This window comes from Hyperoodon ampullatus (genome assembly GCF_949752795.1).
Source record: "Hyperoodon ampullatus genome assembly, chromosome: 5".
Classification (NCBI taxonomy): domain Eukaryota; kingdom Metazoa; phylum Chordata; class Mammalia; order Artiodactyla; family Ziphiidae; genus Hyperoodon; species Hyperoodon ampullatus.
The window spans coordinates 144,470,430-144,573,202 of record NC_136918.1 but is presented as its reverse complement, the minus strand read 5'-3'; the positions used below and the strand labels follow the sequence as shown (position 1 = coordinate 144,573,202).

The 102,773-nt window shown below is 46.4% G+C and overlaps 1 protein-coding gene across 3 annotated transcripts; it reads right to left on the bottom strand.

Annotated features, from left to right (window-relative positions):
* Positions 1-4,409: 4,409 nt before the first annotated feature.
* On the bottom strand, positions 4,410-93,684 carry TRAPPC10 (trafficking protein particle complex subunit 10; the record flags this gene model as incomplete). 3 transcript variants are annotated; one of them, XM_079704839.1, is made up of 25 exons in its annotated part: positions 4,410-4,648; positions 4,943-5,137; positions 7,814-7,991; positions 11,745-11,915; positions 12,967-13,093; positions 14,219-14,319; positions 21,618-21,847; positions 22,665-22,823; positions 24,260-24,401; positions 25,223-25,737; positions 28,291-28,403; positions 28,705-28,845; positions 31,157-31,248; positions 32,028-32,104; positions 33,088-33,202; positions 33,807-33,953; positions 34,041-34,055; positions 41,840-42,087; positions 44,552-44,663; positions 46,865-47,060; positions 48,720-48,911; positions 51,226-51,422; positions 60,164-60,299; positions 63,917-63,998; positions 93,618-93,684. In XM_079704839.1, 25 exons carry the CDS (start codon positions 93,682-93,684, stop codon positions 4,410-4,412), a joined length of 3,987 nt encoding a protein of 1,328 aa, XP_079560965.1. The 3 variants fall into 3 exon arrangements, with proteins under 3 accessions (XP_079560965.1, XP_079560966.1, XP_079560967.1); XM_079704840.1 differs by lacking the exons at positions 34,041-34,055; positions 48,720-48,911 and having other exon boundaries at positions 41,795-42,087; XM_079704841.1 differs by lacking the exons at positions 34,041-34,055; positions 48,720-48,911.
* Between the last annotated feature and the right edge of the window lie 9,089 nt (positions 93,685-102,773).

Here is a 102,773-nt window from a genome sequence, read left to right as displayed (position 1 = left end):
GGGTGTGGGGTGCAGCTGCTGGAGGCCCGCGCTGTGGCCAGGGCCAGACCAAGGCTGTAAGGAGCTGGGACCCGACGGAGGGGGGAAAGGCCGGAGGCGGCGGCCCTGCGGAGGAACAGCCTTCAGGGGAGTGGCAGCAGCGAGCGGGGCCGCGCAAACGCCCAGAGCTCCAAACCAGCGGGTGGCCCGCTGTGCCAAGGGTCCCGAGACGTGGGGAGGATGCAGAAGCGCTCCAGGGGGCTCGGCGCCTGTCCCCCCTCCCTCTGTCCCCGCGTCCTCCCCACGTCGCGCGCTGCGGGCTCCGGGAACCAGGACTTCCGTCCGGGCTGGTTTTCGCTGCCCTCTCGGAGCTCAGCCGGACCCTCCCGCAGCGCTCCTGCTCCTCCCGCCCACGCCCGCCGCTCGGTCCCAGTCCAGGGCGCTGCGGCCCCTCGCCCGGCCTGTCTCAGGCTGCACGGTGAGGGACCGACCGGTGCTGCCGGACCCAGCCCGCCCAGGCCCGGCTCCCTGGCCCCGAAGGAGCAGTCTCGAGCAGCGGCCCCACCGGGACCCCGGGCTAAGGACCCCACACCATCCCCGGCCCGCGCTCACCCGGTACGCGAACTTCATCGCGGCCGCCACACGTGTGTTGCTTGCAGCCTCTGCGCCCCGCCTCCCGGCCCGCAGTAAGCACTTCCGGGGCAGGAGAGCGGTCCCGCACCAACGCACCACAGCGCCCCCACGGGGCCCGGAAGAGCTGCGCCGCCGGAGGCTGGGCCCCAGCCCGCCGGCCCCGCCCCCGAGGCGCGGCCCCGTCCCCGAGGCGGAGCCCCAGCCCGCCGCCCCCCAACCCCCGAGGCGTGGGTTTCTGCCCGCCCGCACCGCCCACCGCAGTCCAGGCTTGGATCTTCACGGGCTTGGGCCGGGCCTTGACGAGCCATTCGGGCACCAAGGAGGGTGAGAAGGTCCAACCCCACGCTTATCCGTTTGAAAGCTCTCGATTATGAAGTGGGGACCAAAACAACGAGACTGAATAAACTGAAAACCTTTTCCAAAGAAAATAAATTGTATTAGCGATGCTACCAAACATGACAGAGGCAGTTTTACCTTGTCAAACTTCAGGCTGGCAAATAGGTCTACAAAAAACTCGAGAACTCTGAACACTGAAATGTCTTACTTCTAGTGAGCTATTGGGTAATAAGTTGTAAAAAAAATCCCTAATGCTCCCCCAAAAGTAAATAATCTATGCTTAAGAGTCAAGAACAAGGATTAGGGAAAGAAAACAAGAAAGTTCTTTAACTTTAAACACTCAATTTTCACACTCCACAGCAAAAGAATGAAGTTCACAGCAAGTTTCTTCTTAAAATGTGTATTTTCAGAATTATAATGCCTACATTTTAAACAGTCTTAATACAATGGCTTTAGTCTAAATATATTACAGAATAATGTGAAAAATGACTTTCATAGTAAACCATGAAAATGGAGTTAATACCTGCAGTATCAAAGTCACCAACTTGTCACCTTTTCCAGCCACAGAATCCCAGCAAACCATATCAACAATGCTTTTGGGTCTTACAGCCTGACGCACAGGATGAATAATTTAGAGAAAGGGGCATTTTCATGAAAAATCAAATTTTAAAATCACATAGGAGATTTCTTTTAAGATCACAGTTGACAATAAAACACTTTGATCAGCCTAGTTTGTTCTTTTATAAAAAGTTGTATAAGTTTTCATTTTATGTACACACCTGGAGTGTTTAATTTCATTTTATAACTCAATTTTATTTTAAACACTAAAGAAAAATTGACTAGAAGCCTGTGTGTCTTTTCTCCACTAACCCTTTATGGGATACCCAGCCCCATCAACTAAGACGAATATGGGAACCCGACCCACTACAGGCTGGGCTGACAATGGAACTGTAGGTAGAAGTCATTTTCAGATTAAATACAATTTCCACATTACAATCAGAAGAGTTATAATTTTTCCAATCATAGGAGACCCTATGAAATTCACCAAAATTATAACTTATTTTCTTTTTCATTTGCTAGTATTTACATCTTCCACAGATATTTGTAAAATGGCTGCATATTCTGCTTCTTAGATGCACATTCAGTACCTGGCTTCACAATTGTTTAACAGCTGCTACACCTTTACCAACAAAACCAGCGTAGCGTGTCTCAAACACATAAGCCTTAAACAAAACAAAAATCCAATTACAGGCTTTTAGTTAAAAAAAAAAAAAACAGACGAAGTTTTAGGTGACATTCTTCATTTCTGTTAAAAACAACAACAACAACAGAGGCACCCATGTAACTTAGTTTGCAAAAGATCTTTTGGGTAATTAGGGGGTAAAAAACAAACCTGCGATAAATTTGACTTCATTCAATTTCCAGACATAAGAAACTACCATAAACATTTTGGATTTCCCCTCCATTTTTTTCTCCTCTAAATATGTAAGTAGTTAGAGAATTTCATCCTGGGATCAGAACCCAGCACAAGTCAACCAAAAATCAGGGAAGCACTGACTCGCATTCCCCCTCCAGAAGGTGAGAGGGAACGCTACATTACACACGAAGCAAGGGCGCCTTCCCTGGGCTCCGAGGCTCACCACGTGGATGAGAGGCTTTTCTGACAGAATCAAATATCAAAGATCTCTTCATTCACAAGGCTTGGTGGATCTGTAGGGCAATCATCAATTTTTACAATAAAACAAACTTAACATTAGAAACCCTAAACTATCATTAGATTCTGAACTAATTTGCCTAGTTTATTAGTTTTAAACTGCACGTAAGGAAGGTAAATTTCTGAGAAGTTTAATTAAACATACAAGCATTTATCTTTGTACACTTCTCCAATTTCTACCAATGAAAACCATGGAGGGGGGCGGGGATCACCACCTTCATTTGTTAAGCGAGCTGAAGACCGCACACAGAGAGCAACTGCTCCGCTCTATGCTCACTTTGCCCTGTGCCCGCTTGCCCCACACCTCCAGCAAGCGGCATGCCAGGACAGTGGCAGCTGCTGCAGAAGGCCCTTTCTTCCCTGCCGCTCACACGTTTGAGGTTATTCATGAGGCCCCACCCTCTGCTGGACCGGCTACACTCGCATTAATCTGGTCAAGTTCAATTCCAACCACACTTTCCCAGTGAATTAAGAGTTCTCTATTTCTTATGTACAAAAATACATCGCTTTGGAGAGCTGGAAAAGGTTTAATACATACAACACTTATTTACAAGCTGTGACTTTCACACCAATAAAAACTAACACACGTTTATTTTGTCCTTGATTTTTGGTGCAACTTAAACATTACATCAGTTAGTTTGTACTTTTAAAAATAATAAATCGACCATATGTACAATTAAATTTACAACTTAGAGCAAATTAACCCACTTGCATGGTATGACCACAATGTAGTGGACAGCAGAGAGTAACAGTCCAAGGCTTCCGTCCTTCCTGCAACCAGACTAGAAGTACACTGAGAAGACCCCCCAATCGTCATTGAAATGGAACCTCTTAATTTCTGAGACTTAAGGTGCAGAAGAAAACATTCATTACAGTTACAGTTACACGTAAAGACTAAGTTTAAAGGTGAGAGAAAAACGTACTAACCCCCACAGACACAATGACAATTAAAATAAATATATATTTAATTCCATGTGCATATAATACCTAATCCATATCGGGGGAGAAGGGAGAAAGGGTTCCAGAAACATTTACTTCCAAGTCATTTCAATACCGAGTTCTTTCTCATGCCCTGGTCTAGTCTTAAAGTACCTTTAAAATGGCTCCAGCTGATGAACGCTCCAGGTCACCCAGTTTGACAGCCCAAGGCACAGAAGGGGTTTTGTTCTTTCCCCACCCCCACCCCCAGCGCCATCCCCCTGCCCAGAAAGGGTGTTATTCTAGAAAAGCACAACTAGAGGATCTGGGGGTAAAGGACTGTGTTTTACTCCTTAGGAGACATACAAATCCACCTGGTCCAGAAATCGGGCAGCCGTGTGACCAGAAAGGCACACACGTGTCACTAATAAGCCTGCAAGGCCTGCTGTGAGTCTACCTCAGAGACCCCTGGGCTTCCACAGAGAATCAGCAGATGACAGGCTGCTCAGGTGAGAGCACTAGAAGCTCTTTCCTGAGCAGAGGGTGAGGGAAAAGGCGGGGCTCTGGGCAAACACGGGAGGACAGCAGCACAGGGACGGGGAGATGAGAAAATAACAAGGCATCTTACACCCCAGACAGCACACAAGTAACGATGCAATTCAGCTGACCAGCTGTACACTGAAATTCTCTGATGCGTCCACGGCCACGCAGAATCACCAGAAGTCTGGTTAGAGTGAGAAAGTTACAATTGAGTCAGGATCCCTTCAAGCGTGTGCATGCACGCACGCGTGCACGGCCGGTCTGGGGACTGTGTGAGCCCTGGGCGTGGTCACGTGACGCTGACTTCGAGAACATGGTCGTCTTGGCTGGGGATGACCAGGACCTGTGTGCCCGCGCTGGCGTTGAAGGCCTGGCCGGGGGGCAGCGCCCGGAGCCGGGGCATGGGCAAGCCCTTGTGCTCGCTGCTGGCCACCGAGCGTGTGCTGCCCCTGCTCTGGACGCTGCCACTGTCCAACTGGTCGTCCACGTGCTTGTCCACCGAGAGGCTGTCGTTTTCTATCCAGCTATCTGCAAAGCACATAGGAAGTGAGATGGAGGCCGCCCCGCGCCGACCTCTCCCCACCCCGGGGAGCCGCGAGCCTCCCGAGTCGCCCTTCGGGGCACAAGGATGTCAAAGGCGGCCTCGCCTTTGAAGAGAATCTAGCGCCTGGGTCCTGGGCGGATTGCTCTCCAGACCAGGGCCCAACACGTGTAACCCCGACTAGTGTTGGCCCTGGACACGGGCTGTTAAGCAGCAAGCCTGTTCCCATGCTAGTCTGTGGCCACTCTGCACGGACGGCGCCTTCACCGCAGAGTCCTTACCAGCATCCAGTTGTGACGAGTGCGCAGAGTGATGGGGCAGGTATTTAAACAGCCTGACGTCGGGGAGGGGCAGGTAACCCGCGAAGAGGGGCATCACCTCCATGTGGACTCTGTGAGTGGCCCGAGCAGCCACAGGCATGGAGATGACCCCGGAACTCTTCCCGCACACTGCCCAATTGCTGCTGTTGTCGACAACTGAAACAAAGAGGGAAAGCACCATTTTCACCCCAAAAAAGGACCTTCAGTGTTCACACCAAAATAAGAAACATCAACAGTCTCACACTCCACAATGTGAAGTCCAGAACCGGAGCGTATACTCTGTATCTCGATGCCTTGTAACTGCACCTCAAAGTAAAACACCTCTGATTTAATAAGGAAGATACAGGTTGGGGGCACAGGGAAAAACCACTTTTTCCTCCTCAAGTTAATAAATGAGCAGTGAATCAATCCTGCATTCAAATCTCCTTGAAAGCGCCGTGTGATGCTTCAAGAGCGCGGTCACTCCGGCTGCAGACTGGGGGCGGGGCAGGGAAGCTGGCTCCTCTGGGGGCGGGTCTGACCCCAACTCTGCCACTCAAAGAAGCCTCTGCTGGAATGGGAAGAAAAGATGCAGGTCAAGCCCTTAGCTCCTCTACGCGCACCTCGGAGAGGCTTTACTCTATGGCAGGTGCTGTTACGAACACTAGCTTAAACCACAACTGGGATGTAAGTCAGTGCGGTTCAAACACCTAACTGAGCAGTCGTTCAGAAGTTAGGTAGGACAGGTGCTGCTTGTCCTCGAGCAGCAGGTGACCTTGCACAGAGATCAGAGCGTCCCTGCCATGGGACACAAAGCAAGAGCCCAGGAGCACGTGACTAGACGCTCCACGAGCACAGAAGGGGTGGCAGAGGGCGAACTCCCCACGGGTGGGGCCGGGGGGCCTTCGAGGACGGGCAGAGGCCACAGCAGCACCGCGGAGGGGCGCACCGGAGCAGGGGTTCTCAGAGCTGGTCCTCAGGGCACCCATGAGGGCACAGTCCTGCCTTCCTCAGTGTTCACACGCCCTCTGGTGGGAAACGCGAGGGCCTGAGTGTGAGCCGAGGCCCCATGTGCACTCAGAGTCAAGGCATTGTGTTCTTCGCCACCACAAACTTGCAGGAAAAGACCACCAGTTTTAGTTAAGCATGCCCTCATGAAGCAGTCAAAATCAATTGAATTTTATTAATTCAACCCTTTCGTACACATCTCTTTTTTTTTTTTTTGCGGTACGTGGGCCTCTCACTGTTGTGGCCTCTCCCGTTGCGGAGCACAGGCTCCGGACGCACAGGCTCAGCGGCCATGGCTCATGGGCCCAGCCGCTCCGCAGCATGTGGGATCTTCCCGGACCGGGGCACGAACCCGTGTCCCCTGCATCGGCAGGCGGACTCTCAACCACTGCGCCACCAGGGAAGCCCTCTTTTTTTAACTTTAATTTTGAGATGATTAGAGACTCATAAGAACTTGCAGAATAGTAGAGAGAGGTCCGTGCACCCGTCACCCTGCTTCCCATAACATGGGAAGCGGGCCTGGGCACAGCACAGGTCGTCAGGCCACTGAGCTTGCTGGGGTTTCACCAGCGAGCTCGTCAGCCTCAGGCATCCGGCAGACGCCTGCTTATAAATGAATGGCATAAGCCTGGCACTTCAGAGAAGTTGCCCATGATACAGTTCAAAACTCTGATCAAAAGTTAGCATTTTGGAAAACCTGCCTTTGCCACTGTGAGCTTGGCAGGGTCCTGGCACTCCGAGACTCTTGTGATGGGCCCAGCATGAGCCTGAGACCAGCATGAGTTTGTGGCCCTGAACAACGGAAAGGGGCTGCACAATTCAGGAACCGTGTTTCGCAAATGACGGAGGCGCGGGGCTACAAAATGTGCCCGGGTAAAAGATCCTACCAAAATGCAAGGCAGATGAAAGGACTGAATGCAACGGCACGAAACGCTCACTCATGTGATTTCAGATTCCACGTTGTAACCAGCCTGTCAAAAACCACCGCTTGTTGAGTTTTGGTGGCGTATCAGAGAACATCCACAGTTATCTGAAGGCTGTTGAGAGAATGCTCCCTTTACCAATTACAAATCTGTGCGAGACTGGAGTTTCTTCATCTACCTTAACCAGTACTGGACATGACCAGATTGAATGCAGCAGACGGGAAAGTTCAGTACCTGCCATGAGCCAGACATTAAGGAGATTTGAAAGGCTGCAAAACGTCATTCTTCTTGCTCTATTTAGTGTTCTGGAAAATAGTTCTTTTTCAAGAGTATTATCAGGTAATGGCTTCCCTATTATTTTAAAATAAGTAAATAAATATTTGCCTCCTTAATTACTTTTAGAGCATTAATGGCCTGACGCCAAAACCTGAGAACCACTACTGAAGAGGCCCAGGCCCAGAGGAGGGGGGCTGCACAGGGGTGTCTGGCAGATACTGGGGAGGGTGGAGGGCCCGGGCATGTCAGGGTCGGGGTCCAGGCCGGGGGTGAGGGGAAAGGGAGTGAAAGGAGGCTGGAGGGAAAGGGCAGGAGCATGACTACAGGACGCCTGGCCTGCTCAGCGATGGGGTCTGGGCTCTGCTTCGGGGGGATGGGCCTGACTCACGGGTAGAGAGGACAGGGCAGCTCTAGGCACCGCTGTGTGCTCAGCCCTGAGCCCCAAGGCTGTTCGAATGCCTGTTAGGAGAACGACTCCACAGTAACCAGGCTCAGCATCCTGTGGGCCCAGGACCATATCATACACTGGAACATTCAAACGTGCTCTTTCAATTCTAGAATGTTCTCTCTTCAGACGAGGAACACTACACTTTGTGAATGGCAGGGATGAGCACAACCGCCAGTGGAGAGAAGCCTCTAGACCCACCTTCATACATAAGCTTCGTTGAAAAATAGTCATCACATTCCGTCAGTGCCTCGTCCTTGTCCACCTCCGAGAGGTCCGAGAGCCGCGTGATGGACACCTCCAAGGAGCAGAGTGAGCCTGTCTTACAGAGCTCTGTCCCTGGAGGGGGCGAGATCTCCGCTCTCACATTGTACAAGGTCTGGGCAAGAAAGGAGAGACAAGGGCAAAGGAGACACATAAACCATCTGAAGAAATGTTGTTTGGGGCCGCCACGGTGCCCCCCGCAGACTCGAGAGAACGGACCAGAGGAGGCTGTGCGTTCGCTCCCCCGACCGCTGGCTCCCTGTAGAGATGATGCCCTCGGGAAGCCCCACCTCAAGAGCCTTAAACTCTCTTCCTAACGAGAACACGTCCAAGCATCTCAGGAGGAGGAAGGACGGCCCGTGACTCTGCATGAGCCTGTCACCCACAGTCAGGGTCAGATCCTGCTTCATGAGCCTCCGCTATCCATCGATCCACATTGATTTATCTGCCCAGGCTACTTTAAATTTTTTTTTTTTTTTTTTTTTTTTTTTTTGCAGTACGCGGGCCTCTCACTGTTGTGGCCTCTTCTGTTGCGGAGCACAGGCTCCGGACGCGCAGGCTCAGCGGCCATGGCTCACGGGCCCAGCCGCTCCGCGGCATGTGGGATCTTCCCGGACCGGGGCACGAACCCATGTCCCCTGCATCGGCAGACGGACTCTCAACCACTGCGCCACCAGGGAAACCCCTGCCCAGGCTACTTTAAAGCAGATTCCAGACCTGTCACTTCACCCATCTATACTTCAGGATGCGTTACTAAACAGTACGGACGTTGTCTTACAAAACACAATGCCATTATCACAACTAGCAAAATTAACAGGAGTTCCTTGGAAAGGTCCATAATGAACCTTCTCCATAATGCTTCTTTCTCCGTGACCTGTCTGGTAGTCACACGTGTTCACACTTGCCCACCATCTGGGACAAAGGCCCCAAGCCCGTACAAGGGAGCACAGCCCGGGCCCCCCATACGTGGCTGCCCCCCTTCTGAAGGAGAGAACAGCAACACCAAAGGGGCCGATGGAAGAGGCCCTGGCCCGAGGAGCTCACGGCTGGAGCCCGCACGGTCCGCGAGGGCAGCCAGACGAGTGCGACTGTGTTGAGAGCTGGAGAGGCAGCTCCAAGCGACAGAGTGACGAGGCGGCTGCGCTCCTAAGTGTGTGTCCTTGCACACGGCTTCCTGGCTGCTCTCGGGAAGGAGGGGCGGCTGAGCCTAAGTCAGCAGCAAGGGGCCTGCTGACAGCAGCCACGGAGGCTGCGGGTACAGTGCCTAGAAGTAAGCTCCCCAGAAATCAACTCGGCAGATTTTCAACAAGGGTGCCAGGACCATCCAACGGGGAAAGAAGGGTCTTTTCAACGAACGGTACAGGGGCACCACATGGAAAGAATGAATCTGGACTGCCACCTGTCACCATACATAAAGTTACCTCAAAGTAGATCGTAGACTGAAATGTAAAAGCTAAAACTATAAAACTCTTAGAAGAAAACATGGGAGGAAATCTTTTTGAACTTGGGATAAACAATGATTTCTTAGATCCGACACCAAAAGTACAAGAAATAAGAGACTAAGGTTGGACTTCACCAAAATTAAAAACTTTTGTGCTTCAGAGGAAACCATCAAGAAAGTGAAAATACAACCAGAGAATGGGAGAAAATATCTGCAAATCATATGTATGATAAAGGACTGAACGTACAAAGAAACACTTACAACTCAATAAAAAGACAACCCTACTAAAAAATGGGAAAAGGATATGAATAGACATCTCTCCAAGAAGACACACAAATGGCCAAAAAGCACAGGAAAGATACTGACCATCATGGGCCATCGTGAGAGACCAGCTCACGCCCACTGGGATGCCTATGATCAAGGGGCAGTGCTGGTGTGAATGTGGCAACTGGAACCCTCACAGGCCGCCCGAGAGGATATAAAATGATGTTTCTTTAAAAAACAGTTTAACCGCTTCTCAAAAAGTTAAACACAGAGCTACCATATGACCCAGCAACTCCACCGAAGAATTTACCCAAGAGGATGGAACGCATACATACACATAAAAACTTCCACAAGGATTTTCACAGCACTATTATTATAGTCCCAAGGTGGAAACAACCCAGATGTCCAGCCACAGGTAAATGGAAAACAAAATGTGGCCTATCCACACAATGGAATATTATTCACCCACAACAAAGAATGGAGTCCTGAACATGCTGTGAAATGAATGAGCTCTGGAAACATCCTGTCACGTGAAAGCAGCCAGTCTTGAGAGGATCGCACATAACACGACTGCACCTGAACAGGCAAAGCACAGGCACACTTGCCTCTGGATCAGGGGTGGCCCAGGGTGAGAAGAGGAAGGAGAGGGGGTGAGTGTGAATGGGGCACAGGCTTCTTCTTGGGAGGATGAAAAGTGTGCTAAAACACGATCACGGTGCTGGTAGCACAGCTCTGTCAACACGCTAACTTCACTGACGTGCACACTCCAAACGGGTGAACTTCATGGTATAGAAATCAAATCTCAATGAAGCTTTTTAAAAAACGTGGTATCTGGGGACTTCCCTGGTGGCACAGTGGTTCAGAATCCGCCTGCCAATGCAAGGGACACGGGTTTGAGCCCTGGTCTGGGAAGATCCCACATGCCGCGGAGCAACTAAGCTCATGTGCCCCTACTGAGCCTGCGCTCTAGAGCCCGCGAGCCACAAATGCTGAGCCCACGTGCCTAGAGCCCTTGCTGCGCAGCAAGAGAAGCCACCGCAATGAGAAGCCCGTGAGCAGCAAGGAAGAGTAGCCCCCACTCGCCGCAACTAGAGAAAGCGCCTGTGCAGCAACGAAGACCCAACGCAGCCAAAAAAGAAAAGTGGTATCTGTATTTCTCATCCTCAGAATAGTGGTTTTGAAGAGAGCAATCCACCAGGTATTTTTCTCTGGCCTTTAACTAAGCTTGTTCAGTTCGAAAGGAAAATTTTTCCTATGCTCATTTTGAAAAGGAAGCAAGAAAGACAGAAAATAGTGGAAACTGCTAACTAGTGTTAATCGTCATCTGCAGTAAGGAAACCAGATTAAATTTATGCAGACTCTTTACCATGTGAAGAATTTAATGTTCAGCTGCTACCGACACATCAAAAAGGCACCTGTTTGTCCAACAAAAAGAGGAGCTACGCTAGTGATTACATTTAACTCTAAGGCTAATAAGGAGAGCAGGGGGGTCGAAACAAATAGTCTTTTGGTTGGAAGGAGGTGTTGAAAAAATTGCTAACATCAAGAGCTATACAAACACCTTCTCAAATAAAGTGTCTGACCATCTCAGTCGTAAAGAGAAGCAAAGGGAACACCCCAAAGCTGTGTACCCATATTTTGATTTACCTAACACCAAACCCAACCATCTCACTACAGAAACAAAACACAACTACTGCCTTTACTCACCTCGGTCTAGGCTGCTTTTAGCTCCACACCTAATGTGCAGGTTAAAGAAAATGTGCTTTAAGTAAGTTTCCATAATACTGTTAGTTTTTCTTCTAAAAAACTAGAGACATAGCAGCTAATGCTCAAGATAAAAGGACTCTAAGAAACGGGTGCAGGACACGACTGAGTCAGCGTAAGGCAGAGAAGAGGGAGGCGAGGCGGGGGTCCTGTCTCTGGAGACGATGGCGCCCAGCGGGAGCCGCGCAGGAGGGCACGAGTGTCAGACCCACCCCCTGACCGGACCTCGGGCTCTAACTAGCCAGTCAGGGCCTCCACGCCCCAAGTGCTGGCTCTTTTCTGCGACTGGTTGCTTCATTATATTGAAAGCTTTTGTCTGGTTCACAGAAGGTGAAGAATGTGATGCCTTCTTCCAGCTTGCCACCACACAGTGCCACCAGAAAATAAGGCAATACATACCAAAAAATTGTCCACTTGAAATTCATAAGTATAGGGCTTTAAGGAGACAGACAGCCGCTCCTCAGAAGCCGGGGAGAATCCTACGGAGAACCGGCAGTGCAGGGAGGGGGGAGGCTCCCGCGTCCACTTCAGCTCCCAGACAAAGAACACCGCCTGCTTGCTGTGGATGCGCTGAAAGAGAGTCGGCCGTCACTGAGCGCGCACGCAACACAGGCGCTCAGTCCCAGGGGGCGCCTCCCACCAGGGGGGTGAGAGGGTCGGGGGGAGGCGGTCCCCCAGGGCCCGCTTCCCCACACGCCGCCTGCACTGCCGCACCCACCTCCCCAGCACGGCTCCTAGCTGCCCTCGAGGAAGACTGCCCCGAGCTGGTCAAAAGCGTCTCAGCCTTTGTGATTCCATAAGCTCTACAGCACAGGGGATTATTTTTAAAAGCATAAAGAGCAGTTACTAGTATTCAGTATCCCATACATTCCCAAAGTGGGAAATGTCATCAAACAGTTAAAGGGACATCCTTACACCCATGCCAGCTGCTCTGTATTTGCCACTAAGTGAAGTGAGGAAGGGAACTGGCACCACCTCAGGCAACAAGTCCATACCTATAAGCACAGTAACAGACCCGGGAAGCATTTGGAATGGGTCAAATGTTGGGAAAAATCCTTTGAAAATGCTAAAGATCAGATATCCATTAAGAAAACCTTTGATCTTCTAAACACTCAGCACTGTCTAAAAACACACGCAACCAATGAATAGAAAAAACAAGGCCAGGTTTCAGCCAGGCAGTGTGAACACGAACGTGGCTCCTTTACAAAGCTACCCCTGCACCTGAGAGCCTGTCGCTGGGCAACGCAGGCACGTACGAGCAGCCACTGTTTCTGGGGGTGATGGCGTCCACGCAATCAGCATGAGACTGATCAGGACAAGCTTGGAATAAATCTGTGTGTGGAGTCTGACAAATTAAGATTTAATTTTTCTAAAAATACAAATATCAACCTATTTCTTACTCCATGTGCTGTGCCACTCAGCCCACAGCGAACCGCAAACATGCACATCGCAGCAACACAGCTGCATGTCAGGACGTGCTTCCCGCTGACCACCAGCAAGGCCGTTCCCTACACGGAAGGGCTCAGCTGAAGCACACGGTCACTTCCATCAACATCACTACACTCTTGCTCTCCTCTGTGTTCTGCTGAGAGGTTTGTGCTCGGTTCTAGGAAATGGTTACCTGTTCGGATTCCATGTTCAGCGGTATTAGTCGCAGGTCGGTACTATCACCAGTATCCACAAGATGACTATCCGACAGCTGAAAGTCGAGTTCTGACAAATTCTGGACACACACTTGAACATATTTCCTAAAGGAGAAAAACAAATAATAAGATTTTGCCATTTAAGAACTTTATTAAATATATTTTGGCTGTATTAAGAAGACGTTCTGCAAGGAATCAAAAAAGTGACAAAGGAAAATAAGAACCATTTGTTAACATGTATTTCTACTTTTAATTTCACATGTAAAAGTGTCAGAAAAAAACAAATCTTTCTAAGCAAGCTATCTCTTAGGAAAAATGGGTCAAAGAATATTCTATTTTGGATATATTATTACACGACTGTAACTGATTTTCCTAAACATACAATAGCTTGCAATGAGTCTTGGAAGAAAGAGTAACAATTACTCTTCATCTATAGAAGTAACAATTACTCACTGAGAAACAAGGTCAGTACAGAATTCACTTGAGTTTCTGTTACACGTAAAGAGGAGTTTTGAAAAGCCAGGCTCAAATAAAGCAACCCAGATTCTCTGTAGAGCTGTTGGTGTTTTTATCCACCACACACTGAGTCTCCTGATGTGGGGACAGGTGAAGCACAGGATGACACCTGCAGACTTCCTTGTCCAAAAACTGAATCTGAACCTAGTCAAGCCTCTAAAGCAGCAGATCTCACCTGGGGACAATGTCTGGAGACATCTGTGGCTCACACTAAGGGCACGGAGGGCGAGGATTGCCCCTGGCAGAAAGCGGGGGGGGGGGCGGGCGGGCAGGGGTGCTGCCAAACAGCCACAACGCAGGGATCTGACCGAGCGTCGGGAGTGCTGAGACTGCAAGCCCCCCTCTAGAGGTGACACACAGCAGCTGACAGGGAGCTACTTACACAAACCCACGAGGGCGTGACCAGGGGAACCCAGAATGACTGGGTTCATGCCAGACCCAAGTCTGGCAATGGGCCAATGGCTTGAAAACAGGGGGAGGAGGGATAAGAAGGGATCTCAGAAACAGAGGGGACTGTGTTTGAATCCCACATCCTACAAACCAAGTCTGAGTATGGGCTGGGCGCTATAGGACCCAGGGAATTACTGCAAATTTTAACAGGTGGACAGTGGCATCATGGCTATGAGAAAACATGCTCAGTGTCACCAAAGCCAAGCTCTGGACAGTAGGGCCTGCAGGTAGGGGAGCCTGGGAAAGGGGCCTGGGGTCCTTCACCGTGTTCCGGATGACAGCAGGGAGTGCGTGGTCCTGAAGGGCATGCTGAACGTCAGCGAGATGACAGTGGAGTAGATGGACCACGGGCAATCGATGGACACCTGAGGAGAGACGGGGGACAGGTGTTCAGACCCCTCATCACACGGGACAGGCACCGCCACCACCATCCATCCAGATCTGTGGTGGCTGCCCATTTCCTAGACATTTGATGTCTTTACCATTTCTTATCCAGAGAGATAAACCTCATTAAACATACACACAAACAAAGGAGAGAAAAATGAGCCATCAGCACGGTATCAACAGCTCCGAGCAGACGCCGCAGCCTGCAGCACAGACCCTACCCTGCTATTCTCATGGGCGTGTGGCCACAACGCCAAATGCGTTTTTAATGTGCAGGAGGTTATGACAAAGTGCTTTTAGTCACTCATGTGCAGATGATACTAATCAATCATTAACTATTACAAATCAAGTGAATTACCGAAACTTTTTTTTTTTTTTTTGCGGTACGCAGGCCTCTCACTGTTGTGGCCTCTCCCATTGCGGAGCACATACCCAAACTCTTAATCCACAAGACACTGAATACATAACTGAAAACCAATTTGGGGCTGTTGTGTGGACCAATAAGCTATTAACTTCCTTAAGGGCAGAAACCAGTTCCCAAACTTGTATTTTATTTCCCCCCACGGAACAAAGGAATATACTGAGTAGAGAACGTGCGCTTATTGTTATTAGTATCATCTTTGCCTCCTGAACTCTGTATCAGATAAAGAGGGAAGAAATTTCAAGGACTGAAAATTAAGACATTATTTTTGAGATCCTGCCTTGCCTGGTATTCTATGCCATAATCCCTTTGAAATGACTGCTTCTATTAGCCTTTTATCCTACTGCTTTTGTGCATTCACTTTTTTTTTAATTATTCAATTTATTTAAACTAAAAAACAAAAACAAAATAACAAAAAAACAATTCATCCATTTCTCTCAATCCCTACTCCACGCCTCAGGCAGCCACCAATATGTCCTCCTTATCTATGAGCTTGGTCTTTTTTACTTTTTAGATTCCACATATAAGTTAGATCACATGGTATCTGTCTTCGTCTTCTTTCACTTAGCATAATGCCCTCTAAATCCATCCATGTTGTCGCAAATGACAAGACTTATTCTTCTTTATGGCTGAATAATATTCGTGTGTGTGTCTGTGTGTGTGTGTGTGTGCGCACACTCATCTTTATTCATTCTTCCATAGTGGATGCTTAGGTTGCTTCTATATCTTGGCTATTATACATAATGCTGCAATGAACACAGGGGTGCAGATATCTTTTTGAGTTAGTGTTTTTGTTTTCTTCAGAAAAATACCCAGAAGTGGAATTGCTAAATTGTACGACAGTTCTATTTTTAATTTTTTGAGGAACCTCCACACTGTTTTCTACAGTGGCTGCACCACTTTACATCCCCACCAATAATACATGAGGGTTCCCTTTCTGCCGACACTTATTGTCTTTTTGATAATAGCCATTCTGACAGGTGTGAGATGATTATCTCATTGTGGTTTTGATTACATTTCCCTGACGATTAAGTGATGTTGAGCATCTTTTCATGTACCTGTTGGCCTTCTGTATATCTTCTTTGGAAAAATGTCTGTTCAGATCTTCTGCCCATTTTTAAATTGGATTGCTTGTTTTTTTTTTACTATTGAGTTGTATGAGTTCTTTATACATTTTGTTTATTAGCCACTTACCAGACATATGATTTGGAAATATTTCTTCCATTCAGTAGGTTGCCTTTTCATTTTGTCAATAGTTTCTTTGCTGTGTAGAAGCTTTTTAGTTTGACGGAGTCCCATCTGTTTATTTTTGCTTTTATTGCTTTGCTTTTGGTGTCAGATTGAAAAAATCAACATCAAGGCCCATGTCAAGAACTTACTACCTGTATTTTCTTCTAGGAGTTTTATGGTTTCAGGTCTTACTTTCAAGTCTTTAATCCATTTTTAGTTCATTTATGTGTACAGTGTAAAGTCCAGTTTCATTCCTTTGTATGTGACTCTCCAGTTTTCCCAACACCTTTTACTGAATGTCTTTCCTCATTATACATTCTTGGATCCTTCATCATAAATTGATTGACCATATATGGGTAGATTTATTTCTGGGCTCTCTATTCTGTTCCATCGATCTATGTGTCTGTTTTTATGCCATTACCACACTGGTTTAATTACTATAGGTTTGTAATATATTAATAGTTTGAAATCAGGGAGCATAATACCTCCGGCTTTGTACTTGTCAAGATTGCTTTGGGGACTTCCCTGGTGGCTCAGTGGTTAAGAATCTACCTGCCAACGCAGGGGACACAGGTTCAATCCCTGGTCTGGGAAGATCCCACATACCGCAGAGCAACTAAGCCTGTGTGCCACAACTACTGAGCCTGAGCTCTAGAGCCCGCACACCACAACTACTGAAGCCCACACGCCCTAGAGCCTGCGCGCCACCACTACTGAAGCCCACGTGCTCTAGGGCCCGCGTGCCACAACAACTGAGCCTGTGCTCGCCGCTGCAATGAGAAGCCCATTCACTGCAACAAAGAGTAGCCCCCGCTCACTGCAACTAGAGAAAGCCCGCAAGCAGCAACAAAGACCCAACGCAGTCAAAAAAAAAAAAAAAAAAAAAAAAAGATTGCTCTGGCTATTTGGGGTCTTCTGTGGTTCCACACAAACTTTAGGATTGTTTCTTCTATTTCTGTGAAAATTCCCTTTGGAATTTTGATAGGGATTGCACTGAATCTGCAGACTGCCTTGGGTAGTATGGACATTTTACAATATTAATTCTTCCAACCCATGAGCATAGACTATCTTTCCATTTATTTTTGTCTTCTTCTATTTCTTTCGTTAATGTCTTCTGGGTTTCAATAAACAAGTCTTTTACCTTCAGGGTTAAATTTATTCCTAGGTATTTTATTTTTTGATGCAATTGAAAATGGAACTGTTTTCCTAATTTCTCTGACAGTTCATTGTTAGTGTAAAGAAATGCCAACAGATTTTTGTGTACTGGTTTTGTATCCTGTAACTTTACTGAATTTGCTTACTAGTCCTAACAGTTTTTTGTGTTGGAGTCTTCAGATTTTTATCTATATAACATCATATAATCTTCAAATAGTGACAGTTTTACTTCTTCCTTTCCAGTTTGGATGACTTTTATTTATTTTTATTGCCTAATTGCTCTAAGACTTCCAATACTATATTAAATAAAAGTGGTGGGCATCCTTGTCTTATTCCTGATCTCAGAAGAAAAGCTTTCAGCTTTTCACCATTGATCACAATGTTGGCTGTGGGCTTGCCATATATGCACTTTATTATGTTGAGGAACGTTCCCTCTATTCTGGTTTTGTTGAGAATTTTTATCATAAATGGATGTTGAATTTTGTCAAATGCTTTGTCTGCACCTATTGACAAGATCACATGATTTTTAATCCTTCATTCTGTTAATGTAGTGTATCACAGTAATTTGTGGATGTTGAACCATCCTTGCAATCCTGGAGTAAATCCCACTTGATCATGGTGTATAATCCTTTTCATGTTTTGTTGAATTTGGTTTGCTAATATTTTGTTGAGGATTTTTGTACCTACGTTTATCAGAGACACTGGCCTGTAGTTTTCTTTTCTTGTGGCATCCTTGTCTGGTTTTGGTACCTGGGTAACGCAGGCCTGTAAAACAAGTTTGGGAGAGTTCCTTCCTCTTCTATTTTTTGGAAGAGGTTGAGAAGGACTGGTATTAATTCTCTGAATGTTTAGTAGAACCACCAGTGAATCCATCTGGTCCTGGACTTTTGTTAGCTGGGAGGTTTTTTGAAAACTGATTCAATGTCCTTACTAGTAATCAGTCTGTTCAGATTTTCTATTTCATCATGACTCAGTCTTGGTAGGTTGTATGCTTCTAGGAATTTATCCATTTCTTCTAGGTCATCCAATTTATTGGCATATAATTGTTCATAGTACCAGTCTCTTATGACACTTTGTATTTCTGTGGTGTCACTTGTAACATCTCTTTCATTTCTGATTTTGAGTCCTCTTTTTTTCTTGGTGAGTCTAGCTAAAGGTTTGTCAATTTTATCTTTTCAAAGAACCAGCTCTTAGTTTCACTGATCTTTTCTATTATCTTTTAGTCTCTATTTCATTTGTTTTTCCTCTGATCATGTTATTTCCTTCCTTCCACTAACTTTGAGCTTTGTTCTTTTTCTAGTTCCTTGAGGTATAAAATTAGGTTGTTTATTTGAGACATTTCTTGTTTCTTGAGGAAGGCATTTATTGCTATGAACTTCCCTCTGAGAACTGCTTTCACTGCATCCCATAAATTTTGATCTGTTACATTTCCATGTTCATTTGTTTCAAGGTAGATTTTTATTTCTTTTGGTTTCTTCTTTGACCCACTGGTTCTTCAACAACATGTTGTTTAATCTCCACATATTTGTGCAGTTTGCAGTTTTCTTCATGTAATTAGTTTCTAGTTTCATACCTTTGTGGTTGGAAAAGATGCTTGCTATGATTTCAATCCTCTTAAGTTTATTAAGACTTGTTTTGCAGCCTAACATATGATCTATCTTGAAAAATATTCCATGTGTACTTGAGAAGAATCTGTATTGTTGTTTTTGGACGGTATATTCTGTAAATGTCTGTTAAAGCCATCTAGTTTAACATATTTGAGGCCGATGTGTCCTTATTCATTTTCTGTCTGGAGGTTCTATCCATTTATGTAAGTGGAGTATTAAAGCCCGTACTATTATTACACTGCTATTCTCCCTTTAGATATGTTAATATTTGCTTTGTATTTTAGGTGCTCCTATGTTGGGTGCATAAATACTTATGAACATTATATTTTCTTATTGGATTGACCCCTTTATCATTACATAACACCCATCTTTGTCTCTTACTACAGTCTCTGATTTAAAGTCTATTTTGTCTGATATAAGTGTAGCTACTCCAGCTTTTTTCCGTTTCCATTCGCATGGAATATCTTTTTCCATCCCTTTACTTTCGGTTTGTGTGTCCTTACATCTAAAGTGAGTCTCTTGTAGGCAGCTTATAGATGGGTCTTGATTTTTTTATCCATTCGGTCACTTTGTCTTTTGAGTGGAGAATTTAGCCATTTACATTTAAAGTAATTATTGATAGGTGTGTGCTTATTGTCATTTTCTTAATTGTTTTCTGGCTGTTTTTAAAGTTCCTCTCTGTTCCTATCTCCTTCTCTTGCTCTCTTCCTTGTGGTTTGATGACTGTCTTTAGTGGTATGTTTATATTCCTTTATCTTTTGTGTATTTACTATAGGTTTTGCTTTGTGGTTACCATGAGGCTTATATGTAGTAACTTACATCTATAACAGCCTATTTTAAGTTGATAACAACTTAAGTTTGATCCCATTCTAAAACTCAGCATTGTAACTCCCCCCTCCAACATTTTGTTTTTGAGATGTCACATTTTACATCTTTTTATCTTGTGCATCCCTTAACTAATAACTGTAATCATAGCTATTTTTACTGTTTTTTTTCACCTTCGTACCAGCTTTATAAGTGATTAATCCACTACATTTATCAAATAGTTACCTTTCCAATGAGATTTATTCTTTCGTGTGTTTGTTACTAATTAGCACAGTTTCTTTTCGTCTTAAAGAAGTCGCTAACGTTTCTTGTAGGGCTGGCTTAATGGTGATAAACTTTAGTTTTTACTTGTCTGGAAAACTCCTTATCTTCCCTTCAATTCTTAAGGATAACTCTGCCGCACAGAGTATTCTTGGTTGGAAGTTGTTTGTCCCCCACCCCCTCCCCCAGCAAGTTTAATATATTGTGCCACTCCCTTCTGGCCTGCAAAGTTTCTGCTGAAAATCTGCTGATAGTTTTATGGGGTTCTCTTGTCTTTAACTTTTGACATTTTACCTATACTGTGTCTTTGTGTGAGTCTCTTTGGGTTCCTCTTGTTTGAAACTCTCTGGCTTCCTGGATCTGAATGTCTCTTTCCTTCCCCAGCGTAGGGACGTTTTTAGCCATTATTTCCTCAAATAAAATTTCTGCCCCTTTTGCTCTCTCTCTTCTCCTTCTGGGACCCCTATGATGTGAATGTTTGTCTGTTTGATGTTGTCCCGTAAGTCCCTTAAGCCATCTTCCACTGTTTCCAATCTTTTCTCCGCTCTGACTGGACAAACCCCCCTGCTTTGTCTTCGAGTGGACTGGTCCTTTCTTTGCTTCATCTAGTCTGCTGTTGAACCCCTCTAGTGTATCTTTCAGTTCGGTTATTGTGCTCTTCAGCTCTGACACTTCTATTTGGTACTTTCTTGTAAGTTTCTATCTCTGTGTTGAAGTCCTCACTGTTTTCCTCCATTTTCCTCCCCAGTTCGATGAGCATCTTTGTGAACATTACTCTGAATTCTTTACCAGGTAGATTACGCATCTGTCTCATTAAGGTTATTTCCTGAGGTTTTATCTTGTTCTTTCATTTGGGAACATACTCCTCTGTTTCTTCACTTTGCTTGTCTGTGTCACTTTCTGTACAGTAGATGAAACCACCACCTCTCCCAGTCTTGAAGGAGTGGCCTCGTGTAGGAGATAAACCTTGTTGTTCAACTCTGCCCCAGCTCTTGGCTGTCTCTCAAACCTTTGTGCTTGTCCAAGCAGCCTATTGTATTTCTAGTGGCTCCCAGGAGTTGAGGGTGTGCCAAGACCTGTGTCCCAAAGGGGAGGGTCTCAGCAACTACCTTCAGGCTGTTTGGAAGCCAGACCCTCAGGCAGCAGCTTTTAACAGTATGCAAAAAATACAGTCCCATGGGACCACAAGCACACACTTCTACCCTTGGGTTGTTCAAAAGCCCTCGGAACTGAAATCTGTATTATAAGACATGGACAAACTCAGAAAAAGCACGATGCTAGTGACTGGTTCTGTGAGCTGACGGACTGTGGATTTAGGATCAAAGTCATGGATCTCTCAAATAACTGTCAATAAATACCAGCACCAAAGCATAAAATCTTAGCACTTCTTCCTTGCTAAGTATGATGTGATATTTCAGGGAACAAAAAGTAAAGCACACCAAGACACAGAACTCCCTCTAGCCTAATCACCAGGACAAATGGACCACAGAGGCAAAGTCACTGCCCTCTAAGCAAAAACTGTATCTCTTACAATGAACTGTCCTTCCTCGAGTTGGGACAGAAAAGTTAAGAGCCCGTCTGTCTTTGTCTTTGCAAGATGCACCCCTCATCTAAGAAGGGGTGATTCATAGCCATAAATGCTAAACCCAACCCGAGCTTGTGGTACAGGGACTGAAAACCTGCCACCCCAGAAGAAGTCATCTTGTATGTACTGTCTTTCAAAGCAAGGGGGACACGCAGAGGCTGCCCCAAGGGCTGCACCGTCCCAGCCCCTCCTTACTTTGTGGTCCATGGTAGCCATGCAGTGGCCAGCTTTTTGTGTGTCCTTATGCTTCCCATGGGGCTCTGTCATCCCCAGCATGGTGCTCTCCCCTCCAGTTGCTGGAGCTGAAGGTAAAGAGAGAACTTCCAGTTCAAATTCGATCATGTGGTATGCAGGCGCAGCCGGCAGGCCGATGCTCGTGACCTTGTCGGACGACTGAACCCGGAGCGCAGCGTCAGAAGCCTTTTCTAGGGAAGACAGGAAAAGCCGCCTGTGACACGGTCCCCTGTGTCCTTGCTCCCTCCCCTCCAGCGGGCGATGGGCCCAGCAGTGAAGTTCCAGCCCAGCTCCTGCTGCTCCTACACACACGCAAGAGTGTAACTGGGAAGGATCGAAGAGGGAGGGAGACAGGAAAATCAGGAGCAAAACCCCCGAAGACAGAGCAGCACTGCACGAAAGCTGTGCAGCTGAGCTCGGCTCAGAGAACTGTCACTGTGCTCAGTCTGAAGACAGAAAAGAGACGCTCTTCGCACAGCCCGCCCAAGACCGCATGTATCCCCACAGGACATGCTCCCTCTCCAGCCCACCGCCAGACCAACTCCCACTGAGAAAGGGAGCTGCATCCTCCCCTCTCCAGACCTCGTGGCTGGGGACTGTGGGAGATGGGACTTTTTTAGGGCTTCCAACCAGTGTCTTAAAAGGCTGATTTGCGTTTTCTTTCTGCTGAGGAAAGTCAAGGAGGGTGGAAGGAGGCTGGAGGCCAGCAGGGCATCACCGCGGAGGGTGAGCCCAGGCGGTAACGCTGCCTCACGAGACCCCAGCAATGTCAGCACCACCTGGCCACCGAGCACGTGCACAGCTCTAAGTCTATTCCCCTCCAATGTAACGCCCCACCTAGGGGAAGGGCTACAGTCCACCTATGGGTGGAACGTGGCCATGAAAGAGCTGCGAGGAGAAGCGGTCCTCAGACGCCGCCTGCGGACAGCAGGGATGACAGGCGCCTTACATCCTCGTGGTGCGTGACAACGCTAAGAGTCCACCTTCCCCAGGTGACCGCTGCCTTACCTCTCATGTTGGAATAGATCACTGCTCTGTTCTCTTCATGACACAGGATAAGCATGGCTTCTACATTGCTGAGCTGAAGGCTGTCCCCGTTTTTTACTGTATAATGGCCAGTGGTGACAGTGAACTTGACCTTCTGAGGAATGCCAGCCAAAAGGCTATCTAAAGGGAAAAAGACAGCAGTGAGCACCATTACCAACCAAGGGCGCCGACGGAAGGCCTAGCGTGAGTGAGAAGAGCCTGTTTCTTCTACTGGAGAAGACCTGTTCACTGGACACACTCCGTAAAGTGGCTCAGTGTCCACCCTCGCCGCTCACCTCAGTTTCGTGGTCTGCAGCGCTGAGGGGTCCTCGCCAGGCACAAGAGAATCTGGGAGCCTCAGGGACCTTATCACCACTTCAGTTGAGAGAGTTAGGGATTGTGGTGGCAACCGTGTCTACGAGGGTCTCAAAACTGACCCGCTAGCCAGTTATTGACAGAAACTCAGATAACGACACTAAAGAAAAAACTAATGAAACCGCATGTGCTGCTGCTATTCAGATTTTCCTCTGGCCTTTCCAGGTTAGGCCTCTTCCAGATCTCTGGTTCAGAGCAGCTCGATAGAAGATGCGGTACACTTTCTCCTGGATGGAAATGGAGAGCGGGAATGGGCTGAGGTTTTCTAAGAATCGGTTCCAGGGAAGGCAGAAGGAAGAAGGCAAAAGACAAGACACAAGGAGGAGGAATAACAGAGAAGAGAGAGAGAGGGGAGGAGAGGCGGGAGGTGAGAAAGGGAGTGCGGGGTCGGGGCGGGCCAGGGCAGGGCAGAGGCGCACCTCCCAGGCTCTCCCAGCCGCGGGGCTCAGCCTTTCTCACAAAAGGTTCTCTGAGGGAAGAACCACTGAGAGACTGCTGTGCTCCGCACCTGAGGGCCTTTCCAGGTAGCCAGGGGAGAAGTTTAAAAGCATAAAAATAGGTAGTTAGAGAGATTAAATAGAAAAAAACGTTTTCCTTGATTTTTTTTTCCCAAATGGAAGAAGCAAGCAAATAAATACATTGTTTCTAGCCTAAACCACAGAGACACTCACTCATTCATGTTTTGCTGAAGTGCCATGTGGTCTTCAATAATTTGTTTACACCAACTCCTCCTAATTGTAGGACTTAACAAAAAGGAAGGCAGCACTGAATTTCTCAAATGCCATGCCCGGGGGTCAAGGTTAATCCACACTTTCAAAGGAAAAGACTTTTGGTCAGAGCACAGACCATAACTAATCTAGCATTCAGCCTCTGAAATGGAACTCTAAGCAGGAAATTGTATTTACTTATTAAATTCTCTGCAGTAGACATCAGCTGAGATTTAGCTCTTTTTTCTCAGCTAATGTTTAGAAAACATGAAAGTAGCAATTAGAGAAAAGCAAATATTGAGATGAACAAAAGAGCCAGAGTCAGTTCGCAGGCAAAATCGCCACGATGCTCCCCAAAGTGTGTCTTACCGAGGGACACAGCTACAGAGGGCCGCAAGCGTGACGCTGCAGAGAGCCCTCCTGCCACGTGCTCCCTTAGAGTAAAGGAGCCAAGTGCAGCGCAGAACCCCTGCACAGCCCCCGCGGCCCACTCACCGGCCAGCGGCTCCACGTGCAGCTGCGGCTCCTGCGAATACACGTCATACTGCACCAGCGGGTAGATGTGAGGAAGGACGAACCACACAGGGCCCACCGAGGCGCACAGCTGCCGCAGCGTGTAGGTTCCCGGCTCCTTGGCCTGGGGGCAAAACCGAGCATTCGAACAGCCGTCCCCGTTCCTGCAGTGACGAGCTTCTCAAGGGGAGGCTGAGCCACAATCTCTGAAGTGACCGTTTTCCACACCCTCTTCATCCTGCCGCTCTGTGCTAACACGTCTACACGCGCGCGGGCTGTTCAGAAGATCCCTCGGCATCTCTCAATCGAGGATTTTCTGAGTAATGGATGCTTAAGTTTGACTTTACGCCTAATAATGCATTCTCAGTTTAATAAGCTTTATCTGTGGCTTTCTCTTCTGGAAAAGGTATTTAATGGAGACAGGGAGCATGGAATTTAAGACCTGCTCTGAGACCAGACTGAAAACACACGTGGCAAAGAGCTGTACTTTCCACTGGCCTCTTGGGTCAGTGGAACTAGCAGCAGCCGCTGCACTGGAGGAAGATCTGTATCGGAGCGGGGCAGAAACAACTGTTTGGACATCCATCCATGCAGCCACAAAAGGAGAAGAGAGTTTCACATGAAAGTGCCATCTTCTCTGAAACTCCCTCATTTTAGCAAATGAGGGTGTATTCTAATACAAAGGGAAAAAGTCTAACCAAATCCAGTGAGAACACAAATAATTACCCATGTCAAGAACTTCATTCAAAATTTATCAACTGCCTTATAATTATTTAAGTACAAAAGGTTTTTTCAAAACATCAGTCTGTTTTTCTTTAAGGATAAAAATCAAAGTCAGGTTAACAGGACAGAGATGTCTACTGGATTCCCAGCTCCTTCAGAGGGTTCCTGCACGTGCCACCCGCTCCTGCCCTCCCCTGAAGAAACCCCCCGCCCGACACACACCTGAGTCCTGAACGTGATTGCGTTGGGCCCCGGCTCCAGGGTCACAGCGGTGCGCTTCAGCATGTGGGCCCCAGCCTCCAGAGCGGCACCCGAGGGCGCTTCCAGGGACGCGCCACTCTCCTGCTTCCTTAGCAGCATGTGGACATTTTTGCAGATAATCCCCGTTGTGTGCAAGGAACTGTCGGAAGGACTTCTCTCAAACACCTCGCACAGCTCCAGCGCGGGCAGGCTGTTCTGAGACGTGGGGAAAGGCGAGGTCTCTGCCGGGAAGCTGACAACCCCGTTGGCCGTCTTGTGCTTGGTGAGCCACTCGGCAGTCTTCCGGTAGCTGTCTTTCTCGACGCTGAAGTGGACGCTGACGGCGATCTGCTCCGCGAGGACAGGCACGGGCATCTGACTGCACACGGTCACCTCCACGGACAAGACGCCACCCACGTGGACCACAGCATTGGGAGGCGTGAAACGGAGATCTCGCAGTTGTGCAAAAGAATGCATAGGGAGTACTATTTTGTGACCTGTAAATACACAGTGCCATGTTCTACTTCCTAAGTCACACTGCCAGATGCTGCAGAGACTGCAGGGCTGGGCCACCATCGGGCCTGCAGGAAGCAATAACGTGCAAAAGAGATGGTTCAGACCCTCCCAACCTTGCGCCATCTTCACACACCAAAAAGAGTTATTTTGTCAAAAAGAGAACAGAAACACACGCCTAGATAACTCCTGGAAATCATAAAACCTGAAGAATTAAGGTTTCTAACTCCTGTTTTGGCAAACCCAAGAGAAACACAGGTCAACTAACTCCTCAATTTCAAAACAAGGTTTGTAAAGTCCAATTCCTAGAGCTGTTTCAGGGGATTCCACCACCTCCCCACGCACAGAAAGATTCTCCAGTAGAGATGCCCAAATCCCCCTGTGCATCTGGAAATGAACCCAGGTGTGTGCCACCCTGTGAGGCCAGCCAGTGAAGGGAGGAGCCAGGAGGGCAGCAGGTCCCCAGCCCCAGAGGCACCATCAGGGGAGAACCCACTGCATCCTCCAACTTCCTTTCCACAAGCACTGGTGTGTCTAGAACACCCACAAGGCCACTGGACTGACCGGTAGGTGAGGCGGTGCCGAGACTGATGCCAGAAAATCACAAGAAAACCGGGACAATCACGGAATATTTTCTTCACAGAGACGCCACGGAAAGCTGGCAGGAGAAGCGTAACTGCCCAGTCTCACGCACGTGCCACACACAGCAGATTCGGCACACAGCTCTACAGTGACCAGTCTGGGCACATTAAAGGCTCTAAAACACAAGTCAGTGCCACGCTGCCCCTGAGAAACCCATGCAGATGGCTCGATGTGCGTGACACGCACCCCAGCAGGCAACGACCACAGCAACCCAAAGCCAAAACCTCTGGAAACACTGCAGTTAGCAAGCGCTATGGACTGAATGCGGTCCCGCCAAAATTCTTAAGTGGAAGCCCTACCCCGCAGTGGGCCCTCTGGGAGAGAGTCAGGGTTTGATGAGGTCACGAGGGATGCACGCCCTTGTAGGAGGACGCACCACACAGCCCTGCCATCTCTCCCCCCACCTCCCTTCCCCCTCCCTTCCCCCCTCCCTCTCTCTGAGTCTCTCCATTTCTCCCCCATCTCTCCCCGCACCTCCCTTCCCCCTCCCTTCCCCCCTCCCTCTCTCTCTGAGTCTCTCTCTCCACCTCCCTTCCCCCCTCCCTCTCTCTCTGAGTCTCTCTCTCCACCTCCCTTCCACCCCACCCCTTGCCTTGAAGGGACAAGCCAGGAAGAGGGGCCTCATCAGAAACCCACCCTGCTGGCATCCTGACCTCAGATGTCAGCCTCCAGAACTGTGAGAAAATAAACACCTGCTGTTGAAGCGTCCAGTCTGCGGCATTTTGTTATGGCAGCTCAAGCTGACTAAGACAGTGGCTATTTTAAATAAATACTCTTCCTGATAAACTGAACATGAGAAGCTAAATATTACAATAAAGTTAATCTTACTACACGGCAATTCTTAAAGTATACCTGCCAAAACATTTAGCCTGAACCTAAGGCTTTGAGATCTACCTTGCTGTCGGACATTCCCATAAGGAAATACTCAAGAAACTTCAGACGGTGAGACAGCCTATGAGACAAGTGGCTCGATGTCTTTAAAAAGCCAGTGCCTTACAACCCTGTTGTCAAACAACCGCTGAAGGGATGAACACAGTGTGGTCCCATCCGTACCACGTGATATTATTCAGTCACAAAAAGGAATGAAATGCTGACACACGCTACAACATAGTTGAATCCTGAAAACACTGTGCTGAGTGAAATAAGCCGGTCACAACAAAACACATATTGTATGATTCCATTTACATGAAATATCCAGAACACGTATCTTCAGAGACAGAAAGTGGATTAGTGGTTCCCGGGGACTTGGGGGGATGGGGCGTGGTAGGAGGAGGTTGGGAGGAAATTAAGCGTGGGGTTTCTTTCAGGTGATGAAAATGCTCTGACACTGACTGTGGGGCGGGCGCACATGTCTGTGATGACACCAAAAGCCACAGAGTCCTATACCACACGCTGTGAATCCTATCTCAATAAAGCTGCTGTATTTTAAAAGGTCAGTGTCTGGAAAAGAGGAAGAAAATGAGATGCAAAGACTGTTCTAAGTTAAAGGAGAACTGATACAACCATCAAATGCAGCATGTGACCCCTGACTGGACTAGTAGAGTCCAATTATTCTGAATATAAAATAATGTGTAAAAACACTTTTCAAGACAATGGGGGAGATCTGAAGAGGGGCTAACTGGGTAGCCCGACTTAGAACCTTGTCCGTCTGTGGGCAGGGTGGTTAGGGGATCACCTTTGTTTTCAGAAGACGCTACACTGTTCCAGGGTCTGGAGCTGCTCTGAAGTTCGGCAAAAAGAAAAAAGAAAGATATAGACACACGTCTGCTACCCGGCAAAATGTTAACAACTGCTGAATCTAGGTGGTCAGTATAGAGTACACACGCTGTATCATCGTTTTTGCTTTCCTATGACATTTGAAATTTTTCATAGTAATGTTTGAAAACAAGCCTCACCTGGGCTGTCTGCCTGCCGGTTGGCGAAGCTGAGAATCTCTCTGCAGAAGTACTCCCGCTCGTTCTCAGTCAGGTGCTGGTCGCTGGCCAGGAGGCTGCTGGTCTGAAGGTAGCTGAGTGCAGAGTCAAGGGGCCTGAGAGGACCACACGCTGGGGCACTGCGCACACAGCCCCTCCAGTCCCCAGAGGGTGCATCCTGACAGGTGTTCCCCTTTCTCTAGGGTGTTAGGAACTCAAGCAGAGGTCAGATACGCTGACGAGGCAGCAGCTTCTATCCAACACAGTACGCGTGTCAAGGCAGGCTTTTCTCTCCTAGTTATCAGGTACTCATTAAACCCTCAATGGTGGGCGCTGCTGCCGTACAAAGAGAAAGCAAGCCTCCTACTTCATGAACGTATTCAACTTAAAGGATACTTTTCAATCTGTCCAAGGTGTTTCTGACATTCAGCTAGTTGCTTCCTTGTGTGTGTGATAGGCAGTGCCCAGCCCTCAGCCAGGTAATTCTTCAAGGCTCCCTGAAGATAGATTTCTGCCTTCTGGGGAGACTTCTTCCTCCTTGCAAATGAACAAACAGAAGCTTTCATTATGGGTCGTGATAATCAACAAACTCAGACATAACCTTTCACAGCCTGCTCTCCACCCCTGACAACCCCACACCAGGAAACTGGTGCCATCTGCAGACAGTCCTTCTCTGACCATCCCCCCATATGAGAAAGAACAAGAAATCAGGAACGCCTAACTGGGCCTGAGAAATGCGCTCCGGCTGAGAATCCCACACACGCTGTTTGCCCAGCATCCTACACTAGCCAAAGGGCCTTCAGAGTTGAATCTCCGGATAAGAACGTGAGGGCATCACTCACGATTGCAAGCTGACATAAGAACACCAAGCGTGAAGAAAGCGGAAGGCTTTGTCCACAGGTACACAACTAGTTATGGAGGAAGCTTTGAAACCTGGGCTCGGGGCCACACTAACTGCTGAAGACAGGCCAACACAGAGTGGTCTACACAGGCCAGCCGACAGGGGAGTTGACTCAAGTTGGAAACTCAGGCAGAAGTGCTGAGCAGGTTTCAAAGATTTACAGAGAACTATGAGGAATTTAAATATCAACACTTATCACCCAAATTTAAACCCTCAAGACGATCAGAATATAACAAAGTTTAAAACCCAATTAATGAGAGCTTGCCAAAGCTTCGGTGACAACATGGATGCCCTGGCCTTTCCCAGAGGGCTGGGGCTACTGACTTCACGGGACGAAGGCCAATACCAAACAAGCACTCGCTCTCTAAGCATCCTGGGACAACATCCCAGGCTGACTTCTGAAGCAGTGAGAGTTCCCAAATTCTCAAATAAATTTTAAACCTATCAATTACATGTGTCAGTTTCTCTAGACTTTTATGGTCCTCTCCCCCATTTTTTATTTTATATTTTATTTATTTAATTTAAAAAATAAATTTATTTTTGGCCGCGTTGGGTCTTCGTTGCTGTGCGCGAGCTTTCTCTAGCTGCGGCGAGCGGGGGCTGTTCTTCGTTGCGGTGCACGGGCTTCTCATTGCAGTGGCTTCTCTTGTTGTGGAGCACGGGCTCTAGGTGCATGGGCTTCAGTAGTTGTGGCTCACGGGCTCTAGAGTGCAGGCTCAGTAGTTGTGGCACACGGGCTTAGTTGCTCTGCGGCATGTGGGATCTTCCCAGACCAGGGCTCAAACCCGTGTCCCCTGCATTGGCAGACGGATTCTTAACCACTGTGCCCCAGGGAAGTCCTCCCCCGTTTTTCAAAGGGGTCAGAACCTTCTATATACTTCTTCAGTTACTATCTCCAGCCAAAGATTCTTACACTGTAGAGCTGGAAGGGAGGCCATTTGTCATCCAGTCCCCGTAGACCCAGGCCAAGGGTCACCCGGCTAGTCCATGGTCAAGCCAGAACCAGGACCCAAGTCTCCAGTTAGCAGGGCAGCATCACCCCACTGCAGCTCCAAGCCTCAGCTCTCAGCACCTGAGGACATGGCTACTGATTTAGTCATCAGATACACTAGCTGGAGGCTCAGGAGAGCCGACCTCCAGCCCCAGCATTACTCAGCGGTGCAGCTGACTGCCTGCTCCAACCACACCTGAGACACTAGGAAGTTCACTTAGATGATCTACAAATCCCCTCGGAGCCCTGCAATCAGTTAAAGTAAATTATTCTTTCTTGTTTCATCTAATGAAATGACTAACTATAGATTTCAAGATACCATTTCAAACACACATTTCTTTTGAGGAAATGTGAACGTCTTTTCCCTCATAATCTGTATCTCTTCCCAGTGCTCTGAACTAGCAGTTACACTGCCAGCAGGGGTTCTTTACCAAACACGTGAGAAATATGCCACGCTTTTAGTCTTTTCTCTGGAATCCATTCCAAAGCTGGAGCCAGACTAGAAATGCGCACAGTGCTTGCACACCCCAGCTCACAAGCACGCACGGCTCAGCCCTCTCTCACGGACCTGACACATCACGCGCTTCACGTCACTGACCTCGAGGCTTTCAATCCTCTGAGGAGGCGTTTAACAGCAACTAGAGAAAATGCTACAGAACACATACTATGTATCGCATATAACAGCATATATTATCTACATGTATATAATATTTACATATAAGTTCATTAAATTAATTAAATGAAAGAAACACAAAGATCAGTAACAATTATTAAGGGTAATAAGCTGAACTCACTCTGGTTTTCAAAGAAATTTGCTTAAGAAATGATGATTGGTTAACAGTTCACATTTTTTGTTCTACAAAGTTATGTACACTTCATATTAACTCCTACATAACAAACCTCTTACTACACATGTGATATGTCTGAAATTCAAAGAAAAGTTCAAAATCAATTACATGTAAAACTCTGCCAGATCCTTTCCAACGAACTTAGCGGATCGAATTCTCCCAATACTTGTATACATTTCAATGGTAGCATGGGACAAGTCCTGCGGAAAAGCAAAGAACCAAATAATTCTGTACTTTAAATTTAATGCTAGACAAATCCTACATTTATTTACCCAAGGCTGAAGCAAAAGACTTCCTTATTAATATAACATCATTTTTTACTTTGTATCTCTTTTTGTGTTATTTGAGTTTTTATGTAAGAGTGATTTATACAAAGTCATTAACTTGTACATAAACTATAAATCATAATAATAAAAGAAACGTGAACTCAGCAGGCACAGAATAATTTTTTTCAAAGTATTTTCCATCTGTGGGTAACATTTTAAATATTTTTCTCACATTTTGGATGACAGAGACAGTATTACAAACTACTGTCAAATGCTGTTGAATTAACTGTGACTCGGGAAGGCAGACAGTCCACCGAGCTTCTACTGCACTGCTTTCTAAGATTGTCCAAATTTAAGTCCTTTAAAATCAAGTACAATAGCTCTGTTCAGGTTCAAATTGTTCCTCTGTACACAGAAAACCATTCACTATCCTTTCTCACAATTTCTGTTCTACTGAATGAGCAATACCATTGTGAACAAAATTATAAATATCCAAAGATGCTTTTATGCCTAATTATGGCACCATGGATACTAATAAACCAACTATTCCAGGTTTCATGCACAACGCCCTAGGGTACCAGAGAAACTTCAAAGGCCAACAAGAAGGAGGTTCCAAATACCAGCTCATTCCCAACTCAAAAGGTCACAAAGTAGCAAAGTCTAGTAGAGAGGGGCTTTCTGCCGTGGGTGCAGCAAAGATTTGTAATACTTACTAAGTAGTGCTTTTCAAAAGCTTCTACTGATGATAACGCTTCTTTGAGTTTCTTATACGGACTCTGAGCAGTATTGGCTTAAACAGAAAGAAATGAGTCCTTATTCATCTTCATCATGTCCAGTCATATGAGTTTACATTGTGCCTCAAATGTCACAGGTAAAGGACTTTGTCTGATGTTTATGGAAATCACAAACAACCCATGCCAACTGAAACTACATTATTACTTACATTCTTGTCTAATTAATTTACTCATGAAATAGTCTAAACCCTTCAAGTAATACTTTTATCTTTAATTGAGACTAGAATTTTTTAAGTATGTGTTACAAATCCTACAATGAATTAAATTACTTCCAAAATGATCTGATGTGGTCTCAGGTGGAAACAGTGTAATATACACATAAGGCATTTTCCCTGACAAACTGATTCAATCCAGCAAGAGGCCTCTCAGGCCATTAGGTATGCTCTACTTCAGCAACAGTTTTGCTAAATCATACTCATCACGGTGTTCCTACCTAAAAGAATTAGTAACGTTCCTTTCAAAGTGCTTTATTACCTAGGGGTAATTTACTCAATAAAAGGATTTGTCTGGCCGTATCATTAGAAAAATAATCATCTGTATTTCAGAGGAAGATTGGTGCATTTAAACTTCACGTGGGCTGTAAAAAGGCATGATCAGCTCATTTAAGCCTACAAGAAACCCAGACACATTTTTAAGAATCGTTACAATTTCTTTCTTTTTTTTTCCTTTGGCCACACCGCATGGGCATGAGGGAGCTCAGTTCCCTGACCACGGATGGAACCCACGCCCCCAGCAGTGGAAGCGCGAAGTCCTAACCACCAGACCACCAGGCAAGTCCCACAATTTCTTAAACTATTTCTGACATTTCTTTATGCTATTAAAAGGTAAAATATCCTATGTATTAATCTGGTCAGCTAATAATGAGTGTAATTTCCCAAATGGTGAGTAATTATATCGCGGGACCCAAATTATATGTGCCACTTACAGCCTACATTCTCATTGCTTTCCACCACGTGTACAGGGACATCTCAAAAAGTACCTGTTTCAGGCCGTTCAGCTCCCAAGCCCGCCAAAAGATCAACCGTCCTGTTGAGGTCTTCTGAGTTAGGTCCCTGTTCTGATACAAGTCCACACAGATAGCCCAAGGACTTTAGCTGTTGAGATAACCCCAAATTTCAATTAATTTGCCATAAGAGTCAGCAGAGAATTTACAAATTTAAATATAAAGTTAAAACCATCTAAATACTAGGAGAAATTTAGCTTTCCTATCCAAATGATTCTCATCTGGATATGAAAATATATCTTACTGGGATCATTTCAAACTCAAACCTTCTACGTAATAATCCTCAGAGCGGCTCTGACGCTGGTCGCTCCCAGCTGGTGCTGTTCGCCCATGCTCTCCCAAGCTTGCCCCACCTCAGCCCCTCCCCCGGCAGGCCTTCCTGCTGCGCGCGGGTCATTCTCTGCACTTCTGCACACGGCTGCACGCTCACCCTGCTTTGTCCCCCCACCCTTTCCTGGAGCAGAAGCCCTCCTTTAGCACGAGCGCAGCGAGCGCAGCGAGTGCCTGATGTCTGCTAGATACAGTGACCCGGCAGGGAACGACTGCATCCATGCTGCTCCTAGACGCACCCTGAAGTAGCCAGAGCTGCCTGTGCAGGGACTAAGTGAGCAGCACTTCTCCAAACAGCTAACTCCGTCCCCCAGCCCCGCAGGCAGAGCCCCGGCCGAGGCTCACATCTGCACTGGGGCAGTTACCTTCTCTGTGGCGTAGCTCCACAGACCCACGGTGTGGGCGATGTTTGAGTCTATCTGTGCCCGGTCGCAACACCCTTCTATCCTCTGCAGCACCTCCAAGCAGCTCAGGAACACCCAGCAATCCAGGGCACCGGGTGGCACGGAGACCTGGGGGCACAGGCGCGGGCGTGTGAGGAGAGCGCTGGGGGAAGCACTTGCGCCCGCTCACCCTCCTCTGCCCCTCCAAGCAGCTACCCAGTCTCTGCAAAACTACAGGAAAGAGAAACGGGACCTGTACAGCAGTCCACCTACGGGAGGAAAGCAGCGATCTGTGTCCAAGTACACTATTTGGTGCCACATTTCTGATGATGCTGAGTGACTCGGCAGGGATGTAACTTGCAATCATGTACTTTAAAAGCGTATTAACAAAAGCAGCCTCTACAAAAAGGCCGACTGTCATCACTTAGTCTACTTCTGAACACTGGTCACCTCTCCGTTTAAAGAGCATAGAAGGTGACGGTGGGAAGCTAATAAGACCTCAGATGACTACTTGGTCACATGTCAGAAGATCATGTTCAACGCTAGAAATCTAAATATTAAATAAATATTAGATGACATTTAGGAACTGCTATTAATTATTTAAGTGTAATCATGTTTGTAAAAAAGAGCACCTGTTGCTTTAGAGATACAATAAAATGTTATCAGAAATTCAAAAGCATCTACTGTATGTGATTGATTCTAAAATGGACTTTCTTTCTACGTTTCAGTGTTTTTGACATAGGAACGCCTCACAGTCATCTTAAGAGCATCTTAACACTCAGAGCAGACTGTCTTCTTGGTAGCACTAATATCATGAGGTATCTCACAACTGGTGTCCTAGCTTTGGTGAGACACGCTGATTAGTCCTGCTCAAAGTGGGAAAGTAAGAGGTGCTGCTACATCAGGTGACAAGGGAAGAGCCGCATAAGCTGATGAGACTGACTTATGTCAGAAGACTCTTTCAACACACCCTGAGCACAGACAAAAGGACGTGGCACCAACTGGAGAGAACGGAGAATGCTATTAATGTTCCTATAAACGCTAAACTGCCCAGTCTTTGAAAAATGAGACAAACTGCTTAGATCCTTTGAAAAAAAGCAGTATAGAAAAAAAATTACATGACCAGAAGCAACTTTCATCAAGTGGTACAACTGACTCTCTTGCCCAGAGTGGAGCACCCTCAAAGGGACGCACAGACAGCTGGTCGGGAGGATGCAGCTCGGGGACCCTGGACAGAGCACGTACCCGCCCCGCAATTGAACTAGGTGAGCTCCGCAGGGCGCGCAGCCGAGGTGGGCGCACACACTCCAACAAACACACAAGGATGCCAACGGCCCACAAGGTTCTCACCCAGGAGCCACACGTCTACAGACAGCGGCAGCCCGTGTCCCTGGGAAGGCCGCCCACCCCAGCACCCAGGCTGCCTGCACCTGGCAAAGAGCAAACCCTGCCCCTGCGCGAGGGCCAAGCCCCGGCCGGAACCGTGCGGCGCGCTGGGCGTCTCACAGCTCGCACACCCTAACAGGAAGGGCGCGGGCGCCTTTCCATGGGCTCCGGGTCCCTCTGGACAACTTCCTTCGTGAACAACAGACTTTTTAAAACTGATTCCTTATCATGCGCCCTTTAGTTTTCTCCGAGCCTCTGTCTTCTTCTGCTATCAGTGTTACTGGTCACGGCAAGAGCCGCTTTACCATTTTCCAAGCATACGATTAAAGGCATTCTTTTCATTCTCTTTTGCTAAAACTACTTTTTAAAATATAACCCAAATACTGAAAAACCCAGCGTCCTAACGTGAACCCTGATGGGGCCGCCCCGCTGGAGGGCCGCGGCCGCCACATGCTTCCCGACACAACATCTGTGCTTCCTCTTGCACCTATAAACGAAATCAACAGGTAGGTATTCTTCGGTGTCTGACCGCTCCAGCTAATCTTTACGCTCATGAGACTCCGGGTTCATTCGTTCCCACTGCCAGACAACAGTCTGCTGTCTGAACAGACGGCAGTCACCGTCTCCCTGGTACGTGATGGACATTTGGGTTATTTCCGGTTCTAGCAGTCACAAATGACGCCACCACGAGCATGCCGGCACTGTCTCCTGGACACCTGCGAACACCCTCCGTGCAGACCTGGGGGGAGACTGCCAGCGCACAGGGCACGCGCAGGTCTGGCTCCAGCAGACACCGCCGAACCGTTTTCCAAAGTCGTGGCGCCAACTCCCACTCTCCTCGCCAAGGAGGGAGCTCCGGCTCCTCCCCCGTCACTGACACTTGTCAGGTCTTTCCACTTCAGCCACCGGGGTGGGGAGGGGGGGCTTCACTGGGGTGGCAGTTTGCATTTCACTATAATTAATGAGATGGGGCACCTTTCAATATGCCTACTGGCCATCTGGATAGCTTCATTTGCCTATTTTCTACTCGTCAGTCTTTTAAGCTGATCTGCAGGAGCTCTTCCCATATCCTGAGCAAGAGCCCTTCCTGACCGCACAGCTTGCGGCCCCGTCACCCCCGCCGTGGCTGCCCCGTCACCCCCTCCGTGGTGCTGACGGATGAAGAGAAGCTCTGATTGCCATGCACTTCCTTTATGGCCAGTGCCTTTCTGGCCTGTTTCAGAAACACCTGGTAACCTCAAGGACGTAAGGATGCTCTCCCATATTATCTTGCAGAAGCTTTGTTGTTTTATCTTTCATAGAATAATAATCACTCGTGGCCGGTGTGAGACTCGGCTGACTCGGAACCGTGTATTCACTGAGTGAGTTGCACCTCATGTACCCAGGCTCTACCCCAGCGCCTGGGCTCAGGCCTCGGCTTCTCCTCGGACTCTTCCCCACGCCTCCTCTTAGCCCTTCGCTTCTGTCCACCTCCACCTCCAGGTCCTAACACCTTGCACGCACCCCAGCTTCAAACCCAACAATGGCTTCCCAATAGCTACAGAATAAAATCCAACCCTCCAGATGACGTACACTTTCAAAACCTGGCTTCCAGTACCTCTGGAGCCTCACCTCCAAGCCCTGCCTCACCCCTTAAGTTCTAGCAGGACTAAGCTCCTTCGGAGTTCTTTAAGTAACAGTGAAGTTTCTCTGCCTGAAATACACTCTACTCTCTCTGCACCTGCCGCCCAAGCCACGTCCACCTGGTGGATCCTGACTCAGCCCGTGAAAACCAAAGCTCCTCCACAGGGCAGGGGGTGGTCTGTCTTGCTCTCTGCTAAAAACACGGCGCCTAGAATAAATGCTTGCTTGGCACAAAACAGGTGCTCAACGAACAACTGCTGAACGAATGAATCTTTGAAAGCCTAGCTCACACGAGACCTCGTCTGCAGGCCCCGGGCGCTGACAGCCTGCTCACCTGCTGGCCCCACGCGCCCCGCTGTGGGTTTCTTGAGGGTGGGTGGGACCCATTTCTTCCGCATTTGCGGGCCATCTCCCCCACCACTGTGTTTACCACAGTGCCCGGCAGGTAAGCAACTGTTTCTTGAATGGTACTGGGCAGTTCCTCCTCGAACGCCTTCCCCTTTCCTGCGAACCACTGGCTCTCACCGGTGCTGACACCTCGCGCCGCTACCTCCTCCTGTCGGCTCCCACTGCTCTCCCGGTTCAGGTCCTCAGGGCTCCAGGTCCCACAAGGACCCCACCTATCCACGTGGGGAGGAGCCCAGCAGAGTGTCTGGTACACAGCAAGTACGCGACGACCCCGAGGTACGCCCCTGGGCTACACCTCTGCTTTTGTCCTCTGCGGGGCCTGAACCTTGGAATAGCAATGCCAGCTGGCAGGCCTGGGTGGCGAGCCTTATCCCTCCGGGTCAGCCTGGAGTGTCTACCCCACACGGCCCCACTCACACGGCCAGCTGGGGCAGTGGCCTCTCACACACGGCACTGGCCTGTCTCTAGATCCTGGAGAGTCCCGATCCCTCTTGGCCTGCCCTGTCTGTGAACATAATCAGAACCTAAGCTGATAAAAGACAAGTCAGTACTGAGGCGAACACATTAAAACAGAAATCTTTTGGGCAGTCATTGTAACAGAAATAAAACGGCCTTCTAGAAAATATCTTCCTTATATTGTTCTCGTTTACCAATCTGGTAAAGATTAAAATATACACAGAAATTTCTTTCTTTCTTACCACAGATGTAGGAAAATAGCACTGCTAGTGTAACTAAAAATGGGAAGATCTTTCTGGAAGGCAATTTGGCGATGTACACTAAAAGCGTTAAAGACACATGCATCCTTGAACTGGCCATTCTACTTGTATGAATGTGCTGCACAAAGATGTGTACAAGGATACACACTCCTGCAACTGCAGACACTGCTGAACAACCCAAATGTCCGAAACAGGACCAATTAGATAAACAGCAGCTCTTCTCCAGACAGAAAGGCCACAGACCAAAAAGGGAACCTCTTGCTTTAGAATAAGCAATGACATTTTCTTCTGTATATCTGTCTGTATTTTCCAAATTTATACAGAGAATATACTCAACTTTTGGTAAAGGCGGTGGGGGGGAATCTTTTAAATGTTGCAGACAAAAAGAAATACTCTGTAACGGAGTCACTGGAGCTCACACAGAACTGACATAACTTTCCAGGTGTTACTCCTTGACCCCAGCAGCTGTACCGGGTAGGTACAATTTCCATGTTCACACATTTGCAATTGGGGAGCTGGCCCCAGGCCTTAGGTAGCACCCCTGCGGTGTGACTCCAGGCCCCACCCCAGAGCTGGCATCTGGCCACCACAGTGCCTCCTACTCAGAGAAGATACTTTAAATCAACTGATAAGCCAACCAGGAAGTTACCAGGGCATGCTTTACAAGCCACAAGAGCAAACACACACAGCATTTTCTGCAGAAGAAATGTTACAATGAGAAACACACAAGACGGCTGCAATACTTAGGCTTTTGGCTTTAAAAGGATGAACAAGCGTAGCCTAACCCTAGAAGAACCACGTACTGGCTCAGCCTGCGCATTGCCTGACGCCCTGGCCTATGTGCCCGCGTGGCTCCGCCCGGCCCTGTGCAGCAGAACCCAAGGTTCCATGCCGGCCTCTGGCCGTGGACGTGACTGTGAACAATCAGCAGAAAGCTAGCCAGACGTAGGAAATGAGTCTAGTCTTGAGGGTACAATCAAATGTACAGAAAAAGTAAACAATTCTGAGTCTTGAATTTTCATTGTTTCTGTAAAAATTTAAAGAAACTCTAAGAATAAACTTCTCGGGTTAACTGCCAACTGCAAAGCTTAAGATGTTAACAACCCCCCGCCCCCAAACTACCTAGAGAAAGAATTTCAGTTGAGAAAGTTGAGAGAAGAATTCTGTGTGTGAAGCCCTGCGTGCCCTCTGCAGTGTCATCTTTTGAAAGAAAGAGCCAAGAAGACGCCAGTAAGGAGTGTCCTCACTTGCCTGAAGGATGACAACGGGCTGACCGCCCTGAACTCGCGTCACCTCGTGGGTCCCCGACCCACAGGCAGCCACTGCTGGGCGCACATCTGCAGGGCCGAGCAGGAAGGTGGGGGGCGTCCCGTGCAAGCGGGCTGCTCGGGGCCCATACTGCTGGCCTCCGAGCTGCACTGTCACCCTGCAGCTTGCCCCTCACAAAGGGTGCCTGACTCGGGACAGGAGCCAAGCTTGGGGCGAGAGCGGAAGGCACCTCTGAAGCACAGCACACAGGACAGGCGGCCCCACAGGAGCGCCATGCCCAGGGCATGCCAGGCGCCCGCCGGGATCAGCAACGGTGGCTGAGGAGGCACCTCAACGGGCCCAGCTGCCCCATATGCTGCCCTGACACCAGGGGACACCAAGCGGGGCATGGTCACACAGCACGAGGGGGACAGGGAACGGCTTCCCTCGGGGAGGAGGGGACCACAGTGCGGCTCCCTCCCCAACTTCAGCACCCTGCTCGCTCTGCAGCAGAAGCAGACAAGCGCCAAGATGTGGGGAGCGCCTTCACGCAGGGAGCGAGGAAAGGGAAGAGCGCCAGCCGGGACGGGATCTGCAGGGAGCACCGGGCAGCCGGCCCTGGAGGACAGGCGTCCCGGCCGCTGCCCCCGCCCCGCTCACCCCGCCCCGCTCCCGCCACCCGCCACCACTCACTCGGTTCCCTTTCCAGCCAAGAGGGTAAAAACTGACCCATTCCAGCGACTTCTACAGAACTCGGGACACAGGCCAAGCCAGGGGACCCACTGCATGGCAAATGAGTAGGACACTGTCCCCACACACGGCGGGCAAAGATGCTAGTGGCATCCAATCCACACTGGCTGTCCCGGCCGCCTGCCTGGGAGCTGAGTGCACCCCGTCCCCGGGGGGAGGAGAAAGAAGTGTGGCTCCTTCCTGCAAGGCCAGAGGCCCCCTGGTGCTCCCTCTCCTCTCTGCAGCCTGGCAGTTGACTGACTAGTCAACCGTCTAAGGCAAGAAAAAGAATTTGAAAAAGAGAGTTTGTGACCGGCTGGGCCCAGCACTGAAGAGGCTGGCTCCGATCACCATCCGTGGTTTCCCACACCTGCCCCCCATCTGTGCACGTCCTAAAAGTCCCTCCTGGGGTGACCCCAATTTGAAAGCGCCACGGCTGAACTGCTTGGACTCTAATACACATCCCATGTTTTTCCCCAATCCAGTAACAAGACAAAATCTCTAAGTCAGTAAACTCTCTAGGCACCCATGAACACAGGCGGCCCTGCCCCATTAATGAAGCAAAGCCCCCGTTCACCCCAGTCTGTACAGCTACATAGGAGTAGCCAAAAGCAGATTATCGAAATCTAGTCGGTGACAGGCAGCCACAAGAATATCATCTCAAGGTTGAAAATGTTATTTTTCCTCATAATTATTTCCTCATAATCATTGATTAGATGTCCAAGGAAAAAAAACAATTTGATAAAAAGTCTTAAATTCTCAAGTTTGTGACTCAGCTAGGCTAGGCATCTCTTCTTTAGAAATTAACTAAAACAGTTTCTCTTCATTTGGGTTTAAAAAAAAAATGTGTAGATCTCTTAAGGTCATTTCAAACTAAGTGTTGAGCCTGTTATTTAGTTTTCTAGGGAACACAAAACAGAAATTACTATAACCTGAAAACTATCCCTACCACCAGTTACCCTGGGTCTTCTGTAACTGTGCCCCTGCGAGCCCTGGTGTGGAGCACGACAGAAAGGACAGTAGCCTGGCTTGGAGGATTTGATTCTGTGCCTAGCTATGTTACTTATAAGTCATCTAACCACTTCCAGACTTTCCTCATTTATAAAATGGAATTAGACCATCCACTTAGTTCTTAACCAGGGAATGGGGGTGCCTATGAATCCTCTGAAATTATATGTAACATTCTGTATGTGCATTTTTCCATGTAAAGAGGTCACTGAAACAAAAAAGGTGAGAACCCTCAGACTGGACAGTCATTAAAGTTCCCTTACCTCACTAAAATGTTTATGATGCTATGGGCAAGAAAAGAGTTCAGTAGCCCTGAGGGATATTAGTCTATAAAGACAAATATTTCACTATAAATAAACAACTTAAAGCCTCGCTAACTGGGTTTCTTTCATACACACATGCACACACGTATTCATAATGTACCTCCATTAAACTTCGTGCTACTAATTAACATGGCACAGCTTGCTGTGTATCACTCACATTGTTACCGGCATGTTCATGTGCAAAATCATTTATCTGAAAAGACAGTTCTGAAATAAAACAAACGTCTACCTACAAAACCTCATTCTGTGTGTCCACCAGGTAATTAATCTTTATCGGTGAAGACCAGCTCCCACAGAATAAGCCAGAGTTACCTCAAAAAGAAAGTGATCTAACAGGCTCGCTTTGGGACAACGTGAGTGAGCTCCACCGGGTTGAGAGCAGAAATTACATTTTCGAGCAATTAATTCATCAGTGTAAAGAGTAAGTATGCAAATAATATGGTAAAAATTAAGGACATTCACAAGAGGAAAACTCTTTCCTAAGCACATACAGTTCAATGCCTGGGATCGAAGGTTCCGCGTTTTCTACGCCAACAGTCAGGAAGCGGGTAAATGGGGAAAAGAGACCACTCACTTCCAAGAGCTTCAGCTCCTGCACACAGCTGTGCAGCAGCTCTAGGGCGCGCTGAGCCACCTCCCACGGCCTCTGCAGGAAGAGGAGCAGGGTGCACTGGCGAGAGAACAGGTAACTGCGCAGATCTAACAGGGTGGCTTCTTGCCTCTGTATCAATCCGCGCTTCTCCATATCTATGGGCTTTCGGAGGATCAATCCATTCCAGCTCTTCACCGGCTGGCAGAAAAAAGTCAGCCAGTTGGCACCATCTAAACAAACACACATCGTGAAAGGCGCTGACTGCAGATCCCTCCACCTCACTGCACAGGACCGTGAGCCCTCGTGGACCGACAGGCGGCTCAGCTACTGGATAGGCCAGAAGCGCCGGCCCACCCCTCTGTCTGTGGGGACCCCGTCTAGGGATGCGGGACAGGGTGGTGACCGCAAGGACACCCACTGGGTACCTGGCACCTGGTGATGAGCACTAAGGGACAGGACGTCGGCCACGGGGCACAACGCCGTACCAGGTCCAGAAGGTCCTAAGCAGGTCAGGATGCAATCAGAGACGGCCAGGCCGAGGGTCAGGGACACCTCAGGCTCTGCGGTCAGCCGGTCCCAGGAGGAGGGGCGAGGCCGGGGCGGGAGCATGCTGAGCGTGCTGTGCGGCTCATCTTCCTTCATCTCCGCACTTTTCCTGACCTATTTAAGCCCCACGCCTGTCTCAACTCAACCACATCAATACCCAAGCCGCGCTCCTAGAGGAAGGGACGGCAGGCACAGGGAAGACATGGTAGCAGGAAGCGGAGGGGAAAAATTCTCTAACTGTCAAACATTTCCAGTAAGACTCCTCGATTTTAACTTACAGCCCTAAGACTCAAATGTGATCTTAAAATAAATATACGAATCTACAATAACAAGTCACTCGACCTTTATGAAAAAATTTTTAATCTACGCTTCTCACTCCAAAGGAGAGGCGTCACGCCATCTAATTCTACGTTCTCTTCCGGAAGTGACTTGACACTGGCACGCTGACGTTACTATGTGTCTGAAGTGCCCAATGCAGCAGAGCATCCTTTACTGATCTGAACTTAGACTCAGCTGATTCAGTGCCCACTAAGTGAGGTGTCCCCCACCCATCTGGGCCCCCTCCCCAGCAGGTCCCTCTGCCGGGGCCCCCACCCCCAGCGCTCTCCTGGCTCCCCCCACACTTCAGTCAGGCTTCTCCTCGGAGAGCCTCCCAGGCCATCTGTCTAACACTAAACAGCACCTACCATCACCTACCCCTGCACCTGTGTCCTCTTCCACAGGCCACACTTACTGGTCTCACTACCTGACTTTAAGTCACACTTTTGTTTTTCTGTTTCTGTTTCCCCTTCATGTAAACTCCATAAAAGAAGGAATTTTGTTTTGTTCCCTACTGCATTTAGAACAGGGCCTGGCACAGAGTGGGCTCTCAGGAAGTATCTGTTGCATGAATGAACAAAAATGAGCAATATTATTTAGCTCCTAAAGTTGGTCCAGGCTTACTCTTGGATTTTAAATTGCCCCAGGTTTATTTTAAAACTGAGAGAACAAAGAAATTATGTAAAATATAATGTAAGAAACATGTGAGCTATCTGAGATATATATGTATAATATGGATATGTAAGATACAAGAAATGGAATTTTACCTCTTCTAAATTTTTAAAACTTAATTGGTGAATACTTTGCTTTGGTTATATGCTTATGTTTGTATCTCAGCAAAGTAAGGAGATCCAAACCTGAACTGCATAAAAACTATTTTGGAGTGGGACTCAGTGGGAGACGTTTCATCACTCCCAGGACAAGGGCGGTGTCCACAGCCCACGCTGACTGTCCCAGCACCTCACTCCCTACAGGTCTCCCAGCAGACACTACGGTGGCTCCTTGGAATCATGCCTTTCTTCAGACACTGTGACAAGGGTTCTCAAAAGAAGCCCCAACAAAGATGTCTATCACAGCACTGCTTGTGGTAGCAAGAGCGGAAACAACCCAAATGTCCAGCACCAGTGGGCTGAATGAAGTCTAACGAATCCACACCGTGAAGCACTCTGCAGCTCTTATCAGAAATAGCTTAGAACCTGATCTGTTAGCTTGAAGAGATGCCTGTGATGGACTGTTAGTAAGAACAACAAGCTACAGACAAAGGTCATGATAATATGATGCCATTTCCTTCAAAATAAATATCAAGCAAAGAACAGTGAGCACAATTATAAACGTTTTCTTTGTATGTGGGTCACTGTGCTAGTTTTGTATTTTTAGAAGACTTTAAGACATCGTTTAAAAGTTTAAAAGCAAGATGAACACCCTTTACAATGGTGTCATGTAGGACTCACTGTAATGAACCCTCGAATATTACAAAGACAACCTCTCAACAGAAGAAAAAGATTCCCACTCTTATGCTAGCAAGGAGGCACAGAATCAGAAGCAACACTAGCCAGCTGTCGGTTGTAGAAATGACACTTTATATCTAAAAAACAACTCCTTAAACACTTTCATTTCTCACGATTCTTCTACAAGTGTAAGTGACTAATTCTTAATTCTCACTTCATTTCCTATAGGAACCATGGGAATATACTGTACATACTGTTTTTCAAAAAACAACAACAAAAGATGATTTAATCATTAGGTAAATAAACAGCAGCTTCCATACTATTCAAAAGTGGGGAAAGCTAAGCTGAGAAAAGAATTTGTTTCTAAAACTTCATTACTCACCCCCAGCACCAAAGTTGACAACATACTGAGAAAACAGAGCGTCCAGTTCATCGTACTGCACCAGGGCATCTTCAAACTGCTGTAGCATCTCAAAAACAAAGGCAAGTTCCTCCTATTTACCCAAAACAAGTTAAAAAAAAAAAGCAAAAATATAAATCAGTGTTTTAAAACAAGTAGCTATGAAAGATTACAACAGAGAAAAGCATGCAGCATAATGAATAACGCTTGTGCTATACCAAGAAAAGATCAATTTAATGACCACACATGTCAACATTTATGCACACACAGAGAGAAGACCAGAAAGAAGCAGGGAACGGCCAACATCATGATCTCTGGAGTTTCTGCATGACCTACCAGCAGACTGGGCCTGACTGGTCAGCCTCACGTCCTCGGTATTTCCCTGGCCCCCAGACACACACTTTTTCATTAGAATTCCACTATATGGAAGAGCAGAATCTTCTCCTCCATTTACCTGTTTATTTATACCTATATAGACTCATGGATATGAATTTTACCCCACGGGTTGAGACCCAAGTCTCTTAGTAGTTATCCTGTTGCACAAACTGCTCCCGCTTTGGCCACTGAGGGGGCTCATGGAGGTGGTGCGTGTCTTCTTCTGACAGACCTCCACCTTTCTTGTGCACCTCTTAACTTTCTGGTTCTACACGATACTGTATTTTCCCTACACCAGCCCTGGAATCAACCACTTCCACAGGAGCCCTGGCACCTCTGATTGGAGAATGCAGTTTAGAAACCAAGATCTTGGCACTGAGTGTGTTCATTGCTACTGAGGTGTCATTTCTTTCTAGGCCCCATCAGAGGAGAGAGCAAGGAAATATATGTACATGTATTAAGCCTCACGTACACATACCTCTGTATTTGTGACTCTATCTAGCCAGCAGCCATCTAAACATGGGTTCACACTGATTCTAAACCAGCACCACTGGGTTCATTTAGACTCCCTCTTTCCTGGTTTGTTACTCTTAAAAAATAAGTTTAATAAGCTAGAAGGGTAAAGAGACAGGGAAATCTGAAAGATCTGTCATTGGTCAATCATACAGGGAATTATGAACACATTCAAATTCCCTTATGTGACCAAAATCATCCAAATACCACTAAGACAGAAGCATCAGAATAAGAGATAAACTTCAAAATTTCTAATGAGAATTGGTCTTTATTTATTCAAAGTGCGTTATTTCTTCAGTGATTAATACACAAGTGATGTTTAAATATAAAATTACACTTTTTCAGTCAAAACATGGTGAACAAGAACAAGGAATTCTAAGAGTAACATTATTATCACTCTGCAGTGTTAAGAAGGTGTCCTTCCCCAAACTACTCTATTACACATCCCTTTGTTCTCTTAAGACTTTTCTTCGTAAAAGAGAAAGAGTTGGGACTTCCCTGGTGGCACAGTGGTTAAGAATCCGCCTGCCAATGCAGGGGACACGGATTCGATCCCTGGTCTGGGAAGATCCCACATGCTGCAGAGCAACTAAACCCGTGCGCCACAACTACTGAGCCTGTGCCCTAGAGCCCGCGAGCCACAACTACTGAGCCCACGAGCCACAACTACTGAGCCCACGAGCCACAACTACTGAAGCCCGCGCACCTAGGGCCCATGCTCCGCAACAAGAGAAGCCACCGCAATGAGAAGCCCACGCACCACAACTAAGAACAGCCCCTGCTCGACACAACTAGAGAAAGCCCGCGCACACCAACGAACACCCAACACAGCCAATAATAATAATAATAAATAAATAAATAAATAATTTTTTTTTTTAAAGAGAGAAAGACTTGATTACAGACCATACTTTTGTAAACTAGAGTAAAGAAACCAGCTTAAGACAATCTTTTATTGGAACCCAAGGTTATAAAACAAAACTACAGAAGAAACGCTCTTGGGAAGTCATAATTTAATCACAGCGCCAGGCAGGGAGTGGGTGTCTTTGATCATCACCACTGCTGGGACTCCTGTGCCTAAGCCTTGTCCACGGTAGACACCCCAGGAGGCCCGAGACACTAACAAAACCAGAACTACTCTGAGGACAAGGCCATTTCATAAAAGGCTAGATGCCAAGCTCTGAAGCAGCAGGGCAGCGGACGGAATGATTACTCAGCAGAGACCATCTCTGATCCTCTGCTTAAGAAGCCAAGAGAATGAAGCATCATTTGTTACCTACTGTATTGTCTTTTGGTTTTAAAAACTATGTCACTATGAATTCCCAAAAGAGAGCTGCCTTATTCATACAGAATGAAAGAGGGAACGCGAGGAGAAGGAAACAGCCTAGTTCTGTGTGATCAGCCAAGTACCTGCACCATGAAATAGTCGCAGAAGCTCCAGCCTGGCTCGGTCCTCCTCTCCCTCAAGGTCCTCATGTCATCCTCAAACTTGCCTAGGTTTTTGGTAAAAGACATAAGAAGCAGTGTCCTGAGTTTGGTCAGGAAAGCATTCCAGGATTCCTGAGTTCGGGAGGAGTCCTTCAAGGGGTCGGAGAGCACGACACACCTGTGGAGAGATGAACGGACTGTGGAGAAACCACCGCAAGCACAGAACCGCTGCCCCACGGCTACCACTTTCCTGGGGCGCAGGTTGACTTCCTCCCTCCCCTTCCTTCTTCCTTCTTTAACGGGTAAAAAACATTAGGCAGGTGGTGAGAAATCAGATTAGGAAAAGGCTTCATCGTGAACTGATCTAATGCCACGTGAACAGTCAGTGCTGTTCCCAAGAGTGCTGCTGTAGAATGGACTGGAAAGGGGGAGAGGGATTTATGGTGAGTCTTGAGTCTTAGATCCCGTCTCCAGGGCTCTCTGTAAAATAAGACGATCGTACCTCACTCAGTTCCCAAACCCCATTTGCCCTGCCCTCTTCCAAAACCTTTCGGCTCCTTGTAACTGACAGAGACTAAAATGTAGATGTTTTAACGCGGCACACGAGGCCCAGGACAACGCGGACCAACCCGGCTGGCCAGCTTGGGTTCCTACCATCTCCAGCTCAAGCCCACGCAGCTTCTCACGCTCTCCCGTCTTTTTACCCAGCACCTTCCCCGCACAGCCCTGCTCAGCTGACACACCCTCACTGAGCCTCTCCCCCAGCCCCACCCCCGCTGCTCTGCGCTTGGCCCCACTGCGATTCCACGATTCCACGATTCCACGACCACAGCAGCCGGTGCGCCCTGGAAACACCTCCTCTCTTTGCCGGTCTGTTTCTCTCACCAGACTGTGAGCGCCTCGAGAGCAGCGTCAATAAATACTTGATAAATAAAGGCTTAGAGAGATATTGCTTAACTTGTAGGTATAATACAAGTTCACGACAAAAAGACTTTGTATGCATGGTGCAAAAATATCAAAGGCATAAAATTACAAGCGTTCCCAGTGGATTTGGAAAAGGCAGCACATTCATCCGCGAGACTAGAAAAGGTAACTTTCTTCATCCTTGAGAACAATACTTCAGAAAGATGAATAAATCTGAACTCAGAAATAACTTTTAAATATTGATGCTATGAGTTTCAACATTCCTCCTCTGTAAATATTTTACCTGAACTACCAGCAAGGAGCAAAATGAACAGATTCTAAGTTTCATTTTCTCTGGGCTCCATCATACCTCTTGGAGGGAGGACTAAAGCTATGGATTATAAATCAGTGGACAAAGGGTGAAACAGCCATAGTCTAGGTGGTCCACCAGGTGAGCAATCAGTACCAAGAAGAAAATTTTTAAGTCGGTGGCCGGCTTTAATCCAGTCATTCCATCCCCACTAGATTCTGTTTCTTCCCCTGAAAGATAAAGGGGTCCAGTCAGCTCACTCCTAAGCCCCCTCCCTCAAAGGACTAACATGTATTCATTCACTATATGAGCTGCGAGGGTCTATCAGCTCAGCAGTTTCTCCTTAAGGCATTCTCAAGGATTATAATCCATGTTTATTCCCGACCAGACACAGAGTTCTCTATACCTACAAGGGGTAGATGAAACAGGAAACTGACACAAACACCAATCACCAAAACGGCATTTTCCTTCAGTGACCTGGTGCGTACCAATCAGACAATGTATTCATTACGCTCTCCACCCCTCATGCCCTTCAACATGTACTGTGTCTACTACATCTTCTTCTTCTCTTATTAATTAATACAACAAACTCTGCTTCAGAAAGTCACATCGAGCGTAGTTAACTGAGAAAGGGAGAACCCAAAACAGCTCCTCAAGTGAGGCCCGGTGGAGTCTGATCTGGAGTCGAGCAGCGTCCACACGGCACGCGGCTGCACGGCAAGGAGCTCCCGGCCGGGGTCTCCGCCAGTCACGGGGACGCTGCTGGCACAGACAATTAACACACGACCCTCTGCTTCAGCAACACTTACCAAAAGCCTGAAAATGCACAAAAACTTTCACCAAGCAATTTTCCTTTTAGGGAGTTATCCTAAGGAAATAATTAAGGATGTAGATAACATCTGAGCTAGAATGATGTTTATAATTTTGTAATAATAGGTAAGCAATAACTTGTAAGTCCAGCAGAGGACTGTATAAATAACTTATAGTGCATTAATACTATGGACTACTATATAGTAACTAACAATAATAGTGTAGAAATACATTTACTGTTCAAAGAGAACATTCTGTATTAAGTGAAATCTCTACTTTTAAGTACAGATTTGTCAAAGGTGGCTTTGCAAATTCATGAAAATCAAACTGTTAGAAGGCATCTCTAAATATTGAAGATGAAATGTTAAAAATTTTAGTAAGTTAAATTTTTCGTATAAAAAATAGTCATTAAAAGCAAGTTAGTCTTAAATGGGCCTAGCAGAAACATACTTTTGGAAATTAGATAAAATTATAATGTAGACAAAAATAATAAATAAGCGCTTCAAAAAAATCATTACACAATTTGAACTTTTCATAAGTTTAGACTAACGCACCCCATTAGTACCAATTTATTTACTTAACAAAATCCCAAACAAATACGATTTCTTTTGTTATATTAAAAACCACTCAAGGACTTCCCTGGTGGTGCAGTGCTTAAGAATCCTCCTGCCAATGCGGGGGACACGGGTTCGAGCCATGGTCTGGGAAGATCCCACATGCCGCGGAGCAACTAAGCCCCTGCGCCACAACTACTGAGCCCGCACACCTAGAAGCCCGTGCTCCGCAACAAGAGAAGCCACCGCAACGAGAAGCCTGCACACCGCAACAAAGAGTAGCCCCTGCACGCCACAACTAGAGGAAGCCCGTGTGCAGCTACGAAGACCCAATGCAGCCAAAAAACAAATAAGTTAATTAATTAAAAAATAAAACAAAACAAAACAAAAAAGCACCACTCAGAGGCCATTCGGGTTTGACTTTGGGCTCCCCCCGTCTCAGCATCCCCTGCGGCCCACTTCCCCTCAGATGGTAAAGCTGCTCTCTTCCCTACAGGCCTTACGGCCGTCCGCTCTTCTTCCAGAGCAAAAATGTTCGTACACCTAGAGAGGAAAAGGACCCTCAGTAATGGAGCATCTAGCAGAATGTTAAACTGACTCCTCTGAGATAACTAATGCATGAATAACAGACCTCAGAAAAAAATCCCCGCAAGTCCAGACTGAGTGCGGTTTCCCTAAGGTGAAGTGTAAGCGCAACCATCTAATTCCAACTTTAAATAAAGCAGGTCTGAACATTACCGTGTACCCAGTATTGTGTGGAACACAGAAAGGAAGCCCACACATGGCTCCCTCCCCGAAGAACTGTCAGCTCATCAGGTGGAGCTGACACAGGATGCGGTCAAGTGGCAGCCACGTGGCAGGGTCTGCTTGGGACTCCTGGCCGCACACACCCAGGACCTCTTCCCGTAACTGCTCGCACGTCCTTCATTTCTTACCCCCAGAGCAGGCCAGCTCCTCTACTCCCAGCTCTTGCCGCACTCTGGAAACTTCTGTCTGAGCATCTGCCACTGTGGTGACCACAAGTGTGATGACTTGGGTGTGAACTAATGCCCGCCTCTGCCACTAGATGACGCAGTACCAGAGCAGGGACGAGGCTCACCACGGCATTCCCAGCACCTCAAGTGCTAAACTGCCAGATACAGACTAAAACTGGCCATGTGTTGAGATGCACTGGCCGGCACAGCTAGGCATGGACTCACTGAAGAGACAGGAAGTGAGCTACCAGCAGGAGAGAACAGGGCCCAGACATGGCTTGAGCAAGAGCGAAAAGTAAGTCCAGGCACTGAAGTAGCCACCAAAGTCTCAGGTTCCCTTTTAAAGTTTCTGAAGAAGATTAAACCAGCATTTTATAACTTCTGTCTTAAGGAACTCTTACTAGGTGTTAAGGTAAACAAAGCACAGGGTCCCAGCACCAAGAAACGCCCAAGGAGCCCTGCTGTACCCAGGCTGCAGACTTCTCAGAGCCCTTCCTGTGCTAACACCCATCACCGGCCTTCCAAGGGGACCCACTGTGGTCTCTCCCACGGTCACCAAGCCTCAGGGCCTCCCCTGCCAGGCAACCCGTGGCAGATGACTGTTCAGAGTTTCTCGCCAGCCAGCCAGGAACTCCACGAGGAGAGGGACCTAGTCTGCTCTTCAGCACCCATCACATGCTCAGTGTCAGGCATCGGACAGGTGCTCACACAGCAAATATTTACTACCTGGAAGCCAGTAAACTGTATCATCCAGACATCCGCCCAAAGAGGTAAAAAGAAACATGCACTTACCTGTCACTCTGTTTATTACAAAAATCGTTTCTTATTTTGTCCACAATGGAAGTTCGGGGAAGGATGTTGGTTTTGTTTTTTTTCTTGGCATCATTTTCAACTACCACTATTAACCAGTCCACGGAGCTGTGAGCTTTCAGAACATTCTGCCACTTGGTGAGGTCATCTTTTACTGTAGCTTTATACACCTCAGTATCCTGAAAATAAATAATTCACTGTGAAAGCAGGTTAGTTAATGTCCTTTAGTTCATATGGCAAATGTGTCCAATAACGGAAGACAGCGTGCTTTCCTGCTCCGGGATGGGGACACTGCACGGAGAGCCCGGCGCTGGTCCCGGCGGCTGGCACTCTGGGCAGGCTCAGCACCACACCCCAGGTGTGCACTGTCCCCGAGACCAGGGAGGCCGAGGGGAGGGCTTCCAGCGTCACAGAGGCAGAGGCGGAGAGGCAAAGGGCCGAGCAAGCTGCCCACAGCAACACAGTCTGCTAACTAAGTGGGGACTTTAAAACCCAGGTCTGCAGGGCCAGAGGCCACAGGCCCAAGCACAAGAGGGTCCCAACACGGCCACAGCCCCGCCCTGATGGGAGAGGCGAGTGGCTGTGGAGCCCCCAGAACCACTCTAACCTCAGTGCCACATGCAGGCCACGTCGGGGGCAAGGCAGCTTCAGAGGCGAACCCGAGTAAAGAGGACACGCTAGGGCTTTTGCAAGTGGTCCTCGTTCCCATGCATCGACAGGGGAGCCGGCCTGGGCCTGAGAACCAAAGCTGCTCCGGACTCAGGGCACCACACAGCAGCCTGCGCAAACGCCAACAAGGCGAGCCTTGGCTCTCCTCCAGGGAGAAGCAGGGAAACAGAAGTCTCCCTTGCTTTGTAACTCTGTTTACATCTGACGTTATGCTCCGTGAATCCACTAAGCGGATTCAGAGTGAAAAAACCAAGACGCTTAACTCATTTCAATATGAGGCACTTAAAAACCTTTGGAAACTATAACTCATAGCTACTGGCTAAATATATGCTTTCCCCTCTTTTAACAGAAAGATTCCTTACTATCCTGCTTGTATTTTCTCTGGATGTTCTAGTCTCTCTCGAGTAACACTCATGTGATTGATCCATGAATGAGTTAAATCTCAAATTCTGTATCAAGTCCCTCCTTTCGTTTAATTAATAAGTGAAAAGTTCCAAAAGGCAGTACTTAAAAAATTTAAAAACTGCTATGTCCTCAGTTTAAATTTGAAATAAGTACAATCTGAAAAAGATCTTTTGGTTAAAAATTAAAAGGAAAACCATCCTGCAAAACTCTCATTTCTGTGAACTAATATCCAACAGTACCATACACGCATACTGCGTATTTTCCATACAACGGCCGTGCTTAGGACTGGAAGCTTAGATTTTACAATGCTGGTGCTCTGTCGAAACCCAGATGCATGACGCCTGGAAAGTGAAACCAGAAGGCCAGGGGGCTGCAGCCACAGACCCCGGCAGCTTTAAAATCAAGGCGCAGACACAAATCACAGGGCGGACAAGGGGCGGTGAGGAGCCCTGACAAGCTCCAAGGCCGTCCCGGGGCCAGTTCAGGGCGCCCTTCACCAGAATCCACGCTAAGGAGAGGTGGCCGCACCCCAAGGGGACACCAGCCCCTCTCCTGGGGACATTCTGGGGCAGCTTACCGGGACTCTTGGGAAGAGGCCTCGCTGAGCGGCCGGCTGGACAGAGTCCCCCAAAGTTCTGGCGGAATCGGGAGGACAGAACCCAGTCCATCACTCACGGCAGTGAGCAAACAGCGAACATTCCTAAAAAGACTCACTGACTCTGCAGAAGAGGAACCCAAGCTGAGCCACTGAGGTTAAGGGTCTCTCAGGAAACCGCAGCAAAGAGAGGAAGACGCCATCACAGGGAAGGGAGGGGGACGAAGGGGTCCTAGTGGGGAGCAGCCGCCTCGGCGCCAGAGCCAAGCCGGGCGAGGAGGGCATCACAGCGCAGATGACAAAGGACTGGGGGCTGGCTTGGGGTGTCCCAGGACAAGTAGGGCAAACAGGGCCTCCGAGGGGGGTCATGGGTCACATGAGGTGGGGAGGGGGTGATCCATCAGAGCGTCAGCCCAGAGCGGGGGGGGGCACCCACGCCACAGGGCAGCAGGACAGCAGTGACAGGAGAAGGTTCACAGGCAGCGATGATTCCAATAAGTAAACCTATGGAGGATAATGAGTGCCCGGCTTCTCCAAGCCGGAGAAGGGAGTTACAAGTATGGAAAGGGAAGGAACTATGTCTCAAGTAGTATAATATGACTTGAAGGAAAGAGGTGTAACTTCCAGTGTATACTATAAACCAGAGTCCCCCAACCCCCCGGGCCAAGGACTGGTACCGGTCGTGCCTATTAAGAACGGGGCCACACAGCAGGAGGTGAGCAGTGGGCGAGCGAGCGAAGCTTCGTCTGCCGCTCCCCATCGCTCCCCATCACTCACATCACCGCCTGAACTATCCCCCCACTCCACCCCCCGTCCTTGGAAAAACTGTCTTCAACAAAACCAGTCCCTGGTGCCAAAAAGGTTGGGGAGCGCTGCTATAAACCATAAAGCAACTAGTGGAATAACATAACAAAGAGTTTTACTTTTAAATCTAAACTCCTAAACATTGTCAACTTGCTCCAAAAAGTTTTCTTAAAAGATGGTAATCAAAACTATCAATAGGGCTTCCCTGGTGGCGCAGTGGTTGAGAGTCCGCCTGCCAATGCAGGGGACACAGGTTTGAGCCCTGGTCCGGGAAGATCCCGCATGCCATGGAGCAACTAAGGCCGTGCACCACAACTACTAAGCCTGCACTCTAGAGCTCTCGAGCCACAACTACTGAGCCCGCGTGCCACAACTACTGAAGCCTGCGCACTGCAACGAAGAGTAGCCCCCACTCCCACAACTAGAGAAAGTTCACACGCAGCAACAAATACCCAACCTGGCCAAGAAAATTAATTAAGTAATTAAAATTAAAATTTAAAAAAACTATCAATAAAACAAAACAAAAGGGCTTCCCTGGTGGCGCAGTGGTTGAGAGTCCGCCTGCCGATGCAGGGGACACGGGTTCGTGCCCCGGTCCGGGAGGATCCCACATGCTGCGGAGCGCCTGGGCCTGTGAGCCATGGCGGCTGAGCCTGCGCGTCCGGAGCCTGTGCTCCGCAACGGGAGAGGCCACAGCAGTGAGAGGCCCGCGTACCACAAAAAAACAAAAACAAAACCAAACCAAACCAAACCAAAAAAAACTAAAACAAAACAAAACAACCCCACAGGCTCCCGACTAGAAAACAAGTTTAAGGGAAACAAACACCATCATCCATAATGCCCACAAAAACTACACCTAGCAAAAAAATGCAAGACTTTTATGAAAAACTATGACACGTTACGAAAACATAAAAAAGCCATAAAGAATGGAGAAACAAACCAGGTTCCCAGAGAAGATTCATGATCATTAAAATTCTTCTCAGATGAACGTGTAACTTTTTCAAGACAATCCCAATCAAAACACCTCAGTCTTTTGTTTTTTTTCTTTTCAGCACTGTTCCAGTTACCTATGGCTTTGTAACAAACCCCTACAATACGCAGTGGTCCAGATCTGCTCACAGACCTGCACCCTGGAGATTTGGTGGACAGCTCATCTGCCCCACATGGTGTCAGCTGTGGCACTGGAAGGCTGGGAGCGAGATGGCAATGACATGTCTGCTGATGGACGCTAGCTTGCTGACAGCATCTGCCGGGGCTGGGAGTGCACACCTCCAGATGGCCTTCCCACAGGGGCACTGACTTCCTCTGAGAATGGTGGCTGGGATCTGACAGCAAGCATCCCAAGAGGACGCAGCAAAAGATATATTCCCTTTTAGGACAGTCTCAAGAGTCATAGCTTCCCTTCTGCCAGTCAGACCCACCCAGATTCAATTGGAGGAGACACAGACCCAGGCTCTCATGGCAGGAATGTCACTGCCATGCAGAGAAGAACACGTGGGATGGGAGATACTGGTACAGACATTTTTGGAAAATAAAATCTGTACACCTAACAATCGGATTCTAAAATTCATATGAAAGAGAAAATGTATGCTAGCCAAGAGATTTATTTTAAAAGAACAGATATCAGTACATATTATAAAAATGTAATTAAATGTAATTAAAAGTCTGGTCCAGGCATAGAACAGACAATGATCAACAGAACTGATGTGTCCAGAATATTGTGCATAAAGGATACTGCTTTAAAATAAAGGTGACAGGACTTCCCTCGTGGAGCAGTGGTTAAGAATCTGCCTGCCAATGCAGGGGACATGGGTTTGATCCCTGGTCCGGGAAGATCTCACATCAGCGGAGCAATTAAGCCCATGTGCCACAACTACTGAGCCAACGTGCCTAGAGCCCGTGCTCTGCAACAAGAGAAGCCACCACAATGAGAAGCCAGTGCAACGCAACAGAGAGTAGCCCCTGCTCGCCACAACTAGAGAAAGCCCGCGTGCAGCAACGAAGACCCAATGCAGCCAAAAAATATGAATAAATAAATAAATAAATAAAATAAAGTTGACATTTTCGGTAAGTGGGGAAAAGGTAGACTATTATGAATGATATTAGGTCAAGTTGCTCCCCATTTAGACAAATTAGGCACTGAACCCACATTGCTCCTACCATATACAAAAATAACTTGAAGCTATACAGATCCAAATATAGAACACAAATTACAAAAATATTAAAAGAAAACATAGGAGAAAATCAGTTATTATCTTCTGATAGACAAGGCCTTCCTAAACATGAAACACTACTCAGAAACCATGTTTTTAATGACATATTTCACTCCATAAAGATTATAATAGTTATTAATATCCATGCACTAAATAATACATCAACTACCTATATAAAACAGAAACTACAGAAGATGCAGGAGAAATAGAAACATTCTAATAATAGAAGACTTTAACATACCACTGTCAGTTAAAGATAGATCAAGTGAAAAAAACAAAATATAAATGACCTCAACAACATAATCAGTACAAGCTCTTATGGGTACATATTTAATATTACAATCTAAAAACAAAGAAAATACATTCTCAAGCACACATGGAACATCCACAAAGACTTTATTAGGTCACAAAGAAAAAAATTTTTCCTAATAGCAGGAAAGATTAAAAACACCACTCTAATCACAATGCAATAAAATTAGAAATGTTAAAGTGAAAACATTTTTAAACTTCCTTCTGGAGAGTAAAAAACTTTCTGTTAAACTATTGAGTGTAAGGGGCGATACAAACAGAAAATAGAGAATTTCTGAAAAATAATAACAGAAAACGGGGATATATTTAAATTCACATCTTTAAAGACCTATATCACTAAAAATTTAAGAATGAAAATAAATGCATTCCCAACTTAAAAAAAACTAGGAAAAGAACAAAGTAAACTATAAGAAAACAAAAGGAAGGAAATAATAAAAATGGAAGCAGAAATTAATGAGATAGAAAACATGCTAATAGTATATCAGATTAATAAATAAAACTCCTGTTTCTCTGGGGGGGGGGAAAGAAACAACTAATTTAATCAAGGAAGAAAACACAAATATACAAAATAAGAAATAACAATGGGGCAATAACTATTGACACAGAGCTTTTTTTTTTTTTTTTTTTTTTTTTTTTGCGGTACGCGGGCCTCTCACTGTTGTGGCCTTTCCCGTTGCAGAGCACAGGCTCAGGACGCACAGGCTCAGCGGCCATGGCTCACGGGCCTAGCCGCTCCACGGCATGTGGGATCTTCCCAGACTGGGGCACGAACCCGCGTCCCCTGCATCGGCAGGTGGACTCTCAACCACTGCAACACCAGGGAAGCCCCAGAGCATATTTTAAAAGTTGAAAAAAGACCACTTCATACACCTCAATGGAAAGAAATTTTTAAACTGAAATGTATAATTTCTAAGAAAAATATAGTTTATCAAAATTGACAAATGGCTGAAACAGATCAATTTCCATGGAAGGGATACAGAAAGTGATCAAGGAACTATCCCACAAGAAAGTACCAGGTCCAGATGGTTTCTCGGGAGAACTCCATCAAACCCTAGAGATCAGATAGTACTAGTGCTACGTAAATTGTTTCAGATATAGAAAACAAAAACTTCCAAGTTATTTTTATGAATCAAGTATAACATTGATACCTAAACCTGATAAACACAGTAGGGAAAAAAGTTATACATCAATCACTTGTGAATATATTGATACATGCAAAAAATCCTAAATAATGTGGACACCAATACCACATTAAGAAAATAATACTCTGACCAAGTGGAATATGCCAGGAATGCAAGTATGGTTCAATAATAAGAAACCCATTAATGTAATTCAACAAATTAGTAGATGTAAGTGGGAAAAATCATATGATTATCTCCACCAGGTATGAGAAAGCCTTTAACAGGATTCAACAGTGTATTCCTAATAAAAACCCTCGAGAAAATAGGAACGGATGGAAGTTCCTTCATACACTCGCTCAAATTTACCTTATTTCCATAGTCAGTGCCCTACTGTGGGGAGACACCACAGGCATTCCCACTTAAGTCAGGAACAAGGAAAAGATACCCACTGTCTCCACTGCTACTAGACAATGTCTTACAACAGGAAAAGCAATTTGAGGCATAAGAAGTGAAAAGGAAGAAATAAGACTCTCTGCAGGTGACAGGATAGGATATCTGGAAAACCCTAGACTTTGGGGCCTAGAGAACCAATGATAAAACTAACTCAAACAATAAAAGAATTCAGCAAGGTTAACATGAAAAAAATCAATGTCTTCATATACAAAAAAACTAACCAACTAGAAGATATAATGGGAGAGAAAACCCCGTTGACAATAGCAACTAAAAAGTAAAATACTTAGAAAAGTAATTTGAAACTAAAATCCATGTGGAAAAATAAACATGCCAGAGCAACTAGGCAAACACTGAAGAGAATGACCCCTGAAAGAGGACCAGCCCGACCAGGTATGAATGTGGACTGTCAGTCTAGGGAAAGCACGAACTGCAAACTCTGAACTCTTCAAAGCAGGTTTGTTCCTGGCTGTAGTACAGGTGTAGCAATTCTGAAACTATTCTATGCATACTGCAGGACTGAGCGGGTGAGTGAATGTGTTGATGCGTCAGAGCCAGGGTAGATATAAACACGAACAGGGTAAGGCAAGAAAGCCCTGTGGGGTTAGGCTAAAATCAGAGGCATCAGTATCAACTCATGATTTCTAAGACACATGCTTCCCTAGCCCCGTGTAGTCAAAAGGCATAGAAGCGGGGACCCTCCCACAGTGCCAGGGGAACCAGGGCTCTGTGGAAAAAATGGCTGATTCCAGCACAAGGGTGGCAAAGGGACAAGAACCCAGAATACCTTGTTGTGCCAGAAAATTAGAAAGTGCTCAAAAGGACACAGGAGCCAGCTTGAAGTGACTCTCACTGGCCAAATCTGGGACAGCTTGAACATCAAAATAAGTAAGGATAATTGACTATAAAGCACTAAATAAAACAGAAGCCCACACAGGCTCTTCCCAAGAGTAGAGTGCTGACTGATAAATTTGGGGAAGTGGTACATGCAAGCCTTGGTAATGACTGGTGCAGGAAGAATCATCACTCGGGGCTAAATCTGGTCTGGATTTTGGAGGGGTTCCCGTCACTGTGTGACAGGGGTGCCTCCCTGGGCATAAACTGTGCAAACAACATGGCTTATGCTGAACATCTGTATTCCCCCGGGAGTCTAGCCACCCTTGGAGTTTTGCTGTGTGCCAGGCGGAGGCTGCTTATGTGCCTGGCCCAATAAAAACCCTGGGTGCCGAGTCTCCAACGAGCTCCCCTGGTGGACAGCATCTCACACGTGCTATCACACTTGTTCTCGGGAGGAAGCACATCCCACGTGACTCCACTGGGAAAGGCTACAAAGCAAAGTCAGCAAAGGCAAAAGGTGCACGGGGTGAAGGGGAGAACAGGCGTGAGCTTCGAGTCCTTTCTCATTAAAACTACAAAAACGACTTCTGCATCCTCAGTTTCAGGTTAAAATGTCACAGTATGTAACGATTTATATATTTTGTATACTGCTAAATGCTTGTTTTATTAGAGTCAAACAGATAGGGAGAAATGACCCACAGAATTTTCTATTCGTTCATGAAAGAATAATTCCGTCAAGAATGGGTTCACGAACACAGAACTGCCAAGTACGAGTAAAGGCCGCAGTGCCCACAGCTGCAGCATCCCCTCACTTGATGGGCGTCCCAGAGCGCCTCCTGCACCAGACACAGATCGTGAGTTAGGAGACACAGTCCCCTGCCCCCAGAGAGCCCACAAACCAGAACCAAAGACAAACAAGGATTCGCAAGTACAGTAATTGTCATGATGGTGAGTACAGGGTGTTATGAAAACAAAGCTGAAAGTAAATATTAAAAAGACCTAGTGCCCACTAGGCCACAGTGAGATGGCTCACAAGAACTGGAAACACAAGTAAGACTATATTTGGTGATCAGCACGAGTGCCCCGTGCTGGGCCAGAGCAGAAAATAGGCCACGGCAAAGCCACACGCTTGGCGGAAGGATGGAGAAAAGAGAAGACTACCAAAAAATTAAAATTAAAAAGTAAATTTCAAAAAGTATAGCTGTCTTAGCAAAACCCAGACCTCTGCGGGCCTCCCTGGTGGCGCAGTGGTTGAGAGTCCGCCTGCCGATGCAGGGGATACGAGTTCATGCCCCGGTCTGGGAGGATCCCATATGCCGCGGAGCGGCTGGGCCCGTGAGCCATGGCTGCTGAGCCTGCGCATCCGGAGCCTGTGCTCCGCAACGGGAGAGGCCACAACAGTGAGAGGCCCGCGTACCACAAAAAAAAAAAAAAAAAAAAAAAAAACCCAGACCTCTGAATCTTAACCCCATTCCAAGACATGTTCTTGTAACTTTTCCCTTTAAATGAATACTTACACAGCATTCCGTCCAATAAATATGAAGAAAGGGGAACGTGAGCAGAGCTTTGTTTCCTTCTTTGGGCAGCAGCTCCTCTTTGAATTGAACAAAGTTAGATTCTAGGTGAATCATCTTTGGAGCTCGACCATAGGACCTATAAACAATTTTTAACAAGTCACTGAAGAAAATAAGAATGTTTAGCAGAAAGAAAAGGAGAAAACAACAACAACAATTTAATCACATCTATGAGTTCAGAAGTACACATAGGGCACTAAGCCTGAACTGTAGCGATTACATATGCTATCCAAAAAGACGCTGTAACTTAGTTTAAACACAGCCCCCATGGACATGTCAAGGCTCTCCATAAATCTGTCCGCTTTACTTTGCTTGCAACACAGACTTCTGAGAAAAACGGATGTTAACCTACAGTCACTATAAAAGAAGAAAGGAGTTTCCCAATTGTCAAAAGTGCTGTGTGAAGCTATCAAAGCTTTAAACTGCTCTAATACTTTTGCGACAACCGGTATTATCCAAAAAAGAGAACTGTCTGGTGAAAAAGAACAGGTTTCGTTCACGTAGCATAAATAAAATAGTGGTAACCAGCCTCCTCCATTTTTTCTCAACCCAAGAACAAAGGACACAGAGAGAAATCCCACAAGCTGCACTCATCTAACCTATGGCTATCAGAGGGTATGGATGCTGTTTTATTATACTTGTAAAAATAAATTATGCTACATACATCTTTTTTCCATACCTCTATTTTCCACCTCTAGTAGTTGTATCTCTTTTAAATATCTATAGCTGGATTTTGTACTTTTTATCCAATCTAAGGAGTCTCGGTGATTAATAAGCTAAAACCAACCAAATTTAATGTGATTATGCTTGAACTTGTGGATTTTCTATTTCAGCCTCTCTATTTTTTTCTGTCCTTTGAGAGATTAATCAAATTTTCTTTTTCCATCCTTCTTCTCTGTTAGTTTGAAAGTTTAACCATCTATTTCTTTTCTGCTGCTGGTTACATTTTAATTTTTAATATGCATAAACTTAAATTTCCCTCTCAAAGACTACAGTAAGTGTCTACCTCTCCTTGAACAAGACAAAGATAGTACACTGTCTTCTCCCTGCTTTCCTCCACAATCTGAAATTTTAGATTTTTTAATTCTTAAAAGCACCGACACCATAATATAGCATAGTATTTATGACTTGCTTGCTGGCAGCTGCTTCCTTTATCCTGTGAATTCATGGTTCATTTTCCTTTTTCTTGAGATACATTCCTTAATTATTTCACAGAGAGTAGTACAGTTTCTGATCATACATGTCTGAAAATGTTTCCCAACGATCTCCATCCGGTGGCAAGCAGCAAATATAAGATGTGAACAGCACTCTGGAGAGAACACGTGTGGTGCCGTGTGGCCAGAGTGGCAGATCAGGGCCCCCGGCCATCCTGGGCCCAGCTGGCATCCTGTCTCTCCCGAGGCCCGGGGGAGGCTGAGGCAGTCTTCCCGCTTGTATGAGTACGGATAATACAGAACTCTAGATTCAGAGGTACTTGCCCTCAAGACTCTTCTTAAATGCTATATTTTATGCTACATTTTAAATGCTGTTAGAGACTGCAAATCCGGTTTTTCTTTTCTCCCTGTTGCTTGGCATGGCTTTTTGTTTGCTTTGTTTTGTTTTCATTCTGCTTGACATTCAGCGGCCCCTGCAATCTCCGAACTCACTGCTGGGAAAATCTTGACGCCAGTTCTTCAAGTATCACCTGTCCTCCACCCTCTCTATACTCTCCTTCTGAAACATCTTCTACAGGAACATTGAAACTTCTGGACTTGGCCTTCACGGCTCAGCTTTCCTTTCATGCCTCCAACTCCAGCTCTCAGCATTCAACTCCGGAGTTTCCAAGCACAATCTCCCAACTCACTACTTTGCTTTTCAGCTACACAGCAGTTCACTGCATCAAGTAAAGTTTCTGCTTCAATTTTTCCCCCCAAGATCTAATCAATTAATTTAAAATTTTATCAAACTAATATATATACACTTTAACATGTCAAGTAGTACTAAAGAGCTTTACACACACACACACACACACACACACACACACACACCACGGCACCCGGGCCTTCTGTCACCCCTTTCTACCCCTCGCCTACCAAGGTCCTGGGCCCCTGGCCCTGTCACCTGTCAGGGACTCGCCTGCTTCTCAGGGAGCCACCACTGCAGACACACGGGCTCAGCTTTCCCTCCTATTCCTCTGTCCATCATCCTTCTCCCAAAGAGGCGTCCACGTCTCTGCTGCCGCCACTTCTGCCCTCCTCTGTCTTTGAACATTTCTCGTTCTCTTTTCTCATTTAGTTTTCAAGAAGGTGAAGAGATGAAAATACGTGTTAAATCTATGCAGTGTCTCTATTTCATTTTTTTCCTCATAACCCCCTTTCCTGTTTCTTCTATCTTTCTGAATGTTTAAATAACGTATACTATTGGAAACCCTTTACAGACCATTTCTTCAGGTATTAAACTCTTCCGTTTGCTGGACTATTTTCTCTCATTCACAGCACTGGGCCTCTTGAGATGGTGAATAATTTTTCTGTAAGGGAATTCTCCCACATTCTGTACACTCTTCATATTACATGTAGGTAATTAAATACATTCCTTGTAACACTATAATCGGGCACAAAAATTAGACTAGATTCAATAGAGAGCCTGGATAAGTCATCTGGAATGTTAACTTTTCACGTTAGCAGATTACAAACTGGTGATCAGAAAGGAATAACATGGCAAGAATCAGAATTACATGAACATGAGTAACAACAGGAAATTCTTCATAAACCTTGGTTAAGATCAGATTACTGGTATTAACAAGTCACAATCCAAACATTTTCTACAAATAATATCTAATCTTACCAGAAATTAGTCTTCCAGTAAGATAATTCAAAGTCAATTACTTCCTCAGAACAAGTCATTAGAGGAACAATTACAAACAATAGGGCAAACGGGAGGATTGATCTGGTTTCCCTCCTAATTTTTTTTATACATTTATTTATTTTTAATTTTTTTTTTTGGCTGTGTTGGGTCTTTGCTGCTGCACGCGGGCTTTCTCTAGTTGCAGTGAGCGGGAACTACTCTTCGTTGCAGTGTGCGGGCTTCTCATTGCAGTGGCTTCTCTTGTTGCGGAGCATGGGCTCTAGGTGTGCAGACTTCAGTAGTTGTGGCACGCAGGCTCAGTAGTTGTGGCACGCGAGCTCTAGAGCGCAGGCTCAGTAGTTGTGGCACACAGGCTTAGCTGCTCCGTGGCACGTGGGATCTTCCCGGGCCGGGGCTCGAGCCCGTGTCCCCTACATTGGCAGGCGGATTCTTAACCACTGTGCCACCAAGGAAGCCTCTCCTTCATAATTTTTAAGTAACATCTTTCTGTACACTTTCTCATCCTTAAGAGAAGAGCCAGGAGCTCAGGGCAGAGAGAAGGCCTCCTAAGACAGCAGACAGAGGCACCTGCTCTAATGTGGAATCGGAGTGTGCGTCTGCTTTCCAAAATGCCACGAGGAATCAGAAGCCATTCCTATAAAAGTGGGCCTTCAGCTGAGAAGAAGTGTCCCATTTCTACCGTCCTATGTCTGGTCAAGAACACCAACACATTCCTTAGGGAAAAAGGCCCACAACTACGTGGCTCCACTCAGCTTCCCGAGAACTCAGCCTTTACCTCTTACTACTTCACTTGCTCACACAAATGCCTACAAAACGAGGAGGGAGAGGCAGCGGAAACCAGAGGCGCCGTACCTTCTCCATTCCATCGGTTCTCTTGGAAGCTGCTGGGAGAGCGTCGGATAAATAGAGGTAAATAAATTCTGATCTCCAGCACCTACAACAGGAATAAAAATGGCATTTTTAGGTAAATACAGGAAAAATGGGCTCTAAAATTTATTAATTGGTATTTTTAGGCAACTTAATAATTTAGCAGAATGACATCACAAACCAAGATTTTTTCATATCTTTAAATAAGTGGTCTCAAGAAAAGCCAGCACTTGACACGTGATCTAACTAACCCTCGCCTGGCCTCTCTGAGGTGGGTATGATTCTCCCCACGAGGAGGAGGAGGAGGATCAGGCAAGTGGAGTCACCTGCCTGGGCTCGGAAAGCTAAGGAGAGTCGGAGCTGGCCCAGCTCCACCCAGCCTCACCCCTGTGTCAGCTCATACAGCTGCTGCTCTCTTCAACTTGGACAAAACAGCCATGAAACTCTAGGCAGAACAGGAAACCCGGACAAGTGAACAGAGTTTCTTCACCAAAATAAGCTCGATACGCGTCCAAATGCCACTGGGAGCCGAGACGCACAATACGCTCTCTGTGCCCACGCCACCCAGGACACGGGACACGCCTGCTCTCGTCCAGTCCACACGGGAAGTCCTGGAGGCAGACCCGACCTCACGGCCGAAGAGGGGGAGCACAAAGCTGGCTGGCTGTGGAGACCAGTGAGGAACCCAGGAGTGTCTGACTCCGCGTGCTAAGCTGTTAATTCAGCTCTTTCATCCTAGCTTTGACGGAACTGAAAAATCCACTTAGCTCTCATAAGATGATAGCATAACCATATCGTACTTAGGCTTAAAAAGAACCTTTCGGTAGATGACTCAAATTCTTATACTCAGAGGATCCTCTAACTTTAAGCAAAACCATTTTCCATTTGCTTTTCTACTGACCTTAAAGAAATCATTGGGAATTGATGTGGGCCATTAACACATTTGCTTATTTTGCTATCATGAGCCCTCCAAAAAAACCAAAACAAAACCTTCCCCAAACCACATAACACTGTCAGGTGACTGCTGAGAGGAACGGTGTTTCTGGACAGCTGAGTTGCTTATCAGAGAGGCAGTGGGGCACAGTGACTGGACACAGATGCTGAAAGGCTGATGGCCTGGTTCCAACCTGAGGTCCACCACCTACCAGCTGAGTAAGCATGGGGAGACCACCGAGCCTTTCTGTGCCTCAGGGACCATCTGTGAAATGGGAAAATAAGAATAGCTCCCAACAGGGCTATGGTGAGACTAAGTGAGTCAACACAAATAACCTTGAACAAGGCCTGACACAAAGTAAATCCTTAATAAGGGTTACTATTAATAATTTATTGTTGACATAAAAACAACTTTTATGTTTTTTTGTTTTGTTTTGTTTTGTTTTGTTTTGTTTGCGGTATGCAGGCCTCTCACTGTTGTGGCCTCTCCCGTTGTGGAGCACAGGCTCCAGACGCGCAGGCTCAGCAGCCATGGCTCATGGGCCCAGCTGCTCCGCGGCATGTGGGAGCTTCCCGGACCGGGGCACGAACCCGTGCCCCCTGCATCGGCAGGCGGACTCTCAACCACTGCGCCACCAGGGAAGCCAGCTTTTATGTTTTAACTCATCATTTTTCATCATGTTCATTTACTTGATAGTTGTCTTAGAAATCAAAGTAAGAAAATCTTCAGTTAGCTTCAGATTTCTTATCTTTGAGTGCCAACTCCTGCTGTCTCTTTTAAAGGTTGTAAGATTAACATATAAAAATCACTATGGTCTTCCCTGGTGGCTCAGTGGTTGAGAGTCCGCCTGCCGATGCAGGGGACACGGGTTCGTGCCCCGGTCCGGGAGGATCCCACATGCCGTGAAGCGGCTGGGCCCGTGAGCCATGGCCACTGAGCCTGCGCATCCGGAGCCTGTGCTCCGCAATGGGAGAGGCCACAGCAGTGAGAGGCCCGCGTACCGCAAAAAAAAAAAAAAGACCACTAAACCTTGCTAAATAGAAATTAGGGCAAACACACAGAAGCCTTCTCCTCTTTCACTTGGTTTTATTTATTTATATATATATATATATATATATATGGTCCTTGCAATAATGTCTCACATAAAGGTACGGGGGCGGAGTCAAGATGGTGTACTAGGAGGACGCGGAATTCGCGTCTCCTCACAACTTGGGCACCTACCAGGAACCAGTGGGGGACCACAGACACCTAAAGGGACAGGAGGAACCCCCAACAACTGGGTAGGACGTGGGGCGTGGGGGGAGTGAGGAGGGAGGAGAAGTGGAGGCGGGAGGGGACTGGTGCCCCTGAGGGGTGGCTGGGGGAGGGGAAGGGATCCCACACCTGAAGGGGGGAATTGGGGGACCACGGGGAGGGCAGAGGGTCCAAAGGGAGCGTGGCCAGGTTTCCCTTGCCCAGGAGCCTACTGAGGTCCTGGGCCTGATCCTGTGCCCACTGAGGCCCCCTTCAGCTGCGAGGGTCCCGAGGGAATGGGAGGGAGGGAAGGGGGAGCAAAAGTAAAGGCCGGACCTCCGGGACCAGCACCCCTGAGGGCGGCTGGGGGAGGGGAGGAGTTCCTACACCCAGCGGGACCCACCCACGCACGGTTAGGGGTCCAGCAGCCACAGGGAGATCCTGGGGGAGATGGTGGGGAGGGGTGCGAAGGAACGGAAGGGAACGGGGCCAGCACTTTCCCTGTCCACTTAGGCACCAGGGAGCCTGTTGGGCTCCCAGGCCTAATCCTCTGCCCTCCCAGCCTCCCTCCTGCTGCGCAGAGCCCAAGCCCCACCCCTACACTCGGAGACCCCCTCTGAGACCCGCTCCAATGCGCTGGGCCTAAACCCCACCCACACACCCCCACTCAGGGCCCTACCTCCAGACTCCGAGCTCCACACTCCAGAGGCCCTCCTGTCCACGTGCTGCCTCTCCCCTTCCGCCCTAAGCAGAGGCCCCGCCCCACGCTCAAACGTCACCCCCCCCACCCACCTAGGTCCCGCCCCACCCTAAACCCTGCCGCTGCCTAAGTTCCACCGCCACCTGAACTCCACCCTCATAGCCAAGGCTTCTTTATGTTGTTGTTGTTTTTTCCTCTTTTAGACTGGGGTTCTGTTTCACCTTGTTGATTCATTGTTGTTGATTCTTTTAGAATTTTATTTTTCCTAATAAATCTTTTATTTTTCTAATTTTATTTTATTCTTTATACTTTGTTAGTGATCTCTCTTTTTGGTTTGTTCGCCCCCCCTTTTCTTTTTTTTTTCTTTTTTCTGTTGTGGTTTTATTTCACGTTGTTGCAGTTGTTTCAATTATAGTTTTATTTTTCCTAATATACCTTTTATCTTTCCAATTTTATTTTTTTATTCTTTGATATTGTACTGCACTTTTCTTTCTTTCTTCCTTTTTTTTTTTTTTTTACCATGCCACAAAGCTTGCAAGATCTTGGTTCCCAGGCCAGAGGTCAGGCCCGAGCTCCTGTGGTGGGAGCTCCGAGTCCAAACCACTGAACTAACAGAGAACTTCAGACCCCAGGGAATATTAATTGGAGTGAGGCCTCCCAGAGGTCCTCATCTCAGCACCAAGACCCAGCTCTATCCAACCGCCTACAAACTCCAGTGCTTGACGTCTCAGTCCAAACAACCAGTAAGACAGGAATACAGCACCACCCATCAAAAAAAAAAAAAAAGAAACGACAAAAAAATGTTACAGATGACGGACCAAGGTAAACAGCTACAAGGCCAAATAAATGAAGACGAAACAGGCAACCTACGTAAAAAACGAATTCAGAGTAATGACAGTAAAGATGATCCAAAATTTCGGAAACAGAATGGAGAAAATACAACAAACATTTAACAAGGACCTAGAAGAACTAGAGCAAACAGTGATGAACAACACAATTACTGAAATTAAAAATACTCTAGAAGGAATCAATAACAGAATAACTGAGGTGGAAGAATGGCTAAGTAAGCTGGAAGATAAAATGGTGGAAATAACTGCCAGGGAGCAGAATAAAGAAAAAAGAATGAGAGGAACTGAGGACAGTCTCAGAGACCTCTGGGACAACATTAAATGCACCAACATTCAAATTATAGGGATCCCAGAAGAAGAGAAAAAGAAAGGGTCTGAGAAAATATTTGAAGAGATTATAGTCAAAAACTTCCCTAACATGGGAAAGGAAATAGTCAATCAAGTCCAGGAAGCGCAGAGAGTACCATACAGGATAAACCCAAAGAGAAACACACCAAGACACATATTAATCAAACTATCAAAAATAAAATACAAAGAAAAAATATTAAAAGCAGCAAGGGAAAAGCAACAAATAACATACAAGGGAATCCCTATAAGCTTAACAGCTGATCTTTCAGAAGAAACTCTGCAAGCCAGAAAGGAGTGGCAGGACATATTTAACTAAAGTGATAAAAGGGCAAAACCTACAACCAAGATTACTCTACCCAGCAAAGATCTCATTCAGATTCGATGTAGAAATTAAAACTTTTAGAGACAAGGAAAAGATAACGGAATTCAGCACCACCAAACCAGCTTTACAACAAATGCTAAAGGAACTTCTCTAGGCAGGAAACACAAGAGAAGGAAAAGACCCACAAAAACAAACCCAAAAACTAAGGAAATGGTAATAGAAACATACATATTGGGCTTCCCTGGTGGTGCAGTGGTTGAGGGTCTGCCTGCCGATGCAGAAGACGTGGGTTCATGCCCCGGTCCAGGAAGATCCCACATGTTGCGGAGCGGCTGGGCCCATGAGCCATGGCCACTGAGCCTGCGCGTCCGGAGCCTGTGCTCCGCAACGGGAGACGCCACAACAGTGAGAGGCCCGCGTACCGCAAAAAAAAAAAAAAACAAAACAGAAAACATATCGATAATTACCTTAAATGTAAATGGATTAAATGCTCCAACAAAAAGACATAGACTGGCTGAATGGATACAAAAACAAGACCTGTATATATGCTGTCTACTGGAGACCCACTTCAGACCTAGAGACACATACAGACTGAAAGTGAGGAGATGGAAAAACATATTCCATGCAAATGGATATCAAAGGAAAGCTGGAGTAGCAATTCTCATATCAGACAAAATAGACTTTAAAATAAAGACTATTAGAAGAGACAAAGAAGGACACTACATAATGATCAAGGGATCAATCCAAGAAGAAGATATAACAATTTAAAATATTTATGCACCCAACACAAGAGCACCTCAATACATAAGGCAAATGCTAACAGCCATAAAAGGGGAAATCGACAGTAACACAATCATGGTAGTGGACTTTAACACCCTACTTTCACAAATGAACACATCATGCAAAATGAAAATAAATAAGGAAACACAAACTTTAAATGACACATTAAACAAGATGGACTTAATTGATATTTATAGGTCATTGCATCCAGAAACAACAGAATACACTTTCTTCTCAAGTGCTCATGGAACATTCTCCAGGATAGATATCTTGGGTCACAAATCAAGCCCTGGTAAATTTAAGAAAATTGAAATCGTATCAAGTATCTTTTCCGACCACAACGCTATGAGACTAGACACCAATTACAGGAAAAAAACTGTAAAAAATACAAACACATGGAGGCTAAACAATACGTTACTAAATAACCAAGAGATCACTGAAGAAATCAAAAAATACCTAGAAACAAATGACAATAAAAAAACACGATGACCCAAAACCTATGGGATGCAGCAAAAGCAGTTCTAAGAGGGAAGTTTATAGCAATACAATCCTACCTCAAGAAACAAGAAAAATCTCAAATAAGCAACCTAACCATATACCTAAAGCAATTAGAGACAGGAGAACAAAAAAACCCCCAAAGTTAGCAGAAGGAAAGAAATCATAAAGATCATATCAGAAATAAATGAAAAAGAAATAAAGGAAACAATAGCAAAGATCAATAAAACTAAAAGCTGGTTCTTTGAGAAGATAAACAAAATTGATAAACCATTAGCCAGACGCATCAAGAAAAAAAGGTAGAAGACTCAAATCAACAGAATTAGAAATGAAAAAGGAGAAGTAACCACTGACACTGCAGAAATACAAAGGATCATGAGAGATTACTACAAGCAACTATATGCCAATAAAATGGACAACCTGGAAGAAATGGACAAATTCTTAGAAAAGCACAACCTTCCAAGACTGAACCCGGAAGAAACAGAAAATACAAACAGACCAATCACAAACACTGAAATTTAATCTCTGATTAAAAATCTTCCAAGAAACAAAAGGCCAGGACCAGATGGCTTCACAGGCGAATTCTATCAAACATTTACAAAAGAGCTAACACCTATCCTTCTCAAACTCTTCCAAAATACAGCACAGGGAGGAACACTCCTAAGCTCACTCTATGAGGCCACCATCACCCTGATACCAAAAGCAGACAGAGATGTCACAAAAAAAGATATCTCTGATGAACACAGATGCAAAAATCCCCAACAAAATACTAGCAAACAGAATCCAACAGCACATTAAAAGGATCATACGCCATGATCAAGTGGGGTTTATCCCAGGAATGCAAGAATTCTTCAATACACAGAAACCAATCCATGTGATACACCATATTAACAAATTGAAGGATAAAAAGTCATATGAAAATCTCAATAGATGCAGAAAAAGCTTCTGACAAAATTCAACCCCCATTTATCATAAAAACTCTCCAGAAAGTAGGCACAGAGGGAACTTACCTCAACATAATAAAGGCCATATATGACAAACCCACAGCCAACATCGTTCTCAATGGTGAAAAACTGAAACCATTTCCTCTAATATCAGGAACAAGACAAGGTTGTCCACTCTCACCACTATTATTCAACATCGTTTTGGAAGTTTTAGCCACAGCAATCAGAGAAGAAAAGAAATAAAGGGAATCCAAATCGGAAAAGAAAAAGTAAAGCTGTCACTGTTTGCAGATGATGTGATACTATACACAGAGAATCCTAAAGATGCTACCAGAAAACTACTAGAACTAATCAATGAATTTGGTAAAGTAGCAGGATACAACATTAATGCACAGAAATCTCGCATTCCTATACACTAATGATGAAAAATCTGAAAGAGAAATTAAGGAAACACTCCCATTTACCACTGCAACAAAAAGAATAAAATACCTAGGAATAAACCTACCTAAGGAGACAAAAGACCTGTATGCAGGAAACTATAAGACACTGATGAAAGCAATTAAAGATGATACAAACAGATGGAGAGGTATACCATGTTCTTGGATTGGAAGAATCAACATTGTGAAAATGACTCTACTACCCAAAGCAATCTACAGATTCAATGCAATCCCTATCAAACTACCAATGGCATTTTTCACAGAACTAGAACAAAAAATTTCACAACTTGTATGGAAACACAAAAGACCCCGAATAGCCAAAGCAATCTCGAGAAAGAAAAACGGAGCTGGAGGAATCAGGCCCCCGTACTTCAGACTATACTACAAAGCTACAGTAATCAAGACAGTATGGTACTGGCACAAAAACAGAAATAGTGATCAATGGAAAAGGATAGAAAGCCCAGAGATAAAACCACACACACATATGGGCACCTAATTTATGACAAAGGAGGCAAGAATATACAATGGAGAAAAGACAGCCTCTTCAATAAGTGGTACTGGGAAAAATGGACAGCTACATGTAAAAGAATAAAATTAGAACACTTCCAAACACCGTACACAAAAATAAACTCAAAATGGATTAAAGACCTAAATGTAAGACCGGACACTATCAAACTCTTAGAGGAAAACATAGGCAGAACACTCTATGACATAAATCACAGCAACATCCTTTTTGACCCACCTCCTAGAGAAATGGAAATCAAAACAAAAATAAACAAATGGGACCTAATGAAACTTAAAAGCTTTTGCACAGCAAGGGAAACCATAAACCAGACGAAAAGACAACCCTCAGAATGGGAGAAAATATTTGCAAGCAAAGCAACTGACAAAGGATTAATCTCCAAAATATACAAGCAGTTCATGCAGCTCAACATCCAAAAAACAAACAACCCAATCCAAAAATGGGCAGAAGACCTAAATAGACATTTCTCCAAAGAAGATATACAGATTGCCAACAAACACATGAAAGGATGCTCAGCATCACTAATCATTAGAGAAATGCAAATCAAAACTACAATGAGGGGCTTCCCTCGTGGCGCAGTGGTTGAGGGTCCGCCTGCCAATGCAGGGGACACGGGTTCGTGCCCCGGTCCGGGAAGATCCCACATGCTGCGGAGCGGCTGGGCCCGTGAGCCATGGCCGCTGAGCCTGCGTGTCCGGAGCCTGTGCTCCGCAACGGGAGAGGCCACAACAGTGAGAGGCCCGCGTACTGCAAAAAAAAAAACTACAATGAGGCATCACTTTACAACGGTCAGAATGGCCATCATCAAAAAATCTACAAACAATAAATGCTGGAGAGGGTGTGGAGAAAATGGAACCCTCTTGCACTGTTGGTGGGAATGTGAATTGGTACAGCCACTATGGAGAACAGTATGGAGGTTCCTTAAAAAACTAAAAATAGAACTACCATACGACCCAGCAATCCCACTACTGGGCATATACCCTGAGAAAACCATAATTCGGAAAGAGTCATGTACCACAATGTTCACTGCAGGTCTATTTACAATAGCCAGGACATGGAAGCAACCTAGGTGTCCATCGACAGATGAATGGATAAAGAAGATGTGGCACATATATACAATGGAATATTACTCAGCCATAAAAAGAAACTAAATTGAGTTATTTGTAGTGAGGTGGATGGACCTACAGTCTGTCATACAGAGTGAAATAAGTCAGAAAGAGAAAGACAAATACCGTATGTTAACACATATATATGGAATCTAAAAAAAAAATGGTCCTGATGAACCTAGGGGCAGGACAGGAATAAAGATGCAGACGTATAGAATGGACTTAAGGCCACGGGGAGGGGGAAGGGTAAGCTGGGACGAAGTGAGAGAGGAGCACTGACATATATACACGACCACATAAAACAGATAGCTAGTGGGAAGCAGCTCAGCTCGGTGCTCTGTGACCACCTAGAGGGGTGGGATAGGGAGGGTGGGAGGGAGACGCAAGAGGGAGGGGATGTGGGGATATACGTACACATATAGCTGATTCACTTCGTTATACAGCAGAAAGTAACACGACGTTGTAAAGCAATTATACTCCAATAAAGATGTTAAGGGAAAAAAGAAAAGAAAAGAAAAACCTATGTACAGAGTAAACAAATGAAGTGCCTCTTACACGCCCCCTCCCAAGTGTCCCCCACAGGAAATCCTGTTATACGATATAAAACTTGTCTAAGTGGAGACTATAAAGTAACAATTTTTCTTATATTCAATCATAACATAAATCTTTAATCTGTGTCCTAAATTTAATTTTAAAAGATTATAGGTCAATTAGCACATCTGTCAAGGGCAAAGACGTCATCTGACAATAACTGGGGACTTAACAAGTGACCGTTTGATCTCAGCGCCTGTTAGGAGCTAAACTGTGTCCCTGCAAAATTCATATGTTGAAATCCTAACCCCCAGTACCTCTGAATGTGCCTGTATTTGCAGATAAGGTCTTGAAAAGATGATTAAGTTAGAATGGGGGCTTTAGAATGGGCCCTGATCCAATCTGACTGGCATCCTTATAAGAGAAAGTGTGGATACACAGACTCTGGGGTGGGAAAAGACCGCATGAGGACACAGCAAGAAGAAGGCTGGCCACCTCCAAGCCAAGGAGGGAGGTCTCAGAAGCCAACCCTGTCGACACTTTGATCTGGACTTCCAGCCACCAGAACTGTGAGAAAACAAGTTTCTGTTGTTTAAGCCACCCAGTCTGTGGTATTTTGTTATGGCAGCCCTAGCCAACTGATACAGCACCCCTGATTTACATTTGAAGGTCAAATTCTTCTCACCCATTGAAATTCTACATTGATTGAACATGAAGAAAAGCCTCCATGATTTTCTCAGAATATATAGCTATTATTAATGATAATACTCCTAAGTCTTTATATTGAGTATTATGAAAAATAGAGATTTCTTTGAAAATGAGCTATAGAGAGCCAGCGCTCTAAAAGAGAGGGACAGGGAAGAGCTTAGGTGTAAAACCCCGAAAGAATTAAATCTAGGCTTATGTGATAGGTAATTAAATTAACAGTGTATACTTTGTAGCTCCCCAAAATAGCCCAACCACTTAGCAGAAAAGCCATTCGAGTTCTGAGGTCTGAATTGTAAGAGCCACTTCGTTTTGATCCCATGGGCAACAGGAGCATGAGAAAACCCAGTAAGGATTCAGTTGTTAGAAAACAGCTACTAGAAGCAAAAATGAGGCTTAAGATGGATGTGTTCAGAGAACCCTGTTCAGAAAACTGCTGTGTTTATTTTTCTTACTCAAGAGGCCTATTAAAAACGTCAACTCAGGCTATTTATTTCAACAACTAAGATTTCTTTCTTTCTTTTTTTTTTTTTTTGGTGAGGGGGGAGACATCAAAATAATTTGTAAAGGTAATTCAAAGCACAATCCCATTAATATTGGGTTGGCCAAAAAGTTCCTTCAGTTTTTAAGTAAAAATAAAAGACATTTTTCATTTTCACCAAGAACTTACTGAACAATGTATTCACTGTTTTGTCCCACTACCTCTGCCATTTTTCAGGCAACTTCATAATTCCATCTTTCCAAAACTTTTTATCTTTTTGAGCAAAGAACTGTTCCAGGTGCCTTTTACAGTCTTCCAGGGAATGGAAACTTTTTCCGTTAAGAGAATTTTGTAAAGACCGAAATAACTGGAAATCTGAAGGTGCAACGTGGTGAATATGACGGATGAATCAGAACTTCCCAGCCAAGCTGTAACCGTTTTTGCCTGGTCATCAAAGAAACATGCGGTTTTGTGTTATCCTGATGGAAGATTATGTGTTTTCTGTTGACTAATTCTGGACGCTTTTCGTCGAGTGCTGCTTTCAGTTGGTGTAATTGGGAGCAGTACTTGTTGGACTTAATCGTTTGGTTTTCCAGAAGGATCTCATAATAGAGGACTCCCTTCCAACCCCACCATATACACAACATCACCTTCTTTGGATGAAGACCGGCCTTTGGTGTGGTTGGTGGTGGTTCATTTCGCTTGTCCCACAATCTCTTCCTTTCCACATTATTGTACAGTGTCTACTTTTCATAGCCCATCACAACTTGTTTTAAAAACGGAACGTTTTCATTATGTTTCGGTAGAGAATTGCATGCAGAAATATGGTCAAGGTTTTTTTCGCCTATGTGGAACCCAAACACCAAAGCAATTCACATAACCAAGCTGGTGCAAATGATTTTCAATGCTTATTCGGATATCTTGAGTATGTCGGCTATCTCCTGCATGGTATAACATTGATTGTTTCTCAATTATTGTTTCGATTTGGTCACTATCAACTTCAACTGGTCTACCCGACCGTGGAGCATCATCCAGTGAGAAATCTCCAGCACGAAACTTCGCAAACCACTTTTGGCACGTTCAATCAGTCACAGCACCTTCTCCATACACTGCACAAATCTTTTTTTGTGTTTTCAGTTGCGTTTTTACCTTTCTTGAAATAATCTAGCATAATATGCCGAAAATGTTGTTTTTCTTCCACCTTCAACCTTAAAATGGCTACACAAAAATTCACCAATTTTGGTAAGTTTTTTTTTTAAATGCACGCTGATATGACAGCTATCACAATACAATCTAACAAAATTGTTTCAAATGAAGTTAAAGACAACTAAGCGCTACCAGAGCCATCTTACGGAAAAAACGGAACGAACCTTTCAGCCAACCCAATATAAACCTCTCTCTCCCTGTGTGTGTGTGTGTCTCGTCACTCACCTGGGGACACGTGGATATGAGGATGGGGCCAGTTAGGGCACCCACAGGCAGCTCCAGGGGCGTCTGCAGACCATCAGCATCGGCGCGTGGCAGCACCCAGGCCGGAGCAATGACTGACGACAGGCAGAGGGGCCCCTCAAACGTAAAGGGAAACATCAGGGGACAGTGGCCTTGCTCTGCAGAGGGATGCAGGCACTCCGTCTGGATGGTGCCCAGGCTTGCTGGCACCTGACCCCAGGCTGGGCCTAAGCCCAAAGGCTGAGGAGAGCCCAGATCTGACGCTCCACGAGAAAGGGGGGCAGAGCCCCGGGTTTCTGATTATCTGAACCTGTTTTCTTATTTACGCCAGTTGTGATTAGATTTGCTGTTCCATGCAGTCAGATGACTGATGCAGACCTTCGCTATTTCCTGAATTATGACTGCATGCTCTGAGATTTTTAGAAGCATATATTCATGTATTAATCATGTAATTTTAAACTTTCTTTGTTAAAAGCAGATAAGAACTAATTAAACACGGGGCGGGGGGAAGAATTCAGAAAGATGATTTCAGTGACTTAAGCATAAATGGATCATATTTCAACAAACTCAGCTTAACATTTTCTTAAAAATTTTAAAACAGAAGGACAATTATAAAGTAGTTAACTTTTACCAGAGTAAAAAGACACTAACACATGTCCAACAAAACATAAATAACTACAGATAAAGATGTATCATTCAGGTTTTATTTATTTGTTTATTTTTGGCCATGCTGTGCGGCTTGTGGGGTCTTAGTTCCCCGACCAGGTACTGAACCCAGGCCACAGCAGTGAAAGCGCCGAGTCCTAACCACTGGACCACCAGAGAATTCCCTCATTTGGATTTTAGATGACCAACGCTAAAACAGTAAAAAGCTGGCTATTTTTGAAACAACTCTAGTTTTCAAAGAAGTCGATTATAACTAAAAATAGAAATGTATAGGCTAGACAGTCTTTTAGACCCAAGATGCTATCACTAAGATGAGAGTCTAAGCAAAGCTGAGTAACAGGCCCAGACAGACCCATGAGGATGCGGCAGACCCACCTCGGCCGGCCGTGGCCAGGGCCAGTCACACATCATCTGTTGCATCCTTCACCATCCTAAAGAACAATGAAAACTTTCAATCATTTTACACACAAAACTTTTATTTTAGGGTCCACTAGAACTGCAAATCCACAAAGTTACTTAGTGTCAAAGCATTTTTAAAATTCAGATTTTCAATCTTAACAGGCAATTGCAACCAGAACAGAATCAGTCTTACATTGATACTTAAAGAGCAGAGAACTGAGTCCACAGCCCTGCTCTGTGTGAAAATGCCTCCCGCAGATAAACAGGCAGTGAATGCTTCATCCTCCTGAAAATCTACATCCAAACCAAACCGTGCAAAGTGGTTCCATTAGCGGGAGGAGATTACAGAGGGGCTCACAGTCTGCATCTCAGGAATGTGGGATGTCTAAACTAGACTAAAATAAAGGCACATATTCTCTTAGTCTAGAAGAAAAATGTTTGTATCTATGTTCAAAAAGCCATACATTCGTTGTTGCTAATGTTCCTGTAATGTTTATGTAATAATTTTTAAAAGATTTTAGCACTCGGTTATGACATAAGATTGAATTTGGCACTAAACAGTCTGTAGAAAAAGTAGCGTAAGTTACCAAATGTGGTTTGAATGCTCCAGAGCTACCAATTATGCCTCGGGGGAAACTGAAAAAAGTCACCTCTCATTTGGGAAGGACACAGGGTTTTCATCCTTATAGAATCATTACTTCCAATGGTTCTCTCCCAGACACGTTACGGGCAGTCGGAAATCTACGTAACTGACCTACTCCCTGGGGCCTGGGAACATGTTACATTACATGGCCAGGGAGAATTAAGGCTGCAGGTGGATTAAGGCTGCTAGTCAGCTGACCTTAAAGAGATGATCCTGGATTATCTGGACAGGCCCATTGGACTCACAAGGGTCCTTAAGTAGGGAAGAGGGAGGCGGAATAGCCACAGCCAAAGAGATGGCATCACGAGAAAGACTGAACTGGTGTCACTGGCTTTGAAGGCAGAGGGGCCCAGAGAGCCAAGGACGCGGGCACCTCTAGAAGCCAGAAAAGGCAGGAAACGGATTCTCCCCTGGAGCCTCGGGAAGGATCAGCCCTGCCCACATCTTGATTTTAACCTAAGGAGACCCACGTCAGACTTCTGGTCTCCAGAGCTCTGAGAGAATATCTCTGTGTTACTTTAAGGCACAAAGTCTACGTCATTTGTTACAGCAGCCGCAAAAAAACTGACACAACTATGAAAAGTGTATGACAGACTTAAAAGGGAAAAATAAAAGCATTTGATTTGCACTGCCGCCCCGCACCACCCCCCACCCCGCAAAAAACTATGTAATCTGATCTGATGATCCAGGAGGATGTGCTGAACTATAGAGGGTTTGGCCCCAGGTAAGAACTAGCTAACAAATGTCAAAAGAGGGCCCATCTGTTTACCGTGCATTTTCAGACAGCGCTCTGCACAGGCGCCCTGAGCCCTCCCAGCAGCCCCGGGACCGAGGGCCACCCCACACGGGGAGGCCCAGGCACCCAGCACCTGCCCACCCAGCTGAGTCAAGCGGCTCCCAAGCACCAGAGCTGGGCCGAGCCGCACCGGGCAGCCCACTCTGAACTCAACGTTCTTGGCTGCCGCTCCGAGCTGCTTCTCTGTTTCCTCATTTTATTGTTTCCTAAGGAATCTGCAGTGGCTGTGTTGACACAGCTTGGCTGAAAACACAGGTTCCAGAAGACCTTCCACCAACAAGAGTGCACCTTTCTGTCACTGGCATCCCACTGTTACCAATACTTAAACATACAAACTGTGAAGGTCCGAACACAAAAGCATGAGAGGATCAGGAAATTACAACCATGAGAAAGTGGCAAATAAAAACCTAATGTCCAGCCAATCTGCCGCTGAGGTACAGCTTTCCTGAACACCTGCTACCATGTATTTTCAATATCAGTAACTTTATTTGGAGATTTATGTTGGATAAAAGATCTTAAATAAAGATTTTAGGGGCTTCCCTGGTGGCGCAGTGGTTGAGAGTCCGCCTGCCGATGCAGGGGACACGGGTTCGTGCCCCGGTCCGGGAAGATCGCACATGCCGCGGAGCGGCTGGGCCCGTGAGCCATGGCCGCTGAGCCTGCGCGTCTGGAGCCTGTGCTCCTCAACAGGAGAGGCCACAACAGTGAGAGGCCCGCGTACCGCAAAAATAAATAAATAAATAAATAAATAAATAAAGATTTTAAGTATTTGTTGGTACTCTCATACAGTACAATTCTTCTTCAAATTCTTTAGTGTAATCTCAGTCAAAGGAAAGAGTACTTTTCTAATAAAATGCATCTAGCGTTTTACCTTCAATTGTTGAAGGCATCCAGATGACTTAGTCTGTTAATAAGATGGCTGTCTTCAACTATCCAGTGGGCAACGTCTTAACTTAAAAACAAAGGTCAGATTTATGCTTTATGGCTCCACAGGCTCCACAGCACTAGCGGGTGGATTGTGGCTCCCCATGAAGAAGCGTGTGGTGTAGACAGAGGAATCTGCCTTTGGCTCACCCGCACCTGACCATCTCCTAGCTGGGTCTCTGGAGACCAGGCCGCAGTGGGGTGGCTGGACTAGGACTAGGTAACCTACCTCAGGCCCTTCCAAGCAAGAGATGCTATGATTTTACTTCAAAAAAAAGTCAAAGGAAATATATAATTTATCTAACATTTGCTTTATATAGAAGTTTACAAAAACAGCCATTCTTTAAGCGTGCTGTTAACAAAATAAAGCCACGCTTCACTGTTAGGCAGCTGACTCCTATTTGAAAACAGGAAGTGTTAAGGAGGGCACTGTCTTTAACCCTAAGCACACATGCGCTCACCCTCAGACCGTACATTCCTTAATTTCTCCTCAACATCTTCTAGTACAACAGACCTTCAAATGGACAAAAAAAAAAGTCCAAAGTCACAAACTGGGAAGTCATTGCAGCCTATTCAATAATATGTAAAACGTATTTGCCATAATTTATGTGTAGTGTCAATGTAGTAATAAAATTGAATTAATGCCTCAAATTGGTAGCTCTTTCATGGGGAAAACTAATATCAAATGTGTACTCCTGGAATACGGAAGCCCTCCCCAGGGGGTCTTCCCAGAGTATCTGTACATAAAAGGCTTTCACATTTGGGGGTGGGGGCAGGGAGTGAAGGCTAATGAGAAAGAACAAAAAAGACCCAGATGGTATCCAGATTCTGCAAGTATTAATAGAAATTAAGGTTTAGCCTGTGCCCGAAAATGACCAGGCGACTGATGGCCCATTTCTACACATAAACACTGCGCTCCCTTTACTGGAAGGTGGATACTGAGAAGAAAAGCAAATGAACCCTCCACAGCTCTGCGCCGCAGAGGCCAAGTTTAAAGAAAAGTAATTCCTCCAGTCAACATGATGGGAATCGCCTACACTTGGTCGTCAGTTGTCACAGATCCCCTGCGTCAGGCCTTCCAGAATGACGGTGATTTTAAATCACAACTCAGCACACCCTGCCATGTCATCACTAGCTTTCATGTTAGGCTGTTCCATCCAGCTTTCCCCCGAGCTTCACTGTGACAGACACACGTGCTCCCCTCCCCCACCCTCTGTCCCTCACTCCTGGTACCCAGTCTACGCAACAGTCACCACCCCGCAGGTGTGACCAAAGGGACAAAGTACAATGTGTGAGTGTCAATCAAGTTTCATACCGTGGGAGTTTGTAGAAAAGGAACGACAACCAACACACAGAGACCACTCACAAGATAGAAAGTCCCCAAGTCTTTCTTTTTTGACATGAAAGACAAGTTAACACACATGCCAAGTGTTAAGGAGCTCTGAGTACACACTTCTAACCAGGGGGACAGCAGTCAGCTTCTCTAGCACTCGGACACCACACTAGACTTAAAACTGAAGAGTTCCAACAGAAAAAGAAAGATCGGATAAATGCATCTAAATATGAGAAGACTGAAGAATCAGCCTTTGAAGGTTTACATATTTTTAAAATAAAGGAAATATAGTAAGGCTGTAGCAGTTTGAATCACAGCATTTGCAAGTTCAGGAAGAGATCTTGCTCACTCCAGGCACGTCCCTGACTTGAGGCTTTGGACATAAGGATTTCCCCTTCACCTCCCTGAGGTCTGTTCAAAGATCACTCTCTTTCTCAATGTGGTCTAACTGCAGTTTTCAAAAGGTGCGCCATTATGAAAGGGGTTTGAAAACATCTAGCAAGACTAAGTGTTTACCACAGTCCCAGCAATCCTTGCAGCGCTCTACCCCGACAGGTACACAGGGAAAATGAGAAGACAGACGCACACGCAAGACTATTCAATGCAAGACTATGTCAAACAGCAAGAGATGAAACCATTCAAATTCCACTGATGGGAGACCGGTGGAATAAACCACAGCACATGGACATGACAGAGTTCTAGGGGACTATAAAAAGCAATGGGAAAGATCTCCACACGCTACGTCCACCAGGAAACATTGAGGGAAAAAAGCGAAGTGGGAAAAATGTGTGTGTAGTTTGTAATCTCTTACCTAAGAAAGGGAAATACAAATATGTATGAATGTCTCCTATAGAAGGAGACTATTTAGGTAAGGGCAGGGATACGGTAGAGAGGACAGGGGTATACGCTAGATTGTTTTAAATGTATCGTGTTGGTAGATTTGCCTTTGGAGGCATGTAAGTATTTTATATAATTATAAAACAAATTAAATTTTTAAAAAGCTTTCCCTAAAAATATCAGGAAAAAATAAAGCAAATGAGGTTATTAAATGTATGTGCAGTTGGTAGAAATTTGACTATTCATTCCTAGTGGGGTAACATATCCAAATGCCACAAAGAACTACTACAAAAGTTTTAAGTCTATCTTCACTAGTCACATTGTGGATGGCAGAGTTAAAGTGTTATTCAGAGGCTGTGGAAGGTGGAGTAAGTAGTTCCCTGGAGCTGCAGCACCAGCATCGTCTGGATGTTTGTTACAAGTGCTGGTTCCCAGGCCCCACCCTGTACCTGCTCAGTCAGAAACTCTGGGTGGGGCCTGGCCTCAGGTTCCAACGAGCGCTCCACTGGATTCTGATCCAGTCTGAGAACCTCGCGCTAACACTATCATCCCCAAGCATCCCTGAAAACTGGAAGAAAGCAAATATAAAAGAGCAGGAAGAAAGCAAATACAGAGGAAAGAGCGGTTAAATAAAACCCTGAAGTCCTGAATTTGAACTGAAAAGATCCAAGTGAACTCAGGATGTGCTTCCACCTTTAAATTCCTAGCTTTGCCCCCTGAAAAAGCCCAGCAGCAACTAGAAGCCCAAGCACACAGACTGGGGTCTCCAAATACCATCTCCCACTAGAAGGAACCAGGGCTCCCTGGAGAATGGCTATTCCAGGTCCAGGACAGGAGATGCACAAAATGAGTCTGGAACATTTCATCATACCAGAGAGCAGGGAAACTAACAAAGATTCCTACACTCACAAGCCCACTGGCAAAGAGGGAACTTGTCCATCAGTAAGGATAACAAGTGCGATGGACTGAAACAAACCAAGTATGTTTAAATCCTTAAGTTCATAATGATACTGCAAAAATAAAATAAAATAAAAATAAGTAAAAGCTAATTGATCACCAATGAAGAATACTAGTGAACTAACTCATTTTGAGAAGTTACGTAAAGGAGAAGAATCAAGCATTTGGTCTGCCTTTCCTATACAAACTATACCACTGGGTAACCGAATAACATAAACAAACTGTGTGTGTGTGTGTGTGTGTGTGTGTGTGTATACTAATACACACTCTTTACAGAAATCTTTCAGATAATAAATGAAGAAACGGTAAAATGAGAATAAATAGCATGGTTTTGCAACCCTCAGGGAATTAATGATGTGAGAATAAATATCTGCTAACATCACAAAAAGAGAGACCACCAGACATTATTGCGCCTGCTGACAGAAGAACGCACCACCACCTGTGCAAGTCTTGCCAGAAAAAGCCAAACTGCATTCTGACCCAGACTCGGGCTCTGACACCCTACAGGAAACAGAGGACAGAGGATGGTGTTCAAAGACACCACAGGACACAGCTGACACAGTCCAGGCAGGGGACAAGACACACCCACTGGGCTCTTCAAGAAGCTACAAGGAACAAAAGAGGGATGGGGGGAAATCAAGCTTTCAAGAGAGACTGAAGACATTTATCTAAAAACCTTATTTGGATACTAAATAATTCAAAGAATTTTTTAAAAAAAGACATTTCAGACACGTAAACGCTGAATATTTGATACTAAGGAATTGTTTTATTTAGATGCTATACAAGTTTTGCAGGGGCTTCCCTGGTGGCGCAGTGGTTGAGAGTCCGCCTGCCGATGCAGGGGACGCGGGTTCGTGCCCCGGTCCGCGAAGATCCCACATGCCGCGGAGCGGCTGGGCCCGTGAGCCATGGCCGCTGAGCCTGCACGTCTGGAGCCTGTGCTCCGCAATGGGAGAGGCCACAGCAGTGAGAGGGCCGCGTACCGCAAAAAAAATTAAAAAATAAAAAAAAAAAAAGTTTTGCAGTTATGTTTTTTAGAAGTCCTTGTCTTTTAGAGATCCATACTGTCTTAGCTCAGGCTGCCATGACAAAACACCCCAGATGGAGTGGCTTAAACAACACAATTGTTTTCCTCCTCGTTCTGGAGGCTGGAGTGCAAGGCGCCTGACTGTGCTCCCAGGCAGGGCTCTCCTTCCTGACTTGCAGAGCGCAAGTGCCCTCCCAACCTCTCCTCCTCTTCATATGAGGTCAGTGACCCCACCATAAGGTACCCACCCTCATGACCCAAGCCAACCCTGATGACCTCCCAGAAGGTCGCATCTCCAAATACCACCACATTAGGGGCTTGGGCTTCACTATATGAATTTGGGCGGGGCACACAAATACTCAGTCCGTAACACATACATTTACCGATAAATGTGTGACGCCTGAGATTTGCTTCAAAATAACATAGGATTGGAAGGTATGGGGGGTATAAAGAAGCAAGATTGACATTCATTCAATTGTTGAAGTTGAGCGATAGGTTTGTAAGGTTTCTTCACACAATTCTATTTCTTTTTACATATTTGCAAGTTTCTGTAATAAAAAGTTTGAAATGTTAACAATTCTGCCATTTCTCTTACCCTCTTCTCTTTCTCCTTTTTGGCCTAGCACGTATCACCTATTACATGACATAATTTACTATGTATGTACACTGTCTACCTCCTCTTGCTGGAACGTAAGCTCTAAGAGGGCTGGGGTCTTTGCTCACAGGTGTAACCCAAGCACCTGCAACAGCGCCTGGCACAGAAGAGATGCTGAGTACACATTCGCTGATGGCACATCTAGCCCAACTCCCTCATGTTCTACACTAGACAATTCAGGGCCCCCAAAGGACAGCATACCCTACAGCAGATGCAATGACGGTGCTGGCTGTCAAGTTCTCAGAGTACGAATTTAATTTTAGAATGAGTAAGATTACACTAAAAATTGCCAGTACGGCTGCCCTACTCAGTTCTTCGACTGCTGAACTAAAGGAAGTGATATTTTTATTTTACTTAACTCTCTGGCAAAGGTTTTCTCTCAGGGGTAATTTTAGGGACAATCCCGCCTTCCGTGTGGGCGGGCAGTGTCTGACACCCCGACCCCTAAGTAAGGTGGTGGGGGAGGAGGAGGCGCCACCTTGCTGCCTGTCCTCGACGCGCTCCCAAACACACTGAGTGGTCCTGGTCAGGCACAGCGAAATTGGCCCTCGGGTCTTCAACCTCAAAATGACCTGACGGCCCTTCCCACCGTGCACCTCAATGCCTAGAAACTTTTGAGCCGACCCAGCCAGACTAAGAGTGCCTACAAACGGTGAGCTACGGATGTAGTAAAAATTGTTACCACAGGGGTTATTGTTAGTTCCGAGGCTCTACCTAAAATTTCAGCTCTGAAACTTATGCAACAACTTCCAAACACTAAACAGATCTGTTAAAAATAAGAAAACTTCCAAACATATCCCACTCCGTGGTGAAACCAATGTCTAAGCCTACTGTCAGTCTCTTCATAATTTCTCTGCTCACTTTTAAAAAAATTTTGCAAACAAAGGCCTGAAATAATATTGAGGAATGACACACCATGTAACACTTGTGCAGGAAGACAAAAGCATTTATTTCCCCAGGGGAAAAAAGAGGGAAAGAGAGATTGCAGAAAACGTTCATCTTTTCCTAAGCGATCATCCCACCTCGTATCAACGTCTCAAGCCCCAAATTCCAGATACCAGGGAATTGCTCCTTCATCAGGAGCACAGTGAGGACAAGGCTCCAAGGACAGGAGAAGTGATGTAAAACCAAAGCCACACGATGGATGCCGGCCAACGTGCACCTGAATGCCAATGCAGACACTGTGATGAAGGAGCTGAACAGGGCGCCCAAAAGATCTGTCCACGTCTTGACGTCCCAGAACCTGAGAATGAACCTTATCTGGAAAAGGTCTTTACAGATGTGATTAAGCTCAGGCTCTCAAATAAGATCATTCCAGATCATATATGGGTGGGACCTAAATCCAATGACAAGAGGTCACTTGTCAGGTCAGATAAGAGACAGAAGGGAAAACACAGGGAGAGAGAGAGCCCTGTGAAGACAAGGCAGAGACTGGAGTGATGTGGCTACAAGCCAAGGAATGCCAAGGATTTCTGGGAGCTGGAAAGAGGCAAGAAAGGATTCCCACCCCGCTCCCCCGCCACAAAGCCTTGAGAGGGAGTACAGCCTTGCTGATACTCTGATTTTCAACTTCTGGTCTCCAGAACTGTGAGAGAATAAATTTCTGTTGTTTCAAGCCATCCAGTTTCTGGTAATTTGTTACAGCAGCTCTAGAAAACTAATACATATGGTATAAAATACAAAAATAGAATGTACATCTTTCTTAGTGCTATATCAATTCATCTTTTAGGTATGTTTTTGGCCATACTTCTCATATGTCAAAGTAAAGCCAGATGAACAGGCAATTCAGAAGAGGTCCAAGCACGAGTAAACACATAAAAAGAACCTCATTAATTGTCAGGTATATAACACCAAAACAACTCTGATGGCCTTGGGCTGGGCAAAGAGTTCTCAGGTATGATATCCAAAGTACAATCCATAGAAAAAAAAATTGGTAACTGGATTTCATCGAAATTTAAAATGTTTGTACTTCAAAATACATTAACTGAAAGACAACCAAAGATCAGGACCAAATATTTGCAAATCATCTATCTGATAAAGGACATGTATCAAGAAAATACAGTGAAACCTTACAACTCATGCAAACGTACAGAGCAGCATTCCTCATGACAAAAAGTTGGAAATGATCCAAATGTCCATCAACTGGCGAATGGATAAACCAGATGTGGTCCATCCACACAGTGGAATACTAGTTAGCAATAAAAAAAAAAGGAGCAAATTATAGTTGGTGCAACACGGATGAACCTCAGAAACACTGCAGAGTGAAAGAAGCCGGACAGAAGACGGCATATTACGTGATTCACTTCTTTGAAATGTCTAGAAAACGCAAATTTATAGGGACAGAAAGCAAATTAGTGGCTGCCTATGCCTGGGGATAGGAGCAGAGATTGACCGCTAACAAGTTCTTGGGGTGATGGAAATGTTCTAGAACTGAATTAGGGTGATGGCTGCACAACTCTGAATATTTACTAACCGTCAGAGGATTGTACATGTACAATGGATATTAATTTTATAGTATGTAGATTAGAGCTCTTAATAAAGCTGTTCAGAAAAAGCCATCCATCAGACTGGCAAACATTAAAAAGATGACTCCCACCCAGTGGGGCAGAGTATATGTCAGAGGATAGCTTTTTCACAGGGTGATTCAGGGGCAGGTTTCAAAATTTAAACTGCTCCCCCTTCTGACCCAGCAATGACACTTCTAGATTCCATTCTTTATAATGAAAATGTATTCCTGCTTTTATTTATACACATTTAAGGTTAAAGTTTCATTTCGAAGTTACAGCTATATCTTCTTTCAAGGCTTCATCCAAATGCCAGGCTGACAGTCCCTCAATCCTAAATGTTCCACAGCAGAAGCTGAATCATCGACCCGAGAATGCTTTGTTTTAGTCACAGTTAAATTTCTATTGACTTATAGTAAAGAAAACATATCTGAACACAACTCAGAGGGACCATTTCAAAGATTATGGTCCCTACCATACCACTGAGCTTTTCTTTTACTGGATTAACATGTATTTCCTCAATTCAAAAACTCCAAACAGAGAATGTCCCACTATCAAAAAGAAAAAAAAAAACAAAACTAAATGCATAGCAGTTTACCTAAAAACAAGTTTGAGTGATCAGGATTCAAATTCTACAAAATGATCTTGATGAAGACGTGTATTTAAAGAAAATAACTTTACACCATCAAAAGCGCTTACCTTATGAAAGCATTCAATGACATATAACAGTTTTCCCTTTACAGTAATGTTTACTCATTTATTGATTTGATTTCTTTAACAAATATGTACTGAGCACCAACTACATGCTCAGCACCGTCCAGGTGCCAGAAACACAGCAGTGATCATAAAAGATAAAGTTCCCGCAATTCTGAACCTCACATTCTAGTGTGCGGGCAGCCTGGGTTAGGGGTGAAGAGAAACCATCAACCATGAAAAAACAAATGTTCCATCATGGGGGTGCTGAGCCAATAAGACTGAATAAAGTCGAAGCGATGCCAAACCCTAAGCAGGCCTGCGAAGTGGCACGTGAGCAGCCCAGGGAGCGGGAGGGAAGCACCCAGGGGGTCAGGAAAGCAATGCGGGCACCACGGGAAGAGGGGCTGCAGGGACCGAGTGGTTAAAGGCACAGCCAGGAGGCCAGTGTTGGGGCCAGGGGGCGGGTAGGCCGCAGAGGGTCTCAGAGCCCATGGGAAGGTCTGGGAATATTAGGCTGAGAAGGTGGGTGGCCCCTGGAGGGGCCTGAGCAGAGGAATTACATGCTGTACTTCTCTCTTAGAGAGACTGCCTTCAACCCCAGAGAGAACGAGCTTCAAGGGCCAGGATGGAAATGGCGTGGCCAGCTGGGAGGCTGCTGGGGTCCCAGGGAGAGATGAAGGGGGCCGGGGTTTGGGGGAGCAGCAGTGAAGGTGGGGAAAAGGGGCTGAATTCTAGATCAATTCAAAGACAGAATGCTATTTGCTGGTAGACTGAATGTCAGTTGTGAGAGAAAAAAAGTTGGGAATGACTACAAGGTCATCAATTTTAAATTTAAAAACCAAATATTCTCTAAGTGCAAAATACTGTGAATACATTTAAAATTCACGTTCAGAGCAGTTCCAAAGGAACGATTTGATTGCAGGCGGGGGCAGAAGGGAGGAAAGACGGAAAGGTGATACAAAGGGAGGAGAGAAAGCCCAGGAGGCTGCGGGCAAACGCCAGCAGGGGGACTGTGAGAGAGAGGGGTGATCTGATCGGGAGAATCGGAGGCTGCGCAGTCCCCGGCCCGCGGTCTGTCATCTAGATCCGAAGGCCCCAGGCCACAGCAGAGGGCCCGGAGATCAACAGGGAGCCCCTGGGAGACCACGCACCAAGTTGTGCAATCCATGTGAAAAGAGACTCCACTCCGTCAACTGGCAAAAAAGTTTTTTTAGACAAAAAAATTCTTCAGTAAGTCACTGGCCTTTTCAATAAAAGGTAACCAAGGTGGCCTTTCCTACCTCTTGTTGTGTGGACCAACCACCACGCTGTCAGTTCCTTTCTAGGGAAAGACCGGCTCATGTGTTATGTCTGTCATGCTTGATTACTTCAGAGATTCATCAGTGCTTAAATTAAAAAAAAAAAAAATCAGACCCCTGAGTCTCATTTGCATAAACCAAACTTTACTAGAACCTCTTCAGAAACACATCTTGTAAATCAGGCACATGAGCTGACGTTCAAGTGGAAAAGGAAGATTTTCACTTCTGAATTATTGGTTCAATTGAATCCACCCTAGAGTTGGGCTAACATACTAGTAACATGGGTTCCCAAATGTGTGCCCAGGTGCTTCAGGGTGCCGCAGCAAACCCAGAGAGGGACCAAAGGATGTTCCAAATTTTTGAGGGGAAACAGCAATACTGAAGATGTCCCAGGCCCCAGCTGGGTTAATCAGCTTCGATACTACATCGTGCTACAGTTCTTTCAATGACATCATTATCATCACAAAACAGGGTAACTGCTGTAATAAAAGGCCAAGAATCACCCCCACCACCACTGTCAAATAAACAAAGCAGCAGCGTCCAATCTGATTCCCAGGTTAGAGAAGTTGTGCAGTGCCCAACAGGTGCAACCGTCCCTAATATGTTATTGTGGTTATCTAAGAATGAAATAAAAATTTTCTTCCAATTTATGTGTATTTTTTTTCAAATAACTACTGTTAGGACATAATACTTAATAAAATTATTTGAACCTAACTACTTAATAAATGGAATTATTAAATATTCTTTTTAGCCTAGAGGTGTCATGAAAAAATTACTGAAGACACTAAGGCCACCATGAACAGAGAAAACTGAGAAGTCTCTCCTGAGTAGCTAACATTCTTTTTGCACATTCATCACTCTTCTGAATGCTTTACACATATTCATTCAATCCCCATATCAACCCTCCGAGACTGGTACCACCCGTCCCTATTTCACAGATGAGAAAGTAGTCATACAGTAAGTCCTGCCTGTTTCTAACCACGCACAGGTAGAAGCGATTTCTTCTTCTTTTTTTAAAAAATATTTATTTATTTATTTTTATTTTTGGCTGTGTTGGGTCTTCGTTGCTACACGCAGGCTTCCTCTAGTTGCAGTGAGCAGGGGCTACTCTTTGTTGCGGTGCGCGGGCTTCTCACTGTGGTGGTTTCTCTTGCTGTGGAGCGTGGGCTCTAAGCACGTGGGCTTCAGTAGTTGTGGCATGCGGGCTCAGTAGTTGTGGCGCACGGGCTTAGTTGCTCTGAACCACGTGGGATCTTCCCAGACCAGGGATCCAACCCGTGTCCCCTGAACTGGCAGACAGATTCTTAACCACTGGACCACCAGGGAAGTCTGAAGTGATTTCTAAATCAAGGGAAGTACAGGTACTAATGCCTCAGTCCCTGCCCTCCAAATACACCCCATGGAACTGGGGTTTCCTAAGGAGAAATGTTTCTGCCACTTCTCAATAGCTGATTCCCTACTGGCTTAAGGATTCAATATGGACCAAGACCTGCATTTATGTTTATCAGTTTAAAAAGAGGACATTTTAAGTTACTTTTCTGGCAATGAAACGGAGAGTGGTTAAATCACAAGCACCATACTTTCACGCTTGATAGAAAACTGCAATGTACAAATTTAAAAACTTTAATCTACAGGGGGTAAAAAACAAAACCCAACCAGGTAAAAAGCATTACGGATCTGCTCAGTTTTGTTGCCTTTTCCCCCCTTTGAAAATTCGTAATGTCAGATCCGGAACCCTAAATATAGAGATTGAGAAAAATTAAAGCAGCACCATCTGATGTGAGTGGGTGAGAACGGATCATTCAAATGAACACTGTTGTTTTTCAGATACTACACAATTCCACGTTGATAGTTATGTGCTACCTTAGATAGGATGCCAACAGCCAATAAAGAAACGCCACAAATCAGTGGAATTACAATAGCTTTGTCTGCTAAATGAGATAGCTGGAAAAGGAACATCTCTTTCCTAACATACCGTTGGATCAGAAACCTCAGTCTTTATTCCAAAGCAGAGAACTGATCCAGTGGTTGAAAAAAAAAATCTAAGCTCTAACTTAAATTTAGATCAAATGGATCTGCTGGATTTGTTTCAGTTTCACTGTGCATCTTTCATGATTAGTCAGTTTACTACAGGTATTCACATTGCTATGACCAGGTGATTCATCGCCCAATGTCATCACACCACTAGTACCGCAGACTGCTCGGTGGACATCCCTGTGCATTTCAGACACGTCCTCCAGTATTCCGAAGCTTCACCAGGCCTGGAGTCTAAGCAGATCCTCCACAGAGGTAGTCACTCTGCACCAGAGGCAGTTAGGCAGCAGCTTCGGGAAATTTTAATTACGGACTAAAGGCTCTTAGATACCTTCAGAATATTATTAAAATAATTTAGCAAGGTTTTCAAGGAATGATGTATTCTGTTTACCCCTAATCTCTGGGGACTTTCCACTCTTCTCATGGCCACAAATGAACAGTTCCTAAATTTACCTGAACTGGTAACATTCTACATTCTTCTCAGAACGGCTGATGCACAATTCGCTTTCACTCAAAGTAAAACGTTCTAAATCCTATGAAAACAATTGAAAACGAGCACAAACTCTGCTCTCATTTTACAATGAACAAACACAGACCTCCTCAGGGTGCAATGGCTGGAAAAGTATTAAACAGACTTTTGAAAACTAAAATGCTGCATACTAAAGGAGCTATGTACACAACAGCAAAGCCTCCCGATGGATTTTTTTAAAGCAATTTTCCTACTACCTTTGTCTACATTGCTTACACTAGCGGCTCCCTTCAACACATGTGCAGCTGAAAGAATGGAACAAGATAAAGAAAGTATAGGGCTTCCCTGGTGGCGCAGTGGTTGAGAGTCCGCCTGCCGATGCAGGGGACACGGGTTCGTGCCCCGGTCCGGGAAGATCCCACATGCCGTGGAGCGGCTGGGCCCGTGAGCCATGGCCGCTGAACCTGTGCGTCCGGAGCCTGTGCTCCGCAACCGGAGAGGCCACAACAGTGAGAGGCCCGCGTACAACAAAAAAAAAAAAAAAAAAGAAAGTATAACGTGAAACCAGGACAGCAAGTGCTTTACTGCAGCTTCAGTCCCAGACACACCAAAATGAAGTCAGCCTTCCTAAAACTTAAAAAATCTTTAACTTTTAAAGGGATCTTTTTTAATTTTCAAGGTAACTTTCTCTGAAAGTTTACTGAAGCCACTTTCTTTTCTGAGACTCCAATGAATGAATGGTTGTGCCTTTTAAAACACAGATACCATCAGTACAGACAACAGTTTTAAACACCGGAAAAACCTCCACCAACATAGCTTTTACAATAAATCTGTAGGAAAGGAAACTATCCTTTAGCTGTCTGTCACGCATGTGGGTATGAAACTAAACACTAGACCCATATCTCAAACACTACTAGGCTAACGATTTACCTGTTTAGTCAAGGTTGAACCCAACCCAAGGTTGAACTTTCTCTTCAGATATGTATTTACATAACGCCCATAGAAACACTGCTACGAGATGTAACCTAAGGGGTATGAGATATAACTAGACTTGTTAATGTTTCTCCAGGCAATACTGATCCAGCACTCAGTGTGCAGGGCACGTGGGGAGGAGTCTCCAGCGTCTGGAAGACACTGAAACCTAACAGGAAGACCACCCCGAGGAAGACCACCCCGAGCCTGGCTCCTCTTCCCTGAGGGTACAGAAAGCACCTGGGAATTAACTGCAGGGCCTCCAGATCAGCTCTACACACACCTGTTCTCTCAACTAAAGGTGTAGTCTTGAGCAAGACTTGCAGCTGTCCTGGTGAAAAGAGAAAACAGCTTCGAACTATGCAAGTGTCCAAATTTAGATGTGACACCGTCCATTTCCCTGAGAAAGTTTATCAGCTAAAGATAAAGCCACAGACTTCAACTTTAAATATACAATTTCTCAGGGATCTGACAAGAGAAAGCATACAAGGAGAGTATCCATTAATCAAAAAAAAAAAAAAAAAAAAAGAAGAAGAAGAAAAGAAAAAGAAAGAGAGAAAGAAACAAGAGAGGGCTCAAGAGCTACAGAACCACCTACTAAGGCCTAAGTGCCTGGCTAGATGTTGCTGTAGAAAGAGTGCTACCTTTCAAAGTGTGGAAGACCATCTGAAAAAACTAACTGAACATAAGAACACTGTCAGAGGTCAAAAATCCTAATAGTCTGAAACACCTGTCTGCAAGTCATCAAAATGTCAGCCAACATTTCAACACTTTCCATAAGCTCAGTGTTTCTGAACGTATTTAATTCCGAAGTTATGGCCGTAAAAATTAGAGGAAAATTTTCTGTAACAGAAAAACAATTCCTTTGTGGATGCCTACATGTGGCGCCAAAAAACAAAACAAAACCCGACACTCAAAATGAAGAGGCACCAGTCCAGTGGTCCAGAGCGTGGATGAGCTCACCGAACCTTTGCAGCCTCATCTGTGAAATGGGTTTCTGCTCTGTGCCAGCGTCTCGGAAGTGCCTGAGCGGCCTGCGGGGAAGAGCCCTGGGTCGCGGCCCCGGCCCGGCAGAGCCGCTGTGCCCAGGCAAGTGCAGCTGGGCACGGCCGACGGGTCTCCTGCGTCTTCCACTACTTAACACGTTACTGAGTTCAAACCCCCGTCTCCTAACAAACACGACAACCGCACGCAAACTTCGTCCACGTTCGCAACCGAGAGCCGGGAGACCCTCTGCGCGACCAGAGGAAACAGTGCGCCTGGAGGAGACCGGCCCCGCCGGTTAGGACCGGCCCGCGCGGGGCGAGCTGCCGAGCCTGCAGCCGGACGGAGCGCACAGCGGGGCCCCCTCGGGGCCCGCCCCGGGCGCTGTCCAACTGCAGCCGGACAACCTGAAGAGCGTCCCTGAGGAGGTCAGAGGTCGCCTCCAGGAGAGAGAGATACGAGGTCGGCCCCGGGGAGGTCGGAGGTCGCCCGCGGGGTCAGAGCCCCGCCGCAGCCGCCGCCCCGGCCACACCTCCATTCCAGGAAGCGGCCCGGCCGGGAGCGCGGGGGCCGGGCCGCGGGGGCCGAGGGGCCGGCGACCTGGGCCAGGCTGCACGCCGCGGCTGCCGCCCCCTCCCGCGCCGCCGGGCACTCACAGGTGACGATGGGCTTGTTCTCCATGGTGTAGATCACCGGCGGCACCGGCTCCTCAGAGGCGTCCATGGGCGTCCGGCGTCACCGGCCCGGCCTCCTGCGCCCCATGGGCAGCCCGAGGCCGCGCCGGGCCAGCCCGAGCCTAAGCGGCGCCGCAACCGCGACTGCGACGCCCGCCCGGCCGCTCGAGGTAGTTCCCTAGCCGGCCGCCCGCCGTCGCCGCCCGCCGGCCGCATCCGCTTCCGGTGCCGGCGCGCGGTGGTACCGCTTCCGGGGCGCGCGCGTTAAAGGGGAGGCCTTTCCGCTGCGCGGACGCGCTCCTCCGACGGAAAGGCGGTCCAGGCTGCGCGAGTGTCGGCGGAAGTATCTTCCGCGCCTCGGCGCCGAAGTCCACGCGGGCCAGACGTGGGCCGCTGTGGGTCCCTTACCGTAGGGACTGGACGGCCGGGAGCCGCCCCCCGGGCCGGCGCCCTCGGGCGGACAGGGCTGGCGTGGGGAGGGCAGCCGGGACTCGCCGCGGGGCGCCCACAAGTATCGCCCGCAGGAGTTCACGACGTCGAGGACGGCCCCGGCGGTCGCTGACCCGGGGCCCGTGGAACCACCCGGGGGTCGCTGACAGCCGCGTGCGGACACGGGGACCACCCTGGGGTCTCAGACATCCGGACAAGGGGACCACCTGGGGGTCGCTGACACCGACACATGGACCCCGGGCGTCACTGACATCAGCAGGTGGACACGAGCGTGTCCATTTCTCACCTGTGTGGGACTGCCGCCCATATCCTAGCATTGTTATTTCTACCAGAGGCCTGATGCCTCCGGGGAATCATTAGGACACCGGGTTAATTCCCACCACTGAGCCGAATGGCAGTTACCCCTTGCAACACTCTTGGTCTTGTGTTTCTTGTTACATTGGTTTTATGAAGTAATATTGCTGCCGTGAAGTAGAACAAGATTATATACCTTCTCAGTACAACCTAGACTCTCCAGCACCACGGTCCTCCTCAGGGTGCACCGGGGAGGCCGACTCCCACAAACTCTGCCCCGCGGTTGGAAGCAACCACCTTTCTCTGCATTGCCACAAGACTAGTTTCCTGTCTCCGTGACACTGTAAAATTCTTGAACTAGGGGCTATCTTTTACTTATGTCCCCACCCCCAATACCCAGCCACACAGGGCCTTCCACGGAGTAGGCACCTTCTGGGAATGCCACAAAATAAAACCTTATCTTAGCTGCATGTACATTTCTTATGCAAGGAAAGTAGGTTTGGGGTAACTTTTACAAATGAAATAAGGTAAATGTATGTGAAACAGTTTGAGTGTGAACACAGCTGCTAAATGTGTGCACAGTGCAGCGCTGTGCTTTGAGGCTGGGTGAGCAGGCAGAGGTCAGGGTCTAGGACAGCTGGAGCCTGTGAGGCAGGGCAGCAGAGCAGGAGGTAAGGATGAGAGACGGAAGTCTGCGTGGGGCTCAGTGTGAGGCTCAGCCTCAGCTGTGCTCAGCACTCACTGGACGAGGTTCCACAGGGTTTACCAGGAAGACAGTGAGAAGAGGGCAGAAATCCACAAGTTTGATGGAAAGCATTGAATTCTTACAGATCGAGAGACTCAGGAAAACCTCCGTAGAATACCTACGAAGAGGGACTTCCCTGGCGGTCCAGTGGTTAAGACTTCACGCTCCCAATGCAGGGGGCACGGGTTCATTCCTTGGTGAGGGAACTAGATCCCGCATGCCACGCGGTGAGGCCAAAATAAAAAAAATAATAAAAGGTAAAAGAGAGAGAGGACCACCACGAATGGCCAGTTATCACATGAAAAGATGCTCAGCATCCATTAGGTATCCAGGAAACGCAAATTAATGTAACCACGACATATCTCTTCACATCTACTCAAATAACAAAAATAAAATATGAAACAGAAGATCCCAAATGTAGACTCCAAGGCCAGGTCTCCACGTCTTTAGTCTATTCTAACAGAGAACTAAGTCCAGAGAGACTCTGAGAAGACAGACGCTAACAATTCTTCCTTCACGGCAGTGCTGTGGCCTGGCCCCACTGGCCAATTCTTGTTTGGAAGAATTTTCTTTCTGGATGGAGGGAAGGGGAGGTCAAAGCTCTTCCACTCTATACCAGGCGACACTCTGGCTCAAGGGCAGTAAGGGGACTCCTGGGCTATTCTTCCCCTCAGCAGACCTATCAGAGATTTTTTTTTTCACATGGGAATTTAGAAAATGCTTGAATTCAGCATACATACTGGTTTAGCAATTCCTTTCAATATTGGTGAAAATGATGCTATTTCTATCAATCGATGTCCATTCTTCTCTCTTTCAGATCCTTTTCTGCTGAGACAGCATTTGTTTTTTTAAAGGCTGCTGGAACTTGAGCCCAAATGGTCTTTCCTGGTAGCCCATTTCATTGTCTTCAGGCTGCAGAGAGCCTGTTCAATTATGTATTGGGATATTGCAGATGCTTTGTCTAAGGGGACGCCCCCCTGGGCTTTCTCTGCTCCACTGCTCAGGCCCTCTCCACAGAGGGCTGTGCTAAAACCAAAGGTGATCCAGCACATGTTCACAGCAGGTTTATTACTGGTAGCTGAAACTGGAAACCACCCAGGTGTCCTTTGACGGGTGACTGGTTAAACAATGTGTGGTCCATCAGCACTGTGAAAGACCACGCAGCAACAAAAAAGACTGAACTATTGATACACACAACCACCTGGATGGATCTTGGCAGAATTATGCTGAATGAAAAAACTCTAGGACTTCCCTAGTGGTGCAGTGGTTAAGAATCCGCCTGCCAATGCAGGGGACATGGGTTCGATCCCTGGTCTGGGAAGATCCCACATGCTGCGGAGCAACTAAGCCCGTGAGCCACAACTACTTACCCGCATGCCGCAACTACTGAGCCTGCGTGCTGCAGCTACGAAGCCCGTGCACCTAGAGCCCATGCTCTGCAACAAGAGAAGCCACTGCAATGAGAAGTCCGTGCACTGCAACGAAGAGTAGCCCCCACTCACCGCAACTAGAGAAAGCCCGCGCACAGCAACGAAGACCCAACGCAGCCAAAAATTTTTTTAAAAGAAGAAAAAAGAAAAAACTCTAACCCCCAAAGGTTATATATTATATGATTCCATTAATGGAACAGTCTTGAAATGACAAAATTATAGATGTGGAGAACAGTTTATTGGTTGCCAAGGGGTAAGGGGTGTGTGGGGGTAACGAGGGAATGGATGTGGCTGTCAAAGGGCAGCAGGAGGGACCTTGTGTGCATGGAATGTTGTGAGTCTGGACGGCACCAGTGTCGGCATCCAGATGTGATATTGCGCTAGAGTTTTACAAGACGCTGCCACTGGGGGAACCTGGGTAAATGTTACCAAGTCCAAGCTTGTACTGCTTGCCGCACACAGGCCAATAAATCGAGAGATGAGGTGTTGGGGCAGGAATAGCAACTTTATTGGGAAAGCCAGCAGATAGAGGAGAGGGTGGACTAGTGTCCCAAAGAAGCGTCTTGCCCAGGTTTGGATGCTAGTTTCTTTTATAGAACAAAGAGGGGGAGGTGAGGAGGTAAAGTTATAAAGGCCTTAAGTTGTTGCAAATATTTCCTGGTTTCAGCCAGACTCCCGGAGGGGATATGTCAATTTCTGCTTTCCTGCAGCCATTTACAGGTGGGCCTGGTCAGGGTGTTTCTGGTGAACTGAAGAAAAGGTATTTTTGCTTAAGCTCAGGCATGGGAGGCAGGGTTCCCAGAGATGGGCCATTATGTTTACCTTAAGTTATAGGCAACATCCCTTTACTGATTAACTTGTAGCAAAAGCAATAGAACATAAAGATTAAAGTAAAAGAAAGATCCAGTATGAAGTCAGATTTGTTTTTCCCTATTACATAAAGGGTGCATGGGAGCTCTACATACAACTGCGTATGAATCTACATGGTCTCAAAGTAGAAGTTTGATAAACTCAACTGACTTTCAAGATGTAACACACGAGTTTCCAAAGAATCCACCAGGTAAACTGTGTATTGCTTTTACCGTTCCACAGCATGCCAGCTCCTCTAACTGTACCTCCTTCGTTCACCAGATGTTCAGGAAAATCGCCATGGGCAGCGCTTGGCAGGGCAAGGCAGGGTGGTCCTGACCCTCTGGGGCAGGTGCTTCCTTACATTTCACCAAGCCTTCCCTAAATGGTAGCCTCAGGGCAGCAAATAGTCCACAAAAGGGAAACAGGAGTAGTAATAATTATGTGGAGAAATAATCTCCCTCTTGAGTCATAGAGGAAATGCCATATAAACTTGTTTTCTACTAAATTAATAAAAACTTGGTTGGGGGTGGGGGGAGGCTGAGGAAGGTGAGGGTGTGGGAAAGCAGGCAGCCTAGCACACCTGGACAGTGGGTTCTCTGCCTCGGTGGGTTCTCTGAGATGCCACCTTTTTAAACAGCAGTAGCACCCCTTCATCCTCTGACCCAACAATTCAATTTCTAGATCTCTTTAAGGAAACAGTCTCTCCCAAACCTTTATGGATAAAAACACACGTGGCACCGTTGCTGGCAGTAGCCAAAAATGGAAAACAATGAAAATAAATAAAAATGACTATGTTACATAAATGATGCCGTGTTTATTTGATGAACAATTATGTCACCATCAAAATAGTGTTTAGAAGGTGTTTATGATAGTCTGGAAAATCGTATAATGTTAATTGTTAAAGTGGATTCCTGGATCATAAAACTTTCTCCCTTGCCATGACGATGATTGCTACTAGCACTGTTTTTCCCCTCCTTATTGGCGTGGTACCTTTGATGAAGTATGCTGAAAGTCAGAGGAACCCGCCACTCCCCAGCTGGAAGAATCGTGGAGGGATAGAATTGAACAGGTTGAAACTGAGGCTTTAGCAACAGAGAAACCAACAGTCAGCGCCTGCCTGTTATCTGAAACCTGGATATCTTTAAGGCCTTTGGACCTTTTTAAAGTCTCTGGAGCATTTTAAAAGGAATAAACATTAGGGCTTCCCTGGTGACGCAGTGGTTGAGAGTCCGCCTGCTGATGCAGGGGACAGGGGACACGGGTTTGTGCCCCAGTCCGGGAAGATCCCACATGCCGTGGAGCGGCTAGGCCTGTGAGCCATGGCCGCTGAGCCTATGCGTCCGGAGCCTGTGCTCCGCAACGGGAGAGGCCACAACAGTGAGAGACCTGAGTACCGCAAAAAACAAACAAACAAACAAAAAAAATTGGCTTTTAAAAAGCTAAAAAAAAAGTCTTTAACAAACATGAAGGTGTGATATGACCACCACTACATAAAAGTAAAAAAAGAAAAAGAAAAACTATTTCAAAAGAGATTGGACGGAAATGCATCAAACTGTCTTGCCCTGGCGGTGACTTCCTCGCCCTTTTTCCACCTTATCTGCATTTCCACTTGTCTGTAAGGAGCCCGACCGTGTACACAAAAGAACAGAGCCGCACTGCACCGCTGGCTAGGTAGCTGATTTTGAGCAGGATACTTGAATTCCAAATCATTCTTCCCTTTTCCAGAGCCTCAATTTTCTCAGCTGAAAGCAGGAATTGTGATAGAATTTCCCCCTCCAAAACATGTGTGCTATGCAATTAATTCCCTCAGAATCCTTGAGACAGGTATTCCTATCTCCATTTCACAGATGGGGAAGTGGAGGAACAGACAGAGGAAGTGCTTGCCCGGTGGCAGCTCAGAGAACAGCCCCCGGTGCTGGGCCTCTCAGGGAACACGGTGAGTGTTGCTCGGGAGCTCCCGGAAGCCACAGCTCGGGGTGGTGGTGCCTCACCTCGTCCCATTTTACGCAGGAGGAACCCGAGGCACAGCGGGTTGAAGGGCAGAGCTGGGGGACGAGCCGGGCGGAAGCCCCAGCCCACCTGCCCTCCTCTTAGTCTCAATAATAGGCTCAGTTCACTGTTCGCTGTTACTGGCTTTGTGCATCACTTTCCGTGTTTGTTTGTATAGACACAGTATCCTCTTCCCAGGTTTTATTCTGCATAATGTGACTTAAATAATTAGCAATAATGAAATCAAACCTGGCACTGTGGATGCCATTTCCGGACATTCTGTTCAATGCTCCTATTTTTAGCTCAGTTGCTTCTTTCTTGGCTTTCTGACAGCCTGGATTCTCGCCCTCTCCTTTCAAGCTGAGGTTATCCCCCAAGAGGCCTTTCCATGCCCACACCTCCTGTCCCTCACCTGGGTCTCTGCCGGATGCAGACAGGAGGCAGAGGCCGGAATGACCACCGTGCAGGAGGTCCCCACACGTCCTCCCTCCACCTGCTTGGGCTGTTCTCCAGCCCAGGGGGCCGCCCTCTTCCCCGGTGGCAGAAGTCAGCTGTGGGAGCAGGGCTAGTGGCTCTTGTGCCAGCTACTGGCACACCTAATATCGGGGGCCGGGGGCAGAAGAGAGTGGTGGGCGGGAAGGCCAAGCCGCCCAGAATGCCAGCCTCCAAAGACACCAAGCTCCATGGGCATAAGCAGGAAGGGCGGGGTCCGCTAACCCAGATCTCCGGGTGTGTCTCTTCCCCCGTAACCGTCCGGTCACAGTGGCCTGCGGCGTGACTCAGACTCCAGCAGACACGTAGGGTGCCCGAGGCCCCATGCCCGCAGCTCGCTCTGATTCAACTGCAGCTAGGCGGCCCTGGCACGGGTAGGGTCCCACCTCCAGGACCCGCTGGGGCCTCCAGAGCAGCCTGAGCAGGAAGTGGTGGGAAACTGACACCACCAGGCCCTCCGTCAATGAGTTGGGGGATCAATGTGCAAACCTCACAGTGTGGGGTGCACGGCTCCCGAGCGGGCCTGGCGGCGGGTCGAGCCCACGGAGACAGTGAGCTCAAGGACAGTCACCGTCGCGCGCCTGGTCCTTGCCGCCCCCCGCCCCACGCTCTTCCTCCTCTTTCTGGGGCCACCGACAAAGAAAACCCACCTGCACCAAGTCTGGTTCACACCCGACCTGACCTAAGACGCAGCCTGATCCGTGTCATGAAGGAGGCATCCTTCTCTAAAGTCTGAAATAGACGCATCCATGGCCTGGTCACTGAAAAGCAGTGATTCGTCGACTACCTAAATGTTACATGTTTAGTGTGCTGACCAGGAACTTGGCTGGCTCAGAAAAATCACGCATAATAAATGCTTTGTTTTTTTATTTAAAAAAATTTTTTTCTGGCCTTGCAGCTTGTGGGATCTTAGTTCCCTGACCAGAGATCGAACCCATGCCCGCAGCAGTGGAAGCACGGAGTTCTAACCACTGAACCACCAGGGAAGTCCCCAAATGCTTTGTTTTGAACATCAAGAGTACTTAATAAATAGAAAACCCTTTTTACCCTTGAATCCTTTAATGAATGTGGAAGCAATATTTGAGGACCATGGCCCTGAAGGAGGCCTGGCAGTTGGCATGGCCTGGCCGTCCTCATGTCTCTGCCAGCTGTCCCTGACCAGACAGGCCAGGAGCTCCAGAACAAAGGTGACAGAAGGCGACAGAGCTGGGCCCACACAGTGTCGGTGGTGAGCTCGCCAGTGTCTGCCCTGCTCTTGCCGCAGCTGGCACAGAGGCCCCAGGTAGGTTTTCTGAGTGAGGGGCTCGCTGTTGTCTCTGGGGTCCTTGCTGCTATGTGGGCCCCAGGGCTGCTTCCCCAGGCCCAGCGGCCACCTTTGACCCCTGGCTCCTCCTCGCCCCTGCCCTTTCTTTGCAGAGATTTCTACTGACCCAGGCAGCCAGATAAGATGGCGAGGGGGAAGGAAGATACGCTGTCCTCCCAGAAACCTCAGACAGAGCATGTTCTTTCTTCAAGGCTACTGCATGGAGGAAAGGAGTAGACCGTTGTTTAAGATACAGCCTCAGGGACTGCCCTGGCGGCCCAGTGGTTAAGACTCCACGCTTCCACTCCAGGGGGCACAGGTTCCATCCCTCATGTCAGGAGACACAGAGAAAGGCTGGCTCTGCTGGTAAGAGGGGCGTTGACTCCGCCTCTTAGTCCATGGCAGAACCAGTGCAAATGCAGCCATATTCACAGCCCAACAAGATGATCGGTAAGGTGGACGTGAGGGAGGCATTTCCAGCATAGCTACAGGGACAGGCACCCCCTCTCCACGTGGCCCTGGAACATTCACAAATGCCGACCATATACTTAGCCACAGAGAAAACCTCAATAACTTTCCAAACTGTAGGAAAATACAAGATTTTCTGATGACCATAATGCAATAATACCAGAAATTGATAACAAAATAAGGAAACAGAAAAGGCAGCCTACTTGGAAATCTACAAATTTTTTCCTAAACAACTTGGGTCAAAGAGCAAATATAAAGCCAACTGCACAATGCCTAAAAATCAAAGATAATGAAAGCACTACATGTTAGGACCTGTGAGCAGTGCTTCATGGAAAACACATCGCCTGAAATTCAAATACATCAATTTTTAAAAGAGGAAGAATGAAAACAAATGAATTCATCACTGAATTAAAAGATTAGTAAATGGAAAACGAAAATAACTGATAGGAGAGAAGGAAGGAGTTACCAAAGAAGATACACAGATTGCCAACAAACAGATGAAAGGATGCTCAACATCACTAATCATTAGAGAAATGCAAATCAAAACTACAATGAGGTATCACCTCACACTGGTCAGAATGGCCATCGTCAAAAAATCTACAAACAATAAATGCTGGAGAGGGTGTGGAGAAAATGGAACCCTCTTGCACTGTTGGTGGGAATGTGAATTGGTACAGCCACTATGGAGAACAGTATGGAGGTTCCTTAAAAAACTAAAAATAGAACTACCATATGACCCAGCAATCCCACTACTGGGCATATATGCTGAGAACACCATAATTCAAAAAGAGTCATGTACCAAAATGTTCATTGCAGCTCTATTTACAATAGCCAGGACATGGAAGCAACCTAAGTGTCCATCAACAGATGAATGGGGTAAAGAAGATGTGGCACATATATACAATGGAATATTACTCAGCCATAGAAAATAATGAAAATGAGTTATTTATAGTGAGGTGGATGGACCTAGAGTCTGCATACAGAGTGAAGTAAGTCAGAAAGAGAAAGACAAATACCGTATGCTAACACATATATATGGAATCTAAAAAAAAATGGTACTGATGAACCTAGGGGCAGGACAGGAACAAAGATGCAGACGTAGAGAATGGACTTGA